Source organism: Lissotriton helveticus, chromosome 6, assembly GCF_964261635.1.
Source record: "Lissotriton helveticus chromosome 6, aLisHel1.1, whole genome shotgun sequence".
NCBI lineage: Eukaryota > Metazoa > Chordata > Amphibia > Caudata > Salamandridae > Lissotriton > Lissotriton helveticus.
In genome coordinates this window covers 125,104,365-125,248,543 of record NC_136067.1, presented here as the reverse complement: position 1 = coordinate 125,248,543, position 144,179 = coordinate 125,104,365, and positions in this window count along the sequence as shown.

Below are 144,179 nucleotides of genomic sequence, written 5' to 3'. Positions count from 1 at the left end.
GGAAGCAGCTTTGATGTGGAGGGTACGGCCTTTCAGGCTTATGGAGCAAGATAGAAGTACGCCTGGCCACCAGATCGAATTCTGCGTATGTGGAGGATATGTGCAAATAGAAGTCCAACTTAGCAGAGGTATCGGGTAGGTACAAGGAAGATAATGCCATTGTTGAGGTAGCTGGGGCCATTGCTGTGTAAGGTCTTTTGTATGTTTGCGTGAGGAGTTTGAAGAGTGCCCATTTGTAAATGGGGAGTCATTGGAAGTCTTGGAGGTGCGGGAAAATATGTGTGTGAGTGGGAAGTCTAACAGCTGTATTCTATATGGTCTGGAGTCTTCTGGTCAGTTGTGTGTTGATTCCTACATAGAGTTTGTTGCCATAGTCTAACTTGCTGGTGATGAGGGCATGGGTGACGGTCTGGGGGTGTTGATTGGAAACCCTTTGAAAATCTTCTCGAGGATTTTGAGTGTGTGGAAACAGGAGATGGAGACTGTGCTCACTTGGCCTGTCATAGTGAGCTGGTTGTCAATTATTATTCAATAGTCTTCACTTTGGGTGGTTGAGTTTTGTGGGTCAAAGATTAACAGGCTACCAGCTTGAGGCCTATTGCTCGGTGTCTTTACCAAAGATGACTTTTTCCATCTTGTATGTTTTGAACTTGAGGCACTTGTTTTTCATCCATCATGCTGCCTTAAACATGCAGGATGAGAAGTTAATTTGGGTATTTAAACGTTTTGTCGTCAAATGAGAGGATGATCTGCAGGGCTGGACTGGGAAGCACAACCGGCCCTGGCAAAGTGCTCGTCCGGGCCCCCTCCCCACTCGGGGGGGTTGGAGGTGCCGCCGAGGACTTTGCCGGGGCCGGTTTTTGGCCGATTTTGGTACAGGGCAGATTAAAAAACTTCCCTGTAACAAAAACTGCCCCTAGGGGCCCAAAACCGGCCTCCTCCCATGCGGCGCACCGGGGGATTGCCCGGTGCCCGCTATGGCCAATCCGACCCTGATGATCTGGGTGTTATATACATAGGATACAACATAGATTGCCTGGGTGCAATTGATGCTGGGGCAGTGTCGGCATTGAACAGCATGGAGAGCAAGGATCCTTGTGAAATTCCACAGATGAGTTTGGGGACAGCCAACAATATGTGGAAAACTCAAAATTTACTTTTAATAGGAAGGTTGTAGCTTTTCTAAATTTGGTTATTAATTCTCAAAGATGAAGCAATTACCCAGACTCTAGCATATGACTTTGTATTTTTAGCGCCTAGTGCATGCTCTCTTTTTGTCGGCGCTTCAATTAAGGCCAACCATCATCCATGCTATATTCTGTTTGCTGTACTTGTGCTGCTACCACAAATCAAGTGTAGGATGGCATACTGATTTCTAGCCTCTCGTTACAAATCCAATCACATTTTCAGAACATTTACATGTTTTCAGTTTTACAGTTTCCTTCTTTACCTATGTATTCTTTATTAATCTACTAATATTATTTATTTTCTAAACAGTAGGGAATCCCCTGGAGTAGGTGTCCTGGACTGCCAGTTGTCCATGGACAACAGTTTAAAAACTGATGTTTTACAACACATGGATTTATTAACAATTCTATGAGAGATCTACTCTTGTTTTCATTATTACTTGCTTATGAGTATCCCAAAAATAATGTTCCATCACTTCCTTTAATCTTTAGGCTATTGTGCGTGGTTAGCTTCATCAGCCCATTCTGTTGTGTCAGTTCATCCCTTTGATGTCTATGAACTGGTTCCCAAATAACTTTTGGTTTCATGGCAGAAGTGCAGAGTATACGTTGGGGGTTGTGTTACACCATTTATTCCATGTATCCATTTTTCAGTGTTCGGTGTAGGCCCCTTCATCCATCCCACTGCTAGTCTGCCATTTAGCACGCAGCAGCAGTATATTCTTGGTGATGTATTCCCTTCAAACATTTTGTCTTCACTCCCTAACCTTCGTTGAACTAGTTTTTTGTTCACATTAGGCCTCTGTGCCCTTATCCCTTCTAAAAAGTGTTAAAGTGTATGTACACTCTCCTTAAAACAATGTAACATTGGCTTACATTTACTTGTCACATTTCATTTACTTGTAAGCTACTAGTAAATGGTGCTGCCCACTGGCGTAACGAAAACTGAGGGGGCCTCCCTGCACAGTACGTAGAGGGGCCCCCTCCAGGCTCAATCAGGAGCTCTTCGGCCAGAGTGCTGTGCCGAGGGGGCCCCTTTGAGCTTGAGGCTCCCCCACACCGCGTGGGCTGCGGGGGCCTGTGTTACGCCCCTGGTGCTGCCTGTATACCTAGAGCCTGTAAATTAAATGCTACTAAAGAGCAGCAACACTCATTGTGCAACCTACTAAAGTAGCTCTGCAAAACGTGTGTCAGCCCAGGCCTGTCACTGCAGCCTATAATGCAGTTTCGAACTGTACCTGGTCCTTGCCAAACCTAAATCTTTCTTTTTAAAATGTATAATCACCCCTTAGGTAGTCTCTAACTACCCCCATGGCAGGGTACATGGTATTGAAAAAGTAGGAAATGTGGGTCTAGTTTTTCCATGTCCTGGCAGTGAAAAGCCCCTAAAGTCTCTCTCTCTCCATAGACGAACACTGGATTGCCTTATTACAATTAATAAGTGCTAACCGTTTCCGTTTCGAAAATCTTTATTTCGGCATTTCTGCCATAAAAGATGCAATAAAATGGTACAAAACAGTCATGCTTCCCATCCCACCCACACCGATAAACACATAATTCATTGCATATCCAAGAGACAATAAAATCAAGCTGCTAATAAAATACCAGTATGTACAAAACAGTCTATCCAAGATTAAACGAAACAGATATTAACAATATAATAAAACAATGCAGTGATTATCATAATAATGGCACAGGGACAGGTAACTAATTATGGTATCCTGGCAATAAGGCATAGTCTCTTATGCCAGGCTGCCTCTAAAAACTTCGCCATTGCAAACACAGTTACATTGGTCAGATCAGTCTTAAGGATTCGAAAAGCATCAGAGCATCTGCGGAACCCTAGATTCTTGCATAGGGGGGCTACCCAGAATCTTCTAGCAGCAGAATATGCAGGACAGAAGAAGACTAGATGGAGTTCGTCTTCCAACCTGCAATTGCAGCTCGGGCAACTCTCCGGGTTCGATGGTTTCCATTTGCTCGTAAATGCTCTTAGCGGCAAAGTGCTATATCGCCATTGAAGAAACAGCTTCCGAGCCAGATTTGGGAAAATATCATCCAAGACTGGCTCAAACTTATAAGAATCCTTGACCACAAGAAATTTGTCCACCAATGAGTCTGGGTGTGTGTCCTGGATGTGAGATGCCAGGTTACATGCATAGAACGTATCCACAAGATGTTTACGGGACATGGCCTGACAAGTGACTAGGGGATCATTCCACAGCGACAGAAGGCCCAACCGGTCAAATTCAGATTTAATATAATTAAACCATGGGATATTTACTACATGTGGCAATGCAAGAATTCCCTGCAGTTCCTGCCTGTAGTTTGCTAACTCGGGGGTTGTCCACAGTCTTCTCCAGAAGGTTAAAGGTTTCACACCCACCACTTGGTCCAAGGGTTTTAAACCCAGATCCAATCTAAGCGGCAGGAGTGGAGTACTAGGGGGTAGTTTTAGTAACTGCCTAAGAAATTTATTTTCTAGGGTGACTAGATCTTTTTTACAAGCATACCCCCAGAGTTCACTACCATGGAGGATAGCTCCTCTAGCCTGGAGTCTATAGATTTCCAGGGGAGGTGCTATCGGCCTGATAGTTGATAAGTTGGAATTTACCAGCCTAATAATACCCCCCGATAGTTGAGCCAATCTAAGGTGTGACTTGGCCTGATGATCACCCCAATCAATAAGTGCTAACTTCAGGGAGCAGATTGAAATGAATATTAAGGCATAATCATCTTTAATGGTAAAGCCAGATTTTAAGATACAATTATAAAAATAGCACTTTTAGAAAGTTGGCATTTTTCTACCCAAACCAACTGTGACTTTCTGTTTTTGTTCTAGATCACATGACTGTGAATAGTTCTGCGTTTATGGTTTGTGTATTGCATCTAGAAAGTGAGACAAAGAAAATCTAGGTGTGAGGGGAGAGGGTCTTGCTAACAGGATGGTTAGGGAGGAGCTGAACCCTGCCATGGTTACAATTAAACAGACCTTAACTGCAGGTCACACAAAGAAACTGACAAAAGGCCTGTCCTTGCCTTTGTCACCCTAGACAGTTTTGTCCCGGGACCCGGGGAAGAACTAACAAGAACCATTTTTTGGGATAGATCATGGAATTCCCCAATGCAAAGACTGCCACCAGGTATAAAAATGAAACCAATCACAACCTCCCATCCGATCACTCCTGGACCTGGGGAAGATTCAGACGTAGGACTGCCTTGCTGTCAGCAGGACTGTCCTGCAGCTAGCAGGACTGCCTTGTTGTCTGAAGGAGGAAGATACAGCCTGATTGCCTTGATTGATTTTAAATGTATACAGCGCAACAAATGCCCATAGCTGTCAAGGCACTATAGTCAGAGCAAAGCAGCCCACACAATCCAATGAGCCATTTACAAATAGGAGCCCAGGCAGAAAACAGTCTATAAAGTATATAGCCAAGTTTTTTTTGTTTTAAATTTGTTTTATTGATTTTAAGAGCAACAGTAGCCAGCCATGTTTTTAATGCCTTTCTAAAAGGCAAACACCCTTTGATTGAAGTCAGGGACTGATGAAGCGAGTTCCAGAGTCTAGCCGTAGGAACTGAGAAAGCTCTTCCTCCCCATATCATACTGTGGACTGTGGGCAGGGTGACTAGATTGTGATGGGCAGATCGCAGGACTTGCTTGGAATGTACTAATGGAACATCTTCCTTTTCCCAGCAGGGCATGATTGATAGAGAACCTTATGTACCATACTGATAGTTTTAAATCTGATATGCTTTCTAACAGGGAGCCAGTGAAGCTCACTCAGCCCCGCAGAAGCAGTTTGACACTTGGAAATATCAGTAACAGCCCTAACAAGAGCATTCTGTGCTATCTGCAGTTTAGCTTGGGTACTGATGCAATAATCCATTCTGGAAATAACTAATGCCAGAGCAACTTGCTCCCGCCCCGAGATGAGACCGAAGGAAAGATTTTTTTTTAGCTAGTTGTATAAGCCAGAAGCATGTAGCCGCTGTGCGATTGGCTTGTCCTTTAAAGGAAAGCTCAGTATCTAGAAACACTACCCAGAGTGCCTCTAAGGATCAGTTGGCTGAACCCCTGTGTGGGCTGCAGGGACACAGAAAGCTTCCAGAGGCCTGCCTGTAACTGCTCAGCTGACTGGCACCAAGTGGACCTGCCTGGACATGCCTGATCCCTGCTGCTGGTGTGTGCTGGGGTGAGTCCTGTTCCCCCAGTGGTTCCTCCAGGTCCTGGAGCATTGGCCGGCATCAGTGAGAAGTCCTCCTAAAGAAAAAATGCGGAAATAGATATTTTGGGCTCCTTGCCCCCAAATGGACCTCTTCGTGCTGAGAATTGCCTGCCCACTATGACTGCCAACGTAATGCTGCAGCAGGATCTGCTTTTTGCCCCGACAGTGACTGCCCCTGACGACCAGCAATGCGAGATCTGCACATCGCGCCAAAAGCCTCCTCCTTGCAGCCCTGCCCCAATATGAATGGAACTCTTGAGAGGATAACTCTTCAGTGGGGCTAACCTATCCCTGTTTCTGACCAAGCTCCATTGCAGTAGACCTGCATTTGTGACATTGCCTGGTCTAGTGTGACCAGATAACAGAGAGTGGTACCTTTTTGCTTATTGGAACTATTTTCAACAAAAAAATTAGAAAATTTAGAAATTGATATCTACGCTATCATTATGTTTTATTTTTATTTGCCCAATTTTGTTTTAATTGTTTTGGGATTTTCTTGTGTTGTGTTTTCAGTCTTTTCCTCTTTGTGTGCTGCATACATACTTTACATATTGCCTTGGAGTTAAGCCCTACTGCTTTGTGCCAAGCTACCCGTGGGTAAGCACAGGTTAATTTAATTACTTTTGTGGATCAACCAGACAAGGACTGTGTTAATTATTCGAATGGCGATTCCACCTGCTCAACTGATATCCCAATTTTAACAATAACCAATATATTTTGTATATTTAACATATACTCCCTTCCAGTTAGTGGGATACGTTCTGTAAGCTCTTTTGAAAAGGTGGGTAATGAAGTTGCTGGTGAGGATAATTAATTATGGAGGACCAGATATTCTGCTTGTCAGCCACCATGCATCGTGAGTAAAGGCAACAGTGCTGATGCCATCTTTTGGGTAGGTCATGTGTATTAAAGATGTAATTGTATAGGATAGGATAGGATATTTATTCATGGAGCGCTCAAATGCCATGGCGCCTTGACGCTGGGTGAATATTTGGGGAGACTGGGCCAAATAGATCCGGAGATTTAGATTGAGGTGTATATTTAACCTATACTCCCTTCCAGTTAGTGGGATACGTTCTGTAAGCTCTTTTGAAAAGGTGGGTAAGGATGTTGCTGGTGAGTATAATTATGGAGGACCAGATATTTTGCTTGTCATCCACCATGCATTGTGAGTAAAGGCAACAGTGCTGATGCCATCTTTTGGGTAGGTCATGTGTATTAAAGGGGCAATCGTATAGGATAGGATAGGATATTTATTTATGGAGTGCTCAAATGCCATGGCGCCTTGGCGCTGGGTGAATATGTGGGGAGACTCGGCCAAATAGATCCGGAGATTTAAATTGAGGGGAACAGCCAGGTCTTCAACGATTTCTTGAAGACCGACTGGTTGGATTGAAGTCCCAAGGAAGACTGCAATTGATCCCATAGCTTGGTGGCATAATAGGAAAGAGTCCGACCCCCCCCCCCCACCTTGCTCTACAGATTTTTGGGGTACGGATGAGGCCATGTTTGTGGATTTGAGGATTCTTATGGGAGAATACCACGAGAACACCTTCTGGATCTCCGCCGAGACCCCTCCATATAGAGCTTTGTACACCAGACGGAGGGCCTTAAATTCCACTCTTTGCTGGACGGGGAGCCAATGTAACGCCCTTATGCCAGCAGAGGTGGAGTGGCCTTTCGGGATGTTTAAAAGCAGTCGGGCAGCGGCATTTTGCAAAGATTGTAATTTCCTCCTCTGAGACTTATCAATACCCCTAAAAAGCGCGCTTCAACAGTCTAGTTTTGAAAGAAAGAGCGCTACTACAACTGTTTTTTGAAATTCATGTGGGGTGAAGGGAAAAATCTTCCGTAGATTTTTCAGGAGGAAGAAGCAAGAGGAGGTCAGACTGTTGGCCTGGGCCGAAAAGTTGAGCTGATCATCGAAGATCACTCCAAGGTTCCTGAATTTCATGGAAGGGCAGGGACATTCAACCCCTCAGTCGGCCACCAGGTGTTGTTCCAGAGTGAAGGGCCCTTGCCAAACTCCAAGACTTCTGTCTTATCAGTGTTTATTTTAAGGACATTGCTGCTCATCCAGCTCATAATTTCCGTCAGACCGGCATGAAACCTGCAAGCAACAGTCTCTGGTTGCTTGGATACCGATATTATGAGCTGGGAGTCGTCCGCATACGAGATCAGGGTGAATCCGTGTTTCCTGATAAGACTGGTCAGTGGGGCGACATACATATTAAAAAGCATTGGAGACAAAGTGGAACCTTGTGGTACTCCACACTGGAGATGGAAGGTGTCGGACTGATAGCTATCCCAGTGAATGAGAGACTTCTTAATTTCTTCTGTTTCAACAACTGTGTTTGGCACCAGAGATATTTGAATGTACTAGTATATATTGTCTAGCACAGCATATCCACCTTTTTCATTGGAAAGTGTCAAAATATCTCAATTTTCCCTTATTTTTTCCTGTCCATATTAGTTAGTTACAGTGTGAGTAGATGGCTCTGAAGAAATTGTGTTTAATAATTAACAGAAAATTTAGGTAAAGTAATCATTTTATTTAATATGATCCTATCTGCTATAGCTGGTGGAAGCTGGATCCATTTGTTAACTTTAGTTGCTAATTTTTCAACTACAGGTCCATTATTGTCTCTAATAGTTATTTCTTTGGACCTGTGTGCTTGGATCCCTAGATATCAAGGAGACATATTTCTATTGCAATGGGTATTCTGTTTTAAATGATTCTGTGCTGGGGCATTTGCAGATATTTCACATTTGTTCCAACCTATTTTTGTACCAGATAGCACACCATTCCTCATAATTTTGTAGATCAATGGAAACAGATTAGTTGTTGGGTGTTTGACAAAAAGGAGGATGTTTTCAAAATACACATATATATATATATATATATATATATATATATATATATATATATATATATATATATATATATATATATCACCTACTATGGATGATTGAGATCTCCTTATGTGAGAAGAATTCTCTAAGATTTCTTTCCTAAGGCGACGATGGTAATTGCAATGAAAACAAGCGATCCCCTGTCTTCTGTCCCTTTTTGATCTAAAAGGTGCAGGACAATCTGCTGTTAACTTTCACTTTAGATGTTGGCAGTGTGTAAATTAGGTCTAATAATTTAAGAACCTAGGGCCTGATTTAGATCTTGGCAGATGAGTTACTCTGTCACAAAGATGATGGATATCAAGTCCACCCGAATCTAAATCCCTTTATATCCTATCGGATTTATGTTTCAGCGGAAGGGAAATCCATCACTGTTGTGACTAAATAACCCGTTCGCCGAGTTCTAAGTCAGGCCCTTAATCTCATTCTTTAGGTAACTGTTTTCATAAATGTCCATAGGAGCATATCCAATCACTATTTACCAAAAGCTTCCTATCTAATGTCCAATTTGTACGATGTCTGGTAAAATTGGTTAACTTTACAGTCAAAATTAGGGAATTATGGTCCGAGATTATTTTTAGAAATTTTATAACTTCTGCTTGATCAACTAGATTGCTTGTCACTAATATATAGTCTATTCTGACATATTTAATATGAGGGTCTGAAAAATACGTATACCCAGGGTCAGGTTGATTTTTTACATCCCAGATATCTACCAGATCATAACTATCTCTGAGTTGGCTGATAGCTCTATATACCCTTGGTTTCCGACATGGGTATCTATCCTGAGTTTGTATCCTAAATGCAGACCCCAAGGAAATATTTAAATCGCAGCAGAAGACCAACCATCTTGGCCAAGAGGCGAGCTCTAATACAAGATCCTCAAATATGTGTGGGTCATCTTGGTTCGATCCATAAACCGAACAAATAGTTACACCAGATGCCAATTCCATATTAACCCACCACCCCAGGGTATCCACTGCATGACACTTAGCTAGTCCTAAGGATATTTTGGCTAAAATAGCTATCCCACGAGTATTTGATGTTTATGTTGTACAGGCATGAATGTTGTATCCTCCAACCCATAAAAAATCTTTTATCCCAGGGCAAATGTGTCACTTGAAGACAGATAATATCCGAAGGTTTTTGTTTGATTAAATCACCTAAGCGAGCCCTCTTACCCCTTTCCTTTAGACCCGCCACATTCCAAGAGCAAATTTTTAACTTCCCCATTACAGTTTGCTAAATAATTTCGAGGATCCTACCAACCTAATCTTAGAGCCCTGATAAGCTTTCAAAATATCTCGTGCCTTTTGTTTCTCATTTATCAGTTTACCAATTTCATTATATCAATTACTATATCAGTGTTATTATTGGAGTTGCTTTTTTTTGTTTTAGTCCCCCGCCCCACACCACCATCCCCCCACCCACCTCAGCCACACCCCTGCGCCCAATGTGAGGCATACAGACTCCAATTAGAGTCTGGTAATGATGAGCATGCAACACATGACCAGAGCTCAATCGATACACCTTTATATATATATAACACATCTTCCCCCTCCACCACCTGGGCGACCCCTAAAACTGGCAGATTGTTCCTCCGATGGCGGTTTTCAAACTCCCTGGAAATAGGAGCGGATTCCACCCCATGCCGGGTGCACAGCTTCGATGTCCACAGCATTCCATAAATGCCAGAAACTGAATTTCAAACTCCTCCAGCTTCCATCTAACATCTGCCAGCTCGGCTTCATGAGAGTCAACCGTTCCTGGTTCACCTCGATCTCTGATTCGTTGGAAACAATCCTTGATTCTAGGTCAGTCAGTCGATCCCCAAATGTACTACAGGTCCTGGTTAATTTACGCACAACACCTTGCACCTTATGTAAGGCAGCTTGAGCTTTGCACCCATCCTGGCATGTCTCCTCGCGATGTGACGCGATAGCCTGAAGAATAGTGTCCAAAGTTGGGGCAACTGAGTCTGGGTATGCTGGGTGATCAGGTTGCTGTCCAGGATTTGACACGCAAGAGGGATTAATACGTTGGTTAGTTGGGGTATAATCCCAGGCCAAATCCTTTGTTCCGTGGCGCATCTTTTTCTTTTTCAGAACAGTTTTAGGTTTAGGCCCGGGGTCTTCCATTTTTTCCCCACTACCACTCTCATCTGTAGTACAGGAGGTAGTGGTTAAAAAGAAAGGGAGATACCCTACAATAAGAGATAGGGACTGGGTAAGTAGACTCAAATCAATGTACAATGTCCCAACACGAGGAGCACACATGTGTCATTCAAATTTTTTTAAAAAGGAAAAATTATTCTTGTAACATCTAAACATATAGCACCCACCTTATGCAGAGATCAAACCCCATATCAATTTATCAAAAGGCAATTTCTTAATATTTTCTTACTGAAAGAGAGAGGAGGACTAATGTTTCTTCTTGTCAGTTGGCTTCAAGATAAATCAAATACAAATAGGTCCACAATAAGATTTGTCAAAAAAGATTCGTACAATTTATTACACATATGTTGATAAAAATACATTTTCATAAAAACATTAAAACATTTTATGCATCACATAACAATTCGATTATTTGTTAAAAAAGAAAACTACAGTCGACGCGGCGTTTCGGTGATAATTCGATGTTGTTCACCTTCTTCAGGACAGTTTTCTAAATAATGGAGAATATTTGTATTATTATCACCGCCCTAAATTTACTGACATTCCTATATAGTCCCCTAATGTACTTATCAATATTTTATACACATACCTCACAGTATCTCTCTATTATACATGGAGTTACAGCAGAATTAGGTAGTCAATCTACTTCCTCAGGAACTGTTTCGTAAGGTAGATCTAGAGGTAATACATAGTACTCTTTTATCAAGGTCATACACATTTCGTGACTACATCTTCTCTTAATACTATTATATATACAAAGCAAACTCTTGTACATACCAATAAACACAATATTAAACTTCAGATTAGCTTGGTTGGAGCCACTGTGTTGTATTGTCGTCTTCAGTTAGCTAGTAGTATAAGCAAAAAGAACAATTCATGATGGACTCCAAAATCTAAGTGTAAGAGACAAAGTTACTGAATAATAATGTGTAGACTTGCCTATCATAGACAAATATGTCACGTAGCCAGATACGGGCTAGGTGCAGGTCGCATTTGGATACTGCCAACCTCTCAAGGTACCGTCAGAGATTAAAAACTTTTTCTGGACCTGAAACAGTATTATATGTATATTTAGTTTAGAGGAACCAATCCACAATATATCTTTCCTCACTCTGAAAGCTCATTTTTTAAGATGTTATCTTGAATTAGCAGCATATTATTATATTTACCTGATCCTGTGAAGATACAGATATTCCTATGCAGGAAAAGGGCAGACAGATAATGCCTCTTTATCAGGACATATGAAGAAATTGAAAAATTGTTGTCTCTACTTCCATATTTCTTCACACGGATTAAAGACCAAGCTGGATTAGACTCGTCTTTTATTAGTTTTAAACTATAAGTCACTTTGCTTAGTTTTCCAGCGATTTATTCTGGTAATTCACAAAGAGGTTGTTATGCATATTGAATATTACAGATCGCTACGCGTTCACTCGGCATTTGAAAATAGAGCGCCTTTCTTGTGCATGCATTCAATCTATATATTGTTATTATCATGCTCTCAACTGCTCAAGTATCTGTTAGGTTGAGAAGAGAGGCATCTACTAACAGCGATTTAGCCGTTTGTCTACTGGTGCATAATATTCAGACAGACTGACACCCCTCAGTCTCTCTAGTAGCGTTCCCGTGTACGCGCTTACCTTCACGGTATACAACGGCCTCCCTGCGTCCAACCAGCCTCTTGATCTCCGTCAAGAGTTTGGCTGGATGTATCCGCCTATTTACGTGCTAAGGCGTGGGTCAACGGTCAAGGTGTTAATCAGTTTCATAAACTTTATTGTTTCGATAATTCGAACTAGAGCATTATTTTAACTGATTTGTATCTTTATTGCAGTTATATTCCTTGAGTATAGCGAGGTGTTCATCTTTTTGGGGATGGAATCGTACCTTATGTAAAGGACCTTGTCACTGACTCATAAATTACTTTGCTTGGGAAATCATCAACATTGCCCATTTGCCGGCTTATTTTTAGATAGTCCTTGGGGTCGTAATCAATTTATGTTCAAAACAGCCCCAGTCAGATTTTGCCGTTCCGTCTCTATTCCGCCCGGTTCAGTGGATAAATACTTGTATCGGAGCGCGAACAGTTCGGCCATTTTGGAGTGTCCTCGTTTTAATTTTAAATGCTTAGTTAGATCAGTATATTTAAACCAAGGATGAATCAAGCTAATTTACAGGCCTATTGTGCCATTATAACGTGATACAATCTAATTAGGGAATGAAGCGATATTTTGTTTAGTAAATATTTGTCGCGAGTCCCATTCCAGGAGCCCAAAATATATGTTCCACATTCCATGGATCTGCTGGGTACACGGTGACGGGAAGTAAATTCCGTGTACGCACTTGGTATCTTCAATATTTACAACCAATGTGGGTCATATTTAACATTTAATGTATAGGGCGCAACCCAATATGGTCTTCAAATTACTGTAAAGGGCAACTAGTATCTATATTCTGCAGCTGCCTCACTCGTATTTATTGGGAGATGATGACTTAGTGGAATAGTTTTTCCCAGTCTTCCCTACTATTAAGTCAATTTTTTACTGTATTGAAAAGGCACATAAAGTATTGTTTGCGTTTCTTTCTCTTCACAGATTCATTGCCTCCTCTAAAGTTGGTTGTAATGACCTCTATACCGCACCATTTAAGATCATCTAAGGTGTGTTGTTTCTTTTGCCAGTGTTCAACCAATGGGGCATTTTTCTTGTTGGTTCGGATCGCAGATCTATGTTCTGTGAGTCTAGTTCTGATTTATCTCCCTGTTTCCCCTATATATCCTTGCTGGCATGGGCACATGATTAAATAAATCATATTTTTAGAGTGACAATTGATGAAGCTCTTTACTGTATGTTTTACCTCATTCACTATTATGAGTGGCCCTTTAATGATGCTGGAGCAGTTGTTGCACCCACAGCATGCAAAGGTCCCCGTTGGTAGGGTAGTATTAAAGATATTTGGTTGCAAGTTTTTTTTGGGGTCCCTGTAGGTGTGTACCAAGCAATTTCTGATGGTACGATTTCTTCTGAAACTAAAGATGGGTTTTGGTGGGGCCATTTTGTCTTTTTCTGAGATTAGATGCCAATTTCTATTTATAATATTCTTGATTTTATTACTCAAGTTGGAGAAATTGGTCACAAATGTAATCGGTCTAACTTCATTGCTGGTGTTCATTTTCTCCTCAAATAGACTGTTGCGATTATAATATTTCGCTCTTTTATATGCACGTTTGATCAATTTTTGGGGATATCCTCGCTCAATTAATTTTTGGGTCAAGTTTGCTGCATGTCTGTTAAAATCCTTAGTATCGGTACAGTTACGTTTTAATCGTAAAAATTGGCCAAAGGGGATGTTGTCCCGTTGGCTTGCTGGGTGATTGCTGCTATAATGCAGCATAGTGTTTCTATCAGTACTCTTGGAGAATAATTCAACGTTAAGAGTACCTTCCACATTTTTAATTAAGATGTCCAAAAATTCACATTTATTTTTGCTGATGTTGGAGGTAAATTTCAAATTCATGTCTCCAAGATTCAGCCATTCAATAAATTCTCCAAGCAGGTCTTGACTGCCGGTCCAGATAAAAAACACGTCAACAATGTAACATGACCATTGAGATATGTTTTCATAAAAAGGGGTGAGTTCATTGAAAACATGGATCTCCTCAAAGGCTGCTACGTAGAGGCATGCCAGGCTGGGGGCACAAGTGGCCCCCATACTGGTCCCCTTCACCTGTTTATTAAAGTCGTTGTTAAATAGAAAGATATTGTTTTTAAGTACTATCCTCACGCAATCGATAATGAAGGTGGCGTGTGGAGAGAGATCCTCATCATTATGGGTTAACAAGTTTGTAATCATCTCAATGGTGTTATCTTGAAGAATGTTTGTATACAATGCCTCGATATCAAGGGTAACGAGGCATTGCGTGTCTGGACAGAACTGTAATTTTTCAATCTTCCTGATCATTGCCATTGTATCCTTTATGTAAGATTTTTGTTGTTTGACACTAGTTTGTAAAAAAAGTCTGCATATTGGCTTAGTGGTTCAGTCAGGGAATTTATGCTCGACACAATAGGCCTCATTGGGGGGTCAAGTATGCACTTTTGGACTTTGGGAAGTCCATATAACGCAGGAATAACTGGTTTTTCATTTAATAAAAAGTTAAATTCTTCCTGACAAATGATGTCATCCTCTTTAGCATGAATAAGCATATTTTTTATTTTTTTAGCCAGATCTTGCCATCTATTGGAATGTTCATAATGATTTTCGTTGTCGAGCATTCTATGCATTCTGTTATTGTAATCAGTTGTGTCCATAATTACGATACTCCCTCCCTTATCTGCTGGTTTAATCGTGAGGGAAGTATCCTGTTCTTGATTTTTAAGTGCAAGATGTTCATTTTTAGTTAAGTTCTTATCTTGCCACGGGCTTTTATTTATGAACCCCTCAATGCTTTTACTTACACTCCGTTCAAATATCTCTATGTCCTTATTGACTTGTGAGATTGAGGGTGTCCATGTTGATTTAGGTTTTAATCCTGATTTATTCGAGTTAATTCTATTATCCTCTTTACCCTCAAAGAATGAGTTTAATCGTACTTTTCTAAAGAAACTCTGTAAATCCCTTTCTACACTGTATTTATTAGTTGGTTGAACAATAGCATATCCCAGTCCTTTTTCTAATAAACATTTTTCATCATCAGAAAGTTCTCTACTGGCAAAGTTGATGATGGGTGCTTTTTCGTTTAGTCCCATTTCTTTTGACTTCTTGTATTCATGTAGGGACGTTGAGGGTACTGGGTCTGGGGGGAAAAATTGCCTCTCCCTCTTCCTCTCCCTCTGCCCCTTTGGAGACCAAAATTTTTTGGGCGTTGGTCTAAAAAAGCTAGAGACTCCCTATTTATCGAAGGGGCATTATCTCTTTCTTGATTTTTCTGAGGCTCTTTTTCTCGTTTTCTGAATCCGAGCTGGTGTAAGACGTATCAAAAAAACGAACCTTTTTATTGGAATGATTCCTATTTTGATGTTGCCAGGGTTTCCTATAGTTACTTTCTTCCCTTGGTCTCTCATAGAAATCCTTCTGGAGATATGGATATACTACCTCTATATTGTAATTGTTTATGTCTTTTCTTAATTTGTTACTTTTTTTATTTATCATATATTCATTATATCCTATAATGCCTTTTTCAATCTCCTCTAATTTCTTTTTAGCAGGCCTATTGTGCCATTATAACGTGATACAATCTTATTAGGGAATGAAGCGATATTTTGTTTAGTAAATATTTGTCGCGAGTCCCATTCCAGGAGCCCAAAATATATGTTCCACATTCCTTGGATCTGCTGGGTACACGGTAACGGGAAGTAAATTCCGTGTACGCACTTGGTATCTTCAATATTTACAACCAATGTGGGTCATATTTAACATTTAACATAAAATCAATGGAAGGGTTAAGAACATACGGGTTCTCCGAAGACCATTTTAACAAAATTTTAAATGGTACTTCAAAAAATATCTCCACTGTAACTCTAGATAACACAGATGAGGAACAGTGGAAGACATTATGGAATATGAAAAAAAGAACTATTAGGACAGAACTCCATGCGGACTTCTTGATTCAATATTGTAAAATGGGTATAATCCCGAAAGGGCTCCAGGTTGTCAATGAACTGGGAGTGTTTATTAAAAACACAAAATGTATAGAAAATTGGACATTCATAGCGAACAGGTGCAGTCGCGATTGGATGCTGCTAATCATTGAGACTGCCCAGGAGGTGTTAATAATAGAAAAGACAGAGATAGATGAAATGGAATGTAAATTGAAAAGCATGGGGGCTCTGGATGAGGCTAAAAAGAAATTAGAGGAGATTGAAAAAGACATTATAGGATATAATGAATATATGATAAATAAAAAAAGTAACAAATTAAGAAAAGACATAAACAATTACAATATAAAGGTAGTATATCCATATCTCCAGAAGGATTTCTATGAGAGACCAAGGGAAGAAAGTAACTATAGGAAACCCTGGCAACATCAAAATATGAATCATTCCAATAAAAAGGTTCGTTTTTTTGATACGTCTTACACCAGCTCGGATTCAGAAAACGAAACACATCAAGAGCCTCAGAAAAATCAAGAAAGAGATAATGCCCCTTCGATAAATAGGGAGTCTCTAGCTTTTTTAGACCAACGCCCAAAAAATGTTGGTCCCCAAAGGGGCAGAGGGAGAGGGAGAGGCAATTTTTCCCCCCAGACCCAGTACCCTCAACGTCCCTACATGAATACAAGAAGTCAAAAGAAATGGGACTAAACGAAAAAGCACCCATCATCAACCTTGCCAGTAGAGAACTTTCTGATGATGAAAAATGTTTATTAGAAAAAGGACTGGGATATGCTATTGCAAAACCAATTGATAAATACAGTGTAGAAAGGCATTTACAGAGTTTCTTTAGAAAAGTAAGATTAAACTCATTCTTTGAGGGTAAAGAGGATAATAGAATTAACTCGAATAAATCAGGATTAAAACCTAAATCAACATGGACACCCTCAATCTCACAAGTCAATAAGGACATAGAGATATTTCAACGTAGTGTAAGTAAAAGCATTGAGGGGCTCATAAATAAAAGCCCGTGGCAAGATAAGAACTTAACTAAAAATGAACATCTTGCACTTAAAAATCTAGAACAGGATAATTCCCTCACGATTAAACCAGCAGATAAGGGAGGGAGTATTGTAATTAGGGACACAACTGATTACAATAACAGAATGCATAGAATGCTCGACAACGAAAATCATTATCAACATTCCAATAGATCGGAATGGCAAGATCTGGCTAAAAAAATAAAAAATATGCTTATTCATGCTAAAGAGGATGACATCATTTGTCAGGAAGAATTTAACTTTTTATTAAATGAAAAACCAGTTATTCCTGCGTTATATGGACTTCCCAAAGTCCATAAGTGCATACTTGACCCCCCAATGAGGCCTATTGTGTCGAGCATAAATTCCCTGACTGAACCACTAAGCCAATATGCAGACTTTTTTTACAAACTAGTGTCAAACAACAAAAATCTTACATAAAGGATACAACGGCAATGGTCAGGAAGATTGAAAAATTACAGTTCTGTCCAGACACGCAATGCCTCGTTACCCTTGATATCGAGGCATTGTATACAAACATTCCTCAAGATAACACCATTGAGATGATTACAAACTTGTTAACCCATAATGATGAGGATCTCTCTCCACACGCCACCTTCATTATCAATTGCGTGAGGATAGTACTTAAAAACAATCTTTTTCTATTTAAAAATAAGTTTTATAAACAGGTGAAGGGGACCAGTATGGGGGCCACTCGTGCCCCCAGCCTGGCATGCCTCTACGTAGCAGCCTTTGAGGAGATCCATGTTTTCAATGAACTCACCCCTTTTTATGAAAACATATCTCAATGGTCACGTTACATTGATGACGTGCTTTTTATCTGGACCGGCAGTCAAGACCTGCTTGGAGAATTTATTGAATGGCTGAATCTTGGAGACATGAATTTGAAATTTACCTCCAACATCAGCAAAAATAAATGTGAATTTTTGGACATCTTAATTAAAAATGTGGAAGGTACTCTTAACGTTGAATTATTCTCCAAGAGTACTGATAGAAACACTATGCTGCATTATAGCAGCAATCACCCAGCAAGCCAACGGGACAACATCCCCTTTGGCCAATTTTTACGATTAAAACGTAACTGTACCGATACTAAGGATTTTAACAGACATGCAGCAAACTTGACCCAAAAATTCATTGAGCGAGGATATCCCAAAAAATTGATCAAATGTGCATATAAAAGAGCGAAATATTATAATCGCGACAGTCTATTTGAGGAGAAAATGAACACCAGCAATGAAGTTAGACCGATTACATTTGTGACCAATTTCTCCAACTTGAGTAATAAAATCAAGAATATTATAAAAAGAAATTGGCATCTAATCTCAGAAAAAGACAAAATGGCCACACCAAAACCCATCTTTAGTTTCAGAAGAAATCGTACCATCAGAAATTGCTTGGTACACACCTACAGGGACCCCAAAAGAAACTTGCAACCAAATATCATTAATACTACCCTACCAACGGGGACCTTTGCATGCTGTGGGTGCAACAACTGCTCCAGCATCATTAAAGGGCCACTCATAATAGTGAATGAGGTAAAACATACAGTAAAGAGCTTCATCAATTGTCACTCTAAAAATATGATTTATTTAATCATGTGCCCATGCCAGCAAGGATATATAGGGGAAACAGGGAGAGAAATCAGAACTAGACTCACAGAACATAGATCTGCGATCCGAACCAACAAGAAAAATGCCCCATTGGTTGAACACTGGCAAAAGAAACAACACACCTTAGATGATCTTAAATGGTGCGGTATAGAGGTCATTACAACCAACTTTAGAGGAGGCAATGAATCTGTGAAGAGAAAGAAACGCGAACAATACTTTATGTGCCTTTTCAATACAGTAAAAAATTGACTTAATAGTAGGGAAGACTGGGAAAAACTATTCCACTAAGTCATCATCTCCCAATAAATACGAGTGAGGCAGCTGCAGAATATAGATACTAGTTGCCCTTTACAGTAATTTGAAGACCATATTGGGTTGCGCCCTATACATTAAATGTTAAATATGACCCACATTGGTTGTAAATATTGAAGATACCAAGTGCGTACACGGAATTTACTTCCCGTTTCCGTGTACCCAGCAGATCCAAGGAATGTGGAACATATATTTTGGGCTCCTGGAATGGGACTCGCGACAAATATTTACTAAACAAAATATCGCTTCATTCCCTAATTAGATTGTATCACGTTATAATGGCACAATAGGCCTGTAATTTAGCTTGATTCATCCTTGGTTTAAATATACTGATCTAACTAAGCATTTAAAATTAAAACGAGGACACTCCAAAATGGCCGAACTGTTCGCGCTCCGATACAAGTATTTATCCACTGAACCGGGCGGAATAGAGACGGAACGGCAAAATCTGACTGGGGCTGTTTTGAATATAAATTGATTACGACCCCAAGGACTATCTAAAAATAAGCCGGCAAATGGGCAATGTTGATGATTTCCCAAGCAAAGTAATTTATGAGTCAGTGACAAGGTCCTTTACATAAGGTACGATTCCATCCCCAAAAAGATGAACACCTCGCTATACTCAAGGAATATAACTGCAATAAAGATACAAATCAGTTAAAATAATGCTCTAGTTCGAATTATCGAAACAATAAAGTTTATGAAACTGATTAACACCTTGACCTTTGACCCACGCCTTAGCACGTAAATAGGCGGATACATCCAGCCAAACTCTCGACGGAGATCAAGAGGCTGGTTGGACGCAGGGAGGCCGTTGTATACCGTGAAGGTAAGCGCGTACACGGGAACGCTACTAGAGAGACTGAGGGGTGTCAGTCTGTCTGAATATTATGCACCAGTAGACAAACGGCTAAATCGCTGTTAGTAGATGCCTCTCTACTCAACCTAACAGATACTTGAGCAGTTGAGAGCATGATAATAACAATATATAGATTGAATGCATGCACAAGAAAGGCGCTCTATTTTCAAATGCCGAGTGAACGCGTAGCGATCTGTAATATTCAATATGCATAACAACCTCTTTGTGAATTACCAGAATAAATCGCTGGCAAACTAAGCAAAGTGACTTATAGTTTAAAACTAATAAAAGACGAGTCTAATCCAGCTTGGTCTTTAATCCGTGTGAAGAAATATGGAAGTAGAGACAACAATTTTTCAATTTCTTCATAGGTCCTGATAAAGAGGCATTATCTGTCTGCCCTTTTACTGCATAGGAATATCTGTATCTTCACAGGATCAGGTAAATAAATAATATGCTGCTAATTCAAGATAACATCTTAAAAAATGAGCTTTCAGAGTGAGGAAAGATATATTGTGGATGGTGTAGCACGGTTACAACGAATTTTTTACAACGCACTACCATTACATCGCAACTTTTACCACGCAAACCATTACAACGCAATGCGCTGGGGGGCGCTCTAGGATAGGGAATGTATTTAATATACTATCCAACACCTTCCCTGCTATCCACGGGGACTGGAGTTGGAATAGTAAATTAAATAATTCACTATCCAGCGCCTAAAAGCATTATGCGTTGTAATGGACTGCGTGGTAAAAACCGCGTTGTAAAGGCATGCGTGGTAAAAGCATGCGTTGTAGTGACATCAATCCATTGTGGATTGGTTCCTCTAAACTAAATATACATATAATACTGTTTCAGGTCCAGAAAAAGTTTTTAATCTCTGACGGTACCTTGAGAGGTTGGCAGTATCCAAATGCGACCTGCACCTAGCCCGTATCTGGCTACGTGACATATTTGTCTATGATAGGAAAGTCTACACATTATTATTCAGTAACTTTGTCTCTTACACTTAGATTTTGGAGTCCATCATGAATTGTTCTTTTTGCTTATACTACTAGCTAACTGAAGACGACAATACAACACGGTGGCTCCAACCAAGCTAATCTGAAGTTTAATATTGTGTTTATTGGTATGTACAAGAGTTTGTTTTGTATATATAATAGTATTAAGAGAAGATGTAGTCACGAAATGTGTATGACCTTGATAAAAGAGTACTATGTATTACCTCTAGATCTACCTTACGAAACAGATCCTGAGGAAGTAGATTGACTACCTAATTCTGCTGTAACTCCATGTATAATAGAGAGATACTGTGAGGTATGTGTATAAAATATTGATAAGTACATTAGGGGACTATATAGGAATGTCAGTAAATTTAGGGCGGTGATAATAATACAAATATTCTCCATTATTTAGAAAACTGTCCTGAAGAAGGTGAACAACATCGAATTATCACCGAAACGCCGCGTCGACTGTAGTTTTCTTTTTTAACAAATAATCGAATTGTTATGTGATGCATAAAATGTTTTAATGTTTTTATGAAAATGTATTTTTATCAACACATGTGTAATAAATTGTACGAAACTTTTTTGACAAATCTTATTGTGGACCTATTTGTATTTGATTTATCTTGAAGCCTACTGACAAGAAGAAACATTAGTCCTCCTCTCTCTTTTAGTAAGAAAATATTAAGAAATTGCCCTTTGATAAATTGATATGGGGTTTGATCTCTGCATAAGGTGTGTGCTATATGTTTAGATGTTACAAGAATAATTTTTCCTTTTAAAAAAAATTTGAATGACACATGTGTGCTCCTCGTGTTGATACAGGAGGTAGTATCATCGGACCACTCGCCTCTATCTGAGAAGGAAAAGAAGTCGCTGGGGTCCTTCTCCAGCTCTGGGTCAGCGCTATTTTCATTATCCTCATTAGTGTGGCCTATATTCTGTACCCTATTAGGATCATCCATCATTGTCTGATGTGCTTGGGGATGTTAACTGAATTATCTGGCTGAGTCAGCTGAGCAGCCCCCCGGATTTAATCACAGTATCAGAACTTATTGCCCCATCCGCATCAGCATTTATTAACAAGGGGGTAGCAGTAAAAGCATACCTTCTTTTCCACCGATATCAGCATCAAGCTGGCCCCCCACACTCTGTTCAGGAGTTGGCATCAAACCATTGTTTTCTCCAGCCCCCGCCAGGTTTAATGCTTCAGGGATAGCAAAAATATCAGGCAAAGTGCTTACTGAGCCGGCATCCCTGTGTTCATCCTCAGTTGTTACAGCTGCAGCAGTCTCTGTTCCCTCGACAAATCTAGCCTTGCTCTTCCCCTCCTGACCCGGAAGCAATCTCACCGGAGTCTTTCGCAGTAAATCAGCTACTGTAGGGCCGGCCGTGATACCCTTCTGTGTAGTAGCATTCCCGCGCTTCGGCGTCTTGGAGGTTAGGGTGGTAGCCCCCTGCACTTCTACCATTCCTCCGCTTGCCTTGTCCCCCAGCTCAGCGGTCTCGCATTGCGCCAGCCTCGCTGCCCTTGCCTTGGCAGCCGCCGATGCTGCTGCAACCTTAGGAGCCATGGAAACGTCAGGGTCAGTACAGAATGCAGGGTAAGCTTCAATTCCCACTTTTACTTTGAGATACTCTTTCCCCCAAATAGCGCAAGACTGCAAGCCCAATTATGGTGCCTAGCGTCAGCAATTGATTTCTGACGGGCTTTAGCTCTTCAGAGCAGGTTTCTGTAATCATCTCTTCTGTTCTCCTTCAATAAGGCTCTTAGCTCAGCATTGCCAGCATATTCTTCTTAGAGAGCTCCGGTCATACGTGTGCACTGCGGTTTCACACAATGGAATTTGGGGGGAGCCATAGGAGCATATTCAATGCTTTCTCTGCACCAGATCAATTTATATTTTGTATAGCAAATTTGGTATGGATGTCACGAGAAGTCATTCGTCAAGCTACAAATCCTATCTCTTCTTGAAGTGCAAACCCATGCATGAGTTACAAAATAAGCTGGCATCTTACTGTCTAAGTTTAAAGGTGATAGCAGCCTATATGATTTACAATTCAAGGGGTCCTTGACCAGTTTAGACATGACAAGACAATGATAGCATTCCCAAATCCAATGCTAGGTTATACATTGCAAGTAAATGATTTCAGGCCCACTGCAATGGTACACTAAGTGTGTTCTTACCAAATATTTTACCTCCCAACTTAGTCTCTGAAATGGAAGTTGAAATCCTCCAGGTTGCAGGCCGCAGCCGCCAAAGTTCTCTCAAAGCCGGATAGTCATTGAACAAGGCCATGTTAAAGGTATTTGTTTAGGAGGAGTATCTCCAAGTGGGTGAAATCCAAATTGTGTGTCCGGCAAGCCCCTTCCATCGGATAGATACTTTTTGCAGCCCGTCCCAGACACAAATTCTACCTTCGGACATGGCCTTTTTAATGGAGCTCATAATCCTATAGCAGTCCAAGTCTGAAGTTGTTTGCCTTTCAGTACCACTGATACCCCAAAAGTCTTGGAGTTACAGATAGTTTTTAAGTATCACATTTTCAGAGTTTCTGAAGCAGCTCTCTTGGTCACTCTAAGCTTCCCAGGAACTGAGGGAAAGCACTTTGTGGCTAGGGTCACTCCAGCAGAAGCCACAAACAAAGTACAGTCCAGATCCCATTGCTAATGATCAGCTGGACACTTCAGGAAAAAGGCCTCTTGCAGCCTGTTGTGTTCCTGTAGCCACACAGGATGTCAGCCAACTGACCCTTAAAGTCCACATCTTAGTCCTGACAACAAGTGGGGGCAGGTCCAACCCATAAGGGATCCACAAAGGTCTCAAACAGGAGGTCCAGCCTTCTTCTTCTGTTCTTCTGCTGGTCCAGGGAGTGATCTACTGAGCAATGGATGAGGTGCAAGGTTTGTAGAATTCACTAGTGGGTGGGGTTGTCTCTAAGTCGCTCCCTAAACAATGAGAAAAAAAGGTTTCCAACTTTCTTGGGGCAACCCTTCTCAAATATGCGGGCACATCATGTTTGCCTTATTTAAGACTATACCGCTGCACACTGTTCTGAGGCACATCCAGCATGGCAGAATCTTTTTGTCCTTGAAGGCACCTTGTGTGCCAGCCAGCAATGTGTTTAGGAAAATGAGTAATCACCTTCTCATGAGCTCCACCATACTGAATTTGGGACCGTCTCTCACTCCCACTAGCCTGGTGGCAAGCTAGTAACAGACGGCCTAAGGATCAAAATGCTTCTTTTCCTCAGGCCTTAATTTACCCTTATGTATGAAAAGGCAGGCCTCACCTTGATACCTATCAAGTTAAAAAAGTTCCTGGACCCTCTTAAACTGGTCTGAGAAGAGTCACAAGCCTCAACAAGCCTAAACCTTTCTTCAGACTCTGGAAGCAGTTGTCACAACTCATTAAGGGGAAACAGTAGCGGGGCCCAGCTGCTGGCTAATGCTAAATAGCCTGCTGGAGGATTAAGCAGGTAAAGAGTAACTTTTTAAAAGTCACTTTTGCTAAATATTTACAAAAAATCTGTCCAACAATGAATTGGAATTTTATTAGTAATAAAAATGGTAGTTTAGTCCCTTTGTAGTTTATCTCAATCCAGTGTTAAAGACTTATTACTTACCCTGAACCCTGAAAATTAAATTCATGCATGTACCACTTTTGAGTGCTAGGAAACCTACCCTGTGGACTCCAGCTTCCCTAGGGATGGCTTATTTTATATTTAAATGTAGGGCTCTTTCCTGTCAAAAAGGGTTATTTTGGCAGGTTCACTTGTGTGTTTAAAGGATACAGCGCTCAGGCTACACAGGTAGCCGTGAAGATGTGCTGACTCTGTGACTTTAATGGATTGCACGAGAAGTGCTTCAGTCCACAGGTGAAATATAACTTTCCATGCCATTGGTGTATGTTCCTGAACCATATACTATGGCCTTACTGTTAAGTTAAGTTTGTCAATTGGGTATCAGACAACTTTACCATGGTTTAGTGGTCAGCGCACGTGCACTAGGGCCTGAAAAGCAATATTCCATTGTGTAGAGTTCAAAGACCAACAATGCCACTCAGCAAAAATTAGGGGGTAACCACTTGTCATGTAGTTCCTATACAACCTTTACAGGATCTGCGCGTTCGGACAGCATACACTGTAGGATTGGTGTCAGACTGTTTCTGAACACCCCCATTGGGTATGTTGGCCTTTTCTACCAGCTAGCTCACAGTGCCACTACAATCTCCTATTACCAAGGAGAGAATTGTTCTTTGCAACCATCGAACATGACAACCCTGATCCATCAGGACCATGGAAACAATATACCACTTTTCGCTAAGTCACTTGTGCTTTCTTAGTCTGTCTTAGAGAGATACACATAATAAACAGGCTGGGCGTTTTTTTAATAAGTATTTATTGAACAGTTGTTATTCTGGTGTAAAATAGATGAGCTGCAACAACCATTAGATAGTAGCAGATATACAGGATTAGAAGTATTATGAAAGTGAATGGATGTTAAAGCTCTACCATCTTGCCGTAATCATGACTACATACAAGTATGTAAAGTACATGATAATAAAATGATGCGTACTCCTACAATGCCTCCCTAACTAGATGTACCTCATTGTACCTAGCATGTGTGTAAGTGTTAAGCCAAGAATCCTTCTAGGATAAAGTCATCCCCATTACCTGAAGTGAGAGACTGTGGGACCCCGTCTTGGTCTCAGGTTGGCACCCCGCAAGGGATGTTTTTTTAGACCACTGCGAGCTGGAGTGTCTACATGCAGGAACCTCAGTGTCTCTGGTCAGTGTGTCGGCAGGGAAGTCCTGGTCACCTCTGTCTTACTTAGCAAGATGTGATGTATATATACCCATAGGTCTCCTCAGGGGTCCCACCCCACTGTATTACTGTGTCAGACTTAGGATGACGTCGGGAATTAACTTTTTACATAGATAATATACAGGAGATGTTAGTCCTGCTGCTCTTGCAAGAATCCTCATGCATAATGCATGAGATTTCAAACTAGGGAAAAATCAGTGTTCTGAATGGAGTGTCATATCTAGGTACAAGGTCAGTCCTTATAAACCGTTACAAGTGTAATGTAGGGACGAATATAGGTGAAGGGTTACGAAGTTACCTGGGCCTATATCAGGGTACCTATATGGAATATAACACCCATTCATCTTCCGAATGGACGACATAGTTCAGTAACTTCTAATCGTACTACTGGGCAAACTAGAAACCGGTACGCAAAGAACTACAAAATATTAGTTTTTTGCTGAAAATTATAAAAACATCTAAAAAACCTTTAAAAAAGTTTAAAAAGGAAATTGTCAGTCAAACCATAGCTTCTAATGCGTCTGTAAATATTGTTTGAACTACTAAAATCATTTGAAAGCCATGCATGCTCTAAAAGAATGTCAATTTTGTTTTGGAGTGAAACATTGTTGTCTGTTTCTTCTAAAAAAAAAAAAGAATTTCTCCCAGCACACGACGGACCAAATGAGTCAAATGTGTATGTGCCCTTGCTGGTAGACGCAACATTTTCGTTGCCAGCCTCCGCAGACAACGGTCCCTGTAACACCTCGCAGATTATGTCAATTGAGAACAGATGATCACCTGTATTGTCCAAAGCCAATGCTGAGGCAGCCTGTGCACCATCCAAAGCCTAGGTGTCAGAGGAGGAGCCGATGAACATACCAACAGGAGCCGATACCACCTGTGGTGGATCTAGGAATGCCACCATCAACATTGGAACACGCTGGGGACACTGCAGTACATGGGCCATTATCGGGTCCAGTAAAGCATCAATGTCCGGTTGTGTCAGACAGAGATCCAACAGGCATTCTTCCCCGCAAAACAGGCATCAGAGGACAGGTAAGATGCAGTCCATCCAGACTGGTCTAAATGACAGGAACCAAAACGCACCTAGTTTCCTATGGCGAGGTGTGCCTAGATGTTGTACCATGCAATCAGGGTATTTACGCTCATGGAGTGCCTTTTCTATCCCCTTGGTGACTGGGACGTCCATTGCCTACCAGAAGAATAACAATCTTATCTCTCCTATTAAAAACAGGATCAGCGACAGTCCTCCAAAAATGCTTCCAAATACGGACTGTAAAAATTTTATATAACTCCAAGGACCATCTGAAAGGTGCCTAATAGTCCAGAACCTATTGTCATAAATAGGTGGACGGTGCATGTTGTATCAGACATGTTAAAGATACGATTTACCATTTCAGCTAAATGTAAGGGGTAATTAGTACGTATGAGTGCCTACATCTCTGCTGAAGACCTTGCGATCTGGAGATCAAAAGTCGCTAGAGTGGAGGTTAAGGGCACAGACTACTGTAAAAGGATGGCTTTCATTCTGCTCAAAGCATCAAACCGTATTAATGAAACATTTAACGAAAGCCATAATGGCGCCTACCTGTCCGTATGTGTTAGTGGAAACAATACCTGCAAACAGCAAGTAACGCTGAAGTTCACGGTTACCAGATATGCTATGCTGGGAAGCATCCCACAACATCCTTGATCGGTCAGCATCAAGTAACTCCCATTTGAAAGTAGCCTGAATACTGGAGTGATCTCAGCAGCTGGGGCACCCATCAAGTGACAGGATAGGTTTCGCTACTGAACTGTTACAGGCCCCATGCAGCATTATATCCTGAAAAATGAGTGATCCACTTAAAGTGTCCTCACAGTTTGTACTGCTCAAAAACACTTCTCTTTCCCCACTCCGGCATCAAATTCTGTACGGTAATTCCCAAGACTCCTTGATGAATTCCCTACCCATTTCTTCAAATCTGCCTGCCTGCTTTTGTTTAAGACAATATTGAAATTGAAAAGTAGTGACCTGTAGAGTTATGTGGCCATGGATTAAGCATTCTGTGGGCGGTGATTCTGCCACTGGAAAGGCTAATCTATCCAATACGGAGCATTGTACATTTTGCACCCCTCTGTGCCATCTCTATCTGTTTTTCTGTTAGGTTGTATGAAGAAAACAGAGATGTACTGTTGATGAAACGGCAAGGCACATAGCCTGCACACAATGATTGCAGCGTCCATCTTAACAATATAATAGAACGCCATTGCAATTGGCAGTGTTGTAATATGGACAAATCCCGTTCCAATATATCAATATATCAATTGCAGAAGATACAATGTTGCCCAGTGAATATATCCCGGTTTATATGATCTATTTCCCGTAATCTCTCAGCGGCCTATTGTTGTGATATTTTCTGAAATTTCATTATAGAAAGCATTATAGAAATGTTTCTGGCGTGGCTTTTTAGGAACCAATAAAAATCCTGTAGATCCACATCCTTTGTAAGTAAGGATTAGTTTTGTTTCACCTGTGACAGTGTTGAGGTTTTTACCCAATCAAGGCATAACTTCCCAACACTGTATGATGTCACTACCTCTGGATGTTCTCTCTGTACATAGCGTGGATCTGGACTGTGGATATAAAACCCTTCAGTTGTACCTATTAATCTTTCCTGACATCTCTTAGTGTATGTGGGTCAAATGAACCATCCCTTCCAATTGGGGTCTGATCTATTGTATTGCATGATCTCATCTAACGTAATTCCTACTCGTGATGTTATGTTACTCTCAGCGTGTGATGGTGTGGGAATATGAGATGTATTCAAGTCTTTGTTCTTGGCTATTCCAAGACAGGACGTTTGTTGCACAGTTTCATTCAAAAAACTATTTTCTGAGGAATGTGGCATGCTCTAAATAATGCCTCTGTCCCCTGGACCTGCTAGTCTCTTGTACCCCAGACAGATTTTAAGTCTATAGTGTCTTTCCATAAGTGTAAACCTTGTTCATACAACTGGGCAATAAAGGAAGCAGAACAAAATCTGTTTGGTGTTTGTCAACATTGTTTTCTGTGCTGGTGTTAGTGCAAATTCATTATAATATGAGGCTGGGTCTGACATGTTAAACCCTGCAAAATATGGACATTTCTGCGCAAATGTTTTCAAACTGCTTATCGGCAGTGTTGGGAAATGTTCCCATTGGTGGTATGTGAAAACATTTCTGGGATTAGCTGATTGATGCATAACGAGATGACCATAATGTTGATAGCAATATATTGTTTCAAACTCTGATGTGTCTTCCAGCATTTCATAATCAGAAAAGTTAGCAGATTTTTCTGAATCAGACAACATATTATTTACAGTTTCATAATCCCAATCATCGGAAAATGTACTGGAGTTAATGATATCCCTCAAGGATATTTAAAAAAAAAATGTAGAATCTTCAAAAGTTCAGTTGGACCAAATATATCATAATCAACTATATCATCAGGAATAGGAACTGCTTTAATGTTCACTGATGACAAGCCTCCTCTTTGCTCACAATGTGATGATAGGTGAGGTTTCGGAATCAGATTCACTTTTTGTGCTGCAGAGCTTTGTCGAAGGTAAGTTCCATTTATAAGCATGCTAAAACAGTTACTAAGCTTATCCAGAAAAGAAAGAAAAGTATCCAAATAATTACCCAGAGTTCTAACCAAGGTGATACCAGATAAGTCTTTTTAAGAAAATTCAGAAAGTCTTTGATATGCTGGTTGCAAGTTTTTTGGGCTGGCACCATTTCAGGCTCACTTGGATCCAAAGAAAACGTATCAAAGTCTATGAAGTAGCCAGATGCTGTTCGATCAATTTTTGGTATTTCCTCCGGTCTTGTGGAAACTGTTGCTTGCCCTCATTCAGGCATGTAGATATCTGATTTTAGTTGAGTTGAAATGTTTCTTTCATATTGATTTTGACCCAGATTAAGATCTTCAGTTTCAAGAGGAATGAGTTCCATTGCATTATTGTATAGATCATCATTCCATGCAGGGGACTCTTCAAACATGATGAGTCTTTCCGTTTGAACTTCTTATATGGTGGCGAGAGGACAGCATCAGCTGCCCCGGAGTTCCTGAGGCCTACTATTCAGTATTGGCCACATAGTGTGGTTTGATTAAGTCGATTGAGACACATCTCTTCTCCTTTTTTCCGTCAGGAGGCAGCAGAAGTACAGTTCGTTTTCCTTCAACAGCCAGGACCACACCTAGAGCAGGAATCCACTGCAACCATGATATACCTGTAAGCCCCATCTCTTTGTAAGGGGCCGCAGTAGTCCAAATAAACACACACAAGTGGTTTGTCAGTTATTAGCAATGGTGTCTGCGCTAGACATGTTACGGTGGAGTCTTTCATCTGCTGACAGATGCCGCATTTCAGGACATAATCCTTAGTCTGCTTTGTTAATCCTGGCCACAAGTAGCGTTGTTTCAGTAGGGAAACTGTCACCTTAACTCCTGCATGTGCAAAACCTATACCCTCGTGTGATGCTAGAATTAAACTTAACCTGCGATCCAACTTTTGGTATTTCTCTATCCCCCACTCCAAGAATATGAGCGAATGGAACGTTATTTGCATCTAACTTGTAGGAGTAGTTGAGTGGAAATCTTTACGGTAGTACCAATTTATTGCATGTAGCAATAATTGCAACCATAATCTCACCGTCTATTCTCGTTTTTGAACAAGTGTAAGAATCTTTTCTGTTGATGCAATACGCATCTCAGCATTTAAGTACAATGTAGATTTGTATGCTATTGGTACTGTTTCACCTTCATTATATGTCAGGTAGGTGTATCCTGATTGACCCACAACTATATGGATCACCAGGTTGCGTATGTTTACGTTTGACTCTAAGTGTTTTGAAGCTATCATGTCAGTTTGTAGGGAAAGAAGAATATCTGTGTGTTTCTGTGTCCATTTTCTTACTGAAAATTCAGGTTGTGTCAAATTGTAGAAGGGTTTAACCCTCTCTGCATAATCCAAAATGTATGTTCTGCCAAAGATTAGGCATCCCAGTATTGATTGAAAACTTTTTAGTTATTTTGGAGGTTGTAGCAGTGCACATTTTCCTAAAAAGTTAGCTGCTAAGCTTTTCCTTCACTTGAAAGCTCATATCCCAGGAAAAGGACATTCAGTTTGGCTATCTTGGATTTTTTTTAAATTACATTTGTAGCCTTCAGAAGGAAATCCCAATATTATGGCATTTACTCTGTAAAAGTGTTCCTCCAGGTCATCAACCAGTAGATAAATATAATTCACGTATGACAATGATTCTTCATCCAGATTTTGAAGTAATTCAGTTACCCTGGCTGAAAATAACCCCAGGCTGTTTTTATACCCTTGGGGGAGTCTACAAAATTGCTATTGGGAGCCTGAGGCGGAGAATGTGGATAAATACCTACTTTCATGTGCTATATTTTGGCAAAAAAATCAATTTGAGATATCTAGTGTTGTTTTGTATTTTTTCTCACAATGTTATTCATTAGTGTGTCACTGTGTGCATTTTGTACTGCAAATGTCTTTGTGCAGGTGTTTAAATGTCTAAAACTAGACTATATGAGTTGTCAGGTTTCATTACAGGAAACAAAGGATTATTCATTTCAGAGGTGCAAGTTTCAATCACCCCTTGGTATTCAAGTTGATCTAATATCTCCCTGGCCTGTTTTTTAGCGTTTTGCTTTATTGGATACTGCCCGGTAGAGTTGGAGTACTTTTTAATAGAATTATGTGGTGGGTTGAATCCTCATCCCATCCACCATGGTTTTTATATAATGCCGGGATAGGACTATCGCCCAATCCCGTGCATATGTTTATTTTAGATATTTGGGAACAGGGTTGGAAAAGGCTGGTAAGATATTGTTTCTCCCCTAGGGCAGTCCATGACAAATGCTGGTGGCCATTCTTGTACAGCTAATAGAATATCATAACCAAACATCAGGCTCTGCCAAAAGAAACCTCTAACTTTTCTGGGCTTGTCCCCTTCCATTTGGAGTGTTATTTCATACAATTTATGTGGGACACTTACCCTAGTATCATGAGTTTTTACAGTGATAACATCATGTCCACTGTCACCAGAAATTCCATCAAGGTTATGGAGAGTTATTGCTACTTCTGCTGCACTGTCTAGCATCATGAGAGCTCATACCCCATTCATTAGTTGAGTTCTCAGAATTCTGGGCATGTCTGATCTTTAGACCTGCAACCTTCTTCTTTTTGAACTGAGGTTTTGGTTTAGCTTTGTCTTCTTTTTTGGAATTATAGTCTTGAGCGTGCTGCTTGTCTCTGTACTTTGTATGCTCTTCTTGTCTGTCTGACCGTCATTCCCACTCAGAGTTTTTCTTTGAATCCTGAAAGGAACGAGAAGAACGTGTATCAGTATCCTGATACCTGTCAGGTTTCCTAATATTGTACCTATTCCTAAGGTTGTACCTCGTTTTGGAGGGCTACCTTGGAGGAGATCTACCACTGGATTGAGATCTATTTTCATTATTCTTTTTTTTTTTGTTATCCCACTTTTTCTTTGAAGAAGCAGGTGCCTGCCCTAAGGTTTCTTGTTCAGGCCTCCCCATTAATTGAGGTTTTAATGCTTTCCCTCCCAAACTCTCTCTGCCTAACTCTGCATACACAGTCTCAATTATTTTAGGTAATTCATGTTCCTGTTGTAAGGGACTGAACTCCCTTAGGCGTTGAAGGATTGCCACTGATGCTGCCTCCCTTATAGCTGATACTTGGGAAAAACTGCCTATGAATTTCATCCCTAAGGTCAGAGCAGGATCTGCTCCGTACTTGTTTTGTATTTGTCTAAATACATCTAATATTACTGCTAATGACAGGATACCATGGGTTCTGGTATTTATGGCAGCGAAAACTGAACCCCAAGAGGTACAATCCTCTATCTGTGGTGTTATTCCCATGGGAAAGCGGATTGTTAGCATTCTGTGTTTTTATAAGGGCTAGTATTTGTGAATACTGCTTCCAGCTGTGTTATTTTCTGAGCTACCCAGAATGGAATTTGTTCACGTTTTGCGGGCATTTTACCCATTACTGCGGGTAAAACTTGTGGTGTAATTTTAGTTGCTGTATTTTGAAATATATTTGTGTTTGTTTTAGCCGTGCTGGCTGGACCGTAAGTGTCCTCATGACGAACTGTGTCATGCTTCTGTAAAGTTTTATCAATTCTATGTTAAGTGTAAGTAAGTCTCCTCTTGGCATTGTTTCAATGTCAGGATGTGGTGTGTAGGCTGCTAGTACTGGCCATGTCGCTCCTTCTCTTCCGAGCGGACCAAGTCTTACTTTATTTCTTATATGGGGGAGGGTGCCTTTAAACCAGTACAAATGTTCCTGGAAAGTTAGTGGAATTTCAATGTCCTCTTAGGGACAATATTCATCCAGTATTCTGCCGTCTGTATAGAAGTGAAATGTTTTTTTTCTTGCATTTGCAACTGGGAATGTAAGGTATTCTGCCATCTGTATAGAAGTGAAATGTTTTTTTTCTTGCATTTGCAACTCGGAATGTAACCCATGAATAGAATACCTCTGTTTTATATGATTTGTGTGCCTCAACCATGAAAGCTACCTGTCCACCCCTGGATGTTAGACCGGGTGCACCTAGTTTTATGGTAATGGCATTTCTAACATTTTCTGCAATGTGAATTGCATCTGCACCTTCTTTATCTGCTAAGAGATTCAGTTTTTGTGCAACACTTTCCATGTTTACTGTTCCTTCAGTCTTGTTTTAGAGAAGAAGAGCTTTTCAAGGGAACTAAGAGAAGGTGTTTTGCACAATTTTAAGAACAATATGTCCTTCAAGCTTGATTAGCCAACAGCCAATACATAGAATTTTTACCTAATCAGCTGTCGTGGAGTTTGTGCCCACCCACTCCAGACAACTCTGGGGAATTGTGCCTAGGGGTCTCTGAGACTAGCATGACTGAACTAGTCAGATTCTACTGTTAAATAAGTACCCAACCAACGTTGGTGGCGCTGTGTCGTGTAGTTCCTATACAACCTATACAGGATCTGCAAGTTCGGACATCATACACTTTAGGATTGGTATCAGACTGTTGCTGAACACCCCCACCAGGTATGTTAGCCTTTTCTACCAGCTAGCTCACAGTGCCACGAGAATCTCCTATTACCAAGGAGAGAATAGTTCTTGGCAACCATCGAACATGACAACCCTGATCCATCAGGACCGTGGAAACAATATACCACTTTTCGCTCAGTCACTTGTGCTTTCTTAGTCTGTCTTAGAGAGATACACAGAATAAAAAGGCCTGGCGTTTTAAAAAAGTATTTCTTGAACCGTTGTTATTCTGGTGTAAAATAGATGAGCTGCAACAACCGTTAGACAGTAGCAGATATACAGGATTAGAAGTATTATGAAAGGGAATGGATGGTAAAACTCTACCATCTTTCCGTAATCATGACTACATACAAGTATATAAAATACATGATAATAAAACGATGCGTACTCATACAATGCCTCCCTAGCTAGATGTACGTGATTGTACCTAGCATTTGTGTAGGTGTTAATCCAAGAATCCCTCTAGGATAAATTCAACCTCATTACCTGAAGTAAGAGACTGTGGGACCCTGTCTTGGTCTCAGGTTGGACACCCCGCGAGGGATATTTTTTAGACCACTGCGAGCTGGAGTGTCTGCATGCAGGAACCTCTGGTCAGTGTGTCGGCCGGGAAGTCCTGGTCTCCTCTGTCTTACTTAGCAAGATGTGATGAATTAAACCTGTAGGTCTCCCCAGGGGTCCTACCTCCCTGTATTACTGTGTCGGACTTAGGATGACGTCGGGAATGAACTTTGTACATAGATATTGTACATAAAATGTTAGTCCTGCTGCCCTTCTAAGAATCCTCATGCATAATGTATGAGATTTCAAACTATGGAAAACCTGCATTCTGAATGCAGTGTCTTATCGAGATAAAAGGTTGGTCCCTGTAAATCATTATAAGTGTATTGTAGGGGAGAATATAGTTGAAGGGTTACAAAGTTACCTGGGCCTATATCAGGGTACCTATATGGAATATACCACGCTAACCACTCAAAAAAGACACTTTCTCACAGGCAGTATGAGAGCCTCTCTTATAGTGTTCTCCAAACAAGCAACAGTGAGTTTGTCTAAACATTGTTCAATGTATGTTGTGGTAGCTAGAAAATTATCTGTGAAAATACTTAATCGTATTTCATAAACATTTCACTAATATCTTCAGAGGGTGTTTCTCTAATATCTTCAGAGGGTGTTGAAGTGTCATCACTATATTCTGCCTGCAGTGGTCTTCAAAGCCTGGTTCAACCAGGTCTCTCATCATCATCATATATCCTGGCTTGGGTGTGCTTATTGATAACTGTGAGTTTTCTGTCAGATATCTCACATAATTCCTCAACCACTCTATTTAGCATAGCTAATGCCTCATGGTTTCCAAGTAATAGTTCAGAGTTTCACCAGATATATAGAGAGTGTTTAGATGTGATGTATTTCATCACATTGAAATTTCCGCCCCGTATAACTTTATATATTTTTACTTGTCTGCATGCCTGAATATATAATCAAATGAGTTTGACAATCTATATTGAGGCATGAAGATATAAGAGTATATATATGTATATATATATTTCCTACTGGCGGTCGCCAGTAGGTAGTTATAGTTAAAACCTAGTTTCCATAGGAATTCTGCAACATTCTATTTGGAATAACTTTGGCACCGGTGGACGAATCTTCGTGAATTTCTCCAAGAAGATGGCCTGCTCCGCTCTGCTCCTTCCCGGAAAGTTTGGGGGGGATTCGTGAAGCGGGGGCCAAGAAAAAAGGGGGGGTCCCAAAACGTGTTTTCCCCATGCAATTTCCCGTAGGACCTTTAGCCGGGGCTACAGCCTGAACGGCTGAAAGAAATTGCACCAAACTTGGCAAAAAGGTAGAGTTCTGTTCGCAGATGGGCCTTTTTGTTAAATGATTCAAATCTGTTCAGTAGTTCCTGAGAAAATCAAAAGTAAAATCATAAGTATATCTAGAGGTGCATACGGTAAGCTTACTGTAAGCTTACTGTACTCTGTACCTTCCCGAGCATGAGCTGAATGCTAATTGGCTGTCAACTGTCTGTCAACACTCAAAACCAGAAAGTGTTGGCAGCCATCTTGTGCTCGGTAGACTGAGGCACAAGAAAGCAGAAAAGCAAACGTGTAGAACGCAAAAAGGGGGCAGGGTAGAAACAGCTTGACCCCCTAGGCCTGCTCAGGTGGTCCCACAAGGACCCCCAAGGCCCCAAATTTTATTTTTAAAAACCCGGTCTGCTTTTTTTCAAATTACCCCCCCAGGGGGACCAAATCCCGGGGGCATAGTGAAAAAGAAGTGTGGGGGCGAGCCCCAATCCCCCCAACACTGCCCCGGGGACCACCACCACCTGGGGCAAAGCAACGCAGCCCCCTGACGCATACTGTAGGTTCAAGGTGTGCTAGTTGGCCCCCTTGCACCCACAGTATGCAAGGGGAATTTGTTCCCCCTCTGCAAACGGCCAGGGGGCTGCGTTGCAGAGAGGTGTAAAAAGGAGGGTGGCCTCATTACACCTCTCTGCAATGCAGCCCCCTGGCGCATACTGGAGGTTCCTGGTGGACTAGTTGGCCCCCATGGACCCCCAGTATGCAAGGGGAAATAGTTCCCCCTCTGGAAACGCACCCGGGGCTGCATTGCAGAGAGGTGTAAAAAGGGGCGTGGCCTCATTACACCTCTCTGCAATGCAGCCCCCTGGTGCATACTAGAGATTCCTGGTGGGCTATTTGGCCCCCAGGGACCCCCAGTATGCAAGAGGAATTAGTTCCCCCTCTGCAAGCGCGCCCAGGGGCTGCTTTGCAGAGAGGTGTAAAAAGGGGCGTGGCCTCATTACACGTCTCTGCAACGCAGCCTCCTGGCGCAACCTGGAGGTTCCCGGTGGGCTAGTCGGCCGCCAGGGACCCCCAGTATGCAAGGCGTCTTAATCCCCCACCTTAGAACCCTCTACAGTGCGCGTTACCACAGTGCTGAAGGTAGGGGGCGGGGCTTGAGGGGATGTGAGTGCAAACATGCCCTGAGGTGCGTTTTAAGTTGGGGAATTAAATCCTGTACAATCCAGAGGTCCCCTAGGGGGCAATTAGTCCAACAGGTATCTCCAGTAAGCGCCACGGAGCTGTGTTGCAGAGTGTTGTAAAAAGGGGGCGTGCCCTTTGAACGACTTTATGCAACACATCTGCCTGGCGCATACTGGAGGTACCTGGTGGGCTAGTTGGCTCACAGGGGACCTCAGGATTGAAGAGGAATTAATTCCCCAATCTAGCTCACTACTATTCCTGAAAAGTAAATTTAACTGTACTTACCAGTAACTTGAAGAATTTCCTTCTATAGGATATCATTGCCTGCTATATAAAATATATATAAATTAAAAAAATATTAAATAAAAAAATATATATTACAATTTCAATATTTTTAAAAACATTTTTTTCAATTTCTATTAAAAATGTGTAATGTAATTTAAAAAATAAAGGGCCAGATGTATCAACATACCCTTTGGCGATTTCCAAATAGCGATTTTTAAGGAATCGCTATTTGGGAATTGCAAAATGGCATGTATGTAGAAATTCGCTATTTATTAGCGATTTCTTAAAATTCCGTATTTGCGATTAGCAAATTGCTAATCGCAAATAAGGAATCATTTTCCATTCATTTCTATGGGCCAGGAGGCCCATAGGAAAGAATGTGAAATTATTCACAATTTGCGATTCGCACTTTGCGAATCGCAAATTGGGAATAATTTCAAGGGTGCAGGGGTGTCTCAAGGACACCCTGCTGCACCCTGAAAATGACATGTATGCGCCTATGGCACACATACATGCCCTAAGGGCATGTATGAGCGTCACATGGCACCTTTACAAATTGCATAAAGTGCATTTGTAAAAGAATTCGCAAATTACCACCAACTACAAGTTGGTGGTAATTTGCGATTTCTTAGCCTAAATTCGCTAAAATGAAATGTTTCATACATAGCATTTAAGAAATTGCAATTTGCGATTTCTTAAATGCTTGCACAATGTTAAGAAATCGCAAAATTTGTGATTCCTTTATATTGCAAACTTTTTGCTTGATACATCTCATTTCCCGTTTTTCTTGTAGCAAACGCTGCTTTTTTGCCAATCGCAGCGTTTGCGACAAGAAAAAAGCTTGATACATCTACCCCAAAATATCTAAAAATAAATAGTTTAAAATAATGTAGTAATCAGTATAAAAAAATATAACAATTAATACATTTAAAAATTATCATTTACAAAACCTTTGAAATTCACTGAAAAAACCATAGGATTCAGCCACGTTATAGTTAAAAATTAGCATTTAAAAAACCTTAGAAATTCACTGAAAAAAACATAAGTTTCAGCCATGTTATAGTTAAAAATCAGCATTTAAAAAAACCTTAGAAATTCACTTACAAAACCATAGGTTTCACACAGGTTATAGTTAGGAATTAGCATTTAAAAAACCTTGGAAATTCACTGAAAAAACCATAGGTTTCACACCTGTTATAGTTAGCTGGACATTTCACTCATACAAAACCATTGAAATTCCCCTGTTATAGTTAATTCATGTCATCAGTGATGTCGTGAGTGATGTCACTGACCATGTCATGAGTGATGTAATATGTGACATCATCAGCAGTGCATTGCGGGCGCGCGAGTTATAGTTAGCTGAATTAACTATAACGGGGGAATTTCAATGGTTTTGTATGAGTGAAATGTCCAGCTAACTGTAACATGTGTGAAACCTATGGTTTTTTCAGTGAATATATATATATATATATATGGAAAAGACCAGAAAAGACAGGAGAGGTCGAAACACGTCAATTTTGAAAAAGCTAAGAATCCTCAAAGGATTTACCTTGAAGTGCGGGCTTGCTTGTTGGCGCGGCGGCGTGAACAAAGTGCATATATATATATTTATATATATATTCACTTGGGGTCGCTCTGCCTGTGAAGAAGGACGAACTATGTCTGAAACGCGTTGGCACCCTTATATTTCCAGGGAGTTGCGAGGGTGTTGCTGCCTGAATTTGGTACGATGATGAGTGCTTCCTAAGCTGTTGGCAAATGTGGAACTTAATATATATACATATATATATATATATATACATATATATATATATATATATATACATATATATATATATATATATATATGTATATATATATGTATATATATGTATATATATATATATATATATATATATACATATATATATATTACCTACTGGCGGTCGCCAGTAGGTATATATAGTTAGGATTTTTTCTCTATGGGATTTTTGAAAATTCTATGTCTAATAACTTTGGCGTTTGTGGACGGAATTGGCTGAAATTTTCTGGAAAATGGAACATTTTGTTTCTGAGCAGCCCCTGGAAATTTGGGGGGGGTTCGTCAAGGGGGGGCCGAGAAAAAAGGGGGGTCCCAAAACGTGTTTTTAACATTGAGTTTTCCATAGGGCGGTTGGCCTCACTTTTAGCCCGAACGGCTGAATGGATTTCCACGAAACTTGGCAAAATTGTAGGGACTGGTAGCCCGATGTGCCTTTGCTAGGTCTCAATATATGTGCTTCAGTGGATTTTGAGAAATTAACGTTTAAAAAAAGATATATATCTGTAAGCGCGCTCTGGGCAGCGCTCCGGTTCGCGGACTTTACGCGTAACGGAACTTCGCGAAGCGAAGCTGATTGGCTCTCCGGTGTCTGTCAACATTCTAAACAGTCCGGAGCGGCCGCCATCTTGTCTCTCGGTAGGATCGAGAGACAAGAGGAGGCCAAAACAAAGGGGGAAATGACCATAAGGGGGCATAGTAGATCCTCCCTGACCCCCTAGGTTTAATGTGGAGGCTTTAAAAGGGCCCCGCGGGGCAAAAAAAAAAAAATTTTTTTTTTGTTTTTTTTGCGTGGGTAGCGCCCGGTTCACGAACCGGGAAGCGTTCTGGGCAGCGTACTATAAGGAAAAAAGAATGATAGACTTTTCAAATACTGTATGTTAATTGATTGTTGGTTTTGTTGATTATTTTTTAATTTTTTTAATTTTTTAAGCAATTATTTATTATTGTGATTGTGTTTGAAAATTTAATAACATTTCTAACATTTAACTAGTTTATGAATTACATATAAAAATGATTAAAGACTCAAACAATTTTTTAATATTACATACAATTTTATTTTTCGGATTGTTTTTCAAAATTTAATAGAACGTCTAGCATTTGACTGTCCGATATGTCCTCTTGTTGAGTGAACATAAGTTCCCACATTTGACCGTCATCATAATGAAGTAAATGATCCACAGATTCTACACATTGAACTAATTCATGGTCCCGTGATTCATCCATGAAATCTGAGTCATCATTGTCCTCAATATCTTTTTCTGTGTTGTTCTCCAGAACAATTTCGAAGGAAACATTCTGCTCACCTTCCATTTTATTGCTGTAATTTGCATAAATAATAAATATATCAGTAGAGATAGGGCACTGTTGGGTTTAAGTTCAGACAGGTACTTGTGAGTTTATAACAGAGAAGTAATCTATGGGCACTGTATGGTTTCAGGCGTGACGTAGTACTATTAAAAAGTGCCTGTGAAGAAGCCTAAGTAAATTCATAATTATACCACAGAAACCTAAATCAATCCATAATTATAATAAAGAAGCCTTTCTCAATGTCTAACTCTTACAGAGGGATAGTATATAACTATCTGAAAATGTTTTCAAATTTATAAAATAATATCTCACCTTCTAAAAAGAAGTTTAAGTTGTGAGTGAAAATGATCTTGCAATGTAGTTCAGGAAGTAGTAGTCAAAATGGCTGTGTTTCTCTCTCTTCCTTTATATATATTCAGGTACATAGCCAATCAAATGTCAGGTAAAAAAAGTAGAAAATGAAAGTAACATTTTAATTGGTTGTCAATTCCATCACTTCAGATGTGTTTTGTGAAGTAATTTACCTCAGGGTATTTAGAGAGGTCTACAGGCTAAATGGTTAAATGGAATTTCAATCAAATTTGTGAAAATGGTAGGCATTGGTATGTAGTATGAGCTAATCTATATTTGGTGAAATTGTCTCCAGTCGCTTTTCTGTAAACTACTTTCCCACCTTTTTTGATGGTGCGCTTCCCAGGGAGCGACCCGGTACGCGAACTGGTGAGCGCCCCGGTTCGCGAACCTTAAGCGTTACGGGAGTCCACCATTTTGTGTTTCGGTCGAATTAAGATACAAGATGGAGGGCAAATAATGTTCAGAATGGGTAGAAGGGGCACGGTAGACTTATCTTGACCCCCTAGGTTTTCTGAGGGTGGCTGAGGAGGCCCATATGTGCGAAAAAAACACATTTTTTTAAAAATTTAGCGAGGTTAGCTCCAGGTTCGCGTACCGGGAAGCGCCCCAGGGAGCGTACTTTGTTGAAAATTAGTGAAAAATGTTAGAGTAAAATAATAATTGTGAGTGATCAGATGTAGGGTAGCTCTGAGAAGAGCTTTTGGGTTTATGGTACATTTAGGTACTTATAAGTAGGTACCAATGCACAGTCTTAAATTCAGAATGAAAATTCTGTTGCCCTCATCTGAGAAGTGAACTCCATCTCCTCTGTAGATATCTTGCATGTAGTAACGCAAGTTATTGTTGTACAGGGAGCCCATTCCATGGTCTCTCATGTAAGCTGAAACAGATTTGTTTACATGCTTCCTCGACTTCTCAATTTGTGGACAAAATTGGTTTGACCACCTCCATTTCTGTCTTTGGCATATATTTGTATATACCAAGGCAGTCTGAGGAAAAAGTGCCATCAATTGCTCAAAGGTGTCCTTTAAAAGCATTTCCAGACCTACCCCAGTCAAAGTGCCCAAATCATTACCTCCACAGTGCACAATTAACAGGTCAGGTTTTGGCAAATGCATAAAGGTTTTCACCAATGGTATCATATGGTGACATTTTAATCCTCTGTGGCCAAACCACTTAATTTCCACATCTTGTAAATTGAGGTTAGGTAAATTCCTGTTCTCAGCATACCTCTGAGCCCAATAGATGTAACTATGTCCAACAATCCAGACAGAAAACATGGTGAGAGAAGGTTCTCCTGCAGTCAGATGGAGTGTGGCAATGAAATGGCAGTTGAAAAAATAAGAGTTTAAAATGAAAAAAACTGTGGAGTTTCTGTGTTAATGAAGCAGTAACAGTGATTGGTGGATTTTGATTGCTGAAAACAGAAAGTTAGGGTGCATGGATGAGTTGTTTGAAAGATGTATTTTGAGTGGTCAAGAAAAAATCATTAAATGAAAGAATTCACTGGATATGAGGTGCACTGAGAGTTCAGAGTTCAATTGCAACATTGTTGTGTGAACTTGCAAACACCAGAAGTCTTCCAAGAGGTGGTTGCCATGCAGAAAAGGCATGAAATGGCAGAGGGGGGAAGGGTTTTCATTTGAAAAAAAGTGAGGGAAGAGTTTTGATTGGGTGACATGAGAGATATGTGTGAAGAATTACAGCATTTCTGTGCTTTTGATAGCTGCAGACTCTGGAGTGCATACCTTTTGCTCTGCTGAAGACAAATTGGTGTGTTTCTGAGACTGTTTTGAAACTCAAAGTATTTGCTAAGGTGAGAAAAGATTTCTTTAATTTAGATAGAGAATAGTGTGCTTTAAGGAGAAAATTATGAAGAAAGTTGTGTTCTTCAAATGTTGCTTTGTCTCAAGTGTTTTACAAATAGATTTTGTTTCTTTGAGAAAATGTAATTGGAGAAAATGTGAAGTATTAGTACTGACAGGGTGTTATTGTGCATAGGAGCTGTGGAGTCTTTTCAAATTATGATTTGAAAATCGTTTTTGAGGAAAATGAATGGTTATAATATTTATGACAAGGACATAATGGTGTATGCTTCATTATAAGGCAATTGAGTGTCTCTGATGTTATTTTTCCCATTTTAATGTAAGACCTTTCTCTGTGGAGCATATTGCTTGTAAATATGCTCCCACCTGTGCATGGCAAATTTAGATTTTGAATGATTGTGTTACATAGCTATGTTAAAAGTGACCCAACCATGCTGCAAAGGCAATCAAAAAACGCTTTTATGTGTCTTAAGGACATTTTAAGTCATTTCCCTATGTGCAGTGTTTTCAAATTATGATTTGAAAATCGTTTTTGGGGAAAAGGAATGGTTTGTAAATTTATGACAAGGATATAATGGTGTATGCTTCTTTATAAGGCATTTCAGTGTCTCTGATGTCATTTTTCCCATATTACATTAAAAGACCTTTCCCCGTGGGGCACATTCCTTGTAAATATGCTCCCACCTGTGCATGGCAAATTTAGATTTTGAATGTTTGTGTTACATAGCTATGTTAAAAGTGACCCAACCATGCTGGAAAGGCAATCAAAAAACGCTTTCATGTGTCTTAAGGACATTTTAAGTCATTTCCCTATGTGCAGTGTTTTCAAATTATGATTTGAAAATCGTTTTTGGGGAAAAGGAATGGTTTGTAAATTTATGACAAGGATATAATGGTGTATGCTTCTTTATAAGGCATTTCAGTGTCTCTGATGTCATTTTTCCCATATTACATTAAAAGACTTTTCCCCGTGGGGCACATTCCTTGTAAATATGGTCCCACCTGTGCATGGTAAATTTAGATTTTGACTGTTTGAGTTACATAGCCATGTTAAAAGTGACCCAAAAACTTGCAAAGTCTTTAAAAAAACACTTTCATGTGTCTTAAGGACATTTTAAGTCATTTCCCCCCGGGTGCAGTGTTTTCAAATTATGACTTGAAAATCGTTTTTGACGTAAAGGAATGTTGTTAAAATTTATGTGCGCCATATGCCCCCAAATTTCTTTTTCAGGGGTGCAGCAGGGTGTTCTTGAGACACCCCTGCACCTTTGGAAAAATTCCTAATTTGCGATGAGCTAATTGCTAATCGCAAATTGCACCTTCATTCCTATGGGCCTCCTGGCCCATGGAAATGAATGGGTAATTTGCAATTAGCAATTTGCTCATTGCAAATTAGGAATGGTAAAGAATCGCTATTTATTCCTTAAAATTCGCTATTTTGGAAATGCAAAATAGTTTGGCCTGTAATGTTGCAAGACAGGCCTCACTTGGGGCCATATGTATGAAGCTAATTAGCATTTGCAAAGGTCGAAGTTCTGTGAATTTTGGCCTTTGCGAATGCTAATTAGACAAATGGTATGTATCAAACAAGTTTGATGCAAAATAAGGAATAGCAAAATTTGCTATTCTTTATTTTGCGATTGCACTGAAGGATTTGCAAATTTTGTGATTTCTTAAATGCAATGTATCAAACAAAAAATATGCAAAAAATGCCATTAAGGATTTGCAAATTACCACCAACTTCTAGTTGGTGGTATTTTGCGAATTCTTTTCAAAAAACTTTTTTTCCAAAAAACAAAAGGTGCCATATGACGCCCATACATGCCCTTAGGGCATGTATGTGCGCCATATGCCCCCAAATTTATTTTTCAGGGGGTGCAGCAGGGTGTTCTTGAGACACCCATGCACCCTTGGAAAAATTCCTAATTTGCGATGAGCTAATTGCTAATCGCAAATTGCACCTTCATTCCTATGGGCCTCCTGGCCCATGGAAATGAATGAGTAATTTGCAATTAGCAATTTGCTCATTGCAAATTAGGAATGGTAAAGAATTGCTATTTATTCCTTAAAATTCGCTATTTAGGAAATGCAAAATAGTTTGATGATACATATGGCAGTTCATCTCTAACAAGATAAGAAGCATAGGGATAGATTTATGATGACTGGCACAATGAAGTGGACATTACTTACTTCATTGGTAGGCCTTTACATGTATTATCTCCTCTGTATTGTTCATCAAGTGTAACTTTGATCTGAAATCCTGAGTAGGCCTCACCTTAAACAAACCTCTGGATAGGCCACACCTTATCGTCATCCTGAATTTATCATTTAAAATGCTAGGGACAGATTTATGATAGGTGTATGCCTCTTTTGCGACACTGTGCGTCACTTTTCTGATGCAGCGGCGGTGCAAAAGATTTCCTATGAGGCGACAAAATTACAAATTGATGCATTTAGGCAGATGTGTCATGGTGTAAAAAAAACGTGCCACATGAAACCGATGCAGCAGTGATGCAAAAGATGCACCATGTTGCAAGACAGGCCTCACTTGGGGCTATATGTATCAAGCTAATTAGCATTCGCAAAGGCCTAAATTCTGCGAATTTCAGCCTTTGCGAATGCTAATTAGACAAATGGTATGTATCAAACAAGTTTGATGCAAAATAAGGAATAGCAAAATTTGCTATTCCTTATTTTACGATTGCACTGAAGGATTTGCAAATTTTGCGATTCTTTAAATGCAATGTATCAAACAAAAAATATGCAAAAAATGCCATTAAGGATTTGCAAATTACCACCAACTTCTAGTTGGTGTTAATTTGCGAATTCTTTTCAAAAAGCTTTTTTTCCAAAAAACAAAAGGTGCCATATGACGCCCATACATGCCCTTAGGGCATGTATGTGCGCCATATGCCCCCAAATTTCTTTTTGAGGGGTGCAGCAGGGTGTTCTTGAGACACCCCTGCACCCTTGGAAAAATTCCTAATTTGCGATGAGCTAATTGCTAATCGCAAATTGCACCTTCATTCCTATGGGCCTCCTGGCCCATGGAAATGAATGGGTAATTTGCAATTAGCAATTTGCTCATTGCAAATTAGGAATGGTAAAGAATCGCTATTTATTCCTTAAAATTCGCTATTTAGGAAATGCAAAATAGTTTGATGATACATATGGCGGTTCATCTGTAACAAGATAAGAAGCTTAGGGATACATTTATGATGACTGGCGCAATGAAGTGGACATTACTTACTTCATTGGTAGGCCTTTACATGTATTATCTCCTCTGTATTCTTCATCAAGCGTAACTTTAATCTGCAATCCTGAGTAGGCCTCACCTTAAACAAACCTCTGGATAGGCCACACCTTATCGTCATCCTGAATTAATCATTTAAAATGCTAGGGACAGATTTATGATAGGTGTATGCCTCTTTTGCGCCACTTACAAAACACTGCCCACGGGGAAATGACTTAAAATGTCCTTAAGACACATGAAAGTGTTTTTTTTAAGCATTTGCAACTTTTTTGGGTCACTTTTAACATGGCTATGTAACTCAAACAGTCAAAATCTAAATTTACCATGCACAGGTGGGAGCATATTTACAAGGAATGTGCTCCACGGGGAAAGGTCTTTTAATGTAATATGGGAAAAATGACATCAGAGACACTGAAATGCCTTATAAAGAAGCATACACCATTATGTCCTTGTCATAAATTTACAAACCATTCCTTTTCCCTAAAAACGATTTTCAAATCATAATTTGAAAACACTGTACATGGGGAAATGACTTAAAATGTCATTAATTCAAAATTTGCTATTCCTTATTTTGCGATTGCATTGAAGGATTTTCAAATTTTGCGATTCCTTAAATGCAATGTATCAAACAAAAAATATGCAAAAAATGCCATTAAGGATTTGCAAATTACCACCAACTTCTAGTTGGTGGTAATTTGCGAATTCTTTTCAAAAAGCTTTTTTTCCAAAAAACAAAAGGTGACATATGACGCCCATACATGCCCTTAGGGCATGTATGTGCGCCATATGCCCCCAAATTTCTTTTTCAGGGGTGCAGCAGGGTGTTCTTGAGACACCCCTGCACCCTTGGAAAAATTCCTAATTTGCGATGAGCTAATTGCTAATCGCAAATTGCACCTTCATTCCTATGGGCCTCCTGGCCCATGCAAATGAATGGGTAATTTGCAATTAGCAATTTGCTCATTGCAAATTAGGAATGGTAAAGAATCGCTATTTATTCCTTAAAATTCGCTATTTAGGAAATGCAAAATAGTTTGATGATACATATGGCGGTTCATCTGTAACAAGATAAGAAGCTTAGGGATACATTTATGATGACTGGCGCAATAAAGTGGACATTACTTACTTCATTGGTAGGCCTTTACATGTATTATCTCCTCTGTATTCTTCATCAAGCGTAACTTTAATCTGCAATCCTGAGTAGGCCTCACCTTAAACAAACCTCTGGATAGGCCACACCTTATCGTCATCCTGAATTAATCATTTAAAATGCTAGGGACAGATTTATGATAGGTGTATGCCTCTTTTGCGCCACTGTGCGTCACTTTTGTGATGCAGCGGTGGTGCAAAAGATTTGCTATGAGGCGACAAAATTACAAATTGATGCATTTAGGCAGATGTGTCATGGTGTAAAAAAAACGTGCCACATGAAACCGATGCAGCAGTGATGCAAAAGATGCACCATGTTACAAGACAGGCCTCACTTGGGGCCATATGTATCAAGCTAATTACCATTCGGAAAGGTCAAAATTCTGCGAATTTCGGCCTTTGCGAATGCTAATTAGACAAACGGTATGTATCAAACAAGTTTGATGCAAAATAAGGAATAGCAAAATTTGCTATTACTTATTTTGCGAATGCACTGAAGGATTTGCAAATTTTGCGATTCCTTAAATGCAATGTATCAAACAAAAAACATGCAAAAAATGCCATTAAGGATTTGCAAACTACCACCAACTTCTAGTTGGTGGTAATTTGCGAATTCTTTTCAAAAAGCTTTTTTTCCAAAAAACAAAAGGTGCCATATGACGCCCATACATGCCCTTAGGGCATGTATGTGCGCCATATTCCCCCAAATTTCTTTTTCAGGGGTGCAGCAGGGTGTTCTTGAGACACCCCTGCACCTTTGGAAAAATTCCTAATTTGTGATGAGCTAATTGCTAATCGCAAATTGCACCTTCATTCCTATGGGCCTCCTGTCCCATGGAAATGAATGGGTAATTTGCAATTAGCAATTTGCTCATCGCAAATTAGGAATGGTAAAGAATCGCTATTTATCCCTTAAAATTCGCTATTTAGGAAATGCAAAATAGTTTGATGATACATATGGCGGTTCATCTGTAACAAGATAAGAAGCTTAGGGATAGATTTATGATGACTGGCGCATCACCAAGGATGTGCCAGTCATCCTGCCCCACTGTTCCGCCACCCATGGTGTACTGCATTTACAATGCGGCGCAGCATGGGGCAAAAATGGCACAGATGCGTGACGCATCTGTGCCGTAAAGGTGGCGCATTGCTGGAGTTGTATCGCAAGTGCGATGCAGCTCCAGCAAGGCTCAGGGGTGCCCCATCTCCACAATGTTGTGTCAAGACCTATGCCTGCTTAAAGCAGGCGCAGGGTTTTGACGCAGCTTTTTCCTATCTGATTGTAAATGCGGCACACCATGGGTGGCAGAGCAGTGGTGCACGTTAACTGGTGCATGCCTGGGGATGTGCCATTTAACATAAATCTGCCCCTTTACATTTAAGTATGTGCAGGGGACACAGAGTCGGTGAGGCTTATCCAAGGTTAAGAAGAGATGAGTCCTGTTCACTGAAAAATTAGACATAGGCTTCACCTGCTCAGCATCGCTGGACATGGCTAAATAATAGCTGCAAAATGTTACTCTTGTTAAACAATTTTACTATTATAATCTCTGAGATTTGTCTCTTACTCTGCAACATCTCATTGTTGTTATCTTTCTTTAAAGATAAAGACAACATCAACATGAGCGACAATCAGCAATCAGTTGATTTCGACCTCATCATTGAACTCGTAATTGAAACATCAGTGGATGTTGATCCCTTGGATGATTTAAATCCTGAGGATGAAGAAGAACGTGATGAGGATGCAGATTTGTCCGAATTATATGACATAGGGTGGGAAGCTGACCTGCTTGAGCCTATGGAACTATAAACATTTATTTTTAAAATTTACAATAAATGAAAAGTAAAAATGTAAACTGTTTAATTTTAAATTAAACACACCTTCAAAAACAGGTTATGTGTAGTGTCTTCAATAAAATATTAAAATATGCTCATAAAATTAGATCAGATTCACATATAAAACAGGACAGGTAAATGAAGAAGAATTCCATTTCTTTTCTGCTATTTCTGTATTCTAAATTTGCCAAAGCACTAAAAAATATTATATGTAAAAATGTTAAGTAGTGTGTTAAGTTTTTGTTGACTGTTATTGATTTACTGTTTGGTAATAGTGGTTAATAACATTTTTTATTATATTTTACCACAGATTCAACTGCAGATAATTTCAAATTTTGAGAATGCCAACTAAGGAGAGAATGAGAAAGGCTACAAAACGTCAAAGACAGCAGGTCCATCATTTACAGCAGCAGTCCTCTACAAAAAAAAATCGTCAAGTCACCAAGAAAGCACCGGGTAAGAGTACAAAAACATTCATAAGAAATATTTGTAGTAAAAAAAATATTACTACAGAAAATGTTTCAGTCCAGAAAAAGAGAAGCAATTCAAACGGAAAGGAAAGGCCAATCAAAAATGTTACTGCTAGAGCAAGAGATAACTCTGTGCATGATAGTAGAAGGAAACAACAGTTTAGGGACATTTGTAAACGAATGTTCCGCAACAGGATAATTGGCAATTTGTTAAAAAATATTAAGAAAGGTCAACAGAAAGTGCTTTTTTATAAGAGAAAAAAAAAGTTGAGAAAGTTATTGATCAGGCATTTGAAATTAAACGTAAGTTATTTATTTTGATAATCAATAGAATTAGGAAGCTAAACAAGGCAATTTATGATTTCAAAAGAAATAGTAGATGGAAGAGAATAGTTAATCGTAGTAATTTTTGTGAAGTTTTTTCTGGAGAATGGATGCATAGTTCAAGCTGTGAGGCATTTTTTAATGAGGAGAGTTATTTCCAGGATAATGATTTGGTGCATGCAGTTGACACCAGTGGTCGTGCTTATGAAGTGAAAGATGGTTGTCCAGTTGAAAAAGAAAAACTTGTGACAACAGAGGCAGAAGAGGTGTTAGGTAATGAGGTTTTAGGAAGACGTGCTAAGGGTCCTGTGTACACCTGGAAGTGTAGTAGTATTTGCAGTGTGCGACAGGATTCCATCAATTTGCTTTGTGATTTTGTACGGTCATTTAATAAGAAAAGTTTGAAGCAGAAAATGAGGTTGTTGCAAGAATTAGATCCTTGCAGAGTGAGAGAAGTGACAGGTTTGCATGGTCATTCACTGGCTTGTCTTTCCAGGAGAGTATGCCAGAGTGTTTTTCATCATTTCAGGATGCTAGCAGTGCATCATAATAAAGTGAGGAAATTAGTTAGAATGTTGTATTATGCTAAGAGTCCAGCAATTATGCTTAAACAATTATGCGCTGCTCTTTTGCATGGTTCTGAAATAGATGTGAAGAATATATGTGAAGAAATTGAGTTTTGTTACTTTGGAAGTAAAGAGGAGAATGTTGAAATTGACCAAGAAGAAGCGGGTAATGTGGAAGATAGTGTACAGGTTTCCAGTACAGATAATTTCCAGAGGGAAATTGCGACGTTTCAGGTCAAATCAAGTGAGAGGCCAAATTTCACTTGTGTGTGTTGTCGACGCACTTATTATAAGAATCAGACTAAGTTAGTGGATTTATATGCAAAAAGTGAAAGGGAAAATAATAGTGAATGGAAGGATTTCGCAACATACTTGATGGCAGAAAATTGTTTTGATTTGGGATTGGATCAACGTGTGTGTACTTATTGTTGTTGCAAATTAAATCAAAACCAGATGCCTGCTAGAGCAGTTCATAATAATCTGGAATTGGTTGAGATTCCTTCTGAATTGAAGGATTTAAATACTTATGAATCTATTTTCATTCAAAGTATCCATCCCTTTCAGGCTATTGTAAGAATGGAGCCAAAGACAGGGAAATTGCCTCCATCAGATTTACAGAGAGGATTAAAGGGAAGAGTTGTTTATTTGCCTCTAGATTTGAAGAAAAACATTAACACAATTGGAGTAGAAAAAGTGGAAGAGGAACCTCTGGTTATCTTAGTTAATGGGGTTCCGACAAAGAATAAGAAAATATGGCAAGATTTAGTGGATGTTAGGAAAGTTAAAAAGGCAACATTGTATTTGAAAAAAAAAAAAATACTATAAGAATGTATATGTTGCAGAAGAGGAAGTAAGTGAGGAAGAGGATAGCGATTTGTGTGCTGGTCAAATTGAGAAAGTAGAACCCTCTACTAGTGAAGAAATATATGAACATTATAGTGTTCATCCTTTGCATTCCAAGGAAGTCATGGGGAATGCTATTGAGTTGTTTCAAATGAAACAAGCCAAAGGGAGTCCCATTAGTGTTTGGGAGGAAAGTTTGGAAGCTCGGTGTTTCCCACAGCTTTTTCCAACAGGTCAGGGAGGAAGATATGATGAGCGACCTCATCAAATTCCTGCTTCTGAATACCGGACTTTGCGATTGTATGCAGGAGATGCTAGGTTTCGACAATGCATTCCCTATTTGTTTCATCTCCTGTTTGAAAGCGATCTGTCTGGACTGTCATATGCAGTGAACCACATCTTGAAAAGTGGTATACACATGCAAAACATCTCGGCAAGTGACTTTATGGATAAAGTCAATGTCCAAGACAGTATTTTGGATTCTCACCTGATTAATCTCATGGCGTGTCAGCGTGGTACTAATGAGTACTGGTACCGTCGTCATGGTGATTTAAAATGTATGCTGAGGAACTTAGGAACTCCCACATGGTTCCTCACTCTGAGCTGTGCCGAGTATGGCTGGGAAGACTTACTTGAATTTCGAATTCAAGACACCCGGAGAACTGTGCTCTTTGGATCCAGTCAATGTATGTAGGTACTTCAATCATAGATTTGAAGCTATGATGTCTTTCATCATGAATAAGAAGAATCCACCTCTTGGAGAGGTGTTGGATTTCTTCTGGAGAAAGGAGTACCAAGCAAGAGGTGCTCCTCATATACATATGTTGCTGTGGATCAAGGATGCACCTAAATTTGGAACAGATCCAGAAGACTCAGTGATGAGTTTTATACAAGAGTATTCTACGTGTGCTGTTCCAAACGCAAAGGAGAAGAAAAGCCTAAGAGAAAAAGTTCTGCGTTTCCAAAGCCATCGATGTGGAAAGTACTGTCGTCGTAAATTCCGAAACAAGGACAAGTTCTACACCAAATGTCGTTTCGGCTTTCCACGACCGGTGATTTCTAAAGGAAGAGTAAACAGTTTGATGTCTTCGCTGCGACATAATGTGATGAAGAAATCACCTAAAAACACATACAATTTGAAGAGGAACGAAGAGTCCAAGTACATCAACGACTACAACCCGGTGATTTTGTCCATGTGGAATGCTAACATGGATATACAGTTTGTGGCTGATAACTGTATGGCTGTGGCTCGGTATGTGACGTCTTACATCACCAAAAAAGAGAAGACAGAATTGAAGGATATGTGGGAGGACATTTCCCATGAAAAGAGCCTCAGCAAGAAGTTGTACAGTTTCAGTCTGAAGATGTTGTCGCATCGAGAAATTGGAGCGTACGAATGTTCTGACCGGTTGTCTTCAGCAAGTCTCTATGCCAAGTCCAGGAGTATCATTTGGGCGAGTCTTGGTCTTGCTGCAACGCGTAATCGAGTTCTCAAACCTGTGCGGGAAATTGAGTATTTGGCGGAAAAGGAGCCAAACAGTACCGACATTTTGAAGACCAACATGTTGGATACATATTATCCAAATCGAAGCATTCACCTCGAGAATGTTTGTTTATATGAGGTTCTTCAAAATTACATATTCAAGAGGAACATCAAAGAAGATACTGAGAAAGGACTGTATGCTGTAATAGGAAGTGAGGGATGTCTGGTCAAGCAAAGAAAATGCCACTTGGTAAACCATCGAAAATTGAGTGGCGAATCTCCTGAAAAAAAGGAGTTTTTCTATTTAGCACTTTTGCAACTTTTCAAGCCTTGGCGTGCAGAAGAGGAACTGCTTGGAGATTTTCTCTGTTACGAAGACTCTTTCAATGCCGCCAAGGAGACCATAGAATGTCCTGCTTTTCCCAAATATGTAGAAATGTTGAATGCGGAAATTGAGCAGGAAGCAATGATTGCAGCCGAGATTGCCAGAGACAGTTCTCAGGACAGTCAGAGTTCTGCTTCATTGAGTCAGGATCCACTAGGAGGACCTGTTATCGAAAATGAAGCTGCCACTGCTATGAATGAAGTGGAAAGAGCCATGGCACATGCTCAGGAGGATGCGGTTAACTTAGAAGAGTTGGAAAGACAACTCAACATCGAGCAGAGGAAAATATATGACGAAGTTACCATGCAAATTGATCATGGATTAAGTCATGACAAGAAAGAGTGCTCATGTACGTCGTTGAAGCCTGTCCGACTGTACGTGAGTGGAGAAGCGGGAACTGGAAAAAGTTTCCTTATTAAAGTAATTTCATGTTATTTGCAGGAAAGGACAGAGTCATCGCTGTCTTGTGTTGTCACCGCTCCAACTGGACTGGCAGCACATAACATTAAAGGGATTACTTTACATCGTTTACTGATGCTGCCAGTGGAGCATGACAACAAATTACAATATCACAAGCTATCTGGAGATGCTTGTTTTGAAGTTTCAAGAATCTTGAGGAAAATGAAACTTCTTATCATTGACGAAGTAAGCATGGTTTCCAATGTCATGCTTGCCTTTGTGCATTTGAGAATGCAAGAAGTTCTCAAAACAGAGTATGATGTGTTATTTGGTGGCAAACACATCATTGTTTTCGGAGATCTTCTGCAGCTGACACCAGTGAAAGGGCAACCTGTGTTCAAAATGCTCACGCATGAAGATACCAGGAAGTGCCTAGGCAGCATTGGCAACGTCAATATATGGTTAAACTTCAATTATGCTGAACTGCATGAAAATATGCGTCAGGCGAAGGATGAAGTTTACAAGACTATTCTACAAGATGTTAGAATTGGAAAAGTGACCGAGCATGGGAAAGAAGCTTTACATGCACGATTACTGTCAAATTTATATCCAGAACAAGATGTTGTGCCTGAGAATATTTTTCAGAAAATTACTGAGAAGAAATCTGGAATATGTTAGATGCCAACTCTTGCAGAATGTGCCAAATTCAACAACAAAATGTTGCATTTAGAAAAGCAGGAGATTGTGAAACTGGAAGCTATTGACAGAGTAGAGCATATGGGATCAACAATTATTTTGTCTGAGAATCTGAAAACAAAATTGGATTCATTAGAGAAGAGTATATCTAAAACTGCAGGTTTTGAAAAGACTCTGAATGTGTGCTTGAACTGCCGTATAATTTTAAGAAGGAATTTACATGTTGAAAGAGGTCTGGTAAATGGATCAATGGGTAATGTTGTTGATTTTGTGAAATACAGAAATAGAGATGGAATTGAATTTTTAAAAATTAAATTTGATGGCATTGAGGAAGTACAGCTAATTGGTCGTTGTTCTGCTAGATTTTTGCTTGTAAAAGACTTATATGTTCGCCGTAAGCAGTTTCCTGTTTGCTTGGCATATGCGGTGACAATCCATAAATCGCAAGGTTTAAGTGTAGACAGTGCATTGGTGAATATTGGCAGTTCTGTGTTCAAGGAAGGTATGGCATATGTGGCATTGTCACGAGTTAGAACTTTATCGGGATTGTACTTGATTGAGTGTGATGTCACAAACATTTGTGCGGATCTAGATTGTGTTAAGGAATACAATAGGTTAAGAAGAGAGTATGCACCACATTTGCCTCAATATCCTTTGTTTGAGAAACGTGTGGTAGGCCGGAATCGAAGAAATGTGACCAATACTAGGGAGGTTGTAGCAAAAAGACGAAAAGTCGATGAACCTGAAATTATAAGCAGAAACAAAAAGGATTCTGTTGAAGATGTTGTTGGTTTTCAATTTGAAAACAGTTCTGGTGTCAACTGCTATGTTAATGTAGTGGTTAATGTTTTGTTTTCTCTAGAAAATGTAAAAGAAGAGATTGTGGTCAATTCTGATCAAAGATTTTGCAGTTTGTTAAATTCTGTCTTAGAAAAATGTAGCACTGATAGAACAAACATAGAAAGTGTGTCTGAAATTCGAAATCTGTTAGACAGATGTTCAGGCCAAACACAATTCTCTCAAAATATTCAGCAAGATTGTCAGGAGTTTTTAATGTATATGCTTGATGTATTGCATGCTGAAGGTGTAGATGTAGATCAGCTGTTTGGGCTTTCTTATCAATGGCAGCATGACTGCGAGAACTGTATGGTATCAAGTACTACTAGTGTAGACTCAGAAAGATTTATATATTTAACTTTGCCAGACAGTAAATCAGTCTCCTTTAATAAGCTAGTAAAAGCAGCTGATCACAACATGGAGTGTAGCCAATGTAAATCTGAAATGATGTCCACATTATTTATACAAACATATGGCCAGTATGTCATTTTAATGTTCCAACGATGTAGGCCTGATGGAACAAAATTGACAACTTTAATTAAAAATGTTGTGGCTTCGCAGTTGTCAATATCAGGAAGGACTTTTGTAACTGCAGCAATTATATATCATGACGGTCCTTCAATAACATCAGGACATTACACAGCTTATTTAAAGTCTAGAAATGGCTGGTCATTCTGCAATGATTCTGTTTTAATTTTCAAAAAAAAATTGCCGTATGACCTTAAAAACTCTTACCTGGTGTTTTTAAAACCAAAATTTTAGGGAAAGAATCTCGGGATGTGCTCTGAGGAATTTCAAGAAGTTCTAATGGCTCCTACACGATTTGGCCTTGAGGATAAGTGTAGTTCAGAGACATAACTTCTAACCATAAGACTGGACGTCATGGAGAAATAAGTGCACTTTGAATGAGTTCAGAAAAACTATTTCTTTTTATAAGCTAATTGAAGCAGCCAATCAAAACATAGAGTAGAGGGAATGTAAGTCTGCAATGCTGTCTACTGTTTTACATTGCTTTGTGATTAAAAGTGATGTAGAGAATTAAATAATTGTAGTAGTCATAGAGGTAGTGTAAGTCTGCTTCATAGTAAGCAGTATCAGTGTAGGAAATGTAGAACATGACTGAGGAAGAAGGGGAAGATATTACTAGTCCAGGATTGTGAAAATGATCTTCAACATTTTAATTCTGAAAGTTGCGGAAATGCCAAATGACGGGATTGGCTTACAAGAAATCCAAGAGTTATAAATGGCTCTGACAAGATTTGGCCTTGTGGAAACTTGTGATAGAGAGCAAGAAGTCATTTATTGTATGTAACATGTTTTTCAAAACGATGGAGGTTTTCTTTCAGAAAGTGGCGGGCTGAAAGTAATAACAGCACAACAGAGTGTAAGCTGTTCATAGGACATCCTTTGACGTCATGGAAAGTAAGTTAACTTTAAGGAGTTCTGAATTCTGATTTGTTATGTTGTATGGGTTTTTTAAACACAATCATTTTGATTGTGTTTTTTTTTCCCCGCTGTTATATGATGAATACCTTCAAGTCACTGTTTTTAGTGAAATTTGATACATTCTGAGAACAGCAAAAATAAACCATTTAACATGTATAATTAATTCTGTACTGTTTCCATTTATGATGTACATTTAGAACTGTGTAGGAGGGATGGAGAAGGAGAGGCTTCTGTAAGTGTCAAAGTTCTTGCATACAGTGCTCATATTCTACGTAGTCTTTCATATGATAGACTACATTTCCACAATGAGATACCTAAGCAAAGGAAACACAGGTCATATGATTGTGGAATGAGCAAAAAAATGTGCATGTTTTTCAATTATATTACCTGTGTTTCCTAACATTACACACCACATTGTGTAGATGAGGTTTAGGCCTGTTCCTGGAGACAGAGTAGGTCTGACATTTGTTCAAGAGTGCAGTGGACATTAATCACTTCGTTGGTAGGCCTCCACATGTATTATGTCCTCTGTTCTCTTCAAACAACTCGAAATTTCATTTGGAACCCTGAGTAGGTCTCACCTCAAACAAACCTCTGGATAGGACACATCTTATTGGCATCCTGAAGCAATCATTTAAAATGTTAGTGTCTTGCGACACTTTTCTGAGACAACAGCAGTGCAAAAGATGCACCATGTTTTAAGATAGGCCTCACTTCATCTGCATCAAGATACTGTTAGTTTAAAATGTATATCTTTAGGACTGTGTAGGGGGCCTGGAGAAGCAGAAGCTTCTGTCAGTGTCAAAGTTGTTGAAAAACTGTTTGTCCTTCAATCTTTCCCCTTGTCTTTTGTAATTTTTAAATACATGTTTTAATATTTTTCAAATGTCTGTTCTCTCTTTCACAGATTGAAAGTATAAAAACAAAAAGTGAGTAATTTAACGACAATTATAAGGTAAATGTTTTGTATTCTTTTCGTTACATTTCTATCACATTCACCTACTATTAGTTCCACAGCTTTATTTCTTTAACCCTCAGTTTCCTGCCTTTGCTACTTTCCTCATTCCTTTCTCTTTTACCTACTTACTCAACTCCTTCCACTCCTTTTCTCAGTCCCTCTCTTCTCATAGTTCCTCACTCTTGTTCACTCACTCCGTCTCTATTACTCTTAGTGTCTTTGACTGATCACTTTTTCACTACTTGTTCATAATGCTTTCTCTGTGTAGTTGAAGCACACTAAGGGGCATATTATGAACACAGCCAATAAAATTATTGCTGTTTTTATTGGCAGAAAACTGGTGCAAAAGTGGTTTTAGCGGCAGTTTTCTGCCGCAAAAGCGGCTTTGGTGACATATTTCTGCCGATAAAAGCTGCAAAACTTTTATTGCCTATGTTGATGATGTGGCTCTATGTTATTTACATTTCTTTGCTGTTTCAATTAATCTTTTTAAGTTATTTTTTGTTTTCTGTTTTCTATTTTTTCTCTCTGTTATTCCCCATGTTTTAATCTTATTTTGAACATTCACTCACATTCTCCAAGAAATTCTTCTTTGTTCTACTCTCTTTTTTTTCTTTCACTTCCTTATCTATTTTGTTTTCCACAATTATACCCTCTTCCGTCTTTTCTTCGGTAAATATATCTATTAAACAGTATCTCTGGTTTACTCCCTATAGCTGTCTTTCTTTTAACATCACTCTCTGTTTACTTTCCTTATACTTATTCTTCTTTTTTTTTTTTTTACATTTTTTTGGTTCGCTCCCGGTTCGCGAACCGGGAAGCGAACTGGGAGCGAACTAAAAGAAATAGAGCTTGCTAGAGTGCTAAACATTCTAGCAATTTTTTTTGAAAGGGGAGGTAGTTCTGAAAAGAACTTTTTTTTTATGTTTTTGTTGTTTTATATTTTTTTTTTTTTGAACTTTTTTTGTATTTTTTGAACAATTTTATATTTTTTGGGGGGGGGGAAACAACAAAAAACAGGCATTGAAAAGGGCTCAACAGGAGCAAAAAAAAAATTACTGTGTGGGGCGGTTAGGGCAATTATGATTGTTGTAAGCTAGGTTTATTGAATTGATACTCATGTTGCCACATGATATCAATGCACCGCAGTGCAGACAAGTAAACTTCATATGCCCAAAATTATCCTGGATGTTTGGCACGGTTTCCCGTGCCTCTGCTGCTGTCAAAGAAATCAACGAAGTTGATCTGGCCACAGGAGTTGCTGTTGGGTTCTGTTCCATGTCTCGTATTTCCGCCCGGCTGTAATTGAGTGGATGCCACCTGCTCATGTGCCTATGCATGGTATAGTTCCCATAGCTATACTTTTTATCAGTCCCTCTTGATAATTTTTCTTTGCAAATGAGGCAGGTGACATACCTCGCATTCACTTTTTTCTGGCCTGGAGGCATTGAAAAAAACTGCCAAATGAAACTGGCTTTCCTATGGGAAACCCGGGGCACCTCTTCCAAGAACTGTGGTCCTTCTCTCTCCTCTTCCTCTATTTCTTCCTCTTCCTCCTCTGTGTTGGTGATGACCTGGGGAGGTGGTCCTCTCTTCCCATGAGGAGGTGGTGGTGGTGGTGGGGGTCCACCAGCTGAAGCTACCATTGAAGCCATTGCTCTAGTATGAAATAAGGTCTTCCTCTCACAAAGATGAAAGTCAGAGTGAGGAAAGAAGGAGGGGTTTTCATCATTTGGGAAAAACAATAGTTCTAAACCAATGAAAAGTGTTATTTTTAGGTCACCTGACCTAGCCTTACATGATTATGAAACCAAAAGTTAAATGAACCAATGAAAAGTGTTATTAACAAGTCACATGACCTGTTGTGTTTAAGTTACGCGCTTTGGGCCCAGAGGGACAGATAAAAAATATAGTTACGGGAATTATACAATGCATTGCCATATGCAGAGGTGGCACCCTATCAACTACAGTGCTGCGCAGTTACGTGACCAGCAAGATAATCCCCCTTCTATGGCCAGAAGATCAGTTGTACAGGAAGTGACGGGACCAGAGGCGAGGGAGATGGTCCCAAATATACAAATGAAGTTCGGGGAAGTGAAACAAGTGTGCGTGCGTTGTAACCAATTCATTTGCTACAGAGAAAGTAGCATCACTCTGATCAACAGAGCTATCGACAATCATGATTGTCCGAACCGCCCCAGAGAAGAAATTCTTTTTTTTTTGTTGCTCCTGTTGAGCCCTTTATAATGAATCGTTTTCGTTTCCCCCACCCAAAAAAACCCCAAAAAACGTTCAAAAAATACAAAAAAAGTAAAAAAATGTTCATAAAAAAAATATAAAACAACAAAAACAATAAAAAAAAAAGTTCTTATCAGAACTACCTCCCCTTTATAAAAAAATTGGTAGAATATTTAGCACTCTGCCAACCTCTATTTCTTTTGGTTCGCTTCCCGGTTCGCTCGCGGTACGCGAACCGGGAGCGAACCCCAAAATGTAAAAAATAAATAAATAAATAAGTAAAAGGGAAGGAAACAGAGAGTAATGTTAAAAGAAAGACAGCTATAGGGACTAAACCAAAGATACTTTTTAATAGATCTATTTACCGAAGAAAAGATGGAAGAGGGTATAATTGAGAAAAACAAAATAGATAAGGAAGTGAAAGAAAAAAAAGGAGAGTAGAGAATGTGACTGAATGATTAAATTAGGATTAAAACATTGGAATAACAGAGAGAAAAAACACAATGCAGAAAAGAAGAAGTAACAGAAAAGGAATGATTGAAACAGCAAAGAAATGTAAATAACATAGGGGCATATTATCAACATAGGCGATAAAAGTTTTGCTGCTTTTATCGGCAGAAATCTGACGCTAAAGACGCTTTTGCAGCAGTTTTCTGCCGATAATGACTGCTTTTATCGGCAGAAAACTGGTGCTAAAGCCGCTTTTGCGGAAGAAAACTGCCGCTAAAGCTACTTTTGCGGCAGTTTTCTGCTGATAAAAGCAGCGATAATTTTATTGCCTGTGTTGATAATATGCCCCTTAGTGTGCTTGAACAACAGAGAGAAAGCATAATGAACAAGTAGTGAAAGAGTGATCAGTCAGAGACAGTGAGAGTAATAGAGATGGAGTGAGTGAACAAGAGTGAGGAAGTATGAGAAGAGAGGGACTGACAAAAATAGTGGAAGGAGTAAAGTAAGTAAGTAATAGAGAAAGGAATGAGGAAAGTAGCAAAGGCAGGAAAGTGAGGGTTAAAGAAATGAAGTAGTGAAACTAATAGAAGTTAAATGTGATAGAAATGTAACGAAAAGAGTACAAAACATTTACCTTATATTTGTCGTTAACTTAGTCACTTGTTATTTTTATACTTTCAATCTGTGAAAGAGAGAACAAACATTTGAAAAATATTAAAACATGTATTTAAAAATTAGAAAAGACAAGGGAAAAGATTGAAGGACAAACAGTTTTTCAACAACTTTGACACTTACAGAAGCCTCTGCTTCTCCATGCCCCTACACAGTCCCAAAAATATACATTTTAAACTAACAGTATCTTGATGCAGATGAAGTGAGGCCTATCTTGCAACATGGTGCATCTTTTGCACTGCTGCTGTCTCACAAAAGTGATGCAACGGCAGTGCAAAAGAGGTGCACAGCCATCATAAAACTGTCCCTAACATTTTAAATGATTGTTTCAGGATGACAATAAGGTGTGTCCTATCCAGCGGTTTGTTTGAGGTGAGGCCTACTCAGGGTTGCAGATGAAATTTACGTTTGTTGAAGAGTACAGAGGAGATAATATATGTGAAGGCCTACCAATGAAGTAAGTCATGTCCACTTCACTCTTGAACAAAGGCCAGACCTCTTCTGTGTCCGTGGACAGACCTAAACCTCATCTGCACAATGTCATTCGTAAACTTAGGAAACACAGGTGATGTAATTGAAAAATGTGGAGTTTCTTTTCCTCATTTCACAATCACATCACCTATGTTTCCTTTGCTTAGGTATCTCACAGTGCAGATGGACTCTAGCATATCAAAGAGTACACAGAAGTTGAGCAGTGTATACAACAATTTTGACATTTACAGAAGATTCAGCTTCTTATCTTGTTGGAGATGAAATGAGGCCTGTCTTGCAACATGGTGCATGTTTTGCATCACTGCTGCATCGGTTTCATGTGGCACGGGACTTTACAGCATGACACATCTGCCTAGATGCATCAAGTTGTAAATATGTCGCCACATAGCAAATCTTTTGCACCGCCGCTGCGTCACAAAAGTCACGCACAGTGACGCAAAAGAGGCATACACCTATCATAAATCTGTCCCTAACATTTTAAATGATTGATTCAGGATGACGATAAGGTGTGGCCTATCCAGAGGTTTGTTTGAGGTGAGGCCTACTCAGGGTTGCAGATGAAATTTACGCTTGTTGAAGAGTACAGAGGAGATAATACATGTGAAGGCCTACCAATGAAGTAAGTCATGTCCACTTCACTCTTGAACAAAGGCCAGGCCTCTTCTGTGTCCGTGGACAGACCTAAACCTCATCTGCACAATGTCATTCGTAAACTTAGGAAACACAGGTGATGTAATTGAAAAATGTGGAGTTTCTTTTCCTCATTTCACAATCACATCACCTATGTTTCCTTTGCTTAGGTATCTCACAGTGCAGATGGACTCTAGCATATCAAAGAGTACACAGAAGTTGAGCAGTGTATACAACAATTTTGACATTTACAGAAGATTCAGCTTCTTATCTTGTTGGAGATGAAATGAGGCCTGTCTTGCAACATGGTGCATGTTTTGCATCACTGCTGCATCGGTTTCATGTGGCACGGGACTTTACAGCATGACACATCTGCCTAGATGCATCAAGTTGTAAATATGTCGCCACATAGCAAATCTTTTGCACCGCCGCTGCGTCACAAAAGTCACGCACAGTGACGCAAAAGAGGCATACACCTATCATAAATCTGTCCCAAACATTTTAAATGATTGATTCAGGATGACGATAAGGTGTGGCCTATCCAGAGGTTTGTTTAAGGTGAGGCCTACTCAGGGTTGCAGATGAAATTTACGCTTGTTGAAGAGTACAGAGGAGATAATACATGTGAAGGCCTACCAATGAAGTAAGTCATGTCCACTTCACTCTTGAACAAAGGCCAGACCTCTTCTGTGTCCGTGGACAGGCCTAAACCTCATCTGCACAATGTCATTCGTAAACTTAGGAAACACAGGTGATGTAATTGAAAAATGTGGAGTTTCTTTTCCTCATTTCACAATCACATCACCTGTGTTTCCTTTGCTTAGGTATCTCATAGTGCAGATGGAGTCTAGCATATCAAAAACTACGCAGAAGGTGAGAACTGTATGGAACATGGCTATGTAAGTCAAATAATCAAAATCTAAATTTGCCAAGCACACATGGGGGCGTATTTACAAGGACCTTGCACCACAGGGAAAGGTCTTAAATTAAAATGGGAAAAATAACATCAGAGAGACTCAAAGGCCTTATAAATATGCCCCAAGCAACCTATGAAGCTCTAGCATTACATATCAAGAAACCTAATTGATTTCAAAAATCGTTTTTAAACACATCATCTAAATCAATGATATACCTACATTCATCGGGAAGTGACTTAAAATGCCCTAAGACACATGAAAGCGTTTTTTTTAAGCCCTTGCTCCATTTGTAGATCACTTTTACCATGGCTATGTAAGTCAAATAATCAAGATCTTAATTTGCCAAACACAGATGGGGGCGTATTTACAAGGACCTTGCACCACAGGGAAAGGTCTTAAATTAAAATGGGAAAAATAACATCAGAGAGACACAAAGGCCTTATAAATATGCCCCAAGCAACCTATGAAGCTCTAGCATTACATATCAAGAAACCTAATTGATTTCAAAAATCGTTTTTAAACACATCATCTAAATCAATTATATACCTACATTCATCGGGAAGTGACTTAAAATGCCCTAAGACACATGAAAGCGTTTTTTTTAAGCCCTTGCTCTATTTTTAGATCACTTTTAACATGGCTATGTAAGTCAAATAATCAAGATCTAAATTTGCCAAGCACAGATGGGGGCGTATTTACAAGGACCTTGCACCACAGGGAAAGGTCTTAAATTAAAATGGGAAAAATAACATCAGAGAGATACAAAGGCCTTATAAATATGCCCCAAGCAACCTATGAAGCTCTAGCAGTACATATCAAGAAACCTAATTGTTTTCATAAATCGTTTTTAAACACATCATCTAAATCAATTATATACCTACATTCAAGGGGAAATGACTTAAAATGGCCTAAGACACATGAAAGCGTTTTTTTTAAGGCCCTTGCAACATTTTTGGGTCACTTTTAACATGGCTATGTTAGTCAAAGAATTAAAATCTAAATTTGCCAAGCACAGATGGAGGCATATTTACAAGGACCTTGCACCACAGAGAAAGGTCTTAAATTAAAATGTGAAAAATAACATCAGAGAGACTCAAAGGCCTTATAAATATGCCCCAAGCAACCTATGAATCTCTAGCAGTACATATCCAGAAACCTAATTGTTTTCTTAAATCGTTTTTAAACACAACATCTAAATCAATTATATACCTACATTCATGAGGAAGTGAGTTAAAATACCCTAAGACACATGAAAGCATTTTTGTAAGACCCTTGCACTATTTTTGCGTCACTTTTAACATGGCTATGTAACACAAAGAAACAAAATCTATTTGTAAAACACTTGACACAAAGCAACATTTTAAATACACAACTTTCTTCATAATGTTCTCCCTAAACCATACTATTCTCTATCTAAATTAAATGAATCTTTTCTCACCTTAGCAAATACTTTATGAGTTTCAAAACAGTCTCAGAAACACACCAAATTGTCTTTAGCAGAGCAAAAGGTATGCACTCCAGAGTCTGCAGCTATAAAAAGCACAGAAAAGCTGTAATTCATCACACATATCTCTCATGTCACCCAATCAAAACTCTTCCCTCACTTTTTTCAAATCAACACCCTTCCCCCCTCTGCCCTTTCTGCCTTTTTTGCATAGCAACCACCTCCTGAAAGACCTCTCATGTTTGCAAGTTCACACAACAATGTTTCAATTGAACTCTGAACTCTCAGTACACCTGCGTATCCAGTGCAATCTTTCATAAAATGATTTTTTCTTGACCATTCAAATTACATCTTTCAAAGAACTCATCCGTGCACCCTAACTTTCTGTTTTCAGCAATCAAAATCCACCAATCACTGCTACTGCTTCATTAACACAGAAACTCCACAGTTTTTTTCATTTTAAACTCTTATTTTTTCAACTGCCATTTCATTGCCACACTTCATCTGACTGCAGCAGAACCTTCTCTCACCATGTTTTCTGTCTGGATTGTTGGATATAGTTACATCTACTGGGCTCAGAGGTATGCTGATAACAGAAATTTACCTAACCTCAATTTACAAGATGTGGAAATTAAGTGGTTTGGCCACAGAGGATTAAAATGTCACCAATTGATACCATTGGTGAAAACCTTTATGCATTTGCCTATATCTGACCTGTTAATTGTGCACTGTGGAGGAAATGGAAATGACTTGGGCACTTTGACTGGGGTAGGTCTGGAAATGCTTTTAAAGGACACCTTTGAGCAATTGATGGCACTTTTTCCTCAAACTGCCTTGGTTTATTCAAATATATGCCAAAGACAGAAATGGAGGTGGTCGAACCAATTTTGTCCACAAATTGAGAAATCGAGGAAGCATGTAAACAAATCTGTTTCAGCTTACATGAGAGACCATGGAATGGGCTCCATCTAGAACAATAACTTACTACATGCAAGATATCTACAGAGGAGATGGAGTTCACTTCTCAGATGAAGGGAACAGAATTTTCATTCTGAATTTAAAACTGTGCATTGGTACCTACTTATAAGTACCTAAATGTACCATAAACCCAAAAGCTCTTCTCAGAGCTACCCTACATCTGATCACTCACAATTATTATTTTACTCTAACTTTTTTCACTAATTTTCAACAAAGTACGCTCCCCGGAGCGCTACCCGGTACGCGAACCGGAAGCTAACCGCGCAAATTTTTTTTAAAAAATTATTTTTTTTCACACATATGGGCCTCCTCAGCCACCCTCAGAAAACCTAGGGGGTCAAAATACGTCTACCGTGCCCCCTTCTACCCATTCTGAACATTATTTGCCCTCCATCTTGTATCTTAATTCGACCGAAACACAAAATGGTGGACTCCCGTAATGCTGCCGGTTCACGTACCGGGGCGCTCACCGGGAAGCGCTCCATTAAAAAAGGTGGGAAAGTAATTTACAGAAGAAACCCTGGAGACACTTTCACCAAATGTAGATTAGCTCATACTACATACCAATCCCTACCATTTTCACACATTTGGTTGGAATTCCATTTAGCCATTTAGCCTGTAGACCTCTCTAAATACCCTGAGGTAAATTACTTCACAAAACACATTTGAAGTGTTGGAATTGACAACCAATTAAAATGTTACTTTCATTTTCTACTTTTTTTACCTGACATTTGATTGGTTATGTACCTGAATATATATAAAAAAAGAGAGAGAAACACAGCCATTTTGACTACTACTTCCTGAACTACATTGCAAGATCATTTTCACTCACAACTTAAACTTGTTTTTAAAAGGTAAGATATTATTTTATAAATTTGAAAACATTTTCAGATAGTTATATACTATCCCTCTGTAAGAGTTAGACATTGAGAAAGGCTTGTTTATTATAATTATGGATTGATTTAGGTTTCTGTGGTATTATTATGAATTGACATAGGCTTTCTCACAGGCACTTTTTAATAGTACTACTTCATGCCTCAAAAGTACCTGTCTGAACTTAAACCCAACAGTGCCCTATCTCTACTGATATATTTATTTTTTATTCAAATTTCAGCACAAAAATGCAAGGAGAACAGAACGTTTCCTTTGAAATTGTCCTAGACATGAATAATGAGAAAATAATTGAACCCATTGACTTGGAATTCATGGATGAATCACAAGACCATGAACTTCTACAATGTGTAGAATCTGTGGATTATTTACTTCATTATGATGACGGTCAAATGTGGGAAGTTATGTTCACTCAACAAGAGGACATATCGGACAGTCAAATGTTAGACGTTCTATTAAATTTTGAAACAGAATCAGAAAAATAAAATTATATTTTATATAAAAAAAACAACAACAAAAAGAACAATCAATAAACATACAATATTTCAAAATATCATAGTCTATCATTCTTTTTTCCTTATAGTACGCTCCCCAGACCGCTTCCCGGTGCGCGTACCGGGCGCTACCCACGCAAAAAAAAAAAAAAAAATTTTTTTTTTTGCCCCGCGGGGCCCTTTTAAGGCCTCCACATCAAACCTAAGGGGTCAGGAAGGATCTACTATGCCCCCTTATGGTCATTTCCCCCTTTGTTTTGGCCTCCTCTTGTCTCTCGATCCTACCGAGAGACAAGATGGCGGCCGCTCCGGACTGTTTAGAATGTTGACAGACACCGGAGAGCCAATCAGCTTCGCTTCGCGAAGTTCCGTTATGCGTCAGGTACGCGAACCGGGGCGCTGCCCGGAGCGCGCTTACAGATATATATATTTTTTTGAACGTTAATTTCTCAAAATCCACTGGAGCACATATATTGAGACCTAGCAAAGGCACATCGGGCTACCAGTCCCTACAATTTTGCCAAGTTTCGTGCAAATCCGATCAGCCGTTCGGGCTAAAAGTGAGGCCAACCGCCCTATGGAAATAACATGGGAAAAACGCGTTTTGGGACCCCCCTTTTTTCTCGGCCCCCCTTGACGAACCCCCCCCAAATTTTCAGGGGCTGCTCAGAAACAAAATGTTCCATTTTCCTGAAAATTTCAGCCAATTCCGTCCACAAACGCCAAAGTTATTAGACATAGAATTTTCAAAAATCCCATAGAGAAAAAATCCTAACTATATATACCTACTGGCGACCGCCATTATATATATATATATTCACTGAAAAAACCATAGGTTATAGACCATATATAGTTAGGAATTAGCATTTAGAAAACCTTATTTTACTCACACAAAACCATTGAAATTCCATATATAGTTAGTTGCACTAACTATATATCGCGCACCCGCAATCCACTGCTGATGATGTCACATATTACATCATTCATGACATGGTCAGTGACATCACTGATGACATCACTGATGACATCTCAAATGACATCACTGATGACATCACTGATGACATCTCAAATGACATCACTGATGACATCATGACACACCAATACCAGTTACTACATACGCACTCACTGATTCCTACGTCTACACACACATTCACTCATTCACCCATACAATCACTCATACATACAGTCACTCATTATTACAACACTATCATATGCACTCATACACCTATGCAGACAGTCACACACTGCCACTCATCCATGGAGTTACTCACACACCAAGTCAGTCCTGTAAAGAATCAATCACACTTCCATTTCTTCATCTATACAGTTAAACACAGAACACCATACTTCAGTGACATCACTGATGACATCACTAATGACATCTGAAATGACATCACTGATGACATCTCAAATGACATCACTGATGACATCATGACACACCAATACCAGTTACTACATACGCACTCACTGATTCGTACGTCTACACACACATTCACTCATTCACCCATACAATTACTCATACATACAGTCAGTTATTATTAGAACACTATCATATGCACTCATACACCTAGTCAGTCCTGTGAAGAATCAATCACACTTCGATTTCCTCATCTATAGTTAAACACAGAACACCATACTTTTCACACATATACTAACACATACTTACTCTCTTATACAATCACTGATACAAGTACACATTGATATGCACAGAGTCACACACCTCCCAGCCAGCCACACACACACTCAGTCTTCCATACATCCACTCATTCTTCAATATGTAAAACGTATTTAAACTTTACAAAAACACACAGACACTAGATGATGTCATCAGTGATGTCATTTGAGATGTCATCAGTGATGTCATCAGTGATGTCACTGACCATGTCATGAATGATGTAATATGTGACATCATCAGCAGTGGATTGCGGGTGCGCGATATATAGTTAGTGCAACTAACTATATATGGAATTTCAATGGTTTTGTGTGAGTAAAATAAGGTTTTCTAAATGCTAATTCCTAACTATATATGGTCTATAACCTATGGTTTTTTCAGTGAATTTTCAAGGTTTTGTAAATGCTAATTCCTAACTATATATGGTCTATAACCTATGGTTTTTTCTGTGAATTTCATTGGTTTTTTAACAGCTAATATCTGTAGCTGTAAAATGTATTCTTCTTTAAATCCAAAAATATATTTTATATGTTTATGAATAATTTTTTTTTTAAATATTTTTTTTTCTTCGTTCCCGCTTCGCGAATCGGGAAGCTTCCCGTTAGCTGACCTTGATGCCGCGAAATAGACCGCGAGCCGGTAAACGTTTCTTTACCGCAAGTGCCGCGTTAGAAAACAACATCGTGACGCCTCCCGTCCGCATGACGTTTCACGTTGTCGCGTGATACGTCATATGACGTGCTACGTTAGCGAACTGGTACGCGAAGCGAGTCGCAAAGCGCAGGTTTCTGGAAGCAAACCGGGAGGCCCTGCAAAGCGCTTAACGTAAACACAGCAAGTCATGTGACTTGGTAATAACACTTTTCATTGGTTCATTTCACTTTTGGTTTCCTAATGATGTAAGACTAGGTCATATAATCTAAAATGAACACTTTTGATTGGTTGAGAACTCTTGTTTTTCCCAAATGATGAAAATCCCTCCTTCTTTCCTCACTCTGACTTTCATCATTGTGAGAGAAAGACCCTTTGTGATCACTGAGCAATGGCTTCTTTAGTAGCTTCAGCTGGTGCTTCCCCACCACCTCCACCACATCCAAGGAAGAGTGGACCACCTGCTCAAGTTATAATTCAACAAGAAGAGGAAGAAGAGGAACAGGACGACGAGCACGAAGAGAGGCAGTTTTTGCCTGAGCAGCCCAGGACGTCTCACCGGAAAGAAAACTTCATTTGGCAATTTTTTTAAATTCCCAAAGGTCAGAAAAAAGTAAATGCAAGATACGTAACTTGCCTTATATGTCAAGATAGACTGTCCAGAGGAACCGAGAAAAAATACAGTTTCGGAAACTACACAATGCATCGCCATATGACTAGGTGGCATCCTAACAACTACAGTGCTGCACAGTTTCGGAACGACCTAGATAATCTCCCTATTATGGCCAGAAGATCTGTTGTACCGGAAGTAACGGGACCAGAGGGCAGGGAGATGGTGCCAAATATACAAATGAAATTTGGTGAAGTAAAACACATCTGCGTATTTTGCGATGGATTCATTTCCTACGGAGAAAGAAGCATCACTCTGATCAACAGAGCTATTGACTATCATATGCAAGTTTGTACGAAACGCCCAAAATAATAAATACTTCTTTTTTTGTTTTGTTGCTCCTGTTGAGCCCTTTACAATGAATCGTTTTCATTGCCCTCTCCAAGAAAAACCCCCAAAAATATAAAACTGTTCAGAAAATTCAAAAAAAGTAAAAAAATGTTCCGAAAAATAATAAAAAAAATATAAAACAACAAAAACAATAAAAAAAAAAGTTCTTTTCAGAACTACCTACCCGTTATTAAAAAATTGGTACAATATTTGGAACTGTGCCAACCTCTATTTCTCTTAGTTCGCTTCCCAGTTCGCTCGCCGGTACGCGAACCGGAAGCGAACCAAAAACAGTAAGTATAAGGGAAGGAAACAGACACTTATGTTAAAAGAAAGACAGCTATAGGGGAGTAAACTAGAGATACTATTACCCGTAATCCACTGCTGATGATGTCACATATTACATCATTCATGACATGCTCAGTGACATCATCAGCAGAGGATTGCGGTTTTTTGGCAACGTGCCTTATCCACGGTTTAATAACGCTGCCTTTTGCTTTATATAAGTTTTCAAATTGTATGAAATATATACCAATAGGTCGCTATGAACCTTTAGGTAGTGCTTTTCTTCATGAGGTCTGGTCGCTTCCATACACATACAGATGTTTCAAAGATGATCAAGAAGTTTATCTGAATGGAGAGGAATGCACTGAGACGCCAGATCATTCACTAATGTGTAGGCACATACAGTTACACGGTTCATGCAACAAACACCGACCAAATATGGCTTGCGTGTTGCAAGGCACGCCAGTTCCTGCTATCATCCCCACGTTCAAGTTGTTGGAAAATGGTAGTTATTTGATGCTCAATAATGAAGATTGTTCTGAGTTAATTAAAAGTATTCCTTTTATCGTAACAGTAAGTGAACGGGTTATTTGCTGCAGAAATGTTCTATTTCCTCCCACACATGAACATAGGGAGTTTTCAATCTGGCCACAAATACCAACCTTGGGACAGATTTCAACGGCATGGCAAGAATAAGAGCTCTTTTGTCTCAGAGAGAGGTGGCCTTGAGTTCGGCCCGTGAAACTTTCGTGCTTCACATAGCGAACACCCGTACAGAGGTGCAGACCCTTTTCAATTCAGATTTGCCTTTCAATTTCAGCAAGATGGTTCCGACTATCTTTAACGCATCCTCCACAAAGGCCCTGGCGCACTTTTTTAAAGTTGTTACCAGTGGTCTCGTGACTTCATTTGAGAAAATCTTTGGAGTCATCCCTGCTTCCTTTCATTCTATTTTCTCCACTCTGGTTCGTGGATTGGCATTTTTACTTGCATTACCAGCGGACGCTCTTGTGCTTTTTTACATTTTTAAATATGGATGTCCCTCCTATGCAACCTCCCACCCTGCAGCTGCTGACACTGTTCCGCAATCGCATGCTAGAATATTATGGCACAATGCCGTTGGCGATATTAAGCACGGCATATGGATTATCTTTTCGATTCTCCTACTTCACCTGTGTCCAGCCTGTATTTCACTGCCTGACCTGTGATTTCGATTGGGCCATTGATTTGTGTCTCTACGGACCGGTTTCTCCTGACGTCGACTTTAATCAGCTGATGACTCCTATCATTACTCACGAGTTGGTTTGTCCTGGCGAAAGGATTATGGCTGTGGCATTGATGCATGGACTACTTGGTCCCTGGAATTTACTGGCGGCAGCACAGTCTTTCTTGGAACAGAGTTTTCTTGAAAACCCACCGAGCTGTCCTCTGATGGTGATAGAGGATCCGGTGCTGGGAGAGCACGTATGTTCTTTTCCGCTTTTAAATTGGATGGCTGAACTGTTTTCGGATGAAGACGGTGACTTCCTATTGGAGGCTGTTGCAGCTTATTTTGCATACACAGTTATGTCATAGACCTTTTTCATGTTTGATATGCTGAGTACTAGCATTTCATTGACAATTCATTGACTTATTTGTCAAGTTTTTATTATTTACCTTGCCTATTGGCTTAAGACTCGATAAAGTACTTGGCTGTTTTATTTTTCTTTAGCATTACATTTTCCTAGTTTTTAATGCTTTACCTTGCGGACCGTCCACATATAAACTTGCAATCTGCTCTCATGAGATGGCACTTCTATTATCTTATTCAGTTCGTTTCCGGATCATGGGGAGGTGTCATCTAGGTCCTGGATATCTTTACACCGTGTTAAGTTAGCATGGGCTCATTACCGGTTTAAACGCCATTTTTCCTTTTTTGCAACTTCTGCACACGACACTTAGTTGTTGCTTTAGCTTTCCACCTAGTAGTTCATCGTGGTTTACATGAGAATAATATGTTATTGCTCTACTATCTGCTTTGCTTGTTAAACTATATCTGTACAGCGAGTGCTAAAGTTTCAAGAACAACACGATACAGAATTGTTATGAGGTCTGATCTCCACGACTTCATACTCATAACATAAGTGCAACTTCTGCCAATTCTGGGCATGAGGCGGGTTTTATATTGCTTTGCCGAACACACATACACAACAGTTGATGCGGTTCACATGAAGAGAGAGCTGGTGTATGCTGATGTGATTCCTTCAAATCTAAGACACTAAAGTATGGGCACGCCCTAAACCAACACAAAGAGACCTTCTTAGCAAATAATATAATATGTGTATTAGGGAGGGTGAGATATAAGCAGCCGCGGGCCGTGGAGGGAGTTACGGTGAGGCAGGGAGGCGGGGAGGGGGAGAAGCAGGGTGGAGCCCTCTCTACCTTGCCCCTCCCCCTCCCCGCCTCCCTGCCCCACCGTAACTCCCTCCACGGCCCGCGGCTGCTTATAAGTGTTGCTAACTCTTATTCATTTACAGCATGTTAACATACTGTCACCATTCGCTTTTTATGTACTAGTAACTATGCTGGTAATGTTGCTACTGATAATATGTGTACTTGTATTCTCCAACCTGCTTCTCCCCCTCCCCGCCTCCCTGCCTCACCGTAACTCCCTCCACGGCCCGCGGCTGCTTATAAGTGTTGCTAACTCTTATTCATTTACAGCATGTTAACATACTATCACCATTCGCTTTTTATGTACTAGTAACTATGCTGGTAATTTTGCTACTGATAATATGTGTACTTGTATTATCTAAGATACTACGCCTGAGAAGACGGCATTAGTAAATAAACATTTCAAATACACATGTGTTCTTCTTAACTCCATGTTCTGGTTTCTAAGAAATATATAACGACCGACTGTTCATGAGTTCCACGTATCCTGAGGTACTATAAGTTCATATTCTGGATTGTCTAAACATTGAGAGTTTGTTATATCCAATGTGACACTGTACCTAGCTTACTAAGGAGTTTTTGATTACTAACGTGAGTTTTGGGACACCCTAATTCGCAGAGGTTCCAATCCTCTGTCCACAGTTCTGTGTGAGAACAGAAACCCTGCGACAGGGGCACCCCCGACCCTTGCTGGAGCTTCATCACACTTGCGATACAACTCCAGCAATGCGCCACCTTTACGGCACAGATACATCACGCATCTGTGCTGTTTTTGCCCCATGATGCGCCGCATTGTAAATGCAGCACACCATAGGTGACGGAACAGCGGCACAGAATGACTAACACATCCCTGGTGATGCGCCAGTCATCATAAATGTATCCCTATGCTTCTTATCTTGTTAGAGATGAACCGCCATATGTATCATCAAAGTTTTTTGCATTTCCTAAATAGCGAACTTTAAGGAATAAATAGCGATTCTTTACCATTCCTAGTTTGCGATTAGCTATTTGCTAATTACAAATTACCCATTCATTTCCTTCATTTCCATAGGGCGGTTGGACTCACTTTTAGCTCGAACGGCTGAATGGATTTCCACGAAACTTGGCAAAATTGTAGGGACTGGTAGCCCGATGTGCCTTTGCTATGTCTCAAGATATATGCTCCAGTGGTTTTTACGAAAATTAACTTTGAAAAATATATATTGGGCTACATTGGCCTATATATATGTTGGAGCCCAAATGTAGCCCAATGTAGCCCAATGAAGCCCAATGTAGCCCAATGTAGCCCAAAGATGGCCGCCAGACACACAAAAAAACAAATGTAGCCCAAATATCAGCCAGATGTAGCCCAACTATAGCCCAGTGACAGAATGACCAATCAGCTTCGCAAAAATCCGTTACGCGAAGCGGAGCGCTGTTACAGATATATATCTTTTTTTGAACGTTAATTTCTCAAAATCCACTGGAGCACATATATTGAGACCTAGCAAAGGCACATCGGGCTACCAGTCCCTAATATTTTGCCAAGTTTCGTGCAAATCCATTCAGCCGTTCGATTATTATTATTATTATTTTTTTTTGCCCCGCGGGGCCCTTTTAAAACGTCCACATCAAACCTAGGGGGTCAGCGAGGATTTTGAGAAATGAACGTTTAAAAAAAGATATATATCTGTAACAGCGGACTGGGCAGCGGCCCAGGACGCGTACTTTTCGCGCAACGGAGCTTTGTGAAGCGAAGCTGATTGGTTCTCCGGCGTCTGTCAACATTCCAAACAGTCCGTAGCGGCCGCCATCTTGTCTCTCGGTAGGATCGAGAGACAAGAGGAGGTCAAAACAAAGGGGGAAATAACTATAAGGGGGCATAGTAGATCCTCGCTGACGCCCTAGGTTTGATGTGGAGGTTTTAAAAGGGCCCCGCGGGGCAAAAAAAAAAAATAATAATAATAATCGAACGGCTGAATGGATTTGCACGAAACTTGGCAAAATTGTAGGGACTGGTAGCCCGATGTGCCTTTGCTAGGTCTCAATATATGTGCTTCAGTGGATTTTGAGAAATTAACGTTCAAAAACAAGATATATATCTGTAACAGCGCTCCGCTTCGCGGAGATAAAATTATATCTGTATTACCTAGCTGTTGCTAACACCAGTTAGCGACGGCTAGTAGGAGATAGCGACCATCTTGGGTCCCACTTTGCATGTGAGTGATATTTATCACTAATGACATGCAAAGTGGGCATGCCAAGATGTTAGCGACTGGAAACAGTCGCTAACATCGCTATCTCCTATTATCAACTTTTGGAAATATTCGAGATAAGCGCGAATATCTCCAAAAAGTAACAGCTGCCCTGAGCAGTTCTTAGCCATGTTATCCAATGGGAGGTGGATAACATGGCTAAGAGCATTAGCTCGGTAATGCATGAATATCGCTGAGTTTTCAGCGATATTAATGCATTGCGGTCGTTTTTTATCGTATTTGCGATAAACCTTGATAATAGCAAGGTTTATCTGCGATAATTTCTGACGGTAAAAAAATCTTTGCAATGCATCGTTAGGGATAAATATCGCTTAACTTTGGTAATATGCCCCAACGTCTGTTAACGTTCGATTCGAAGGAAATCAGGAATTGTTGAAAAACATTGTGTGCGCCATCTTGTCTTTTTTCAAATGCCACACTTTTGTCGTGCACGGCAGCCATTTTAGATGCCTTGACCAGACCCACTCTGTGCACGCTGTCGATCCTTAGCATGGCTCCCCACCCTCGGAAGCATCTCACCCAGGCAGTGGTCACCCCCGCTCTCTGTCTTATGCATGGGTAATAAACCTCCCCCCATCTGCGCTGCTCTTCCCTGAGAATCACACCCTGTGCCCGCCCGACACCTCCCTTTCGCCCTATTCACTACCGCACCCTCTGACACTCCTTTTCCTCTGTGTCCGATTGTCCAGGCCGGTCCTAGGCTATCAGCTAGCCCTGCAGATGTAGTTTATGGCCACAGCTGTAAAGAATCACCCCTCTTCAAAGGAGTTATAGTAGATCAAGGCCCACACTCGATGAGATCCGTCACAGCAGAAGCGTTGCTATTATCTGAAAACCATCCTGTATTGTGATTGGGGAGGGGACCGAGCGTGAAGCGGAAGATTCCAGGGATGACTCTTTGTACATCAAAGTTTTTACAATTATGTGTCACATTAAAAATATATAGCACTCCGACAAAGTAGTAAGATTATAAAACTTTAATAATTTATAAATATATACAAGAAAACAAAAATAGTAATAACATATAAACATTTTTAGGGAAAAACAACGAAGTAGCGGTCGGCTGTGCGAATAGTCCCAACGCAGCACAAAGTCCAGATTTCCGGCGTGGGGCGTCGCGGGGGGTGGGTCATCAGTAGCAAACTGTTGTGCGAATAGTTCCAAGGCAGCAGAACGCGCCGAAATCTAGATGACACGAAAGTGATGTCTAGTAAGTTGCCACCCAGCACATAACGGCGTGGGGCGTCGCGGGGGGTGGGTCATCAGTAGCAAACTGTTGTGCGAATAGTTCCAAGGCAGCAGAACGATGGCACCAAGGTGATGTCCAGTAAGTTGCCGCACTGGTTTTGGTATCCTACAATGCTGCTCCGAATAACGGCGTGGGGCGCCCCGGGGGAGGCGGCGTGAACGGGCCTCTCCAGGTGGAGTCTCATCTGTTTTAGTGGGGCGCCCCTTTACCGTTTCAGTTGCCATTCCGTCCGCTTTTGGTCCACTGTGTCAAAATCCGCCATTCAGCTGAGTTGCGCCCACTCTTGCGGTGCAGCGATAGGCGGCTGCCACAGGACTCTCAAAATGGCGGCAGGCTCTTTCCTTTTTGGGCGTGGTCCACTGAAATGGCCCTGGGACACCTTGGAAATCGGACGCTTGTCTGCTAGGTCTTGGACCCCATTCTCGAAAGCGTCCCCTCCGCCTTGAGAATTCATCAAAGGTTTTGGGGGCCCCGACTCCTGCAGGCTTCTGGTGGGGAGCGGCTGCCATGATTGCTCGCGGAATGACCACGACGGAGCTACGAGATGGTGGTGCTCTCATGCTGACGCCAGTTTAGTCTGAAACATCCAGAAACAAGGTGGGGCTTTCATCGTTTGGGGGAAAAAAAAAGTTTTCATCCAATGAAAAGTGTTGTTTTTAGGTCATATGATCAAGCCTTCCATCATTAGGAAACCAAAAGTAAAATGAACCAATGAAAAGTTTTATAAACAAGTCACATGACCTGTTATGCGGCATAGGGTATAAAATGCGGAGAAAATACGTTGGCACGTGAGGCGGCGTCAGTAGCGGACCGATGTGCGAATAGGCCGAAGGCAATACAACGCGCCAAGATCCGGATGGCACCGAGGTGGTGTCCAGCAAGTTGCAGCACTGGTGTGGCCATCCTACAATGCTGAAAGTCGGCGTGGGGCGCCCCGTTGGCCTGTGAGTTTGCGTCAGTAGCGGACCGATGTGCGAATAGGCCGAAGGCAGCACAACGCGCCAAGATCCGGATGGCACCGAGGTGGTGTCTAGTAAGTTGTCGCACTTCTGTGGCCATCCTACAATGTTGAAAGTCGGCGTGGGGCGCCCCGTTGGCCTGTGAGATGGCGTCAGTAGCGGACCGATGTGCGAATGGGGCCAAAGGCAGCGCAACAATATTTTCTGACTGACACCACAAGGCGCTGAGATGCCAAGATCCGGATGGCACCGAGGTGATGTCTAAGTTGCGGACTGATGTGCGAATGGGGCCAAAGGCAGCGTAACAATATTTTTTGTATGGAAGATACCACTAGGCGTTGAGATGCCAAGATTCGGATGGCACTGAGGTGATGTCTAGCAAGTTGCTGTACTGGTGTGGTCATCCTACAATGCTGAAACTCGGCGTGGGTCGCCCCATTAGCCTGTGAGATGGCGTCAGTAGCGGACCGATGTGCAAATAGGCCGAAGGCAGCACAACGCGCCAAGATCCGGATGTCACCGTGGTGGTTTCATAGTTGAGAGGCACTTCATCTGCAGTGGGGCGCCGAGATCCGGATGGCACCGAGGTGATGTCTAGCAAGTTGCTGTACTGGTGTGGTCATCCTACAATGCTGAAACTCGGCGTGGGTCGCCCCATTAGCCTGTGAGATGGCGTCAGTAGCGGACCGATGTGCGAATAGGCCGAAGGCAGCACAACGCGCCAAGATCCGGATGTCACCGTGGTGGTTTCATAGTTGAGAGGCACTTCATCTGCAGTGGGGCGCCGAGATCCGGATGGCACCGAGGTGATGTCTAGTAAGTTGCTGTACTGGTGTGGTTATTCTACAATGCTGAAACTCGGCGTGGGGCGCCCCATTAGCCTGTGAGATGGCGTCAGTAGCGGACCGATGTGCGAATGGGGCCAAAGGCAGCGCAACAATATTTTCTGAAGAGAAGACACCAAAAGGTGCTGACATTCCAAGATCCGGATGGCACCGAGGTGGTGTCTAGCAAGCTATGCAGTTGAGTTGTGTGCGCACTTGCGGCGAATAGGTCGAAGGCAGCATAACAATGTTTTCTGAATAGGAGACACCACAAGGCGTTGAGATTCTGTTACCACCGAGGTGATGTCTAGCAAGTTGCCGCACTGGTGTGGCCATCCTACAATACTGCTCCGAATAACGGCGTGGGGTGCCCGAAGGGGGGGGGAGCCGGCGTGAATGGGCCTTCCTAGGTGGAGGCTCGTCTGCTGTAGTGGGGCGCCCCTTTACCGTTTCAGTTGCCATTCAGCTGAGTTTCGGCTGCTCTTGATGCTACAGCGACAGGCGGCTGCAAGAGGACTCTCAAAATGGCGGCCTGTTCTTTGGATTTGGGCCTGGTCCACTAAAATGGCCCTGGGACACCTTAGAACTCGGACGCTCGATTTTTTTTTCCTTTCCTGTACATGCAAAAAAAGGTAAATGCCCGGTACGTTACACGCTTCATCTGCCACGATGAACTCTCCAGAGGAACCGAAAAAAAATATAGTTGTGGTAACTATACCATGCATCGTCATATGGAGAGGTGGCACCAATTAATTATAGTGCTGCATAAAAGAGAGATTTGGAGGAGAACCCCTGACCTGCTAGTACATTCATCAAAGAAGTGGCACTGAGAGCTTCAGAGGCAAGGGAAACGGTCCCAAATATTTAGAAGAACTTTGGAAAGATTAAAATGACATGTTTAGATTGTGGCAAATTAATTTCATGTGGACAGATGAGTGTTACTCTAATAAATACAGCATATGAACATCATCATAGTCGATGGTTGGTAGAGACATTTTGACTATATCCTGGACCTGCCCGTCCTCGCCCAAAATGGCGCCGGAATAAATGGGACTCGTAACTCCTTGTTGTGTACTGGTTGCAGAACCTTGAAATCACGAGATACGTATGCAGTTTTGAAGCACATGGCGGGCGGGGACGAGAATTGATTGAATATTTCGACATCCCTATTGATATTAAGTTCTGATGTGTTATTGATTACTGTACTGTTGAAAGTTCGAATTAACGTCACACATGGTACTTGCCCGCAAATGTATATCTAGATAATTTTATTGTAACTGGCCCTGTCGTATTTTAATTATAAAATGTACGTCCACCGATTCCGTAACTGTTAGACACCTTAGTTCTTGCAACCTAATGGCCCGCCCGTTACGTTCCTCTACAGTGTAAATGTCTATTCATCATATACGATTACAGTTTGCTCTGTGGCAGGCCCACGTGGTTATAGGCTCGTATTTGTATAATGAAATTTTCACAATAAAGGTTTTTAAAAGAAAACATGGTAGTAGTATATACATTGGTAAAGTTTTTAATAATAGTGACTGTTTTAGAATCATTAAAAGGCAAGTGAAATAAAGCAGACCAATTACATGAAGGGTAAAAGGTATAATACGAAGGAACGCAGTAAAGATAAATGGTCAAGGGCTGTTGTGTTTTCTATTCCTGCAACATAAAGTGATCGATAAGAATCTCATATTCAGGCGTATCGGCGACTAAGACAGCAGGTCGACCCTCTTTTGCTCAACGGCTCCGTCATGGGACGAAGAAACGCTCTTTTTCTCGAAAAAAGAATATATTTTACTTGCAGGACAGTTGTAAAATTTCCGGGAAAGTACATTAGCCTGGAACATTATAACATATATTTAAGAAAAAATAATGTTCGGAAGTAATGAAAAGCGTAATTTTTAGGTCATATGACCAAGCCTTTCATCATTACAATAAGAAAAGTAAAATGAACCAATGAAAAGTTTTATTAACAAGTCACATGACTTGTTATGCTTACGTTACGCGCTGCGCGCCCCGGATGACTTCCGGATGCGCTAACGCGGCGCGTCATATGACGCATTACGCGACAACGCAGGTACAGAATATAGTCAAAATGTCTCCACCAACCAGCGGTCGGAACACAACCCCTTTCAGCAGGCTAAATAGTTCTGTTAAATGACAACAAAAGGGACAGGCAACAAGAACCATCAGTCAAAGAGGGGAGGGCTAGTTCTTCTCTACCGGGTTACATTGGGGCGCTACCGGAACTGATCGAATTGGTAGTCTACAGTGTTTATGGATGTTTCAGACTGAAGCTGGGGTTAGCATGAGAGCAGCACCATTTCGTAGCTCCGTCGTGGTCATTCCGCAACCAATCATGGCAGCCGTTCTTTATCGTTATTTTGGGCGGGGTGGGTGGCGGAGCCGAGCTGTTTTGCAGCCATCATTGTGTGGAGTTCAGTTCATCTCACTAGTTTTGTATTTGTCATGAGGGGTTGTTCCTAATGTTTCTATTTTAGCGAGGTCAAAAAGAGATCCCATTAGTGGCCTACTGATTTTGCTCGATTCCTTTTCTTTTTTTTTACACGATTTTTCGTTATCTGCAAAGACTAAACAGAGTATTGCGACTCTGTGTTTGTTTGTAAATAGAGAATGAACCAAAGAGAACTAATTCTAAAACAGTAAATACTTGGATAACAATCAATCAAATGGAGAGAGAAGCAGGCACGACGGATTACAATGGGGGCAAAGGCCTGCGTTAACTACCTTTCACTATCTGCAAAGAGAGAGTACTCCTAATAGAAATGAGGGGGGGGGGGGCACCATTCAAAGCAGATCAGTGTGCATAAACACGAAAATGTTTTCACTTACCACGTACTTGACATTCGACAGCTTATGATATGTGCTATTAAAAAACCATTGAAATTCACTGAAAAAACCATAGGTTATAGACCATATATAGTTAGGAATTAGCATTTACAAAACCTTGAAAATTCACTGAAAAAACCATAGGTTATAGACCATATATAGTTAGGAATTAGCATTTAAAAAACCTTATTTTACTCACACAAAACCATTGAAATTCCATATATAGTTAGTTGCACTAACTATATATCGCGCACCCGCAATCCACTGCTGATCATGTCACATATTACATCATTCATGACATGGTCAGTGACATCACTGATGACATCACTGATGACATCTCAAATGACATCACTGATGACATCACTGATGACATCTCATTTGACATCATTCTTGTGCTAATACGATAAACCTCTTCAGACTCTAATATAACCTTAGATACACTCAGTGTATACAGACACTCACACACTGCCACTCATCCATGGAGTTACTCACACACCCAGTCAGTCATGCAAAGAAACAATCTCACCTCCATTTCTTCAACTATACAGTTAAACACACCTTACTTATTGAAACATATACTAACACATATTTACTCTCTTATACAATCCCTGATACAAGTTCACAATGATCGATACAACTACTCACTCATTCAGTGGCTCTCATGCACAGTTATTTATATATGCCAACTCTCACATGTACTGTGTTTTACATATGTACTTACTATGACATGTAGCATTGAGATATCCATTCACTCATCAATACACTCATGCACACAGTCAACTGCCCATGTAGCTGTTTCCACATGCACTCTTGAACTCATACACCTAGTGAATAAACTGCTCACACATCTATGCATAGAGTCACACACCTTCCAGCCACCCCTACACAAACTCAATCTCCCATAGAAATACTTGGGCAACCAATTAATAACACATATAGCCTCTCGTATAGCTAATGATCAACACATGCAGCAGTTTACAGAACAACAGACATAATGATGCACAAATTAAGACAGTTTAGTCACTAACCCATGCATTCAGTGAGACACATTTAATCACTCACTCATACAGTCAGTCACGCACCTACTAAATCCTTCATCCAGACACTTATACATCCACTCATTCTTCAATATGTAAAACATATTTAAACTTTACAAAAACACACAGACACTAGATGATGTCATCAGTGATGTCATTTGAGATGTCATCAGTGATGTCATTTGAGATGTCATCAGTGATGTCATCAGTGATGTCACTGACCATGTCATGAATGATGTAATATGTGACATGATCAGCAGTGGATTGCGGGTGCGCGATATATAGTTAGTGCAACTAACTATATATGGAATTTCAATGGTTTTGTGTGAGTAAAATAAGGTTTTTTAAATGCTAATTCCTAACTATATATGGTCTATAACCTATGGTTTTTTCAGTGAATATGAATATATATACATCCACCGAGCAGGTAGCCCCAAACAGGAGAGAGACCTCCGGAAAACTGTTTAGTTCATTTTTGTTTATTTTCAACTGCATACATGATGTCTGCCTCTTAAATCAAAATCAGCAAAGTATCATTAGCCAGACGTGTTTCGGGAATTTTTATTCCCTTCTTCAATGGCAGCACTGGACGAAACAAAGTCACGTAAGTGCACAGTTTAAATACCAACTCCGGCCCCAGTGGGCGTGGCTGTCACACAGCCTCATGGTTGTTGCAGTCCGCTAAATCTTGCCAAGTGGCTGTGCTTTGATTCCCTCTTAGTAAAAGCAAATTAAACCCCAGTGGGTTGCTGCATTGTTCTACGAGGTGCCAGCCCCACTTTCTTGCAGTTGACATGAAGAATGCGAGCACCATCCCTGCAATGGCGCACGCACTCGCTTCCTCCCGATGCCTCCAACTCAATATGAGGGCCGGAGCAGGCCCGCCATCCAGCAGTGGGTCCCCCTCCTCGGCTGTGCAAAGCCGTTAAACATCTACCGAGCAGGTAGCACCAAACAGGAGAGAGACCTCCGGAAGACTGTTTAGTTCATTTTTGTTTATTTTCAACTGCATGCATGTTGTCCGCCTCGTAAATCATAAGCAGCAAAGTATCATTAGCCAGACGCGTTTCGGGAATTCTTATTCCCTTCTTCAATGGCAGCAAAGGACGAAACAAAGTCATGTAAGCGCACAGTTTAAATACTGACTCCCCGCCAGAGTGGGCGTGGCTGTCACACAGCATCATGGTTGTTGCAGTCCACTAAATCCTGCCAAGTGGCTGCACTTTGATTCCCCCTTAGTAAAAGCAAATTAAACCCCAGTGGGTTGCTGCATTGTTCTACGGGGTGCCAGCCCCGCTTTCTTGCAGTTGACATGAAGAATGCGAGCACCATCCCTGCAATGGCGCACGCACTCGCTTCCTCCCGATGCCTCCAACTCAATATGAGGGCCGGAGCAGGCCCGCCATCCAGCAGTGGGTCCCCCTCCTCAGCTGTGCAAAGCCGTTAAACATCCACCGAGCAGGTAGCACCAAACAGGAGAGAGACCTCCGGAAGACTGTTTAGTTCATTTTCGTTTATTTTCAACTGCATGCATGCTGTCCGCCTCGTAAATCATAAGCAGCAAAGTATCATTAGCCAGACACGTTTCGGGAATTCTTATTCCCTTCTTCAATGGCAGCAAAGGATGAAACAAAGTCACGTAAGCGCACAGTTTAAATACCGACTCCCCGCCACAGTGGGTGTGGCTGTCACAAAGCCTCATGGTTGTTGCAGTCCACTAAATCCTGCCAAGTGGCTGCACTTTGATTCCCCCTTAGTAAAAGCAAATTAAACCCCAGTGGGTTGCTGCATTGTTCTACGGGGTGCCAGCCCCGCTTTCTTGCAGTTGACATGAAGAATGCTAGCACCATCCCTGCAATGGCGCACGCTCTCGCTTCCTCCTGATGCCTCCAACTCAATATGAGGACCGGAGCAGGCCAGCCATCCAGCAGTGGGTCCCCCTCCTCAGCGGTGCAAAGCGAAGATTGCGTAGATGCGGAGAGGCCCGATGCTTAAACGGAATGTGTTTGATCAGTCTCGCAGCCGCATTCTGCACCATCTGTAGCCTTTGGATTGCATACTTAGGCATACCAAGATATAGGCCGTTACGTCGTGAAGTTACGGTAGCATGGACTACTGTTTTACGGCAATCTGCAGGCAGCAGATCCAGAAACCTTCGAAGATTTCTAAGTTTGTTGAGGCAGCCCGGGGTAACCTGTTGAATATGAGTTAGGAAGGAGAGTCCATCATCCCATCTTACTCCCAGGTTTTTTTCACTAGTACTGGGGAGCTGTGGGGGTCCCATTTCGGTGGGCCACCACAGGTCGGACACAGGTACTTGATCTTTACCAAAGAAGATCACCTCCATTTTCCCTGCGTTTAGTTTTAGTTTGTTGGTATTCATCCAGGTGGCAATGTCACGAAGGCAGCCCTTGAAATTACCAAAGGCTTCCTCTGACTGCTCTTTGTAGGAGAAAACCAACTGTGTGTCATCAGCGTATTAGATCGCTTTGACACCCCAGTTTGCTATTAAGGTAAAAAGAGGGGCCAGATAAATATTCAAAAGTAAGGGACTGAGGGCTGAGCCCTGAGGGACGCCACATCTAATAAGTTTGGGTTCGGATGTAAAAGGGCGGAGAGCAACCTTCTGGGAGCGATCGCACATATATGACTGTATCCAGGCCAGTGCCACGCCACCCAGGCCAATGCTTTCCAGTCTCTGCAGCAGTCTGACATGATCGACTGTATTGAATGCTGCAGATAGATCCAGGAGCACCGGCATTGCTGATGCCCCTGAATCTAGAGCCCACCTCACTGATTCTGCAACCTCTATGAGAGCAGTCTCAGTGCTGAAACCCGGCCGGACACCCAACTGTGTTTCATGTAAGATGGCATTATTTTCAATGAACTGGTTCAATTGGCGTTGGACCAGTTTCTCCAACTTTTACCTGGCGCTGGGAGGAGAGAAATCGGCCTGAGATTACTAAAATCAGCCATAGCTCCGTTGTTTTTTTTTTCAAGGGCAGCAATGTGGCATGCTTCCAAACACCAGGAAAAACTTCGACACAGAGGGATGTGTTCAGATGTGGGTGAGTGTATCTACCAAGGTCAGGGATATCCTATTCCAAAGTTTAGGTGGACAGGGATCATACGGGGCCCCAGATTTGCACCTATCAATCTCCGCCAGAGCCTCGTTTTGCAAGATAGGGGAGAAGTGTACCAAGGACGGGACCAACTTAGGGACCAGAGAGAGGTCCGTTTTCTCTGTCGCAGCCGGTGCGGAGAAGGTGTCATATACCTTTTGAATTTTATTTTTGAAGAAATTAGAGATGTATTCGCACAGACCTGGAGTCGAGGTCGCATCCATCTCAATTGCTCTGGGTTTAAGAAAGGATTGCACTACTCTAAAGACTTCTTTACTTGGTTGATCTGCTTCCTGAATACAGGATGCAAAAAAGTTACCTTTCGCCATTTTTATCGATTTGTGTACGTTTTTCAAGGCGTTTTTGTAGTACCGCTTAGCTGTGTCGCAGTACTTTAGTCTCCACAGACGTTCAAGTCTTTTGCAGTTCCTTTTTTCTACCATAAGTGCCTCTGAAAACCAAGGTGCTGTTGGAGATAGTCTACGTGATATCACCAGTTTAGCAGGAGCGACGGTATCCACTGCCGACGCAACCCATTGGTTAAATGTCAAAGCATCGTTATTCGGGTCGGAGGTGAGGGCAGGTAGGGATCTTTCTAAGATAGGGCCTAAGGTTTCAGCAGTTAGATTATTCCACTTTCTCTTCAAAGTGGAGCGCTTGCCGCTTGCCAAGCCGAAATTGGCCAGTTTATCTGAGAAAGGGATGAAATAATGGTCTGACCAGACTAATGGATGCGGTGCATCTGCTGAAATATCCTGAATATTTGAAAAAATTAAATCTAGAGTATGGCCTGCCTTCTGAGTAGGACCCATAATTATTTGTGCTAAATTAGCAGCTTCTAATGAAGCCCTAAATTGGGCTGCTTGAGGGCAGTTGGGGTTGTTAACGTGGAGGTTAAAATCCCCCAGAGCCAAAAAATGTGAGTGGGCCAATGAATATTGTATAATGTAGTTACAGAGATCAAAAGTGATAGCAGCTGCACAGTCCGTTGGCCTGTAGATAAGCAGGCCTGTTAGCGACACCCTTGGATTGATTTGTATGCAAAAGTAGAGCCCTTCTATTCCCTTTAGATTGAGGGGTCTCGAGGCGGTCATGGCATACAGATCTTTATAAATGACGGCCACCCCTCTGCCTTTTTTGTTGTCTGCCCTGTTTGAAGAACTCGTTTTAAACCCCGGCGGAATGGCGAGAGTTATTGAGGCCAAAGTATCTTCATTCAGCCAGGTTGATAAGCGGCCGGGCACCCTTCTGCTTTTACCCACTACAAGCGGAAGTGTTTCAATTGTAGGGAGGAGTCACGTCCCTCCGTGCAATCGGCACTAATGAACCGCGACGGACCGGGGAGCGTGGAGCAGAGGGTGAGAACAATGTGCAAAATAGCAATTTTCAGCAGCTAGTACTTTCCAAATATTAAAAAGTTAGTAGTCAACTTTACATGTTTAAAAAAAGACACACAAGCATGAAGGGCAGATAAAAGCAGTGTCAAGGAGCGATATACCATCAGCCTCGAGCACAATTGGAAGTTCGTAATCAACTTTGTTCACAAGCAATCACACAGCACACGCGCTACTCACTGCTGCGCGGCCGGGCCCCCATCTGCTTTTACCCACTACAAGCGGAAGTGTTTCAATTGTAGGGAGGAGTCACGTCCCTCCGTGCAATCGGCACTAATGAGCCGCGACGGACCGGGGAGCATGGAGCAGAGGGTGAGAACAATGTGCAAAATAGCAATTTTTAGCAGCTAGTACTTTCCAAATATTAAAAAGTTAGTAGTAAACTTTACACGTTTAAAAAAAGACACACGAGCATGAAGGGCAGATAAAAACAGTGTCCAGGAGCGATATACCATCAGCCTCGAGCACAATTGGAAGTTCGTAATCAACTTTGTTCACAAGCAATCACACAGCACACGGGCTACTCAGTGCTGCGCGGCCGGGCCCCCATCTGCTTTTACCCACTACAAGTGGAAGTGTTTCAATTGTAGGGAGGAGTCATGTCCCTTCGTGCAATCGGCACTAATGAGCCGCGACGGACCGGGGAGCGTGGAGCAAAGGGTGAGAACAATGTGCAAAATAGCAATTTTTAGCAGCTAGTACTTTCCAAAAATTAAAAGTTAGTAGTCAACTTTACACGTTTAAAAAAGACACACAAGCATGAAGGGCAGATAAAAACAGTGTCCAGGAGCGATATACCATCAGCCTCGAGCACAATTGGAAGTTCGTAATCAACTTTGTTCCCAAGCAATCACACAGCACACACGCTACTCACGAGTACACAGATATATATATATATATATATATATATATATATATATATATATATATATATATATATATATATATATATATATATATATATATATATATATATATATATATATATATATAAAGTCCAATGCTCTCTCCCACCATAGGAAAAAAGCGCGACACAGCTCCGGGGACAAACCAGGCTTTTATTCCTTTAAAACCGCAAGTTGAATGAAGTCACAAAACGCTTTGGAAGACGCGTTTCAGCCATCCCTTTGGCCTCATCAGTGCCGGTTTCATGGGCTTCTCACTGTTCCTTAGAATGGAGCGTTGTTAAGTTGGTGTTGAGACCACTCCCAGTCAGGTGGTCACTTGCTCCTCCTCCTCCTAAAGATTACAATTACACTTGCGCTGTTCGATCTTACAGGTGCATGCTGGTCACGGGAGTCCAAATTTAGAGGCCATATACAGTGATAGGTTCTCTTAACATCAAGTGATGCCCCAATTTACATTGGATTCAGTTCCCCACGAACAGCCAAAACTACCTGGAAAGGTTCAGCCTCGTCGTTTGTCCCCTTATCAGGCAAACAGTGTTGCCTACTCTCTCCCCTTCGGTCACAATTTCCTCAGAACCGTAGGGGGGGTGCCGCGTTTTGTATTTTATACAAAGTCCAAGAAGTGTTGCAGGTATAACGCGGAGCACCAGAACAAGAGGGTTTGTCGTTTACCAGCGCCTGCTTGCCGGTTAAATACAAAGTCCAATGCTCTCTCCCACCATAGGAAAAAAGCGCGACACAGCTCCGGGGACAAACCAGGCTTTTATTCCTTTAAAACCGCAAGTTGAATGAAGTCACGAAACGCTTTGGCAGACGCGTTTCAGCCATCCCTTTGGCCTCCTCAGTGCCGGTTTCATGAGCTTCTCACTGTTCCTGAGAATGGAGCGTTGTTAAGTTGGTGTTGAGACCACTCCCAGTCAGGTGGTCACTTGCTCCTCCTCCTCCTAAAGATTACAATTACACTTGCGCTGTTCGATCTTACAGGTGCATGCTGGTCATGGGAGTCCAAATTTAGAGGCCATATACAGTGATAGGTTCTCTTAACATCAAGTGATGTCCCAATTTACATTGGATTCAGTTCCCCACGAACAGCCAAAACTACCTGGAAAGGTTCAGCCTCGTCGTTTGTCCCCTTATCAGGCAAACAGTGTTGCCTACTCTCTCCCCTTCGGTCCCAATTACCTCAGAACCGTAGGGGGGGCGCCGCGTTTTGTATTTCATACAAAGTCCAAGAAGTGTTGCAGGTATAACGCGGAGCACCAGAACGAGAGGGTGTGTCGTTTACCAGCGCCTGCTTGCCGGTTAAATACAAAGTCCAATGCTCTCTCCCACCATAGGAAAAAAGCGCGACACAGCTCCGGGGACAAACCAGGCTTTTATTCCTTTAAAACCGCAAGTTGAATGAAGTCACGAAACACTTTGGCAGACGCGTTTCAGCCATCCCTTTGGCCTCATCAGTGCCGGTTTCATGAGCTTCTCACTGTTCCTGAGAATGGAGCGTTGTTAAGTTGGTGTTGAGACCACTCCCAGTCAGGTGGTCACTTGCTCCTCCTCCTCCTAAAGATTACAATTACACTTGCGCTGTTCGATCTTACAGGTGCATGCTGGTCACGGGAGTCCAAATTTAGAGGCCATATACAGTGATAGGTTCTCTTAACATCAAGTGATGCCCCAATTTACATTGGATTCAGTTCCCCACGAACAGCCAAAACTACCTGGAAAGGTTCAGCCTCGTCGTTTGTCCCCTTATCAGGCAAACAGTGTTGCCTACTCTCTCCCCTTTGATGTCACTGACCATGTCATGAATGATGTCATATGTGACACCATCAGCAGTGGATTGCGGGCGCGCGAGTTATACTTAGTACAACTAAGTATAACGGAGGAATTTCAATGGTTTTGTATGAGTGAAATGTCCAGCTAACTATAACACCCCTAAAACCTATGTTTTTTCAGTGAATTTCTAAGGTTTTTTAAATGATAATTCCTAACTATAACTCGCCTCAAACCTATGGTTTTTTCAGTGAATATATATATATATATATATATATTTATATATATATATAAATATATATATATATATATATATATTTCCACAAAACGATCCTTGGTGCAACGAGAGTGCTCAACAGTGTGTGCTCTGCCCCAGGGCTGGATCAAAGCCCAAAAAATCAATATGAGCACAAGAAGGGCGGCACAACCGGATACTTTTTAGAAGCTTTATTCACACTTCACAACACCCCACCGACTCGTTTCAGCCTCACGGCTTTTCTCACGGTCATATTATAGTATAGTATAGTACATTGCGTCCAAAGTTCGTTTAGGGCATATATTTTCATCATATTCTTTATCTTCAGTAATTTACTTCTTCAGTTGGACGTAATGTACTATACATTAACTTAAGGAACACACCAGTCCTTTGTTTGTTGTAATTGTTTTATAAAATTATTTTTTCATGAACTACGTATCCCATAATGCCACCTTAAGGCTAATATGGGGCAGTATATAAATGGAAACTAAAAAAGGACTTGCTGACCGTGAGAAAAGCCGTGAGGCTGAAACGCGTCGGTGGGGTGTTGTGAAGTGTGAATAAAGCTTCTAAATAGTATCCAGTTGTGCCGCCCTTCTTGTGCTCATATATATATATGAAATAGTGAATAGTGAAATGTCCAGGTAACTATAACACCCCTTAAACCTATGTTTTTTTCTGTAAATTTCTAAGGATTTTTAAATGCTAATTTCTAACTATAACGTCTCTGAAACCTATGGTTTTTTCAGTGAATTTCAAAGCTTTTTTAAATGTTAATTTTTAACTATAATGTGTCTGAAACCTATGGTTTTTTCAGTGAATTTCAGAGCTTTTCTAAATGCTAATATTTAAGTGTAATAGTAGTTATACCTTTTTTTGAACTGATTTTCTAGTTTTTAACTGTTTAATTATAAATATTTTATTCATTAAATAACATTATATATTTTTCTGAAAATTGCAACAAAAAAAATGTAAATACAAACTGAAATATTGTGAAATTTTTTTGTTTCATTTTTTTATTTTAATATATTTATATTATTTTTTTTTCCCAATTTTCTGCGGAGTCGCGCACCCAAAGCATACACATCACGGTGGGGGCGTGGATTTTAGCCTCCATTTTAGAAAAGTCATGAAGAAACAGCGTATGGTGTGCGACGGCTGCATGTTTTTCAGTCACATCATATACATTTAATATTACGTGATGTGCGCGATTGGTATGCAACCAGTCCGCGACTCCTGCTCCTGGGCGTTCGTGACACATGCGCATTATGGTACGCGATGCTTGCGGGGTGGCGGGTCCCGCGTGAAGTCATATTCGTGCTGGGGTGCGCTCAGTGCACGACTCCTGAAAACATTTTTTATGTTCTAAAATGATATGTATGTGTCTTTAATATACATATTAGAGCAAGAGATTATCTAAGATATTTCTAAAAATAATATATTTGTACTTATAAACTTATATGATTTTGAAATATATTTTTGCGAAGTTGCGTCGGGTGCGTGCTTCGTGAGCGCAGAGTGCGCTGATCCCATGTGATCTCAAAAAAAAGATTTCATTTGTTCATAACATTTCCCACTGTAACTATTGAAGGACATCACCCATTTTAATCATTCTTGTTGGAGAATCTTTAACCCCTTGCATGCTGGTGACAAACCCCAGCCGTCATGCTCTGCGGTGCTCGTGTGCGGATGACGGCTGGGGTTCGTCACGGCCCCGCCCTGTTTGTTTGTTTACCGCACAGCGGCGGAAACGGGCCAGCATCGAAGGGGTTAAAGAGACATCTCTTTTCCTACAAGAACCCTTTTTGCTTTTTTTTTTGTGTTTTTCAATAAATATCAAACAAAATGGCATCTGCACAGCAGCAGCAGCAGGAGGAAGTATCTTCTGAAGAAGAATTCTTGCAGGAGGCACCACATCCACAAAGGCCGGAATCAGTCGTGTGGAAATTCTTCACTTTTCCCCCTGGAGAGAAGAAAGGAAATGCGAGAAAAGTGACATGCAAAATTTGTGATCGAGTTCTATCAAAAGGCTGTGAAAAAAAAATAATCTTGTGGCACTGCTTCTATGTACAGGCATCTCCGGACCACACATCCGCTCAATCTTGCTCGGGAGGAAATGAGGCGAGCTGTTTTGAACCCCGCTGTGGCAAGTACGTCTGGAGCGTCCTCAGGAACACCTGCAATGAACCTAAGGCCAGAATTCGCCTTTCTCGAGCAACACTGCGTGAAGTGTAAGAAACTTGCTTCGGTGAGCAGTCGGTGGATGCAGTTTGTGCTGTGCAACGCAACCATCGTTGTTAATTTTTGTTTTTGTTGTTTTTGGAATGAGAAGTAATTCCAAAAGTTTCCTGTTTTATTCGTTCTTTTTTTTGTTCATTTTATGAAAAAACACCATAAAAATACAAAATTGTTCAATTAAGAAAAAAGAAAAAAAACTACCTTATCTGGTTAAAGAAAAAACTATAATTGCAAGGTAATGTGTGAAAAGTTTGGTTGAATATATGTATACAGCATTATTGACTGAAAGAATGCATTAGTAGTGTATGGTGAATTTATAGGTGAAGATTTATGAGGAAATACTGCAGCGTGACACTGCAAGCTCTTTAGCTACACTGCACTGTGGCACTTCCGAAGCACTTCCATTGCACTGCTGCACAAACTGCAGCCGTGCGGTGACAAGGATGTCTGTGTTGTGCGGAGATTGTTTTTGTGCAGGAAGGGACACCTTCCTACACAAAATCAATCAGTAAAGGCATTTTCCTCTTTCAATGTATGCTGTGGAATGCAGCATGCATTAAAAGAGAAAAAAAATGAAGAGAAATTAAAACAATTCTTCTCGTTGCGCCTTGCTACACTAACTCTAGGATGGCGCAGCATTCACACACATCTCCAGATTTACGATTTCTCATAAATCTGGAGATGTGTCTTGTTCTATGGGTGTTTCGTGGGAACACCCAATGAAACACCTATGGAACGCCCATTAAACGCAAAGTTCTGTGTATGAAGGGGTCCAATTTACAAGGAGTTGAAAAACCATGCAGGGTGGCTTTTCCTCTCCTTGTAAATATGAAGGAGTGCCTGGTGCCATCACTACGTTATAAAAAGTGACGTACTGGTGTACTGCCCCATAAGTGCTTAGGTATTGGCAGACTGATACAATAAGAACATAGTGCTGGATGGGTGATTGAAGAAGTGCATGAGACGGACAGGGTACTACTTCAGTATTTAATGGAGTGGACCAAAAGTATGTATCTGCTTACAAATTTGTAGGGAGTATGCTCAGAATATTTTAGATGTACTTGTGTTGATGCTTAGATCATTTTATTAGAATACCACTAGTAACTGGAATAATGACAGTGCTGCAAACAGAGCTACACTTAATTTATAAGTGCTTACATATAGGTGGAGTGATAGGATAAGTAGATAGTGGTAGATAAGTTATTAAAGAAGTGCATGGGACAGACTGGACATTTCCTACACTGCATGAGTACTAACTGGGTATTTAGAAGAGTGTATCAATAGTATGTAGCTGGTTAGAGGACTGCATGCATAGTGCATAGAATATTGTAGCTGTACTAGTATTGGTGTGTCTATGGTTTCAAGAATGGTAGTCTGTATTTTAGGGTGTGAGGAGGTGCATCAGATGATCACGTGGATGATTTCATCAGTGATGTCATTTGGGATGTCATCAGTGATGTCATGAGTGATGTCACTGACCATGTCATGAGTGATGTAATATGTGACGTCATCAGAAGTGCATTACCGGGGTGCGAGTTATAGTTAGCACAACTAACTATACCGGCCGAATTTAACTATGACGTCCATGAAACCTGTGTTTTTTTTCAGTGAATTTCTGAGGTTTTTAAATGCTAAATTCTAACTATAATGTCCCTGAAACTTGTGTTTTTTTCAGTGAATTTTATATATATGTATTTAATCTCCTTCCACTCTTACAAGGAAGGAATCAGCACTCAGGTTGTAGTTTGGAAGTATTTAATCTGCAAAGGACGTGATCCACACGTTTCGGCTTGTCCGAATCTTGATAATGATACAAGACGTCATTGTAGCATCCTTATTTAAATGTACAAATGCCTAAAGTTGCCAACATTAACAAAGGACTACATATTACTTGAATCCAAAAAGCTGGCGGCCATATTGGCCTGGTCACAATGTGAAATGCAATAAAGAAAAGAAAAGAAGTGTTAATATGCACACATTGTCATTTCAGCATATCTTGCCCCGTGACCGCCATGCCTGTATGTTCATCAACATGACTTATTCATAATAAACATACTTAGGATTGCAAACATTAAGATAAACAATGGACTACACAATACTTTAAAGTATTATAATGGTTCATAAACAAAGGAAAAGAAAAACAAGCATTTGCTATGCAATAGGTCTCGCATTATTAAGTTTGAGCTATTGGCATTGCTAAATAATGTAACACCAATAGCTCAAACTTTAATAATGCGAGACCTATTGCATTGCAAATGCTTGTTTCTTATCCAAAAGCACTTGGCATTGATAGACGTATGAGCACTTCAGGAACACTGCAGGTGTCTTTTTCATTTACAGTGGAAAGAAGAGGCTCATTTCTGCCATTTATCAGCCTGCAGAGCACTTATGAAGTGTCTCTTAAAGTGTTGTACGAAAGGCATTGATATCTTACACAAAACCACACTAAAAGTAAACCCTGGAAATGGCGCACATTAATAAACTGGAAACTTAGCAGCTATGGTGCTGGGGAGTGGTATGTCTGAGGTAAGAACAGCTGGGGCTCTGCCCGAGGGAGGTGCGGCATAGGTAAGGACGGCTGTGGTTCGCCCAGTATCAGCGCGGCTGTAGAGTAAAGGCCGGTGGGCCCTGTACGGGGACAGCGCAGATGTAGGGTGAAGACCGGTGGACTCGCAGCCGAAGGGTAATGACTTGTGGTTCTGTCCGGGGACAGTGCAGGTGTAAGGTAAAGACCGGTGGCTCTGTCCGGGGACAGCGCAGGTGTAAGGTGAATACCGTTGGCTCTGTCCGGGGACAGCGCAGCTGTAGGGTAAAGATGGTGGCTCTGTCCGGGGACAGCGCAGCTGTCGGGCAAAGACCGGTGGCTCTGTCCGGGGACAGCGCAGGTGTAAGGTAAAGACCTGTGGTTCTGTCTGGGGACAGCGCAGGTGTAAGGTAAATACCATTGGCTCTGTCCGGGGACAGCGCAGCTGCACGGTAAAGACGGTGTCTCTGTCCAGGGACAGCACAGCTGTAGGGTAAAGACCGGTGGCTCTTTCTGGGTACAGCGCATGTGTGAGGTAAAGACCGGTGACTCTGTCCGGGGACAGCGCAGGTGTAAGGTAAATACCGTTGGCGCTGTCCGGGGCCAGCGCAGCTGTAGGGTAAAGATGGTGGCTCTGTCCGGGGCAGCGCAGCTGTAGGGTAAAGACCGGTGGCTCAGTCCGGGGACAGCACAGGTGTAAGGTAAATACTGTTGGCTCTGTCCGGGGACAGCACAGCTGTAGGGTAAAGATGGTGGCTCTGTCCAGGGACAGCACAGCTGTAGGGTAAAGACCGGTGGCTCTGTCCAGGGACAGCACAGGTGTGAGCTAAAGACCGGTGGCTCTGTCCGGGGACAGTGCAGGTGTAAGGTAAATACCGTTGGCTCTGTCCGGGGACATCGCAGCTGTAGGGTAAAGATGGTGGCTCTGTCCGGGGACAACGCAACTGTAGGGTAAAGATGGTGGCTCTGTCCGGGGACAGCGCAGCTGTAGGGTAAAGATGGTGGCTCTGTCCGGGGACAGCGCAGGTGTAAGGTAAATACCGTTGGCTCTGTCCAGGGACAGCGCAGCTGTAGGGTGAAGATGGTGGCTCTGTCTGGGAACAGCGCAGGTGTAAGGTATTGCTGGGCTATGTCTGGGGACAGCGCAGTAGCAGTGGGACAAGAAGCGACAAGCTTTGCTTGGGCACGCAGCGGTAGTATGGTCATCTCACGGCCCCTGCGACTCGAGACCATGAAATGACGCTCTCTACCCAGCTTTTATTCCAGGGGCCGGAGCTCCCGCAGTCACATTTTCATCAGCCTGACGTACTATATGTCTGCGAGGGAAGCCCCGTGTGTTTCTTGATGCCCTCCCTCCTCCTCCATCCAGACCCAGCCCCCTCTCACGCCACCTACACCCCAGCCCTCATCCCTATCTATGCTCCAGTCCTCCTCGCTTTTACCCCCCCAGCTCTCTATGCACCGAATAGCAGCTTTCGACGTGTCCATAGCGCCCCATGACACCGGCCATTTGTTTGCCCGAGAGGCTCCCTGTGCGCTGCCATACAAGGGGCTTGTGCGATGGAAGCTGTCCGTCTGTCCGTCATTACATCTCCATCATGGTAGTGGCCTGACAGCCGCAGCCTGCAGCTCCAGGCGAGATGCTCTGCTCGTGGACACGTCACAAGCACGGGGGCAGTAGTAGGTCTCCTCGTGCAGTACAGCAGCACCACACATCTTCAAGCAGCACTGAAGCGGCACTCCGCAAAGAAACAGAAATGATGCCCCTTCATGATGCATAGGGGCAGCAGCACAGGCTTCCAGGTAGCTCTACTGCCTGCAGTGACACAGACTCCTTATGCAGCAAGGGAGCAGAACGTGCCCTCGGGCAGCACAGGGCAGGCTCCCCTCTTACAGCCCTCATGCAGCTGCGCGGGCTGGAGGAAAATCCCTGATGAAGCACAGGAGCAACAGAGGCCTCAGGGCAGGCAGTACAGAGACAATTCCCCCTCATCCAGTCCACAGAGAGAGCACACAAAGCAGCACAGACAGGAGGAAGACCTATCACGCAGCACAGGTGCACATCCTGCCCTTGTGTGGTACATGAACACTGGCCTTCATACCGCCTAGAAGCATCACTATGCACTATAGAAGCAGCCCCCTCACGCAGCCAAGAAGTAACACCTCTTACTCAGTACAGGAGCATCAACACCACTTGTGCAGTTCAGGTATCCAAAGACACACACAGTCCCCTCAGATTCAAGAAAACAAAGTCACCTCACAGTGGGGGGCGCCAAATGAATACAAAAGTAAATAATTCACAAGCAATCAGTTGTCGAACATGTATTAAGGGCAATGTATTGTATAAGAAGACATTAAAAAACAAATGCTTTAAAGAACAGATAGCTACTGCAGGTGAAGGGACAGTGCAGGTGATTATTCGTAAAGCGAAAAAGGCACAACAACAAGAACAAGCGGAACTGAAAGCGATCACTATTGTAAAAAAAAAAACACGCCCGCGAGTGGTGCGCGCGCGTGCCCCACAGCGAACATGTGCTTTCAATTATCGCGCCAATGTCTGGACAAGATAATTGACACCACATGGTGCGCGTAACAGAGATCCAATAGGCTGTGGACGGAGCAATGCGCCCACCTTTGGCCTAATGCGTGCATGAGCGTGTACAATTGCAGGATCCATTTCTGAACCCCGGACAAAAGGACTCTCGCTGCGTGCGCACCGCTGCGCAGTGCATCGCTAGGCGCAAGACATAAAAAGGGGTGTTAATATACCCACGCTATCCCTAAATAAAGTTCTAGCGATTATAGTTCCATTCCATTCACAGCTCATTTGAGATATCAGGAGTATTGTAACTGACCATGTCATGAATGGTGTAATGTCTGAGGTCATTAGCAGTACATTCCAGGGGCGTAAGTTATAGTTAGCTCAGGTAACTATAACTGCTGAATTTCACTGGTTGTGTATGAGTGAAATCTATACCGCCCCTGTAATCTTTGTTTTTTTAAGCAAATTTCCAGTTTTTTTTAATGATAAGTAAGATGCATATCACAATGGATGGTGGGGGGTTGGAAGCAGGGCCTGGCATTGTGCTGCCCCCACCCAAGCTTGCTGTTCCTGCCTTCCCTACTCCTAGCCATACATTGTCCAAGTCCATGTCCCTGCTCCCTTAGTACAGCCCTGTGTGGCCGTTGTTCTGCCAGTGGCCTTCCCGCCTTCTCTGAACAGTTAGCTTCCTGCCCCATCTACCTCCTCCCTATTCTCTGTTGTCTGAATCCATGAACTAGCCTCCTCCCTCCTGCCATGCATGGTCTGATGTGCTGCCACTGCCCTCCATTTAGCTTGATGTACCAGTCCACTCCTCCTGCCCTCCATTGCCTAATTCTATGCCCCATCATTGACCTCCTGCTTAGCCTCTGTGCTTAGCTTGCTGTCCCTATTCTCTTTTCCCCTGCCCTCCGATGTCTGTGTGCATGCCCCTGCTCCATCATTTTTACCCACCATGTTCCATGGCCCTGCCACTCCTATCTACTCTGAGTGGTCTGTTGAGCTGCCACTCCCCTCCCACCTGCCTAGCATTGTTAGATGACTGTAACCTGTCTCTGCCACCTCCACCCTGCCTGTCCACATTCCATGCCCCTATCCCCTTCCTCCTGTCCTCCATGGTCTATTTTACTGCCACACCCTTCTGCCCGCCCTGGTCTGTTGTGCTTCACTGCTCCTCCTGCCTGCCCCGCGGGGTTTGTTGTGAGGCCCCTTTCCCTGAACTCTCTTGTCTGTTCCTAGGTCCTGAGTCATCCCTTCTATCCTCCATGGTCCTTTGTGCATGCTCCTGCACCCTCCTTCTTGCCCATCATAGCCATTGTGCTGCCACTAATCCTCCTGCTTGCCACGCATGGTCTTCTGTGCTGCCACTGCCCCTCCCACCTTCCCTGTGTGGTCAGCTAACTGTCCCTGACCCCCTCCCACCTTCCCTCCATGGTCTGTGTGTATGCCATTATAGTCTCACTGTTGCTCTCCATGGTGTGTCTTGCTTCTAGTACCCATCCTGTCTGACCTCCAAGGTCACCTTGCTGCTCCTGCCCTGCCCCCTTGCCCCCAGCCCTCTGTTTCCATGTGCAGACCCCTATTCCCTTCCTCCTTCCTTGTCTGTTCGATTGTAATGACCCTGATCCGTCCCTCCTGCCGTGTATGGTCCGTTATGCTGCAGCTTTCTCTCCTGTCTGTCCATTATGGTCAGTTAGCTACCATTGCCTCTTTCCCCTCTGTTCTCTGTTGTCCATGTGCATGGCCCTGTCCCCTCCCTATTGCTTTCTATGGATTGTTGTGCTGCACTCCCTTCCTGCATGCCCTGTGTGGCGTATTGCGTTGCTGCAAACCCTGATGCCGTCCCTGTAGGGTCAGTTTGGTGCACTTCTGCATGTCCCTCCTGTCCTCTGTTATCCAAGTCCATGTCCCTACCCCAATTCCTCCTGCCTTCCATGGTCCAGTGTACCATACTTGCTAACATTTTGAACTTGGTAAAAGGGAGATTTTGAAAAAAAACTGGGGTATTGATTTTCCCCTTTGACTTACATTGAAAAAGAAGATATTGTAGACAGGAGACAGATCAAATAAAGCCCATTTGGGCTTAAAAACATTGGACGATTCCTGGCTGAATGGGGTCTGTTGCCATGTATGGTTGTACTACCACTGCCTCTTCCTTCTGCCCACAATGGTCTATTATATTGCCACAGCCTCTCTTGCCAGTCCTGTATTGTTGGTTTGTTGCCCCTGCCCCCCTTTCCACTGCCCTCCATAGTCTGTTGTGCTGCCACTGCCCTTCCTGCCTGCCCAGTGTGGTCAAATTGTTGCATCTGCACCCTCCTACCTGCCTTCAATTTTCAGAGTCTGTTCCCCTGGCCTCTGCCTCTCAACAGTATCCTAATGAACAACTAGATTGCTAACATTCTATATTTATTACAAAAGTGTGGAATGCCTGACGTCATCTTGATATAATCAAAACTGTAATACCTAGAGCATTTCCTTTAGAAATTACATATATGAGAGGGTCTTATTTGTATCACAATTATGGCTAGTGCTCTAATAAACTAAAATGAGGACATATTTTCTCAGTTTTCAAATAGCGACAAAGCACTTTTAAATTATTTGTTATCTTTATGTTTTTTCATCCAGTTGACCAATTGATTAAATGTTGCACTTAGGGGAGAGGATTTGGTGTTACTACCAGAGCTGCAGACTTTGCAACTGGGGAACCAGGATGGAGTTTCTGCTTCAGCTCGACATTCTGTGATTCTGGTCAAATCACTTAATCTCCCCATGTCTAAAACCAAAACTAATTTGTTCTTGTGTGATGTAACCAATGCTCATGTAAAGCACTCCAATACCTGACAAGTCTGCACTATATAAAACTGCAGAAACACAAAAAATAAAAAAGTGTTTTGCACACTTCTGTCATTGGGCTACATGTGGGCTACATCTGGGTGATATTTGTGCTACATTTGGGCTCTATTGTCTCTGGTGGCCATCTTGGGAGATTTATTTGTTATGAATTTTCCTAATTTCCTCATTCACTGCAGTCTCCTCAATTGGAAATGCTTTCAGTTTTTTACTTTGATTCCATCAAGAAGGTATTCAGATATGTCATACATTTGCCATAAATTCTGAATGTTAGCACTCTAGTTGGTCATTAGAACCCTGTAGTAGAGCTACTGCTCACCACGGAAGTCTGTTGCTGGTATTAAAAATGCATGTTTCAGTCTGCATGTAAGAATTTTTCAATGAAATAGAAGAGTATTTGAGAAGTCAAAATGTGCCCTAATTTTTCTTTCTGCAGCACTAATCATAATGGCAAAATGAACCCCCTCATTTTGTTCCTTTGCAAATTAAATGTTTTACGTGTTACCACATTATTCCAATCAAGATGGCTTCAGGTGTGCCATACTTTGTCATAAGTAAGACTGTTAGCGCTTTAGTTCTTCTTTAGAACACTCTGGGACATTCTGTCATTGGGCTATACTTGGGCTACATCTGGGTGATATTAGTGCTACATTTGGGCTCTTTTGTCTCTGGTGGCCATCTTGGGAGATTTATTTGTTATGAAGTTTCCTAATTTCCTCATTTACTACAGTCTCCTCAGTAGGAAATACTTTCAGTTTTTTACTTTGATGCCATCACGAAAGCATTCAGATGTGTCACATATTTGCCATAAATTCAGAATGTTAGCACTCTAGTTGCTTATTAGATCACTGTAGTAAAGCTACTGCTCACCAGGGAAGTCTGATGCTGGTATTGAAAGTGCATGTTTCAGTCTGCATGTCAGAATTTTTTTATGAAATAGAAGAGGATTTGAGAAGTCACTCAAAATGTGCCCTCATTTTTCATTCTGCAGCACTACTCATACTTTCTATGGCAAATTTAACCCCCTCATTGTGTTCCTTTTTAAAATAAATGTTTTAAGAGTTACCTCTTTATTCCAATCAAGATGACTTCAGGTTTGCAATACGTTTGTCATAAGTAGGACTGTTAGCGCTCTAGTTGTTCTTTCTTTAGAACACTCTGGGAAGCTGCAATAGAACGCAAAGGAATCAACTGTCAGTCTCTGCCCTTGTTGGATGTACATGTTTTACCTAGAATGTCAGACTTCATTCTCACATGACTGAGAAAGATAATGTGAATTTACAGAAAATATGCTGTCAGTTTAGCTCATGGGTACTCACAAACTTTCTGTCGGGGGCCAAAATGACAGTGTAGTTTGTGGCTGAGGGCCGCACTGGTAGGGGTGGGGTCAGTGGGGGGCGGGGTCAGTGAGGGGGTGGGACTAGAGTAAAAAAAAACCTGTTTAAACAATTAGACAATGCTATCTTAACAGGCATTGCATAGCTTCATACACACATTACCCCAATTCCACCACAGGGTTACTTTTGGCCCATCCTTAACCCCGCAATAGCCTGCAATGTCTTGCAAATGCAATGGCGGTGAGGCAAGGACCAAAACCTGCAGAAAGTCAAGAGGACTCCCAAGGGTTTACTTTTTATTCCAGAAGCAAACTTCATGACTGCTGAGGACAGTCTCTCTCTCTCTCTGTGTCAGTCTCTCTCTCTCCCAGTCAGTCTCTCTCTCTCTCTGTCAGTCAGTAAGTCTCTCTGTCAGTCAGTCAGTCAGTCTCACTCTTAGTCAGTCAGTCTCTCAGTCAGTCTCTCTCTCTGTCAGTCATTCTCTCAGTCAGTCAGTCAATCAGTTTCTCTCTCTCTCTCTCTCTCTGTTAGTCAATCTCGCTAAGTCAGTTAGCTAGTCTGTCAGTCAGTCTCTCTGTCAGTCAGTCTCTCAGTCAGTCAGTCTCTCAGTCAGTCAGCCTCTCTCAGTCAGTGTCTCTCAGTCTCTCTCTCTGTCAGTCTCTATCTCTCTTAGTCTCTCTCCTAGTAAGTCAGTCTCTCTCTCTCAGTCTCACTCTTAGTCAGTCAGTTTCTCAGTCCATCAGTCTCTCTCTCTTAGTCTCTCTCTGTCTGTCAGTCTCTCTCCCTCAGTCATTCAGTCTCTCTTTGTCAGACAATTAGTCTCTCTGTCAGTCTGTCTCTCGCTTAGTCAGTCTCTCTAAGTCAGCTTGTCTGTTTGTCAGTCTCTCTCTCTGTCAGTAACTCTCTATCAGTCGCTCTCTAGGTCAGTCTCTCTCAGTCAGTCTCTCTCAATCAGTCTCTCTCTCTGTCAGTCAGTCTCTGTCAGTAAGTCTCTCTTTCTCCTAGTCAGTCAGTCTTTCTCTCTCTCTGTCAGTCAGTCTCTCTGTCAGACAGTCTCTCTCTGTCAGTCAGTCCCTCTCCCAGTCAGTCAGTCTCTCTCCGTCAGTCAGTCTCTCTCTCTATCAGTCAGTCTCCCTTTCTTAGTCAAGCACTCTTGCAGTCAGTCAGTCTCTCTCTCTCTTAGTCAGTCAGTCTTTCTTAGTCAGTCAGCCTATCTGTCAGTCTCTCTCTCTGTCAGTCAGTCTCTCTCTCTCTCTCTGTCAGTCACTCTCTCTGTCAGTTAGTTTCTCTGTCAGTGTCTTTCTGCCAGTCAGTCTCTCTGTCAGTCATTATCTCTCTCTAAGTCAGTCAGTCTCTCTCCACTCTCTCTCACCAACCTCTCATTATCTCTCTCTCTCTACTCTCACTCTCTCCTTTTTCTCTCTCCACACTCTCTCTCCCCCTCTCTCTCTCCACTCTTCCTTCTCTTCTCTCTCTCCACTCTTTCTCTCTTCAGCTCTCTCTCCACTCTCTCTCTCTCCTCTCTCTCTCTCCTCTCTCTCTCCCTCTCCATTCACTCTCTCTACTCTCTCTCTTGCTCTCTCTCTCTCTTCATACTCTCTCTCTCTCCACTCTCTTTCTCTACTCTCTCCACACTGTCTGTCTTTTTCCACTCTCTCTCTTCATCGCTCTCTCGCTTCTCCACTCTCTTCTCTCCTCTCCTCTCTCTCTCCACTCTCTCTCTACCCTCTCTCACATCTTTCTCCGCTCTCTTTCCTCTCTCTCTCTCTCTCCACTCTCTCTCCACTCTCTCTCCGCTAACTCTCTCTCTCTCTCTCCACTCTCTCTCTCTCTCTCTCTCTCTCTCTCTCTCTCTCTCTCTCTCTCCCTCTCTCCCCCCTCTCTCTCTCTCCCTCTCTCTCTCTCCACTCTCTCTCTCTCACTCCACTCTCTCTCTCTCTCTACTCTCTTTCCACTCTCTCCTGTCACTGGTAAAAGTGGGTTTCTGGAGGGGCACGGGTACATTAACTGTAAAGTCAGTGGCCGCCAAGGTAGGCCTGCCGGCCGCACTATGGGTACCACGGGAAGCAGCAACAGTCCTGGGGAGAGGTATGCTTGGTAAAAGTACAGGGATATTTAAGATTCCCCTTCAGTATCTATGTACGTTGTGGGCATATGCATGTGAAAACGATGCTGTCAAAATCGTAATTTGGTTCATTTAAAAAAAAAAAAGAAGATATTTTGCACGTATGATTAGCATACCTCACAAATTGAAACGTTGTGTACTAATTGCAAATACTTACCAGGGCTGTGTGTGATATTACCAAGTGTTCAGCAACATTAATTTCTAGGTTGAGGCCCTCCCATGACAGAGCAGTAACACAAAGCAGCCTCATGCGAAGTTGCACGAGATTCCTGATTCTTCTTGTGATTACTTGAATTGTGACCACCTAAAATGTGTTGTGCTTTGAGTTTCGTTTGCCTCATTATTCAAATGATAAAAATTTACAATTCTGAATGCCCATGTACATGTGCTTGCTCTGTGGGGTGAGCTATTTCCATGACTTGTTTGTTACAGGCTAATTTACCCAGCCGGGGTCACGGTTTGAGGAATCATTTTTGACATTCCTGCACTTGTAAGTGTGCAGTGTGCACCCACGCCAGCCCAGACCCTGGCCGAAAGGGCATCAGCAAATCCCCTGTCCCCTCTCCCCCCTCCCGCTACCCCAAGTGTGTGTCAGCCCGGCTCAGCTTCCCGGCACACACAGAGCCACACCAGAGTACTCCACAGGTCTTTAAAAGACCATTAACTTGCAAATGAGGCTTTGTTGTATTTCGCCTCTTAGCGCCCCTGCATCTCCACTCTATTACTGGAACATAGCCCAGCCCCCAGAGAGCAGAGTCTCTCGGACTCCAAACGGCGGTGTTTGCTGACACTATTTTTTTTTTTTTTTTAAACACCGGCAGGATGTCTGTAAGGTCCGTGGGCCGCCTAGGAAGGCTTGCCGGGCCGCTGGCGGCCCGCGGGCCGTACTATGAGTACCCCTGGTTTAGCTTATAGATCACCTTCCAAACCTCTGTGGGAAAAGCATGAGAAAATAGTTTTCCCTCACACATGATGCATGATATCCCAGCAGTAGGCTTTTTCACATGGTAAAATCACCTTAGAACACACCACAATTCCTAAAATGATTATGATACCATCAACACATGATTTATAATGTAACTGAAGTCTTAAAACCTTCTATTAACTGCAATGCTTTTTAATGAGGTGCTTTCATGTATATTGGTCCTAAGATGGCTGCCAACACTTCCTGGATGAAGTGCTGACAGCCAATCAGATCTCACGATTAGATGTGTGGTTAGCTCCGCCTAGATATATATATTTCTTTTTCCATTATTATTTAAAAAAACGACTGAACCGATTTACACCATTTAACAAAAAGGGCTCTTTCTGAACCAAGCGCTACCTTTTTGCCAAATTTGGTGTAGTTCCGTTCAGCAGTTCAGGCTGTAGCGGTGTCTAAAGTTTCCTATGGAAAATTGCATGGAGAAAACATGCTTTGGGATCCCCCTTTTTTCTCTGCCCCCACTTGCCGAATCACCCCAAAACTTTAAAGATAGGAGCGGACCGAAGCGGGCCATAAGTTTTGAAAATGTTGCGAATATTCGTCAATCGGCATTAAAATTATTGGGAATAGAATGTTGCAATTTTCCTATGGTATCTAGGTCCTAACTATAACTACCTACTGGCACCTGCCAATAGGTAATATATATATATATATATATATATATATATATATGAACCAAGCGATCTTCAGATAACCACACTCCTGTTGTGGAAAACACGAAGACACGGACCCAATGGCTGTAGTCAAGGAAATCTTTAATCAATCCCTCGCTGGTTACGCGTTTCGAGCACCGAGTGCCCTTGGTCACACACCGCGCACCAGGTCAGCTACAAATTTATACATTTTTTTAACCAGTGATGCTCCACCCATTTTCGTGGGTCTCAAAGTATAGACATAGAAGAAACACGTGTTCACTAGACAACTACGTGCTCAACTCTATATACAATTGAAACAAAAAACCTGTGTTAAATGAAAAGTTATGACTGCATGAATGCAATATTGTTAACTCATTTAACCATGACCATGTACATATAATAATATACTTGTACAACTACATATATATTGTATATACACCCATACATCCCATATTAACTCATGTCCATTGAATATCAAATCCATATATATGTATATATACATGCTATCCTATATACAACATCAATGTGTAATATAAAAAAATATATATATATAAAAATATATTTCTCTATATACCTATACCTATATACACATCTATACACCACAAAAATATATAATCCCTTCTTATCTACAAATATACATTCATTATCATCCTAAATTGGAAATTTCATGACATTTATATGGACAAAGGGACCTATAACAATGTATAGTTATTAACCATACATAGAAGGATGTATGACATCAACCTGTACATGTATTTATAGCATGGCAACACAGATGTTTGATTGACCCACTGGTATTAAATCAAAATATGATCTGTATTGGACAGATCGTGAAAAGTGCAAAATCGTGAGTTAAAAACAAGTTGTTGGTTGACTTGAAATTCATTAGTCACCAATATATTCTTTGAAAATGGAAAGAAAGATATAATATACATGAAGGCAAAAACCCTACAAGGTCAATGTGATAAATGAATCCTTGCTGGACTCCCATGTGATGCCTAGCTGGCGCCATCTGGTATCAGTTGTTATTTTCAGAACGACCTTGAGGAGAAAAATATGGAGAAAACCACGTAAGAATTTTGCGATGGATAAAGTTATAACAGATGATGCAAATCTTCAGTGGTGTTTAGCCCATTTGGGTACTTACTGTCTAATTCAATAATATATTCGGTTTCTTTTTTACGGAGCAGTCTTTCTCTGTCGCCTCCTCGCATGAGGGGCGCAACCACATCAATAACATAATATGATAAGTTGGATAAATCATTATTATGTGTGGATTTGAAATGACGTGCTACTGGGTATGTATTATCACTGTTCACAATTGCACGTAAGTGCTGCAAAATTCTGGCGTGCACCTGTAGCTTGGTACTGCCCACATAACGTAGGCCACAGGTGCACGTCAGAACATATACAGCAAACTCACTGTGACAGTTGAAATATCCCCGAATGGCTTTCCTCCTAGAGCTGAAAGGTGTAAAGTAATAAGATGTATTAACTCCAAATTTACACGCCCTACACGAGGAACATTTGAAGAAACCTTTTTGTTTGAGCCAGGCATTACCATTGCTTAGCTCAGGATCATTCTTGACTAGACAGTTATGCATGCTAGGTGCTTTTTTGTATGTTATGATAGGGGCACTGGGGATAATCTCACCCAAGATACTGTCCGTTTGAAGAACAGACCAGTGTTTCTTCACAATGGATCTTATTTGTTTCTCTTGATTGCTGAATGCCAGAATCAGTCGGGGAGCCGGATTGTCTATTTCCTGTTCTACAGTTTCACTTATCAAAAGGGATTCCCGAGATTTAGCTCGGCATCGCCTAAGTGCACTGTTAAGAACCTTATTGTTATAACCCCTGGCTCTCAGTCTATTCATTGTGACCTGTGCCTCTTGTTCAAAGGTTTCTGGAGTGCTGCTAATTCTCTTCACTCTGAGCAACTCTCCATAGGGAATATTGGTGATTACGTGTTGGGGATGTTTGCTGCTGGCGTGTAATATACTGTTGCCCGCCGTTGGTTTACGATATAATGAAGTATTGACCACATTATTGGCAATGGCAACATGCACATCAAGGAAATCTGCTTTCTCTCTGCTGATATGGGCCGTGAAGAACAGGTTATCATTGTTTTGATTCAAAGCATCAACAAAGACTCTAGCGCTTTCCTCATCCCCCTCCCAAATACAAAACACATCATCAATAAACCGTTTCCAGTATCGAACCTGCTCATATCCGGGAGTGTTGGTGAGACCGCGCTCCTCCCACCAGCCTACATGCAAGCATGCATAGCTGGGGGAGAAGCACGATCCCATCGCCACACCCCGTACTTGTTTCCATACATCTTTAGCAAACATGAAGTAATTGTTATTCAAACACCATTGCACTAGTTCACACAACATCTTGTTATGTGCATAGTATTCACATGATCGAGAACCAAGGTAATGCGTAATGGCATTCAGTCCTTTACTGTGGTCTATAGAAGTGTATAAGGACTCAATGTCCAAAGTTAAAATACACCAATTTTGACACCACTGGATAGAATTCAATTTGGAGAGGAAGTCCCCCGTATCTTTTAGATAACTAGGCAAATCTTTAACAATGTCCTGCAGAAAAAAGTCTATATAGTGTGAAATGTTCTCCCCCACACTATTTATTGCCGCTATAATGGGACGCCCTGGAGTGGGGATTTTCTGCTTGTGGATCTTTGGGATCAAATACAATCTTGGTAACACCGGGTGTTCTCTGTGCAAGTAGTCAAACTCCGCTTGAGAGATCAAATTAGTTCTTTTATAAGACAACAACATTTTCTTCAAATTGTCTTTGGCTCGTTTATAGGCCATTCCATTGGATCTTTCATAGCATGTGGGGTCATTTAATTGTCTCATGGCTTCAGCCACATACTCTTCCTTTCTCCATAGGACAATGTTACCCCCTTTATCGGATTTGTTAATAACAACTTCCTGATTTTGACTAAGTTTCTTCATTAGAGTATTATATTGTATTGTCCTAACATTGTTTCTATTGGATTGTGCCTGTATAGTACGGTTAAGTCTCTTTAAATCTTCCGTCACACACTCATGATAAATGTCGATTGCATCTTTAGGCATGACGGGTAAAAAGGTGCTTACCGGTTTGAAGGGACTCTCTCCAGCTCCTTTTTGGCGAATATCCACATTGCTCAGTTCTCTTTGTGTGTTAAGAACACCATCCTCCACCGTTGTTGAGGCCGCCGTATTGCCCAGGTCACACAGGGTGAGCAAAAGTCTAGCATCTCTCGCTGCCGGGGCTGCTGGAACTGTAGCTGTAGCTGTAGCCGATCCAATGGCACTGTTATTCACTGTTGTGCCCGTAGTGCGCTCCCTATTTTTGGCAGCGTTTTTGGATGCAAAAAACTTTCTGAGTTTTAGTTTGCGGATAAATTTAAAAACATCCGCTCTTGTGTTTGTATAATTGAATGAACTTTCTGGACAGAAATTGAGTCCTAGAGCCAATAACTGCTCTTCTGCTGTGGTAAGGGTAACATCGGAAAGATTGGTAATGGTACAATCCTTCATTGCTTCTTCTTGTTGAACCATTGTTTCTTTTTCTTTTGCTGTTGAGGCTGCTGAGGCTGCTGTTGCTTTCTTCCTTTTGCGTCTTGCATGGCGTCTTGCGTTCCGCTTTTTGCGTTGTAGTTCTTTTTGTGCCTCGGACGCAAAGTTTGCAGCCGATCGTCGACTAAAAAATCCATTTCTTCACCGATTTCTAAAATTCTTCCCGGCTGTGTTTCTGTGTTACTAATTTCCGACAGAGACATGCTGGATGAGCTGGCCACAGAGACTGTATCTAGATCTGAATTTTCCATCGCTTCATCCCGTTGATTAGCATTTGCCAAATTACTGCTTGTTCCCACTTTGGCAGTTTGTTTGTTCAATTTGGCTTGCTTTGCCCGATCGTACTTTCTGGCAAACGTGTAAATCTGCCCTGTCTCGTAGTCCCTCAGGTCCCTTGCGAACTTGTTCACTTTTCTAATTTTAATGCGCTCCTCATGTTTGTTCAGTCTCTCACTTATCTCTTTGCGCATATTAGTGATTAATAACTTGGTTTCCGGGTCTGTAACAGCGTCCAGCTGTTCATTGATGTCCTTAATATCCTCCAGCAGTTTGTCACGGTCTATGACCGCATATTTAATCAACACTTTTACCAGGTTCATTGACGCATCCAAATTCAGCTCACCCCACTCTTTTAACATCGCTGGGTTGGGATCCTCGAAGCTGGGTGCCAGCATGATCCGCAGACCACGCGGTACTCGACCGGCCTCAACGTATTTGGTGAGAGACTTGTGCTCCCACCACTTCGTTATTTCTGATTTGGTCTTTTTCTCCAAAATTTTCAGCAACTGTTTGACATCCTGTTGCACTTCATTGGGTTGACTGTTCGCCGCATTAGATGTTACAATATTTGTTCGTATATTGCTGAAGAGTGTTTCAGCGGCGTCTTCCCTGTCTCTCTCCAAACTAGCTGACATAGTGCGACTGGAGAGGGTTTACTTGTTGTTGTAATCTGTGAACCGGGGGCTCGCGCCGCTGCCGGTCTCTTGACCACACGCCAATTCTCGCCACCTGAGAATTCCAAATGTTAGCCTATATATATATATATATATATATATATATATATATATATATATATATATATATATATATATATATATATATATATATATATATACATATAACCCTATAGCCTTTGTTTTTGTTCAGAGAATATAGATATATACATATATATTGCTAGTAGGAAAAAATGTGTCTGCATGGGGAGAAAACTGGTGGCCCGACGCCTTGGGGATACCCCCCTGTCCAAAAACGGAGGTAAAAAACCTCGGGGTTTGGATTGACTCCTCCCTCAGTTATCGCAGTCATACGAAAAAAACAGCTGCAACCTGTTTTGGGATTCTTCGAAATCTCAGACCTATTCTGAAATTCTTTGATTCTGGCATGCGCCAGATCATAGTACAATCATCGGTTTTCTCCCGCATAGACTATGCTAGCTCCCTGCTACTAGGAGCAAACCAGGCAGAGATAAATAGGCTGCAGAGGGTCCAAAACGCGGCAGCACAAAGTCTGACCGTGTTACCCCGCTTCTGTTCGGTAACTAGCACTTTGAACAAACTCCACTGGCTTCCGGTGGCCAAAAGGATCCATTTTAAGGCTCTCTGCCTATCCTTCAAAATCATAAAGTTGAATACAGCACCCATGATCGGATCGCTTCTCACTCCGTATGTGCCCTCTCGAGCCTTACGATCCGAAAGCCAGAACCTTGTCATTGTCCCGCGTGTGAAACGCTCAAGGATGGGTGGACGATCCTTTCGCTACATGGCCGCCAAATTATGGAACTCCTTACCTCCTTGGGTACATGACCTTAATGATCTGCTGAGCTTCAGAAAAGCCATCAAAACCTACCTCTTTCCGTAGATGGTCTTGGCTATGCCATTGCTTTCTGTACCTTGGCTGACAGACGCTGTGTGTTTTGCTTTTGGGTCAGCGCCGGGACGCCCCTTGGCTGGGGCAGCTGAGCACTATATAAGCTCTATTAACATTAACATATGTGTATATATATATATTTTTTTTTTTCTCGAAAAAAACAAAGGTTACAGAACCGTTATAGTTAGGAATTACCATATTACCATATAAAAGCTTGGAAATTCACTGGGAAAAAAGTTACAGGGACATTATAGTTAGAAAATGGAATAAAGAAAACCTCAGAAAATCACTGAAAAAAACAAAGGTTAGAGGGAGGTTATAGTTAAGCTCGGGTTTCACTCATACAAAACCATTGAAATTCAGCAGTTATAGTTAGCTAAGCTAACTATAACACATGCTCCCGCAATGTGTATATATATATATATATATATATATATATATATATATATATATATATATATATATATATATATATATAAATATATATATATATATGTATCCCAGGTCGAGCCTCTGAAGACGAGCAACACGGCTCAGAAACGCGTCAGGCTTTCATCCAGTACCTGGGAGCTGCAGTTGTTGGCGCGCATGGAGGTCTTTTACCCGTGGATATCGAGGCACCCGTTCGTGTGCAATCCTGCCTGGTGGGTAATTTGGGAGCATTCATTTACATGCGGCAGTCCAGCCGTGAGGGTTGCACCACCCCTCTAAAGTCGGGGATCATGGGCTCTGATGTACGGAGTCCATAAAGTGAAGCAGAGGCAAGGGATTTATGGACTTCCTGTTCGCTGAGGCCCATCCATGGGCTTTAAATATAAAACTGTACACAATGGACCAGGGATACGGACTACATTACCCACAACCCATTAGCGTTATGCTCATTTGAGTACGCCCATCTGGGGGCAGGAAATTGACTAATTATAAATTGTGGGTGTATCCCTAGAACGCTTTCCCAGGTCGAGCCTCTAAAGATGAGCAACACGGCTCAGAAACGCGTCAGGCTTTCATCCAGTACCGGGGAGCTGCAGTTGCTGGCGCGCATGGAGGTCCTTTACCCACTGATATCGAGGCACCTGTTCATGTGCAATCCTGCCTAGTGGGCAATTTGGGAGCATTCATTTACACGCGGCAGTCCATCCGCGAGGGTTGCACCACCCCTCTAAATTCGGGGGTCATGGGCTCTGATGTACGGAGTCCATAAAGTGAAGCAGAGGCAAAGGATTTATGGACTTCCTGTTCGCTGAGGCCCATCCATGGGCTTTAAATATAAAACTGTACCCAATGGACCAGGGATACGGACTACATTACCCACAACCCATTAGCGTTATGCTCATTTGAGTACGCCCATCTGGGGGCAGGAAATTGACTAATTATAAATTGTTGGTGTATCCCTAGAACGCTTTCCCGGGTCGAGCCTCTGAAGACGAGCAACATGGCTCAGAAATGCGTCAGGCTTTCATCCAGTACCGCGGGAGCTGCAGTTGCTGGCGCGCATGGAGGTCTTTTACCCGCTGATATCGAGGCACCTGTTCATGTGCAATCCTGCCTAGTGGGCAATTTGGGAGCATTTATATATATATATATATATATGCGAAGGAATAGTTCCAAGGAGCGTGACTTTGAATTAGCAGCAACTGAAAGTATAGAAAGATTCAGAAGGAGGGGTTACGATCAAGGAAATCTAGATAAGACTCTAGCAAAAGTGAGAACAATTCCTAGACTCAAACTGTTACAAGAAAAGGATGTTAGTGCAACAAAAAAGATGGAAGGGAAATTTAGAATGGTAACACCTTATTCGTCAGAGTCAAATGAACTGAGGAGGATTCTGCGAAAAAATTGGCATATTTTAAAAACGGATGCCGTCATTAATGAGGATCTGCCACCATTTCCTCTCATAACGTTTAAAAAGTCAAGATCATTGAAGGATCTACTAGTGAGGAGTCACTTGGAAAAGATCCCTCCAAAGGTCAGCACGTTGAAGGATATGAGGGGCTTTTTCCCATGCGGGAAATGCAAAGCCTGTGCGGGGAGCAAGCGTGTTCTATCCTATACTATTCCAGACACAGGGAAAAGTAGAACTATTGGCAAATTTCTTACCTGCAGTACCCCGTATGCAGTCTACTGCCTGGTATGCCCATGTGGGCTCAGGTACGCGGGGAGCACTGTACACGAACTGAAAATCCGGGTACTTGAACACATGAGAGCTATAGACAGGGTAGATCCGGCCTATCCGGTGGCAAGGCATTTTGCCGAGCAACATCGTAAGGACAGAACCAAACTGATGTTTTTTGGACTGGATTTTATCCCGTTCAGCATCAGGGGTGGTGACAGGCTCCGCAAACTACGCCGTCTTGAATCAAGGTACATAATTGATTTGAGAACTAAACACCCGGGTGGCATGAACAGTGGGGAGGATCTGCTGGTCCATCTAGGCAAATAAAGATAAGCGCACGAATCTAAAAGGGCGTAAGGATGGTAGAGGATAGCTATCATGTGTACTGATTATCAGAAACTGCAATTAATTTGAGTAAATGCCGACCTTAGTGGCTCCTGTTATTCTGAACGTGTAAAAAGTTTGATCTTTGATTCTGTATTTTTGCGAATGGTAATTGTGCCAGTTCATATGAAATTCTTTATATGACATGAAAGATGGGAGGCTTCCCTAAAATAGAATCTAGTATGGTACCTTACCTTGGCTACTGTTTATGAGATATTGAAGTAACCTTTATGAAATTGAGACAATGGTATTGCTTAAGAATTGGTTGTGCAATAGGATGTGTATGTTTTTTGCATAGACAGTGAAATGGTACAGTGGGGGATAAATTACAAGCAGAAGGGACAACGGCCGATACACGGCTAAATGTACAATTCCTGCTATGTAGGTTTTAAAGCTGAATTAGTCAGCTAACGAAAAAACGATTAATGCAATATATGCGTTTTGCGTAAAAATTCCGATGCGGGAAACTCCCAGTGGGCGACTACTGGGAGCAGTGCCGATACACGGCTGTAATGTAAATTTGACCCTGTGCATGCTAATTTTGACTACATTGGGTAGAAAGCTTAGCATTATACGAACTTCAATATGTCAGTCGTATTTTCCAGGGGCGGTAGTCCCTTCTTTGTGTCCTTGAATGCACCAACACTATTTCTATGATGCAATTTCCAGGTGTAGTAAACACCGACGAAGGCTTCCAGCCGAAACGCGTCTGTTTACCTACCATTAAAAGAAGCTAGTACCTGAAACGTTCCCCCGTGTGAGTGCGGTTTATTTTTGCCATTTGATGGGGCGAGGATTTTTGAGCTGTATATATATATATATATATATATATATATATATATATATATTACCTACTGGCGGTCGCCAGTAGGTATATATAGTTAGGATTTTTTCTCTATGGGATTTTTGAAAATTCTATGTCTAATAACTTTGGCGTTTGTGGACGGAATTGGCTGAAATTTTCAGGAAAATGGCACATTTTGTTTCTGAGCAGCCCCTAAAAATTTGGGGGGGTTCGTCAAGGGGGGGCCGAGAAAAAAGGGGGGTCCCAAAACGCATTTTTCCAATGTTAATTTCCATAGGGCGGTTGGCCTCACATTTAGCCCGAACGGCTGAATGGATTTGCACGAAACTTGGCAAAATTGTAGGGACTGGTAGCCCGATGTGCCTTTGCTAGGTCTCAATATATGTGTTCCAGTGGATTTTGAGAAATTAACGTTCAAAAAAGATATATATCTGTAACAGCGGACCGGGCAGCGCTCCAGTTCGCGTACTTTTCGCGTTACGGAGCTTTGTGAAGCGAAGCTGATAGGTTCTCCGGCGTCTGTAAACATTCCAAACAGTCCGTAGCGGCCGCCATCTTGTCTCTCGGTAGGATCGAGAGACAAGAGGAGGCCAAAGCGAAGGGGCAAATGACCATAAGGGGGCATAGTAGATCCTCCCTGACCCCCTAGGTTTGATGTGGAGGTTTTAAAAGGGCCCCGCGGAGCAAAAAAAAAAAAATAATAATAATCGAACGGCTGAATGGATTTGCACGAAACTTGGCAAAATTGTAGGGACTGGTAGCCCGATGTGCCTTTGCTAGGTCTCAATATATGTGCTCCAGTGGATTTTGAGAAATTAATGTTCAAAAAAAGATATATATCTGTAACAGCGCTCCGGGCAGCGCTCCACTTCACGTACTTTTCGCGTTACGGAGCTTTGTGAAGCGAAGCTGATTGGTTCTCCGGCGTCTGTAAACATTCCAAACAGTCCCTAGCGGCCGCCATCTTGTCTCTCGGTAGGATCGAGAGACAAGAGGAGGCCAAAGCGAAGGGGCAAATGACCATAAGGGGGCATAGTAGATCCTCCCTGACTCCTTAGGTTTGATGTACCATTTTGCCAAGTTTGGTGTAATTCCGTTCAGCCATTCAGGCTGTAGACGTATCTAAATGTCCTATGGAAAATTGCATGGGGAAAACACATTTGAAAGTGTTGAAATTTAGAACCAATTAAAATGTTGCTTTGGTTTTGTATTTGTGTGTGATGAAAGTTAATTGGTTATGTATATATCTAAAATGAGAGGAAACCACAGCCATTTTGTGATACTACTGTCTGAGGTACATTTGTGAGGAATTTTTGGTGCTCAATTTCTGGTGTTTGATTTACACAGTACTAACGCTTCTCCTACTTTCAAAAAGGTGAGTTGTTAATTTGTAAGGGGAACTATGTTGTACACTTTAAGATAATTTGAAAAATGTTTTCTGTTACTTATTTACAGTCCTTCTGTTATACGAAATACTTGATAAAGTTAGTTTTATATTATGTATTACTAAAAACGATAAATGAAAGTGATTATTTTTTTCTGCAATTTACAGCAAGAAATTTCAAAATAAAATGGATCACAATGAAGAGACCGTGGCAATTTCTTTTGAATTATCCACTACATTTATTGAAATTGACAGCACCAATAATGAAATATTCTCACAAAGAGGAGATGACTTGAATGATTTTTTTGATCAATCTCTTGACGGCGAATTTATCGAATGTTTGGAGACCATAGAGTTACAAGAATCATCATTGCAGACTTTTCATGAGGAGATTCCTGATGAGATGATTGAAGAGGAAATTCCTGATGAGGACATGTTACTAGTTCTTTCAAATTATGAAAATTGAGAAGAATAAATTTATATTTAGAAATCAAAAATTGTTTGAGACATTATTAATTTTTATTTTTAATTTATGAGGTTGTAGCGAAGTGATTGTAGTATAAAATCAGACTTATAGTATAGAGTGCAACATTTTTATGTTACATAGTAAGTTTACTCATATTTACTTCCCTTCTCCCACTATATTATCTCCAATGTGTATTTGACATCTCTTCTTCACCTCCTTTCTCTCACTGTCTGTCTCTGATGCATCCTATCGCTGCCATTTTGTGTAATTACAGAAGAGAGTAAAATAAAATAGTTCAGATCGTGAAAAGGGGGCAAAGTAGAGTACCCCTCACCCCCTAGGCCTTCTCAGGCGGTCCCAAAAGGATCAGTTCCTGCTTTCCTGAGAGATTATGGTATGAGTTCCATATACCACAATAACTTGCATTACAACATGCAAGATATCTATCTCCTATTACCAACTTTTGGAGATATTCGCGCTAAGCGCGAATATCTCCAAAAACTAACACCTGCCCTGAGCAGTTCTTAGCCTTGTTATCCAATGGGAGGTGGATAACATGGCTAAGAGCATTAGCTCGGTAATGCATGAATATCGCTGACTTTTCAGCGATATTCATGCATTGCGGCCGTTTTTTATCGCATTTGCGATAAACCTTGATAATAGCAAGGTTTATCTGCGATAATTTCTGACGATGCTTAGCGGTAAAAAATTCATTGCTAAGCATCGTTAGCGATAAATATCGCTTAACTTTGGTAATATGCCCCAACGTCTGTTAACGTTCGATTCGAAGGAAATCAGGAAGTGTTGAAAAACATTGTCTGCGCCATCTTGCCTTTTTTCAAATGCCACACTTTTGTCGTGCACGGCAGCCATTTTAGATGCCTTGACCAGACCCACTCTCTGCATGCTGTCGATCCTTAGCATGGCTCCCCACCCTCGCAAGCATCTCCCCCAGGCACTGGTCACCCCCGCTCTCTGTCTTATGCATGGGCAATAAACCTCCCCCCATCTGCGCTGCTCTTCCCTGAGAATCACACCCTGTGCCCGCCCGACACCTCCCTTTCGCCCTATTCACTACCGCACCCTCTGACACTCCTCTTCCTCTGTGTCCGATTGTCCAGGCCGGTCCCAGGCTATCAGCTAGCCCTGCAGATGTAGTTTATGGCCCCAGCTGTAAAGAATCACCCCTCTTCAAAGGAGTTATAGTAGATCAAGGCCCACACCCGATGAGATCAGTCACACCACACGAATTCCTACTATCTGAAAACCATCCTGTATTGTGATTGGGGAGGGGACCGAGCCTGAAGCGGAAGATTGCAGGGTTGACTCTTTGTACATCAAAGTTTTTACAATTATGTGTCACATTAAAAATATATAGCACTCCAACAAAGTAGTAGGAATATAAAACTTTAATAACTTATAAATATATACAACAAAACAAAAACAGTAAAAACATTTAAACATTTTTAGGGAAAAAGAAGGAACAATGGTCAGTAGCGGTTGGTTGTGCGAATAGTCCCAAGGCAGCACAACGTCCAGATTTCTGGATGGCACCCAGGTGATGTTGCCTGGGTGCCGCACTGATTTGGGTATCCGGCGTGGGGCGTCCCGGGGGGTGGGTCGTCAGTAGCGGTCTGTTGTGCGAATAGTTCCAAGGCAGCAGAACGATGGCACCAAGGTGACGTCCAGTAAGTTGCCGCCCTCCGAATAACGGCGTGGGGCGCCCCGGGGGGTGGGGGGGGAGGCAGTCCAAAGTTCCGTTAAAAGGGCAAAGGAAAGGATCGGTGGTTTGAACCATCAGTCAAAAAGGGGAGGGGGTGCAACAATTTTTCCTACCGGGTCACACTGTGCTTTCACCGGAACTGATCCGAACTGTGGTCTGCAGGATTCTAGTCATTCAAACTGAGGCTGGCGCCAGCATGGGAGCGCCGACGTCCCGCGGCTACAGTTTCGTCACTCCACGGGCGATCATGGCAGTCATTCCCCATCGGGGGTGTCTGCGGGGGTCAGGGACTCCCGCGGCTCCTCTAGAATCTTCAAGGTCGTGGAGGACTACGGTGGTGGAGTCAACCAGTGACCGGGCCATTTCTTTATGTTGGGCCCGCTCTTGCCAGGTCGACCGCCATTTTGAGAGTTCGGTAGCTACCGGCGATCGCGGGGTCAAATGAGCGGACGGGCTCCACCCTGCCGGGCGAGACATTGCAGCATCGCCACAGTGGAAGAACCTTTTTCCGGGCGCCTGGAGCGCTGAGGGTGCAGCTGGGAAGCTTCCACCTGGGGAGGCGGGAGAGGCCTGTTCGCACCGTCTCTCCCATCCAGTGCATCCCACGGCGTCTCGCTTGACATTTGTTATGGCCGGACCAGGCGATGAGGACGAGGGGGGGGGGTCGGAGGCATGTGCAAGACATCCCCCCCCAGTGTTGTCGCAGCCATTATAAAAGAAAGAAGAAATGTCCCGTCCGTCTTTGGGCCGGACCTCCGGTGGATGGCGGCCGGACGCCCTTTGCTCTGGCCCCATGAACGGGTTCCTTGGCTCATCCGGTGGGGCAGGCCTTGGCGTGTGGTGCCTCTCCTGGGCCTTTCGTGCAGTGGCCTCTCCACTCCCAGGCCCTCCATGGATGCTGGCCCAGACTGGGAGAGAGAGGGTCTAACCTGCAATTCTCCAGGGTTACCGCCACCGCGGCCGGATCCCGTCGGCCTCGGCCTCTGGTTGATGGTGGCCGGACTGGGAGAGAGAGGGGAGGGTCGAGGACACAGACATTCCCCCCCTTGCAACTCTCCAGGGTTGTCGTAGCAATCCCCTTGGCCGGGTCCCATTGGCCTCGGCCTTTCCTCCGGCTACACCCTACGTGATGATCTTCTGCCGACGGTTGGCAGCAGGACCCGCCTTATATGTGTTGCTTCCGGCTGGGCGTAGCCGCAAACCTGTTGCACTTTGGAAGTTTCCAGAATGGGGCGGATGTCTGCTGACTTGTATCTTTCCCAGTTTGCCGTTATTTGGCCGTGGCAGGCGGTGGGACAGACACGTTTTGGGGTAGTGAGGGGCGATGAAGCCTCGTTGCCTTGTGGCCGTTGCAATGTCACACTTGGTTTCTCTTACTGTTTTCAGGTTTCTTATTACGGGCTTACTTCTAACGTTTCTTGTTTCTAGGACAATAATAGGTTTTATCATTACGTATTGTTATCGTTTCTTTGTTTGTTATTTAATAAAAAGTTCATCAGTGGCCTACTGATTTTCGTTTTCCTATTCCTTTCTTTCCAGGTTGTTTCATGCTAAAGTTTCTGTTAACAGGATACAGTGATCACTTCGTTATTATTGCATATGTCCTTTTCACTAGGGGTGCTCTCTGGTCGGGCCAGATGACCTATCTCTAGTAAATGGTCCGGGTGAAACAGGTGCATCAATCAGTGGGGAGTAGATAGGCATGACAGATTACAACGGGGGAGAAAGGTCCACATTACCTACCCTTTCCCTACTTGCAAAGATTTTCCTACGTTTATTTGCAAACAGGGAATACCTCCAAAAAGAACCAATTCCCAAACAGTCAATGTTCGGGCAAACAATCAATCAATGAGGAACGAAATAGGCACGACGTGTTAAAGGTTTGCGTTACCTACCCTTCACTATCTGCAAAGGGAGAGAGAATATTCCTATTCTTCCCCGTTTGCAGGCAGAGAAGATCCTTAAGAGAACCAACTTCGAACAATTCAATGCTCGATTCAAAAAATCAACAAGGGGTACTGTGAACACAAATGAACGCCGCCTATGTGCATACACATTGCTATTTTCAACAGGTTGTTCCTAATGTTTCTATTTTAGCGAGGTCAAAAAGAGATCCCATTAGTGGCCTACTGATTTTGCTCGATTCCTTTTGTTTTTTTACACGATTTTTCGCTATCTGCAAAGACTAAACAGAGTATTGCGACTCTGTGGTTGTTTGTAAATAGAGAATGAACCAAAGAGAACCAATTCTAAAACAGTAAATGCTTGGATAACAATCAATCAAATGGAGAGAGAAGCAGGCACGACGGATTACAACGGGGGCAAAGGCCTGCGTTAACTACCCTTCACTATCTGCAAAGAGAGAGTACTCCTAATAGAAATGAGGGGGGGGGACAGCATTGAAAGCAGATCAGTGTGCATAAACACGAAAATGTTTTTTCTTACCACGTACTTGACAATCGACAGCTTATGATATTTGCTATTAAAAAACCATTGAAATTCACTGAAAATACCATAGGTTATAGTCCATATATAGTTAGGAATTAGCATTTACAAAACCTTGAAAATTCACTGAAAAAACCATAGGTTATAGACCATATATAGTTAGGAATTAGCATTTAAAAAACCTTATTTTACTCACACAAAACCATTGAAATTCCATATATAGTTAGTTGTACTAACTATATATCGCGCACCCGCAATCCACTGCTGATGATGTCACATATTACATCATTCATGACATGGTCAGTGACATCACTGATGACATCACTGATGACATCTCAAATGACATCACTGATGACATCACTGATGACATCTCATTTGACATCATTCTTGTGCTAATACGATAAACCTCTTCAGACTCTAATATAACCTTAGATACACTCAGTGTATACAGACACTCACACACTGACATCTCAAATGACATCACTGATGACATCACTGATGACATCTCAAATGACATCACTGATATTATCTCAAATGACATCACTGATGACATCACTGATGACATCTCAAATGACATCACTGATGACATCACGGATGACATCATCCAGTGACTGTGTGTTTCTCTAAAGTTTAAATATGTTTGATTTATTGAAGAATGAGTGGATGTATAAGTGTCTGGATGAAGGATTTAGTAGGTGCGTGACTGACTGTATGAGTGAGTGAATAAATGTGTCGTACTAAATGCATGGGTTAGTGACTAAACTGTCTGAATATGTGCATCAGTATGTCTGTTGTGATGTAAACTGCTGCATGTGTTGATCATTAGCTATACGAGAGGTTATATGTGTTATTGATTGGTTGCCCAAGTATTTGTATGGGAGATTGAGTTTGTGTGCGGGTGGCTGGGAGGTGTGTGACTCTGTGCATAGATGTGTGAGCAGTTGATTCACTAGGTGTATGAGTTCAAGAGTGCATGTGGAAACAGCTACATGGGCGGTTGACTGTGTGCATGAGTGTATTGATGAGTGAATGGATATCTCAATGCTACATGTCATAGTAAGTACATATGTAATACACAGTACATGTGAGAGTTGGCATATATAAATAACTGTGCATGAGAGCCACTGAATGTGTGAGTGGCTGTATGGATCATTGTGAACTTGTATCAGGGATTGTATAAGAGAGTAAATATGTGTTAGTATATGTTTGAATAAGTAAGGTGTGTATAACTGTATAGTTGAGGAAATGGAGGTGAGATTGTTTCTTTGCATGACTGACTAGGTGTGTGAGTAACTCCATGGATGAGTGACAGTGTGTGAGTGTCTGTATACACTGAGTGTATCTAAGGTTATATTAGAGTCTGAAGAGGTTTATCGTATTAGCACAAGAATGATGTCAAATGAGATGTCATCAGTGATGTCATCAGTGATGTCATTTGAGATGTCATCAGTGATGTCATCAGTGATGTCACTGACCATGTCATGAATGATGTAATATGTGACATCATCAGCAGTGGATTGCGGGTGCGCGATATATAGTTAGTACAACTAACTATATATGGAATTTCAATGGTTTTGTGTGAGTAAAATAAGGTTTTTTAAATGCTAATTCCTAACTATATATGGTCTATAACCTATGGTTTTTTCAGTGAATATATATATATATAAATATATATATATATATTCCTTGAAAAAAACAAGGGTTATAGGAACATTATAGTTAGGTTTTGCTTGTACAAAACCAGTGAAATTCAGCGGTTATAGTTGGCTTATAACCCACGCGCCCGCAATGCACTGCTTATGACCTCACATATTACATCACTCATGACATGGCCAGTGACATCACTGATGGTATCACTGATGACAACTCAAATGACATCACTGTCGACATCACTGATTACATCATCCAGCAACTGTGAGTGTTTTTAAAAAGTTTATAAGTGTTAAATATATATACTAAGGTGAACTGATGAATCAGTGGGTGTATGAGTGCCGGCATGGATGATTCAGTGGGTATGTGACTGACTGTATAAGTGAGTGATTAGGTGTCTTAGTGAATGTATGGGTGAGTGACTAGCTGTGTGAATGTTTGTATCAGTCTGTTAGTAGGTGTCTAAGTGGCTATATGAGTGTGCAAGTGGCTGTATGGGTGTATGATAGAATAGAATAGAATAGAATAGTAGTAGCATTTATAAAGCGCATGGCTACCCATGGGCATCCCAGCGCTATGATGCATTGTTTGAGTACCTGTTTGGGTGTCTGAGTGTCTGTGCGGGTGGGTGAGGTGGTATGTGACTGCCTGTATGATGAGTGAGTGGGCAAGTCAGTGGCTGTATGGGTTAGTGAGTATGTGTATGTGAGGGGGTATGTGGGTGTGTGAGTATGTGTATAGCTGTGTGGGTGAGTGGATGTGTCAGTGGTATATGGTTGAGTAACTGGGTAAGTGAAAGGCAGTACAGGTGAGTGAATGTGAGAGTGGCTGTATGGTCGAGTGTGCACTTGTGTCAGTGATGCATAGGTGAGTATGTGTTAGTATCTGTATGGAAAAGTAAGTGGGTATGTGCATGTATAACTGTATGGCTGAGTAATTGGTTGTGTGATTGACTGTATGGGTGAGTGTGTAGGTGTGTGAGTAGCTCTATGTGCGACTGTCTCAGTGTGTGAGTGGCTGCATGGGTATATACTTTGATATGTCAGTGGATGTATTAGTGAGTGAATGGCTATATACGTGACTGTATGGGTGGGTGAGTGAGTGAGTGAGTGAGTGAGTGAGTGAGTGAGTTGATATGCATGTAGATCTATGAATCAGTGAGTGGGTATTTAGATACTAGTTGTATGGGTCTGTGAATGGGTTTGCGAATGGTTGTATGGGCCTGGGTGTATTACAGGTTCTATGGGCTGTGAGTAGATGCGTTAATGAATTTGTGGATGATGTCATTCAAGATGTCATCAGTGATGTCATTGATCATGTCATGAGTGATGTAAAATGTGAGGTCATAAGCAGTGCATTGCGGGGGTATGTGTTATAGTTAGCTTAGCAAACTATAACTGCTGAATTTCATTGGTTATGTATGAGTGAAACCTAAGCTTAACTATCTCATCCCTTTAACCTTTGTTTTTTAGTGATTTTCTGAGGTTTTCTTTCTTCCATTTCCTAACTATAATGGCCCTGTAACTTTTTTTTTCAGTGAATTTCCAAGCTTTTATTTGCTAATTCCTAACTATAACGGTTCTGTAATTTTTTTTCAGTGAATTTCTTTGTTTTTTTTAAATAGTAATGATGTTTGCAGAGTGGTGGAGAAAGGGGGTATGGCCTCTGACCAGCTCTCAGGACCCAGCTGTATAGGACTTACAGAAAGTACCAGAAGGGGTACTTGACCCCCAAAGTCCTTCAGCATCCAAGACGGCTTTATTCCCCAACCAGTAGTGCACTAGGAGACACGTTTGCAGAGTGGTGGAGAAAGGGAGCTTGGCCTCCGAAGTTCTCTTTGCATTCCTGCTGTGTGGAACTTACTGGAGGTAACAGGAGGCATGGACAGTTTCAGGGAGATCCATCAAGTGGTGGGCGAGAAAAAGGGGTCTTGTAAAAAGTGTGCTCCATTGTGAATTCCTAAAGAGTTTTAAGACACGCCTGCAGTCAAAACTGCTGGATAGAAATACACCAAATTTGGCAGAAAGGTATAGTTTGGTTAGCAGATCATGCATTCAGATATTTGATGTGAAGCTGTTCAGTAGTTTGCAAGAAATTAAAGGAAATCCAGATTTGGATATCTGAGGTTGTGAAGTCTTTGCGAATAATAAGGAGCTCATGCAGAGATATGCAGAGCTCTGACTGTCTTCTATCACTTCAACCAGGAAGTGTTGGCAACCATCTTGGGACTCAGCTTCAGCCGAGTTCTAAAAACACCCACAAAAAAGCATACAGATCAGAGTATGAATACTCTAACCCTGTAGCCTTGGTCCTGGGATCCCAGAGGGGCTCTGGCAGGAAAAAAAGCACTTTAAACAAAATGTACTCTGTAGTGTGGTCTCCCGTGCATGCTTTTAATATTGCCTCCATCTGGGCCAGGTCCTAGGGGCATTCTGAGTTTAATTATTAAGGAGGGGAGCTCACAGGGTGGAAGTGCAGCTCCCCCCTCCTGGAGCCGTTTATGGCCTTGAGGATCGCCAACCACCAGGGACAGCTCATGTCCTAGAGTGCACACTCCGGAACATAGCCGTTTGCTGTTGCTTGGAGGGAGTTATGACAGCTCCCACTAAGCAGCAGCAAACAATCAACTTCCAGCAAACAGGAGCTTTCAAAGTACCCCCGCTTGCTGGGAGCGGAGTTTTAGTCTGATTTCCTGCCGCTGACAAACAGAATGGGAAACAGTTGAAACTATTGCTCTCATATGAGGGAACTGCATGTTTAGCAGGTCCCTGTGTGTGAGAGCAATGCCATCTTCTGCTGGATGCATGAAGCCTGCAAGGACCACTGGGGCATCCAGGCTCCCCCCACAGTCCCCAATCCTGCAGACTGGGGGCCCAGCCAAGAGTTCAGCCCCGGGATCCCATCCCCATGGCCCTACTGCACATTTCACAGAAGATAAACCTCAACTGGAGGCACTTACAAATATAAACATAACAAACGTCCCCGCCGAAGCGCCACTTCTATAAAAGACAAATTATCCTAACTCCTGGGAGTGTCAGAAAATAAGTGTGTTTTTGAGCAATTTCATATTGAACAATTATCTGAAATGCTTAATGGAGGGTGAATGCATCACTGATCTTTTGGAACGCAATCTGCATTTGACTGAGATGAGTGGGTTCTTTCCTGTCCTCACCTAGTGAGAGCAGAGTCCATGGTTCTTCCTTTAAATGACTACAACTATGGAAATGTGCAAATCACTTGGAAGCTTCAACTGTTTGTCTTCGCCAACCTTAGTGGTATGCACAGGTCTGCCTGCCTTTTGTCAGGATGAGGTACAGCCTAGCAAGCGGCCCCCACAGTGCATTTTCCACTGATTGTGGTGAGGAGTTCTTGATGCCGAAGAATGCGAGGACATCTCCACTAAACAAAGAAGCACTTGTTTCATATAGTTAGGAGAAAATACCCTTTGTCATCTTGTTGTCTTGTCTATAGGAGGATTTATGTTATCACATATTTCTGGACAAAGATACACCAGGAACAATCACATTGTCAAAACTCATTCAAGGTCACTGGTGACATTTCCTCTTGCTCCATTATGTAGCTGTAGTACAAAATACATACTGGACATTTACCCAAGGAGGAAGCACTTAGTAATTACCCAGTAGAATGTACTCCACTTGAGTAGATATTTTGTGCAAAACTGTGGACTCTTGTTGGATAAAAGGGCAGGTGCATTTCCTTTGTGGCCATGTCACTCACATGGCTACTAACATATCTACACAGATACTTTGAGACCCAGGCACTCACGCAACCTCTGACAAATGCACTCAAATACTGATATATTCACTCACAGACCCACTCAGACCCTAACACCCCCCTCACAGACTCATTCAGATACTTACCAGGACATGCATCCACTCAAAGACCTGTACTGCCACTCACAGACCCATTCAAACACTCATGCACCCTTGCACAGACCTACTCTGACATGTACAACCATTCACAGACCCACACAGACACTCATGTAACACTCACAGACCCATACAGCCACTCACACAACCACTCATAGACTCACACACCCACCAACAGACCCACTCAGAGAATAATGAACCCACTCACTCACAGGCACAGTCAGACATTGTGCACTCAATTACAGGCTGACTCACACACTCATGGTGGCACTTGCAAACCCACTCAGACACTCTCTTACCCACTCACAGAACCACTCAGACACTAACTCCAACACTCATGCAGCCATTCAGACACTCACATACCCACTCAGACACCCACTCACCCACCCAGTGACACACTTATACAGCCACTCCTAGACCCAAACAGACACTCACACACCCATTGAGACACTCACACACTCACTGATATACTCATGCACTCCCTCACACACTCACTCTCAAAGTTAGGAAATACCATTCATTAAAAGGGAAGTTATAGTTGAGAAACAACTTTGAAAAAACCTTAGAAATTCAAAGTTAACAAGGGTGTTGTAGTTAGGAAATAGAATTTAAAAACCTTAGAAATTCAAGGAAAAAACAAAGGTTACAGGGGCATGATAATTAGGCTTAAATTTCACTCATACACAACCCAGAAAATTACAGTTAGCTCAGCTAACTGTAACCTACGACGCTGCAATGTACTGCTTATCACCTCACATATTACATCACTCATGACTAGGCCTGGGTGATAAACTCCACTCTGCCCGCTCGCGGACTTTGTAGAGTTTCTCCCAATCTATGCTCCGCGATAAGCGTAGAGTTCCTAAAAAATCCACGTAGTGGATTTTTTCCTCACTCAAACTTCACTGACATTAAGTTGGCAAGTGCGATCACCTCTCGGTGAGATTTCTCAACACAGGCAGTCGCAGCAGGTCGCTACTGCTCACATTGAGAAACCTGCTGCTCATGTTGTGGAAGCTGCCATTATAGTAGAACATTTACTCTAGTGGCAAAAAGAAGCTGCACCCTGTTACGCTGTGTTGTGGTGTTTAGATTGGATTAGATTAAAATACTTATAAAGCGCATGGCGTCCCAGCGCTGAAAGCAGACTAAGAAGGAGACAAGACAAAGGGAAATATACCTGGGAAGATACAGGGACCAGAATAGAGGGAATTAGACCTGGGAAAAAAGCCAAGTCTTCACAAGACGTCTGAAAGCCTGATGGGCAGGGTTGCTCCGGATGTGAAGGGGGAGAGAGTTCCAGAGAGTGAGGGCCAGGCGTCTAAAGGAGCGACCGCCAGATCTAGCTCTACGTATGTGAGGGATACATGCAAGACTGGTTCGCCGAATGTAGGGCACGCAGGGTGTACACTGATTTTACAGCATGGAACAAATGCCCACGCTAAAAATCAGTGCAAGCAGCGCAATTTACCTCACTCCGCTGCCTGAGGATCTCCACAGAGCGCAGCATAGTTTTTTTTTGTCATTTCACTGAGTTCCGCATAGCGGAACTCTGCCCAGGCCTACTTATGACATGGCCAGTGAATCACTAATTACATCACTGATAACATCATTGATGACATCATCCAGTGAGTGTTAGTGTTTTGTAAATGTTTCTGGAACTTAAAGATATATACTAAGCTACTGCTTAAGTTAAATTAGTATTCTTTGTGTACTAATATTGAGTGATACTATTTTTAACATATGCCCCCTGTTTTTAAAGTGGGCATACTATTTATCGGTAAACTAGCCACCTCAGTGACACATGTCCCCTGCCTCCTGTTGTAACGGATTAGAGGAACCAAAATTTCAGTCATATAGCAATGGTCAAAGTCAACATCTAAGACCTCCTGCCAAGGACTGAACTTCATGAGGGTATGTATGTGCCTCAACATAATGTTGCATCACCTACATGGTGCACCATCACCTTTTCTAGAAACTTTGAGAGCCAAGGAAGGCCTGCTTATCAGGAAGTAGTTGTTCAGAAAGCTTGGATAGAGAAAATCTTTTCCGAATAAGTCGGGTTGTGATAGAATTTGTTAGGTTTAGGGCCTTGGGGAATACCGTTTCCTGTAACAAAAATGAAACATTTATAATGTGTTCTTAAAACAGAAGGAATAACTTTAGATTGTTCTTCGACTATCCGTGATGGTAGGGCAATGTGTAATGTGTAAATGCTAGAGTGGGAGCATACATATTCAAGATCTATTTCCTTAAAGGTGAACACAGATCTATCATCAGACATTGACTGCCTGAAGTGATAGTTTTCTGTTTGTATTTACTGCAAGTATACTTGTTAACATAGAACACATTGATGTGCATGAGTTAATTAGCGGACATATCCTGGAAAGTGAGAATGATAGTGTTCAAGGACCACTGAATCATCATGAAAAGATCTCAGGGATGATCATGGTGTAACTTACAGGCTGAATAGGATTTCTTTCATTTCTTATCTGTAGTTCTGGTCTGTGACATGTAAGTTTAAAAGTGGCCAGGAAAGGCGTGTAAACCCTCTGTTCATAGGTAGAGTGACATCTTTAGAAAGAAGAGCAACAAGGATTAACAGAGGGACAAAAGAAATATATTGAAAGGTGCCTTAGGTCAACCTGGCAAGTGTCCACTGTTCTTTTTAATGGGTTAAACCTGAAGGACCTTTAACATTTGACCTACACCCGAACATCTGTGGCAGGGATCCTCATACTCTGTAATGCGGAGTCTCCCTGAGAAAAAGTTTTTGCATCATCCTCACCCGAACCTCCAACAAGCGGGAGGGAGAAGGTAAAATGCCCTGTACTGAAGAGGTGTTAAGTGAGAGGAGGTTATTCAATTATTTTTACTGGTGGGATTGTTCTGGGACATGTGGGGCACAGGACTGTGTCCCAGACCAATCGTATCCTAAGGATCGAACCGATGCTCAAAGGGGTTCACCTCTCGACAGCCCAAAGTCTGGTTTAAGAAATATGCAGACTTAGGATGGTCAAACAGGGGAAAGGAAGGACGGGACAGCGGGGAGGAAGACCTGAGGATTAAGCATGGGCGTAAAATCCGCTCCGCTCGCGGATTTTTCGGATTTTCGGCAAATCCGCAATCCGCGAACGCTCGCGAATTTGTCGAAAATCCGTGAATCCGCTCGCGGCGGATTTTTTGCTTGGTTGCGGCGCGCGGCGTGGTGCACGGCGTTCACTTTCCGTCATTTTAGCGTTTGCCGAGTTGTTTTTCTTTGCGAGTGACGCGCCATTTTAGATCTTGCTGCGTGTTCCCGCGGGAGTTTGTCGCCCGCGAATACGTACTCGCGGCTTGCCACCTTGCACAGCACACCTCGCGAGAGTTCGCAATTGCGAACATGTAGTTGCGGCGGAAAGGAACAATCTCGCACTTGCGAAATAGAGATTTTGCAATTTCGCACAAGAAAATCACCAGCAAACAGGATAAACCTTCAGAAAATTATGATTTTTATCAGAATCACTCCTCAGGTTGACATTTGCATGGCCTTTTTTTTTGCAAGGAGTCCATTTTGGGGGGGGGGGAGGAAGGAAGTGCCCCACAGTCTCCAACTTCCTGTTCCTGTCCAGCAGGCTCCTCCCAGTGCTTTGTCCATCTCCTGGTCACTTTCATTTGGATCTGGAGCTGGAAGGATTACTTTTTGTGGGTGCTGCTGGATATTTGGATTTGAGGCCTTTTTGACTGTCTTTGGATCACTTTTGGATTAGAAATCAACTTTCACAAGTAAGTTTGTTTGGGGCATTACAGTTGCTGCAAGTACAATTTTGGAACTTTTTCAGAAAATTAAATAAATTATATTGTGGGTAGCCACAGTATCCAGTAGGACCAGGGTTGGTTATGGGTGCATGATACAACTGTTTTGTTGAATTTAAACACCATTGAGGCCATGGATGGGCTGGGATTGTGCAGATTTTATTGTTTTTTGTCGTTTTTTGGGCCTGCTGGTGTGGCCCTTTGCCCAGGGGTGGTGAGTGTTGCATGGGCCTAGTCTTTCTGTGGGGTGTCTTCTTGAATTTAAACATAATTGAGGCCATGGATGGGCTGGGATTGTGCTTATTTTATTGTTTTTTGTCGTTTTTGGGGGGCTGCTGGTGTGGCCTTTTGCTTGCCCAGGGGTGGTGGTGGTGCATGGACTGAGTGTGCCTGTGGTGTTGTCTCACTCTCTTTGATGTAAACATCATGGATGGCATTGGATTGTGGTGATTTCTGGCTGTTTTTCTGTTTTTTGGGGGTGTACTGTTGATGTGGTCTGGCCATGTGGGTGGTGGTGGTGGCCATCTTGAGTGCTGGCTGGTACAGGCAACATGTGCTTGGGGTGTAAGGGGGCCATTTTGAGGAGAGGCAGTGTCTGAGGCCTGCACTTATTTTGCCTACTTTTCATCCCTTATGCCCAGGGGTAGTGAGTGTTGCATGGGCCTAGTGTTTCTGAGGGGTGTCTTCTTGAATTTAAACACCATTGAGGCCATGGATGGGCTGGGATTGTGCAGATTTTATTGTTTTTTGTCGTTTTTTTGGGCCTGCTGGTGTGGCCCTTTGCCCAGGGGTGGTGAGTGTTGCATGGGCCTAGTCTTTCTGTGGGGTGTCTTCTTGAATTTAAACACCATTGAGGCCATGGATGGGCTGGGATTGTGCAGATTTTATTGTTTTTTGTCGTTTTTTTGGGCCTGCTGGTGTGGCCCTTTGCCCAGGGGTGGTGAGTGTTGCATGGGCCTAGTCTTTCTGTGGGGTGTCTTCTTGAATTTAAACATAATTGAGGCCATGGATGGGCTGGGATTGTGCTTATTTTATTGTTTTTTGTCGTTTTTGGGGGGCTGCTGGTGTGGCCTTTTGCTTGCCCAGGGGTGGTGGTGGTGCATGGACTGAGTGTGCCTGTGGTGTTGTCTCACTCTCTTTGATGTAAACATCATGGATGGCATTGGATTGTGGTGATTTCTGGCTGTTTTTCTGTTTTTTGGGGGTGTACTGTTGATGTGGACTGGCCATGTGGGTGGTGGTGGTGGCCATCTTGAGTGCTGGCTGGTACAGGCAACATGTGCTTGGGGTGTAAGGGGGCCATTTTGAGGAGAGGCAGTGTCTGAGGCCTGCACTTATTTTGCCTACTTTTCATCCCTTATGCCCAGGGGTAGTGAGTGTTGCATGGGCCTAGTGTTTCTGAGGGGTGTCTTCTTGAATTTAAACACCATTGAGGCCATGGATGGGCTGGGATTGTGCAGATTTTATTGTTTTTTGTCGTTTTTTTGGGCCTGCTGGTGTGGCCCTTTGCCCAGGGGTGGTGAGTGTTGCATGGGCCTAGTCTTTCTGTGGGGTGTCTTCTTGAATTTAAACACCATTGAGGCCATGGATGGGCTGGGATTGTGCAGATTTTATTGTTTTTTGTCGTTTTTTTGGGCCTGCTGGTGTGGCCCTTTGCCCAGGGGTGGTGAGTGTTGCATGGGCCTAGTCTTTCTGTGGGGTGTCTTCTTGAATTTAAACACCATTGAGGCCATGGATGGGCTGGGATTGTGCAGATTTTATTGTTTTTTGTCGTTTTTTTGGGCCTGCTGGTGTGGCCCTTTGCCCAGGGGTGGTGAGTGTTGCATGGGCCTAGTCTTTCTGTGGGGTGTCTTCTTGAATTTAAACATAATTGAGGCCATGGATGGGCTGGGATTGTGCTTATTTTATTGTTTTTTGTCGTTTTTGGGGGGCTGGTGGTGTGGCCTTTTGCTTGCCCAGGGGTGGTGGTGGTGCATGGACTGAGTGTGCCTGTGGTGTTGTCTCACTCTTTTTGATGTAAACATCATGGATGGCATTGGATTGTGGTGATTTCTGGCAGTTTTTCTGTTTTTTGGGGGTGTACTGTTGATGTGGACTGGCCATGTGGGTGGTGGTGGTGGCCATCTTGAGTGCTGGCTGGTACAGGCAACATGTGCTTGGGGTGTAAGGGGGCCATTTTGAGGAGAGGCAGTGTCTGAGGCCTGCACTTATTTTGCCTACTTTTCATCCCTTATGCCCAGGGGTAGTGAGTGTTGCATGGGCCTAGTGTTTCTGAGGGGTGTCTTCTTGAATTTAAACACCATTGAGGTCATGGATGGACTGGGAATGTGCAGATTTTATTGGTTTTTGTCGTTTTTTTGGGCCTGCTGGTGTGGCCCTTTGCCCAGGGGTGGTGAGTGTTGCATGGGCCTAGTCTTTCTGTGGGGTGTCTTCTTGAATTTAAACACCATTGAGGCCATGGATGGGCTGGGATTGTGCAGATTTTATTGTTTTTTGTCGTTTTTTTGGGCCTGCTGGTGTGGCCCTTTGCCCAGGGGTGGTGAGTGTTGCATGGGCCTAGTCTTTCTGTGGGGTGTCTTCTTGAATTTAAACATAATTGAGGCCATGGATGGGCTGGGATTGTGCTTATTTTATTGTTTTTTGTCGTTTTTGGGGGGCTGCTGGTGTGGCCTTTTGCTTGCCCAGGGGTGGTGGTGGTGCATGGACTGAGTGTGCCTGTGGTGTTGTCTCACTCTCTTTGATGTAAACATCATGGATGGCATTGGATTGTGGTGATTTCTGGCTGTTTTTCTGTTTTTTGGGGGTGTACTGTTGATGTGGACTGGCCATGTGGGTGGTGGTGGTGGCCATCTTGAGTGCTGGCTGGTACAGGCAACATGTGCTTGGGGTGTAAGGGGGCCATTTTGAGGAGAGGCAGTGTCTGAGGCCTGCACTTATTTTGCCTACTTTTCATCCCTTATGCCCAGGGGTAGTGAGTGTTGCATACTTGCATGTCCCTAGTCTTTCTGTGGGGTGTCTTCAATGTAAACATCATGGATGGCATGGGATTGTGCTCATTTTTCTGTGTTTTGTCGATTTTTTGGGGTGTATAACTGAACTGATGTTCCTCTGTCTTCCATTGCTTTTAGGTGCACAAGAAGACTCAATAGAACCACCAGTGCCAGGAAGAAGTCCTGCAGCGGTGTGTGCAGCATAACGTCACGCGACGTCACGTCTGGACACAGAACCCTCTGCAACTCGTGCAACTGCTGCCTGCTGACCTGCTCTGAAGAAGATGGCCCCAAAAAAAGTAACCCGTAGCTCCTCTAGCAAGAAAGGTGCCAGTAAGGAGCAGAAGAAGCAAGTTACCAAGGACACTGGTGTGCCGCCCGCCCCTTTTTTTGTGAGTAAAAAAAAAAGTATGCCTGCAGCAGCTGCAGCGGGATCTGCTGGGGACCAAGCTGGCAGCAGCACCCCCGCTCCATTGGGCTCAGTGCCACCACCACCACCACGCCAACTTAAGTCCTAGCCCTTGAGTGCTGCAGAGGCAGCCAGTATACTTCTTCAATCACCATCGACCAGTGATGTTGGCTCATCGCAAGAAAGCAGCAGCAATGTCCCTCAATCAACACAGGTTGTTGTAGCTCATCTGACGAGTGTTGAACAACCACAGCGGCAACAACAATCACATGTGCAAGTACAAGCCCAAGTACATGTGGAAGGAGAGGCAGCGCAAGGAGATGCGCATGCAGAGGTGCATGGAGGGTCACAACAAGTGCCCACAATAGTTGTTCCTCCCGAAGTAGGGGCACATCAGGAAATCGACAATCAAGGCGAGGTATCATTTGAGGAAGCCACTCCTCCTGATGATCCTTCATTGTCTTCCACAACCCTAGCAAGGAAGAGATCAAGGGTGGTGTCTACATCCTCTTCAAGCACACCTCCTTCTGATGATACGGATCAAACTTGGGAACCAGCACCACAGCCGTCTGAGAGTGAGGCACACCATGATCCAACAAAGGTACTTAAGCGTAAAAGGAAGCTCGTCCAAAGTCTCAGACTTATGGAGTGTGATGAGGCTCAACAAGAAGTGGCGGATACTGCTGCTGATGAAGACTCTGCCAACGACGACCCAGTCATCATAAAGGTCACTGCAGCCCCAGCGGGCATGCAGCAAACAGACATTTTGACCCTAGCCCGAAGAGCTGCTGCGCGTGATGATGATGATGATGATGTTGTCGATGAGGAGGCAGTGGAAACACCACAATCATTGGAGTTAAGTAGTACACCAACTCGTCCCGCTTCCATATTTCTTTCTGGCAAGAAGAGACCTGCGTCAACCTCGACCTTAATTAGTGGCGGTGAAAGTGGAAAACGTACAAAAGTTGGCCAATCCAGATCCTCCACTTCATCTGGCATTAGCTTCATGACCACCACCACCACCAGTATCGCCGCCTCCTCCAGGTCCCACAGACACTTCAAGTCCCCAGTTTGGGACTTCTTTACTGTTTGTCCCAAAAATCCAAGGTTTGCCATTTGTACCCTTTGTAAGCTTGCAGTTAGTCGTGGTAAGCCAGGTAGCAACTATGGTACCGGCGGCCAGAGTGGTCATCTTGACAGAAAGCACGGTGTCCAATGGTTTGCGCACCTAGCTGCGATCAAGAAAGGCCAAAATCAAGGAAACGTTGATGTTTCATCTGATGTTGACGAGCAGGAAGAAGACGTGTCAAACACTTCCCTTACACCCAGTACCCCTCTCAGCAGCACACCCAATGTGAGGCACACTAAGAGTGTTGGAGCGAGTGAGACACCAACGCACAAAAGTTCACCAGCGAGCAAAATTGGGTCAACGAAGTCATTATCAGCCCGTAAATGCTTGGTCCAGGCCAACATTAGAACAATGCTTACTTCAGACGTGCCATATGAACGCAACCACCCACTGACGCGTCTGTATAACACTAAGCTGGCTAAAATGCTAGCTGTGGACCTTCTACCTTTTTCTTTTGTAGAAGCGGTAGGTTTTCTTGAATTAGTTGCAACGCTCTGCCCTAAATGGAAGGTTCCGAGCCGGTTCTATTTTGCCAGAGTTGCGGTTCCAGCACTACATGAAGATGTGCTGCAGGCGATTGGGGCAGCTTTGCAGAAGAGTGCTGTTCACACAATACATCTGACAACAGACATGTGGACCAGTGGCCCAGGCGATGATTACATGTGCATCACTGCACACTGGGTCTCTTTTTCAGGTGTTATAGCAAAGCTAAACGCAGGTGTTGACCCGGACCAAGTTTTCAAAGCTGCTCGGAAACATGCAACACTAGCCATGTTTGCCTTGGAGAAAAGTCACACAGCAGAAAACCTTTTGGAAGAGTTTGACAAAAAGGTGTTGTCAATGCTATCCCCCCTAAAACGCAAGATTGGTTATGTTTCCACGGATAATGGCGCCAATGTAGTTAAGGCCATGTCACAGGGTCACCATGTTAGAGTGCCGTGTTTGGCGCACTGTATCAACCTGGTAGTTCAAAAATTCTTGAGTGATAAAGAGAGTCCAGCGTTCGAGGTAATGGCCACCTGCCGCAAAATGTGCAACCATTTCAGCCATTCTTTTAAGGCCCGGAAGCATCTGCGGAGACTGCTACTTCAACGTGGAATGCCAGTGAAAGCACTCATCCAGGAGGTGGCAACACGTTGGAACTCAACCTTCTACATGCTTGAGCGTCTGCATGAGCAGTATACGGTACTCGATCACTATTTCTTGACAGAGGCTACATCTCAGAAGGAGGACCTGCGGATGAGTAAGGCGCAATGGGCCATAGTTAAAAGCCTGACAGACATGCTTCGTCCTTTTGAGTTCTTCACGCGTGCAGTCAGCCAGGAGGACTGTAATTTGGGAAAAGCTATCCCATTGTTGTGCATACTGGAGCACCAACTGATGGCGGTTTCTTCTGAGTTTGAAAAAGATGAAAAAAAAAAAACCCATTTCATTTTGTCTGAGAAATTATTACATCGCCTACGTGGTGATGAACGTCTTAAAAACATCAACTCAGATCAGCATTACATTTGTGCTACTATTCTGGATCCACGCTACAAAAAGGCGCTGGCAGACAACGCATTCTTTCCTTTCGCTGATGCAGATGTTCAAAAGTACAAACATTGGTTAGCCTGGTCAGCCAAGAGGTTTGAAAAAGAACGGCAGGTTATTGAAGGAGAAGCCAGTACATCAGCATCAGCATCAGCAGGCCATCCGCAGTCACAAGAATCCACTTCTGCACCTGTGGCTGGGGCACAAGTGACCTCTCAGCCGTTAAAGACACCGGCAACTGGATCATCTGCACCACACACAATGACAACACTAACAGTGGCTGGGGAGGAGGATTGGCTAAGTTTGATGGGGTATGGTTCTCTAAAAAATGTCACAGGCACAGCAAAAAGTAAGCAAAGTGGAGGAACAGTTGATGACCTTGAGTCGATGGTGCAGGACTATCTGAATGACTCAACAGTGGTCTTTCTTAATGAGGAGCCATTGCAGTATTGGCATGGCAAAAAACAATTGTGGCCACAGCTCTACAACCTGGCTATAAACTATTTGTCTTGCCCACTCGCAAGTGTGTCTTCTGAACGTGTTTTCAGTGCTGCTGGTGGCATTGTAACTGCCAAACGGAGCCGCCTATCGCCCAAAAATGTGGAGCGGCTGACAATGATCAAGATGAATCAGCACCTCATACCACCAGATTACAAAGTGCGAGAAAGCACGCCACATGAAGACGATGAGGACAGCAACGTAGATGAGGGGATTTTTTCTCTGTTCGGTGCCACTGACCTCATCCAGCCTGAATTCGCAGAGTATGATGACGAAATCTTGTTCTTATTCCCTGACACCGAGCCCTGAAAATGAGACAATCAATCAAGAACTTTCTTTTTCGTCCTCATTCACTTTTATTCCTGTGTGCTTTGTGTCTCTCTTTCTTTGTTTTGCACAGTTAATTTAATTCAAACTTTAATCACCTAATCCCAAAAACAAGACCATCATCAGAACTGTCTTCACTTGTTTGCTTATTGATTTGAAGGTGCCGCAGTCTACATTCCTCAGGTTCACAAGTTCTGAAGAACATGCTCCTCTATCCTCCTCCTCCAGACTGCGATTTCCCTCCAAGCAGAGTGCTGGATTACGCACAATGAAGAAAGACTCAGCACTTGTGGGGGTGTTGTACTTCTTTGCGGGTGAGTTGACGGTTTTGGGCCCATTGCTGTGAAGCTCTAATAATGGACAAAAGTGTTTTGGACCAAATATGAGGTGGAAATTTCTTGCCGTTTTTGCTGACTTGCTTGCCTTTGAGGTGCTCTTTGGCGGGGTTCCGGGGGTTTGTGTGTAATTTTTGGTGTCTGTCGAAGCACTGCTGCGACAGTCTAATCTTGATTGCATTTGCTTTTCAGGAAATCCGTGGTGGAAAACAGGAGTTATGATGATTGATGATGACCTAGCTGCACAGCGCGTTACTTTGGACCGAAGGCCGAGAGATATTGTAAGTATGAGATTTAGCTTTTTCGCTGTTTGGGGGTGTTGTCGGGTGTTTTTTTGCGGGTGGGTTGGCGCCGGCGGGTCTTGCCTGGGGCATTCCTGGGAAGGTCTAATACCGGATACAAGTGTTTTGGACAAAATCCATAAGGAACAGCCTTTTTTTTGCCATTTCTTCAGACATCTTGCTCAATGTAGCCTTTTGGGGGGCTTCCTGCTGTTCGTGGGTGGGTTGCGGCCGGGGTCTCTGTCGAAGCACTGCTGCGACAGTCTAATCTTGATTGCATTTGCTTTTCAGGAAATCCGTGGTGGAAAACAGGAGTTATGATGATTGATGATGATGACGACCTAGCTGCACAGCGCCGCGTTTGGACCGAAGGCCGAGAGACATTGTAAGTATGAGATTTAGCTTTTTCGCTGTTTGGTGGTGTTGTGTCGCGTGTTTTTTTGCGGGTGGGTTGGCGCCGGCGGGTCTTGCCTGGGGCATTCCTGGGAAGGTCTAATACCGGATACAAGTGTTTTGGACAAAATCCATAAGGAACAGCCTTTTTTTTGCCATTTCTTCAGACATCTTGCTCAATGTAGCGTTTTGGGGGGCTTCCTGCTGTTCGTGGGTGGGTTGCGGCCGGGGTCTCTGTCGAAGCACTGCTGCGACAGTCTAATCTTGATTGCATTTGCTTTTCAGGAAATCCGTGGTGGAAAACAGGAGTTATGATGATTGATGATGATGATGACGACCTAGCTGCACAGCGCCGCGTTTGGACCGAAGGCCGAGAGACATTGTAAGTATGAGATTTAGCTTTTTCGCTGTTTGGTGGTGTTGTGTCGGGTGTTTTTTTGCGGGTGGGTTGGCGGGTCTTGCCTGGGGCATTCCTGGGAAGGTCTAATACCGGCTAGAAGTTAGTTGGACAAAATCCATAAGGAAACACCAGTTTTGGCACTTTTTGTAAGTTAGGGTTCGTTAGGGTTAGCCCTAGCAGCAGGATTGCATGTGTTTAGGGGGGTTCTATTGCAACGCGGTTCTGTTGTTGTAGAGCACTGTTGGAGCGATGCTGGCTATGGATACTTTTGCTTGCAGGCAAGTGGTTTGAATACAATCCACGGTCTGTATTTGGGTCTACTGTTACTTTCAAAGTACGTTTTGTAACCATTTTTCTGCTAGGCATCGTTTTTGGAGATATGATTGGGTTCTTCTACATTTTTGCGACTGGCTTTAGTAAGGGTCTTGGTGGGAGCATTGCTGGGAAGGTCAAATTTTGTTCTAAAACACAGTAGTACACCCACCTTGAGGGGAAAGATCCGCTATAATATTTTGGCCATACTTATTGATCCTTAAAAAGGTGACTCAGACAGAGCACGCAATTTCAAAAATATTGTACTGTCTATTAGGGAAATCAAAGTGTGACTTTTTGAACCACACAGCGTACATACCTTTTATTTATTTATCAGTGGTATTGTAATAGCACTTCCTGTTTTCCGTTCAATAATTACAGGCCGGGTTTCAGTCAACATCCGCCAGGCAGGCAGTGGACAGGGTGTCTCTTCTGTCAGTGGTCACCACCACATTGATGGACGAAGCGTCAGCTGGAATGGAGGAGTGCCGCCAATAAGAGGAATTGTTTGCTGCATGCAACTTACTTACCAATTTCAACAGGACAACTCCAACAACATACGCAATACAGATACAGTATCCATTGTTGTCTTTTATTCTATGAGTGTGACTGCATGTGCTTACCTTTACTTTGTAACCAAAGATTGTCTGTAAACTCTGTATCTTCAATTATTGTTTGTCCATGCTCTGCTTTTTTTTTCTTCTCTCAACAAAACCTACCCAAAAAGAAACCCCCATTCCCATCCATTTTACAAACCCTAACCCTCTTCCCCCGGGCTGTGTTGTTTTGCTTGATGTCTGACTAAAATGACATCAATAATTCCACACACTTGCTGGGGAGGATAAGGTGATAGCAGCAACAGGCTGGTGAAGGAATACGAGGATATCTTCTAGACTTACTCAGCTTCAGTACTATATCTTCTAGTAGTAGTAGCCAATGTCAAATAAATTCAACGCAAGTACTAGTTATACTTGCAATACTTTACCATTTGTTAGGCTACATTATGGCACTGTTCTAGTGTACTGTCACCTGCTATTTTCTCGATCGTACCGTAACCGTTGTAATGCTACATTAAGGAGTACAAACAAGGTTTCGTTTTCTTTTTTTCCATAGGCATGCAACTGCCACTGTGTCACACCACTAGTAACACCGCAATGAGGAAATGTCACCCGCCCAGGAATGACAACGTTAATCCCCATTTCACCTGGAGCCAGCCCTGGGCCTAGCCCTAATTTCTAACACAAATTACAGGTAAGATAAGCGTTTGGTGGGAGGTAGTATAATGGAGTATTATTTCGGAGTAGACAAGAGTTTGACGGTTGTACTACTAAAGTCCTACGACTGTTCAGGAAAACAAAGTTACTGTTACACCCCCGCCCCCCACCCACCAGACTGAAAAGCAGTAAAAAACAGGTATGGTCAGATAAAGTAGTTGAAAAATATATTTATTTATCCCTAACAAAATAATCTCCCTCACCCACCCTAACCCCAACGATTGTCTCTGAAACGTCCCAAAACGATCCCAACTCCCAAATCCCACCCCCCAAAAGTCTATAAAAAAAGGGCAAGGGACACTCCACTACTGGAGGGTGCTGGTGCTGGTGCATGATGCGGCATGGGCATCATACTCCTTGCGGAGGGTGGCAAGCTCGGAGCGGAGGCCCTTAACCAAGGTCTTATACCTCAGGACCTCCTGCTCCAGGTTGGACATGCGGACTCGTAGGCGGTGTTGGCGTTCCTTGCAGCTCCTGTGGGGGGCAGCTGGTGTTTCGGGTGCTTGGCGGTGGCGGTCGGCTTTCTTAGCCCGGCTCGGTCCCGCTGGTTTAGTCACGGAGGAGGATGCAGTGGTCACAGTCGAAGATGTTGCCCCGCTCGACTGCGTGTCCTCCTCCTCCTCCAGGGCCACCAGCCGCCGATACTCGGCGACTGTGGCCTCCAGCCTCCGTTGCCGGGCCAATCTAGCCTGCTCCCTCCTTGTTGTTGATTTGGAAGGAGCAACTATATGAAGAAAGAAAGACATAGTCTGTAACCAATGCTCCTTATTAATAACACAAAGTGATTGAGCCGAAAGTTGGGTCACAGAGTACAAGTAGCAAATTGAAAGCACAGTACATAACTATTGAGGACAGTATCTATGTAACCCTCCCACTTCTGCATCCTTGCTCTAACAGTAGTGGTAGTTTAATGAACTAATTCTACGACCACTATGGACTTCCATTACAGTCGACTATGACAGTACACCAGTCTTATTCTTCTTCTTCTCTCTTGTTTAGGGAAATGGGTACGTTATCTTATGCAAGCCGGCAGAATGACATGGACACAGCACAGTGAAGTTGCACCCGAGAAAAAAAGTTGCACACCATGATGATGGAGACAGACTTGCGTTACTGTACCGGTCCAGTACATGCAGGTGGTGAAGCTATTACTTTTCTATTACGGGTGGCACTGAGAATACTCTGTTACAAGGGCTACTGCTTAATTAATTTACCTTTCACCCTACAGTGCAAATGAGTACTAGAAAAGGAAACTGAAGAAGCAAACTAATTTGATTATCTATCACTTCACATGGGACGTATTTAATGACAGATGAGATGACTTTAGGTGCTTTGCTTAATATTGAGTGAACACAGTGATACACCCACACATGAATGACGTACTACAAGTAAACTAAAGTTATTAAGAGAGGTACGGAGTGTCCACCGTAATAACCAGATATATGCTGTGAATGCAAACGCAATACAAAGTACTGCTACTATTCATGGTAGTATTGGACACATTTACAATTTCTTTTCCTTGCCTTCCCTGCACTGGGACGGACGTGCGGGTGCGGTGGTACATGCTCTTCAAGGTAACACTTACTTCACCTGGCGACCATCTACTCTCTCTAGATACACATTTGCTATGTAAGAGTCAGAGAATACCATGCTCCAGGCATCCATTCATTCAAAGTATACGCACACATACAGTTTCTGTTTCACCCACCCAGGCTGCTGTCCTTCCACCCATCCTTGCTTCATCATTGACCCAGCCATGCACCATACCATATTCTTTCCTTCCCAGCCACCTCTGGGTCCAAGCAAACACATATCGTTCTTCTTTGCCAGCCATCATACAAGTTCGCGTCCCACTTACTTACACCCTTCTTTCGCTTTTCGTTCATCCCATCCATCACGTTCGTCTAAGAACTTATTGGGATTCTTCTCACCAAAAACTTCACAGCTAAGTCGAAGTACATTTCGAGGAGGCTACTACCTGGTTGATTTGTAATTGTAATACACCCGTGCAGAAAGCACACTATGCAGTCTTCAATCTCAATAAGTAAGGAATATATAGCTTACCTGTTTCCGCCACCACCGTTTGATCCCCCACAGGAACGGCCACCAGCTCTTCTACCGCCGCATCCTCCCCAGAGGCCTCCGAGTCCAAGTCCAACACATCAGCCACCTCCGCGCTGGCCCCGTCACCAGATGTTACACCTACAAAGTACATTTAAGAAAGTTAGAATACACCACTCACTACTATATAATATTTGGTCTAGGAGAAATGTTAAAAAAACAGAATACAATGTAATAATTTGTGACTGTCTACTCCATAGTAAAAATGTCCCATTTTCCAGGGAAGGCTGTTGTCTTGCTGCACTTTTATGCACAACTGATGAATGCTTGCTTTTGATTTTTAACACGCACCACTTTTTCTCCTAACAGACAGAAGCTTGACTCCTGAGTCCTAAGAACACGACCAGGATCAAGTTCAAAGTAGGTGAGAGTTCGGCTCGACCACAAGAAATGTGTCCAATTAATCGTCAGCACTAACCACTTTTCCGTTTACAGTTAAATAGTTTTATGACAAAGTAGATTTCAATAAATGTGTTTACTTTTAATAAAGCTTTTACACTTAAATAGACTCTGTGGTTTTTGTTCCTCTAGACTAGAGTGGATGAGCTAAAGGTTTTGGAATTTTTGCAAGCATGAGTGCCTCTGACACTTCTTGACTGTGCTGTGACTCCGTACTACTCTCTTGTCCTGCGTACGATAATCTAGAGATCATTGGGGATCTATAATCGGTGACTTCGGGAGCTGAATGACTCTGCCACACTATCTAGTCAGTAAGGAGACAGTGCATAGAGGTATTGCTGAATATAATGGGAGTCCAATGGAATTGCCAAATGTCCAATCTTAGTTAGCTACACAGACAGACTAATAAGAATAGTCTAGTAATACCACAGGGAGTCATCATATTCGAGGCAGGATAAGAATTTATATCCAGTCTACAAGAAGATCAAAGACGATTTAGAAAAAATCGAATGAGGAACGCTAGGAAAAAATAGGTACTGTTTAGTAAAATGTAAACTTACTGGGGCCAGCAAAGGAGCCCTCGCCTGCCCGATCCTGGCCTGCATCCTCAGCACCCTCCTCCTGTGTCCTCTTGCCCTTGGGGGGAGCTGATGTACAACATGAAAGAAAGAAAAACCATAAAACATGGATGAGATTTTTCAACCAAATCAAACATTTCAAAAGAACAATAACAACATATTTTGGAAAAATAGCAAATAGATAGACAACTATTCCACGGGATCTATCTCATGTGGTATACTACGTTATTCGTATTGCCTGATTTGCGGAACGTTGACTTAGAAAGTTCCTATGTAACTCAATAAACAGACTACTAAAGAGGTTTGCCTAGGCCTGGCACTGCAGGCAGTAGTGCACAACACGTGACAGACAAAGTCCATCCTGCTTGCAGATCAGTGAATACTCAAACTATCAATCCACCCGCCACCACCGCCACTATTTCTTCTGATAGCCATGTGACTGTCTAAAGGAAGGACACTGGACTTCAGTCTGTTGGGGCTGATTTATAAGTCCCTTGCGGAAGTTGCGGCTGATTTTCCTCCATTGTTGCGTGCCTTTTCTGACGCAGCGGCAGAACAAAAGACTCGCCATGGTGTTGGTGCGGCGTATATATTAAAAAAAAAAACACATATGGGCATATGGGCGATGCATCACGTTGTAAAGCCCTGCGCCATCAGGGGGCGTTCCGGCGCAAGGGAGGGCGTACCTGCGCAGGAACGAATCCTAAAAGTGGCTGAGGGAAATCTACAAGATGTCAATCAGTCATTTTTATGACAATGATGCATGACTCAAACCCTGCGCGCTTGAAGCCGACGTACGGCTTGATGCAGCATTGGGGAGATAGGGTACCCCAGAGCATTGCTGGAGCTGCGCCATCGTTGGCACGCAACTCCAGCAATGCGCTGCCTTTACGGCACAGATGCGTAAGGCTTCTGTGACGTTTTGGGCCAATGGGTGGTGGTGGCATGGCACACAATTACTGCCGCATCCCTGCTACTTTGCAGGGATGCGCCGGTAATTGAAAATATGACCCTTACTGTCTAGCATTACGCAGTTCTTTTCTTTACAGTACACTGATACATAATTTCTCAGGCCAATGAAATGCTTCTGAACACAACATACAAAACAAAGAAGCATAGTAGCAAGCAAGGCTACTGAGAAGGAGAGCAGTGCACCTGAAAATGAAATGCATAGAAGATTTTGAAATATAATTTACCTCAATGTAATCGGCAGCATTATTGCTCTTGGTAAAGAACAAAGATTTGCAAATAACAGAGCAGGATAAAACAGAGTAGTAAATGTACTACTACTACTACTCACCAAGCCCGGGGACCTCTACGCCGAGCGCGTCCAGCAAGTCCCGCTCCCGGTCCATGACATCGGTCCAGCGGTGGGTGGCCTGGTTATATGTGCGCCGGACCCCAGAGATCTTGTACATGGCCCGGCACACCTTCTCCCACCGCTGGCGGCGCTCCCGGATGCCATAGCCGGTCGCGATCTTGCCGCCTCCCAGGATCGTCTTGGGGAGGCGGCGCTGGACATGGAAGATCAGTGCCGCCACTTCCTCCGCGCTAAAGATCTCCCTCGGGACCACTTGCTCCCCCCTTAAACGCCCGCACGGGAGCCGGGCACGGGGTGCGGGACCCTTCCCCTTGTCAGGGTGCTTCCCGGCTCCCTTTACCATGGTCTGGGCAGAAATAAACTTAAATGATAAAGAAGAAATAGAATAGTGAAGAAGAAAATAAAAGAGTTTAAAAAAGTAGTTTAAAAGTAACTAAAAGCTGCAGAAAACACAAAAATATAGAGCTAGAAAAATAGAGGGTTAGATAATAAGTAAAATTAGATCAAAAAAACTTCAAACAAGCAAAGGATGGCAGAGATTGAGAGAGGATAGAGAAAGCATGCCCAGAACCATAGCAATGAATGAGAAACAAGATGGCCGCGCCCGTTCACGACCGCGTGGGTAAGTTCGCGCGAGATTTTCCTTGCGAGTACGCGCGAACTTGTACTCGCGAGCAGCACACTTTGCGAGATTACACATAGCGGGCGGAAACGGAATTACGTCACGCCAACAAGATGGCCGCGCCCGTGTACGACCGATAGGGTAACTTGGCAAACGAATAGCTAGAAGCGCCTCGCGAACACGCGCAAGATCACGCGAACATACACGTCGCAACAAAAACAATTTTGTATTCGCACGTATTCGCGGCTTCCGAAATCGATCTCGCACGGATTCGCGCCCCAAATAACGCGCGAAATTGCAAAAAAAACGATTTTAGCTAAAATGAAAGCAATGAGCAGGTGCAAAAGTTCAAACTTAACATTAGTAACATTCAAGGTAGTGCTTCCTGATGGGCCCCTCCAGAGTTTGCAACAATTCTATGACCCTGCTATGACCCAAACAGCAGGCTCATAGAATAGCACCATAAAGGTCCTGTAAAAAAAAAATTTCACTGCAACAAAAAGCAAATTACAGATAAGGAAGGAAGCAGGTGCCAGCCAGACTGGAACTTTCAAAATTACTGACACATTAATGAAACACAAATTAATTGATGGCAGTTGAAGAAGGGCAGGTGTGCTAGCTTTTTTCAACCACCATAATCTACAGTAATAAATAAACCTAATAGGTGCCTGTGAGGATGTACTAGAGGGTGGCATGGGTGTCCCAGAGGGTGGCAGTGGTGAAACAGAGGGTGCTGTGAACCTGTGATGATAAACCAGACGTAGAAACAACATAGTCGCGGCCGTTGCAAGCCGAAAAGTAAGTTCGCAATTGCGAACTTGTCCCAAAATCGGCGCGAACACGCGCCAACACAAAAAACGGAAAAATCCGCAAGTCCGCTAGAGTTCGCGGATCTTCGCGGATTGCGAATCCGTAAATACGCAAGTTCGCGGATTGCCAATCCGC